Source organism: Rutidosis leptorrhynchoides, chromosome 2 (genome assembly GCF_046630445.1).
Source record: "Rutidosis leptorrhynchoides isolate AG116_Rl617_1_P2 chromosome 2, CSIRO_AGI_Rlap_v1, whole genome shotgun sequence".
In the NCBI taxonomy this organism is placed as follows: domain Eukaryota; kingdom Viridiplantae; phylum Streptophyta; class Magnoliopsida; order Asterales; family Asteraceae; genus Rutidosis; species Rutidosis leptorrhynchoides.
In genome coordinates, this window is record NC_092334.1 from 682455278 (window position 1) to 682599456 (window position 144179).

The following is a 144179-nucleotide window of genomic DNA, read 5'->3' on the forward strand; positions in this document are numbered from 1 at the left end:
GCCAGAAAACTCGTTACTACTATGATATGGCCGAAACGGACGGTTTTATTCGTGCGGTGTCGTTAGGCTGCAGGACGTCTGATCCAGTTGATCAAGGTAGCACACAGTGGTTTTGTTTATTTATATTATGCGGGGGGCCTATATTTACTTTTACTTTCTAAGGTGTAGAAGGTGTAAGATAACCTAGTGTCGTGTTTTTAATGGATCAATGAATTGAAGATTAAATGGATAATTGTCTTTTAGTTAAATTACCTAGATAAAGGATAATAGTTGGTTAAGCTAAAAGTCCTAAGTGCGGAAAAGTAAATAAGTGGAAGGATATCCAGAGTATGCAGATTAGGAAAATGTTGACCAAGATATCAGTGTTGGGTTAGGGAAAGGTAATTATGCTTATGTTAACACTATGTTTGGAATGATACAGATCTGGTTGGATGAGCCAGTTACACAGACCTACTTGTCTCTGAACTCTCGGAGTTCTCTTTAAGCAGTGAGAAGTATGTCACTTGGTTGTATAATTGAAAGGTAGCCATACCTTGGAGGTTATCCTCAGTAAAGTACTAGGTTTATTAGTGAATTGAGCTCTAATCCTAACCCTTGTTATCAGTTTAGTTAACTGAATAACAACGTGCCATGTTGATTGAACACTGATCACAAACGGAAGGAGTCCATCGGTTTAAGTTGGCAAAACCTTAAGTAAAAACTAACAACCATTCTATCATACTAATGAGATCATATCAATTCAAGCATTATACAACATTACAGTTGATATACTGAAAGTAAAGCAGATAGAAACCTAATAAGTACCTAAACAGTTGATATGACTACATACTAAGACAACAATCAAACAAGAACATGCAATAGGCTTGGGTCACACAGTGAAGTCACTAACTAGATCTTAACAGCTCCTAAGAAGTCTCTTCGGAACAGTCAATAGGCATACTAGGTCATTCCTGTCTCAATTCCTAAGTTCCGTGTCCTAAAAGCGCATTAAATGCCTCTTGGGAACTCCGGCCATACCGAGTTCATAGAATCTTCAGATACAGTATAACCAGGGGTCTTAATCCTATGAAGTAGCTAATTTCATATAGGTGGACAAGTCCTGATCACAACCTAGGTTGGTCAATCCTTAAGATGCTAGCATACAAATCTATCAGACTTCCTAGTTCAGTATTAGGACAATAATCGTACTAAATTAACACAATTACGCTAACCCAAACTTCTATCATGGCAACATACAGATTAATTAAGCTATCATGGTAATATCGGAACACATCATTAAACATAAAAAGTAAGAACACATGTTTAATACAAAAGACAAGCGTTTCGGATAAAAACCTGAAAAGGCCGAAGAAATCTGCCCGAGATCGCAGGGACTCGCCGGGATATCCTCCGAAAAATAAAAGCTAAGTGATGTTATGCGAGGTGTATATAAAATAGCTTATATTTTTACAGGAAAAAATATTAAATACGATACAATTTTACACAAGATATTTATTTATTTATAGAATGGATATACTTAAACCTTGCTACAACACTTATAGGCAGTGTACCTAATCGTACAGTAGTGTAGTTTTTAGTAAGTCCGGTTCGTTCCACAGGGAATCTTTTGGACAAAGCTTAACGCTATATTAGTTTTATTTTATAAAAATACAAATATATATATAAGTAATATTATTTATATAAAGGGGGTTTTTTTACCGTTTAATGACCGGTTTGTCGATTTTTAAAACTTTAGTCGCAGTTAAAACCTAATGTAAAATATTAAATAAATAAAAGACTTAATTTAAAGCGTAAATCAAATAACGATAATGAAATTGCGATAAATAAAAGTGCGATGAAATAAAATACAATAAAATAAAGTGCGATAATTAGAAGTGCAATTAAATATAAAATAAAGGAAATTAAATATGAAATAAAAGAATTATGCTTATTTAAACTTCCGTAATCATGATGTTTGACGTGTTGATTTTAGTTTTATGCCCATGGGTTAATTGTTCTTTGTCCTGGATTATTTAATATGTCCATACGGATTTGTCCATAATAGTCCATCAGTCATAAATATAAAGAGCGAAAGCCTTCGTCAAATTATTCTTATTCCCGAAGTCAAATATTCCAACTAATTGGGGATTCGAATTGTAACAAGGTTTTAATACTTTGTTTAATGAATACACCAGGTTATCGACTGCGTGTAAACCAAGGTTTTACTACTTTGTTAACAATTACACCAATTACCCTTGAATGTAATTCACCCCTGTTTCAACAAGTCTATTAACTATTAATCCAGTTCCGTGTCCGGTAAAATGAATAATTATTGGTATTTATAGATATCCCGCCCACCGTACCCAGTCAAGCGTATGTGGTTATATATAAATACGTCGAATTATAAGTTTGTATATTAAATTAACAAGGTATTGTTTAGTTAATATAAAACCCATTAATAGCCCATAGTCTAATTTCCACAAGTGTCGTTCTTTTATCCAAACCCCAATTATAGTACAAAGCCCAATTACCCAATTTTAATATTTTTAGCCCAACATCATAATTACTTCGGTATTAAATAAGCATAATAATAAATTAGCTACGAGACATTAATGAAAATAATATAAACATAACTTACAATGATTAAAAATAGCGTAGCGTTACACGGACAGAATTTCGACTTACACCCTTACAACATTCGCTAACATACCCTTATTATTAGGATTTAAAATTAAAATTAAAATTAAAATATAAAAAATATATATATATATATACATATATATATATATATATATATATATATATATATATATATATATATATATATATATATATATATATATATATATATATATATATATATATATATATATATATATCTTACGTATAAGTAAGAAGAAGAAAAAGATGATGTTAAAATGATCAAAATGCGTTTGCTTTTATAGGGATTTTAGTCCAGGGAAGCTCCGCGACTCGCGTAATTTTTTCACTACAAACTCCGCAACTCGCGGAGTTCGTATTTACAGCTCACTCCAATTTGGAGCCTTTCTTGCCGACGGTTTATAATATATTATATAATATATAAATAATTATAAGAATGATTTAAATATTATATTATATTTATGTGCATAGTTGACTTGTAATTTTTAGTCCGTTGCGTCGAGCGTTGAGAGTTGACTCTGGTCCCGGTTCCGGATTTTCGAACGTCCTTGCGTACAATTTAATATCTTGTACTTTGCGTTTTGAATCTTGTACTCTTGTAATTTTGAGACGTTTCTCATCAATAATTGGAACCTTTTTGATTGTATTTTGTACTTTTAAGCTTTTTGGTCGTTTGCGTCTTCAATTCGTCGAATATGTCTTTTGTCTTCACCTTTTATTATTTAAACTAAAATCACTTGTAAATAGAACAACTGCAACTAAAAGCTTGTCTTTCTTGAGGAATAATGCTATGAAATATATGTTCGTTTTTAGCATTATCACTAAGCTAAATACTAATAAAAACTAATTAAAAGCTTGAAAATATAAAATGAATTACAAATTGAGTGTGTGTTGAAATGCATGGAGAAAGCCCTTTAAATAGACTTGGATTTTGCCTGCAAACGACTGGCAGGCCGTTTGGCAAGCCGTTTGGCAGGCCGTTTGCAGGGGCCGTTTGCCTTGTCAAGCCGTTTACAGGGGCCGTTTATCCTGGCCATTTGGCAGGACGTTTGTGAGCTACGTAGGCCGTTTGGCAAGCCGTTTGGCAAGCCTGGTCAGCTGATTTTCACTTGATAGTAACTTGATTTATTGTCTTACACCGTTTTCGCTCCAGAATCTTCGTTTTAGCTCCGTTTTACTTGATTTTTTTGCATCGCCTTCGTAATTACTTAATCTACAAAATCAACCGAAAAGGCGATAATTTTGCTGACAAAGTTCGAATCTTTATTGTTCTAGGGCTTAATATTAGGGATAAAAATGTGACTTTTTGGCCGATATCACAAACACACTAAATAGTAAATGATTAAACATTAAATGGTTAATTATTCATTATTCTAAGTAAAAGACAAATAACGCACCATGAAAAGGCTATTAAAAACACAATTTTCTAATTTCCCTCTTAGAACCTCCATTACAAAAAACTACGGCCTTCATTACCAATTAACTCAAAATTTTGTTCTTGTTTCTTCAAGTACACAACCAAACATCAATGCTATTCAACAATCATTGTTTCCATCACCCATATCCTCCGATCCCGGCAATTTTATAGCTTCTGGTGAGTCCTTATTTTTTGCCTACCGCATCTCGCTAGTGGCTTCACTTGTTTCTCTAGTTTACCCCCTTTCTTCTTAGGCATGGGGTGAGGCCTTTCGGCCAGAATTTCCTTTCGTGTAGTCATTTTCACGACTCGATTAGTTGTTTGGTTGGGAGCCTTGCTTTCTGCCGTATGTTTTCTTTTTATCTCCAACTTCCATGTTATCCCTGTGTTACATGTGATTTTCAATGTACCCAATACTTCTCGTCATCAAGTTTCCTGGAGTTCGATCGACGTTTTCTCGACCATCCGCTGCTCTCTATAGTTTGTATGTCATGGGATTTGGGCTTTCATGTTTCATCTGTCTTCGTGTAATTTGACATCTTGCCGGAATCTTGATATTCTCGTAATAATCCTTTCCGTTCTTCATGCTTATGTTGTTCTAGGCGACGAGTACTCTTTGATACTCTGGTTCGCGTTGCTGAGTGATGGTTTACTTTTGTTCAAGGATTTTGTTTATCGAGTTTAGGGTTTTTGGAGGTCGTGGTGATTTGTTTTTTGTCGGGTTTTGTTTGCCTCTGGTCGGCCGTGACCATATTCTGGTTAAACCACTTTTCGCGAATCAGTTAAGCGACGTCTTCTTACATTGGATTAGGGCGTGTGGTGTGTTTAGACGACGGTTGTCGGTTTTTTGGTGGGTAACCATCAGCTTCGGTTTGGTTGTATAATTGTGGTAATGGTTGGCTTCAGTTTTTTAGTTGTTTAATTGCGGTGGTGTCGGTTTATTTGTGTTTTAGGTAAAACATGTTTTCACCATGTTAGTGAGATCATTGTTTAGGTTTGTTGATCTTGGTTAGGGTTCGTTTAGAATTTATTTGCATCAGTTGTATTTTAGATTTTCGGTTCTGTTACGATGTTGTTATGTTTTTTTCCTTCAAAAACTAAATTTATTTTTTATTGTTAAAATAGCGAATGCTATAAATTAAGGTTAATTCATCGAAAAATTAAAACAACCGAATAAGGATATAACAAAATAGTTGAATGGCTTGAAACTAGAAAACGTGACGCTTCTTGCTATGTACAAGTGAGCCAATCCGAACCACGAACAAAAGTATACAACAAGACCAAAACACGCTCAAAGTAAACCTACGAACGACAAAACTCTAAAGCGACAAACTAACGAAACAAAACATCCACCACCCTATAGAGCTGACTTCTTCATTTTACGGTTAATCGTCTCACGATCAATTCTTTTCCTGACCAGATAAACGATCTTGTAAGTCAAAACATTAGATAACCTATCACTAACCAAAATCGCTAAAGATTGAGCAATTATACAACGATTCTCTAGTTCTTGAAAGAACCCTTAAAACCGGGTTTTAAGAATTGATCCAACCCGTTGATGTAATCAGTTACTTATTTTAAAAATAAAATCTATATTTTTTATTATATTGCTAAGATGATGATGTCATTATTATCCTAATTTCTTTGTTAAGAAAAAATTAAAAAGAAAAAGAAAAAAATCTAAACATGGTGGGTGATGTCATTAATCTAAATAATTTTGAATTAAAATTAAATCTTATTAATTAATTATTATTATTCAATCTTATTAATAACTAGTCCGGATCCGGCCCACGCGATGCGGCGGAGGCTTTCGGCCTGTGTATTCATATTTAACATAGTGTTCTGTATTTACAGAGGGGAAAACAATGCATGTCTTAAGCGCCGTTTTAGATGTCGTTATCTTAAGCATTTTTTAAAAGTGTCCGTTTCGAACGTAGTTAGTTTCGTTTTGTTCATAATTTTTTTTCGAGTGTAACGTTGCTGTCGGAAGAATTTAATTTGCGGCGAACAGAAAGATACGGGTTGTCATCGTGTTAAGCGTTTTTTAAAAAAGTGTCCGTTTCGCGTATAGGTAGTCACGTTGGGTTCGTGAGACTTTTTCGAGTTGACGGTGGTCTCGAAAAAATTTAACTCTCACCGAGCGAGAAGATAAGGCGCGTTATAAATTTGGGGGTAATTAGTTTCTTTTATTTTAAAAAATTATATGTTTACACTTTCTACCCCTGAGAAAGTGTAAACTTGAGGGGATGTTGTGTAAATTGAGGCGAATTTGATGGACCGATTGTAGTGTGAACGTAAACTCAAAACTACAATCTAAATGAATTAAAACTACATAATTAGGCATGAGTTTTAGCATGTAAGGGTTAATTATTTTAATTATTAAAATGAAGTAATTTTAGGTTATTTTAATTAATTATTTTGAATTGGTTACGAGAAGGTATAAAAGTTAGACAAAAGGAACAAATTCTACATTTATATTTTAATTTTCATTTTTAAAATAAAATGACAACCAATATTATATCTTATGATTGGATGTAAATATGCATTTTAGGTATTTGATGAAATGTTCAGCTGACAAGTTTCTTAGTCGGATTATGTGGTTCTACAGGTCATTAAACTAAATAACTTTAGCATTTACATTCATTTAGTATCTATCATTAAATTATTTCGTTTAAACAAACCCGTAGTTTCACGGGTTATTTCACTAGTAAAAATGAAACGGCTATTATTAATGTAACCAACCCAACCCGTTACAGTCTCAACCACCCGAAAACTTAAAACCCGGGTTTTGCCCCAATTGTGAACCTGTGTCCCCATTATTTAACCCCCTTCACTCCAAAACCCTTAATTCCTCCTTTAAAATACAAAATTAGGGTTTGGATGTTGTTCATCTTGCAATGATTAACATCAATTCGCAAGAGTTGAACTATTTAGTCTACCGTTATCTTCACGAATCAGGTTTCTTTTGTTTCTTTTCTTATTTTTTCTATTTTTATTTATATATTTATGTATACTGCGTAATTGTGTGAATGTTTTTATCATGCTTCCAATTAAGTATATGCTTGATATGCTTGACTTTTAGAATTTATACAGCTGAAAGACTCCGTTTTTTATTTTATTTTCTAGGGCTTAAATTAACCTGAATTCATGAAATTAGAACGGAAATTTTGAAACGTTAAAACTAATTCGGGAGTTAACGAGTTGAATTGCGTAATTTTGACTCGTGTAATTCTGAAAGTCGTTAACTTGAAATTGGAAATGTGATTTTTCAGTAGATGTGTTTTTTTGTCTAGAATGTCATAATTACTTGTCTTATTTCTGTAAGGTTATAAGTTTTGACTGAAACTTAATATAAACCATTGATATCTATCAAGGTATAAACATTTATCTCAAAAAAATAAAAAGTATATGAGAAAAGTGATTGTGAGCCAGTCCTTTAGTTGTGCTATCACCTGTTTGAAAGAAAAGTGAGGTGTTGTTTGTTTTTTTTAAGATGTTTTTGTCTGAAGATCTGCGGACCACGTCTGTAAAGATGATGTGGCCTGAAGGTCTGTATGTATGTTGAATATTGAAGACTGTTTTTTTTATGTCTGCAAAATAACTTAATCATGTATGCAGCAGTTAGAAGCACATTTCTAAGTCTGCGAGGTGTTGCAGACAGAATAAAGACATTATTTTATCTCATGTCTTCAGAAAAACAACAGTCTGCAGTAAAAACGTCTGCAGGCGCGCAAACATAAGACATAATAAGATCCGCAGACTGAAAAACAAACGACACCCGAGTGTGTGGATTAGTTTTTGTTGTTGTTGTTACATGTTAGAGCTTATAAGCCCCCAATAAGCTCCAATAATGGAGTTGAAGTTTGTTGGCTTATTGCTTCATGAAAGAGCTTATAAGCTCGTAAAAATAAGCTTAAACAAAATGACAAACACTTTTGTGAGCTATTTTCGTAAAATCACTCCTAAGTGAGCTATAAGCATATGAAATAAGCTAATCCAAACACATTCGTAGAATCTGTTTAATTTCTTGAAACAAGGTGCCTGGTATCTCTACCTTTGCAAACTTAAAGACTGACCCGCTTCAACACTTCAATTGTGCTATTAATGTTAGCTTACCTACTCCGTAGCCGGCCAGATTATTTTTTTACCTGAATATTATTAATAATGGGTATTTTGTGTAAGAATATCTTCATTTTGACCCTTGAATTTTAAGCTAGTTATCTTATTAATGTAAGAATGGAGGCTTTTTAAGATATGTTTACATGAAAATAGTATGTGCTCCGAATCTTTACACTGAAATTTCCAAAATTGTTTAATTACTTTATGATTTATTAAATGTAAATTAGATTATGCAGTGCAATAATCAACTAAACAGAGGCTAAAATACAGAGCCTGCTGACTTTTTTACACCTTTTCTCTTTGTACTGTGTGATGTACGTGTATTAACTTTGTAAGTTATTTCAGGTTTCACGCATACTGCATTCACATTAGGTTACGAGGCTTCACTGAATAAAAGTACAATAGATGGAAATTTAGTTCCACCTGGTGCTCTTGTTACATTTGTCCAGAAAGGGATTCAATATCTTGAACTTGAAGCTAACCTAACATGCGTAAGATTGTTTTCTATATGTTCCACTTTTACTGTTATGATCTTATGATGTTATAGGTCATTTGACTAATAATGGGCTTATTGGGATTTCAGAATGATTCCGACATCGATGAAGATTTCTCTTTTATACAACCTATCGATCTTATCACAAAGGATGTTTATGAATTACAACAAATGATAAAAGAAAAGAAGCAAAGTCTTCAAAAAGGTAAAAACAGAGAAAAGAACAAGGAGAATAGTACTTCAACACGGGACCATGAACAAGAACATGCTAGAGAAAAAGAAAAAGAACTTGCTAAAGAAAGAGAGATGGAAATCGAGAAGGAACATGTTCGAGAAAGAGAAAAGGAACGCCGAGAAAAGGAGAAAGAAGCGGAGCGTCAACATCAACGTGAACGAGAAAAGAAAATCGAACTCGAACATCAACGAGAAAAAGAGAGGGAAAAACTGTCAAGGGAGAGAGAACGGGAGTTGGAGAAAGAGAAGATGGAAAAGGATAGGGAAAGGGAAAAAGATAAGGGTAAAAATAAAGAAAAGAAGAACATGGATGAGGATAAGATGCGAGTCAAACCTGAAGAAAGTGGGACCGCAGAAGGTAATTCATAAACATCCTTTGTGATAATCATATAATCAATTGATTATTGATTATATGTTAATATGTTATTTTTTGCAATGTGCAGTTGGACCAGAACCAATGGAAATTGACTTAAAAACATCTTCGTCTTCAATGATTCCCAGCTCTGATGTGACAGTGTTAGAAGGTCATACTTCTGAGGTATGTGTAAATTCCTATTTTCTGATTATTACTTTGGCGTTTGTATTCATTTCATTTTAATACGGTGGCTGAATATTACACTATGTATAAAAATTGATCTCAATACCCAACAAAAAGCACTTAAAAATCTAACCCAAACATAACAGTCAAATCAAGTTCATGAAATTAGAGATTTAATTGGACAAAATCAAATCAATAGATGATGAAGTTAGAGACTGTAAATGTGTTTGAAAGGATCAAACTATGTGAATTAAATAAGAAATTAGTATAGTGATGCGGATCGATAATCAAATGGCCAACAACACGAAATGAAAGAGGACTTGAAGAAAAGAAAACCCAGAGGGTTCTTCTGTTATTTTTAATAATTAGCCAAAAACTGATTTCATATGTGGTATAACTAAACAATTATAGGAAAAGCCAATACTCAACCGCATGTATCGATTGATCTACTTTCCTAATAAATGACATAAAGGAGTTTCTCAATCACCACTTATTACTATAATAAAGTCTTGTGAAAACACTTGAGACATCATGCAAGGTTGATATTAGTAGTTGAATCCAAACCGTCACTCCCTGCATCATCCTCCCCACCTTGAAATGGACTCGTCCTCGAGTCTTCTTCATTTTTGCTATCTCCAACGTACGGGGACAGATCTGCAACATTGAAGGTGGCTGAAACATTGTAATGCCCCGGAAGTTTGATCTTGTAAGCGTTAGCGTTGATTCGTTTAAGAACTCGAAACGGACCATCAGCACGTGGTTTCAACTTCCCAAACCGACTCGCGGGGAAACGCTCTTTTCGTAAATGAATCCAAACGAGATCATCTTCTTTGTAAAGTACTTTTTTTCGTTGTTTGTTTGCATGGGCGTGGTATGTTTCATTGTGCTTGATAATCTGTTCATGTACTTGTTGGTGGAGTTCTTTAATTTGTTTGGAACGATCATCCCCCTTGACACTATAATGACCGATTATTGGAAGTGGTGCCAAATCAATTGGAGTAAATGGATTTCGCTCATACACAATCATGAATGGACTCATACAATCATGAATGGACTCATTCCTGTTGTGCGATTAATGGATCGATTATAAGCAAACTCGGCTTGCGCTAGCGTGAGATCCCATTGTTTGGGCTGATCACCAATGAGACTTCTTAAAAGGTTTCCCAAGCTTCGATTCGCCACTTCCGTTTGACCATCCGTTTGTGGGTGGTGAGAGCTACTAAACTGTAATTTTGAACCCATACGTTTCCAAAGTGTGCGCCAAAAATGACTAACAAAGTTAGTATCTCTGTCAGAGGTGATGCTCTTGGGAATACCATGAAGTTTCACAATTTTAGAAAAATATAACTTAGCAATTTGGCTTGCATCATACGTCTTCGAACAAGGCACAAAATGAGCCATCTTGGAGAACCTGTCAACACAAACCATAATCGAATCCTTTTGTCTTTGCGTTCGAGGTAAACCCATGACAAAATCCAAGCTGATGTCCTCCCATGGAGCCTCGGGCACAGGCAACGGGGTGTACAATCCCGCATTATTGCTATGGATTTTTGAGACATGACAAACTCGACACCAAGCAATGACCCGTGAAACATCTCGTGCCACTTTAGGCCAATAAAAGTGTTCATGGATTAAATTCAAGGTCTTGTCCCTTCCAAAGTGACCTGCAAGACCTCCAGCATGATTTTCTAAAATAATAGAATCCCTTAAAGAGCTCAAAGGGATGCATAAACGAGCACCCTTGAAGAGATACCCATCATGTTTAAAAAAATCTTGGAACGGGTTAGAGTCACATTTCCTCCAAATATCTCGAAATTCCGGGTCATCTTGGTATAATTCACGCACATTATCAAAATCACATACCTGGATTTTCAACGTAGATGTTAAAACATACCGCCGACTTAACGCATCAGCTACTGTATTTGTTGTTCCAGATTTATGTCGAATGACGAACGAGTAGGCTTGTAAAAATTCAACCCATTTAGCGTGGCGGGGATTTAGTTTGTGTTGTCCGTTGATATACTTGAGAGCCTCATGATCGGAATAAAGAATAAATTCGTTAGAAAGCAAGTAATGGCGCCAATAATCTAGACTTCGTATAATGGCATAAAATCCCTTGTCGTAAGTAGAATACTTACGACGTGCTTCATTAAACTTTTCACTGAAAAACATAATCGGTTTCTTATTTTGACTTAACACCCCACCAATACCCAATCCAGAAGCGTCACATTCCACTTCGAAAACGTCGTTAAAGTTCGGAAGAGCTAAAACAGGAGCTTCAGTAACCCTTCGTTTTAACTCCTTGAAAGCGTTGTTGGCTTCTTCTGCCCACTTAAATTTCCCACCCTTGAAGGACTCTGTCATCGGTGAAATTATGCTACTAAAGTTTCTAATGAAACGTCGGTAAAAGGAAGCCAATCCATGAAAACTTCGAATTTCATGAATTGTCATAGGAGTGGGCCAACTTGTAATCGCTTCTACCTTTGTGGTATCCATTCGTATCCCTTCAGCTGAAACCAAATAGCCAAGAAATATGACTTCATTAGTAAGAAAGTGACACTTCTTTCCGTTTGCATACAACTTTTGATCCCGTAAAACTTGGAAAACCTGTTGTAAGTACAACAAATGTTGCTCTGTATCCTTGCTAAAACCAATATGTCATCAAAATATACGACAACAAAATGACCAATAAAAGGTTTAAATAAGTGGTTCATAAGGCGCATGAAAGTGCTTGGAGCATTCGACAACCCGAAAGGCATCACCATCCATTCATATAACCCATCACGTGTTTTAAAGGCTGTTTTCCACTCATCCCCGGGACGCATACGAATCTGATGGTACCCGCTTCGCAAATCGATTTTTGAGAAAACTTTCGATCCATGTAACTGATCAATCAAGTCTTCGAATCGAGGAATGGGAAATCGATACTTAATGGTTATCTTGTTCACAGCCCTACTGTCAATGCACATTTGAAAAGTTCCCCCTTTGTACTAACAAAGCAGGTACAGCGCATGGACTCATGCTCTCACGTATAAGCCCTTTCTCAAGCAACTCGGTTACTTGCTTTTGCAATTCTTCAAACTCTTTTGGGTTCATGCGGTAGGCTGGTTTGTTTGGAATAGTTGAACCCGGAAGAAAATCAATACAATGCTGAATTTCCCTCATCAGTGGCAACCCAGGTGGAATATCTTCGGGAAAGACATCTCGAAATTCTGTTAGTAATGGTTGGATTGAACCAGGAACATTCTGTGTGATTTCATTAGCTTCTGTCACTAACAAAGCAAACATCAGAGAATGATTGGTGGCCTTTGTTATACCCAAAAATTCTGATCTAGAATGCACAAGTACATCAGTATGATGTTGTCTTGTGTCAAATGGTGCTAAGGTAATACTCACACCATCTTTTTTGAAGCTATATGTATTCCTAAACCCATCATGTTTAGTCTTTCTATCATACTGCCATGGTCTTCCCAACAAAATGTGACAAGCATCCATAGGTATCACCTTACACCATACTTCATCGTTGTATCTTTTTCCAATCGAAAACTGAATTAAACAACGTTTACTAACCTTGACAAGATTTCCTTTCTTCAACCATGTAAGTTGGTATGGTTCTGGATGGTCCTCCATGGTGAGGCCTAATTTCTCAACCATGCTCGTTGCCACGATGTTCTCACAGCTACCTCCATCGATAATCAAACTACATATTTTCCCCTTTGAAGTACACTTGGTGTGAAATATATTATTGCGAAGCCACAATGTGTCATCAACATTTTTTGATACAGTGGCATTGAGGACTCGTCGAGTTACTAAAGCTTCACCACGGTCAGCGTATACATACTCATTTTCTTCTTCATTTGTATCTTCCTCCTGATCAGTATCATATACGGGTTTTGTGTCTTCGGTTAAAGTTACAAGCTGTTTGTTTGGACAATCCCTCGCAAGATGGCCTATACCTTGGCATTTGAAACATCGAATGACATGTTGATTAGTCGGATTGCTTGTACTACTGCTAGGGATATCAGGTTTTGACGTAGAAGATTTAGGAGATGTTGTCGCGGGTATTCGAGACGAAGGTGTGAATCTGTTCCCCAAAGGTCGACCTCGATTTTTCAACTGTTTTTCAACCTTAAGTGCTAGTCGACACACGTCTAAGTATGACCAGTATGATTGAAGTTGTACTACATTAGAAATATCAGATCGCAGACAACCCAAAAAGCGAGCAATTACTTGTTCCTCTTCTTCCATTACACCACATCTCATGCGTAACCGATCAAACTCAGCAATAAAATCTTCAACTGATGAGTTCCCCTGGGTTACATTGTGGTAGTCCAGAAATGCCTCTTGCCTGTGATTGACAGGGAGGAATTTCTCTTGTAATAACTTCTTCATTTCGGTCCAAGTTTCAACTTTGGATTTTCCCTCTCGCAAGCGTCGTCTCTTTACATGATCCCACCAGAGGGACGCATATTTTCGAAGCTTGATAGCAACAAGTTTTACTTTCAAATGTTCAGGAATGTCCCTCAAGTAAAAAATTCTTTCAACAGTGCTTAACCAATCGATAAATTCATCCTGGTGCATCTTTCCTTCAAACTCGGGAATCTCTATTTTCATACCCATGTTACGAAACGAATCATCCTGATTCAGGCCATAAGGATGTCGACGGGGATTACCGAAAGGATTCCCCCCCACCCCCCACCCCCCAACAAACAATCATCCCAAACGTGAGGTTCCGAGTCAGTTTCCTCATCGTGCAACTCCTGTTGAATCTCAAGTTCTCTAACTCGTTGTTGAAGACGTTGAATTTCGAGATCACGTGGGTCTGGTGCACTGCCATCGTTGCCTCGGTCGGCGCCTCGACGATTAGCATTACGAGTAGATCTCCCACGACCGGCCATTTGGGTACCAAAAGCTCTGATATCAAATGATGCGGATCGATAATCAAATGGCCAACAACACGAAATGAAAGATGACTTGAAGAAAAGAAAACCCAGAGGGTTCTTCTGTTATTTTTAATAATAAGCCAAAAACTGATTTCATATGTGGTATAACTAAACAATTATAGGAAAAGCCAATACTCAACCACATGTATCGATTGATCTACTTTCCTAATAAATGACATAAAGGAAGTTTCTCAATCACCACTTATTACTATAATAAAGTCTTGTGAAAACACTTGAGACATCATGCAAGGTTGATATTAGTAGTTGAATCCAAACCGTCACTCCTTGCATCATATAGTTTTGTAAGTCAGTGCTCAATTGATTTGGTAATGTTTATGATAACTGGAAATTGTGATTTGTAAACCTCTGTTTTTTGGGACTTCGCGTTGACTTGTGATTGCTTAAGATAAACTATGCTCGATATGAGCTATAGAATGGTTTTAATATGAACGAAGTTACGTATGAAAACTTTGTTTTCCATTATGTAATAATAAGATAAGATTGGTTGATTGTTGCAGGTTTTTGTATGTGCATGGAGTCCAGCTGGTTCTCTTTTGGCATCTGGGTTTGTGCTTTCTTTTTAAACACAACATTATTTAGGAAATAATAAGCCTTTCTGTATCATTTTAACGGTAATATTCAGTTTATGTAAATAGAGAGTTTCTCATTTTAGTTTATATTTGCTTATTTATACTTTTTAGGTCTGGTGATTCGACAGCGCGAATTTGGAAAATTAATGATGGGCCTTGCAGCTCTAATGCACAAAAGGGTCCCTTAGATGTTACTGTTTTGAAACACCTCAGAGGTAGAACTAATGATAAGAGCAAGGACGTAACTACACTTGACTGGAATGTGAGTTTTTTTTATAAAAAAATGTTGTGTTTTAGTTTCGGTCGAAGGGTCGAGTTTGAAGATGGGATTTATCTGTAATGCTTCTTTATACAATTTAAAGTGCTTGTTTATCTATAATTAGGATAATTAATGAGCTAATGATTGTTATAAAACATCTTTCTACAATAATACTCTACATCTTAGAATAAACATTTATTTAGGTTGATTATTGAACTAATCATGATGGTTATAAAAACATTTTATTTACAATCATAATCTAAATTACATTGAATTTAAGATTTCAAGCTCGCTCCTTGTGTGCTTATTTGTAAATCTTAAGGCTTTTGCCTATATGATAATATTGAGCTTTTCAAAAAGAATTTTTTTTTTTTTTTTTTTTTTTTTTTTATTGAATTAAGAGGTTGTATGCTTCTAATATAGACTTCCCTTTAAATCATTTGACTTCTGATTTACCTAAAATTTTAATTTGACCATGTGAGATGAGACACTGCAGTACTCAATCTATTCATAAGTTAATGGGTTGAAATTGCCACATCCAATTATGACTTTGTGTTTATATAGGGTGAAGGGACACTTCTTGCAACTGGTTCTTATGATGGGCAAGCCAGAATATGGAGTAAAGATGGTGAGTTATTGTTTGTTTGCTACTTGTTGTCTTTATAAGAAGGATACTTTTAAGGCAAATTTCTTGATTCTTGATTTTCACTTTTTTATTTAGGGGAGCTGGTAAGTACGTTAACAAAACATAAAGGGCCGATATTTTCATTGAAGTGGAACAAGAAAGGCGACTATCTTCTAAGTGGCAGTGTCGACAAAACTGCAATTGTATGGGACATTAAGACTGGAGAATGGAAGCAACAGTTTGAATTTCATACAGGTGTCATTTTACACCTTACTGCTTGTTTATAATTCATTATTAATTAATTAATTAATATTAATATAATAATTAAGAGAGTTTTGATGATTGCAGCTCCTACACTTGATGTTGACTGGCGTAACAATGTCTCATTTGCAACGTGCTCAACTGACAACATGATTTATGTTTGTAAAGTTGGAGATAATCATCCTGTAAAAACTTTTGCGGGACATCAGGTATGTTCTTAATGGTCACAAGTCCTTTCTTATATATATACTTTCTCGTAATTAGCTTTCTTGCAAAAAAAATATATATTGTAACAAAATAACATGATACTTAAAATTGGTAATTTTGTAATATTAAATAAGGTTTGAATGTTACTCCAGGGTGAAGTTAATGCAATCAAATGGGATCCTACTGGTTCACTTCTGGCTTCATGTTCGGATGATTCCACTGCAAAGGTGTGATTATCTATCTATCTATACCGTGTTTGTAATGCATAATGTTTGTTGCTGGTTATTGGTTTTAATGAAAGAATAACATTTGCAGTTAGATTAATTACCAAATATAATAATCATGATGATGTATAGGTATGGAGCTTGAAGCAGGATACCTGTGTGCATGACTTAAAGGAGCATACAAAGGTACAACATTTTACATACTTATCTTAAATGCGACGTCCAAGTTTAGTTGGCATTAACATTATTATATAAATTTTCAGGAGATATATACCATCAGATGGAGCCCCACAGGTCCAGGAACAATCAACCCGAACCAGAAATTAGTTCTCGCTAGGTATATACGCTCCCCTTTATAATTAAATAAATAATTTGTATATGTATTCAAGTTTATATGTTTCTCTTGTCTTTTATATATACCTTTGGAATTTTCTTTACCGAGCAGTGCATCATTCGACTCTACAATAAAGTTATGGGATGTGGAGACAGGGAACCTTCTTCACAGTCTAGTTGCCCATGGGTACGTACAATACTCAGAACAATTTACCTTTTACGTGCAATTTTAATTTTTATAATTAAATTATAATTATTGTCACTGTTGTAACCCGATTACTTCCAATAAGAACTGACCACTCCGATTTTTCAGAATCCGTTTAATTAACCGGTCAACGTCGGTTAATGGGTCAAAATCGGATATTTCGGTCAAAGTCAAAATTGGTCTACATTTCAACATGAATTTAAACTAGAATTTTAGATTTTGAAGAAATGAAAGATTATGTTTATGTTTATGGTTTTCTTCTAAATTTACACGTACAGTTGAAACTTGTTATTTAAATGTATAAAAAGTCCATTCCAATTAATCCCTGAGTAGCGAGTTTTGCAACCTTGATTATTGTATCCGTAGTCGCGTATTTGGCTTCTAAGGACAATTATTGCTCTTTTAAGAGGGCTAGTTGTTTAAAGAGGTAACCTTTTTTGCTCTTATTTCTGTTCCGGGTAACTAACTTCTTAGGCCAGGGAAGAATTATCAAACACCCAAGTTATTCTAATTAAGGTAAGTACGTAAAATTTAGACACCAGTGCACCAGCAAACTTCAGTTGCTATGTCATCATTATTAAGTGGCTACCGTGTCAGATTACTTTATTAAAAATTATTTGAAGTTGGTTACATTCAGTTAGAACCTTTAATGGTTACTTGCTGGTTTAGAAAAAGTTGGTTCTGCAAAACTGATCTTTTAGCAACTGTAATGTAAATTGTTATGTTGAATTTGAACACAGGGATCCTGTATATTCTGTTGCGTTTAGCCCAAACGGTGAGTATTTGGCAAGTGGATCACTGGACAAGTGCTTGCACATTTGGTCTGTAAAAGAAGCGAAGGTAGTGAAAACTTATACGGGAAGTGGTGGCATCTTTGAAGTTTGCTGGAACAAAGAAGGTGACAAAATCGGTGCATGTTTCTCGAATAATGTAGTTTGTATCTTGGATTTCCGTATGTAATTTTTTAATTTCATCGTAAAAAAAAAAATCTCCGGGATTGTTTAGGGAGGTTTCTTAACTTGTGAAAGTTTGGTTAGTTGTAGTTATTTTGGTACGAATTTAGTAACCTTGACTTGTATTTTTATTTAACATGTCAATGTGATATTTAGAGATGTTGATTAATAGATTCATACAAATAAGTTTGTATTGCACTTGTTTGAGTTTTGCTTTCTTTCGTATCTTCTTCGTGACATTTTTCTGAAAAAGTCTGTTCTGGCACCATGAATCTGATAAGTTGCCATGTTTATAAATTTACAAAGATCAATGCTAAAATATGCCTCCATGGCAGATGTTAAACGTCATTTATAAAAGTGAATATTCCTTGAATCTCTTAAAAAAAAAAAAAAAAAAAAAAAAAAAGGATTTCATTAACATCAAACTTAAACATTAAAATATGTATTTAATGTAATACTTCTCCCATTCCAAATCAATTGTCCCTAAAAAAAAAAAAAAACACATATTTACTTTTTTGTTAATTTTCTTGTTTTATCTTTTACTTTTTAATTACTTACATGTATAAAGTAGGAGCAAAATTTTTTTTATCAAATTATTATTTTCTATTTATGAATGAAAGTTTATGATTAATGATTAATTAATGCATCTTATCATTCTCAAAATATATTTTGGGCAGGATGTCTTGATAAGTTGATAAGATCTTTCATGCTCATCCAACTAGAGGATACCTAAGTGTGTGTTGAATCCAAATTTCAACTGTGGTGTATACATTAGTGCATCAAAACGAGATTTTTCAATCATAAATTTCATCATTCAAATTCAACCCCTGTTTCTTTAAGGATCTACTTACCAATACCATGATCACTTAATTTTTTTTGCTATAACATGTTGCTATAACTAAGAACCAAGCTTTCTAAAACATTAACTATCTACGATTCTACTCCTTCAATGATCCAATCTAAACAGCCGACCTTTATTTCCAATCCAAATTTTGCTATATAGAATAACAATTGGTTGTGAAAGCCAGACATAGATTTCATTACCGTTGTCGGAAATTTTTACAACTCATAAAAACCAGTTGGGCACGGTTGCTCACTAGCCTCTGCCTTAGTACCGCCCGTCAAGGGTTATTTTCTTGGGATTATCGTCAAAAAATCCATTTTTTGACCTTTTTTGCGTGAGAAGCCCCATTTTTTTTTTTTTTGGCCAATTTGCCCTCGCAAGGAGCAAGATGTCTCTTGCTCCCTTGCGCCTTGCGTCCTTGATTTCACCTGGGAGCAAGGAGCAATGTGCCTTGCTCCTTGTTCCCAGGTGAAAGCAAGGACGCAATGTGCCTCTTGCTTCCTTGCTTCCACCTAGGAGCAAGGTGCCTTGCTCCCAGTTGGAACCAAGGACGCAAGGCGCAAGGGAGCAAGAGGCATCTTACTCCTTGCGAGGGCTAATTGACATTTTTTTTGGGCACTCACGCAAAAAAAGTCGAAAAATGGGCTTTTTGGTGATAATCTCTATTTTATTTGGTCATACGATGTTACCAGGTTGTGAGTTCAAGTTCACGGATAGACATGCATATATACTATATACCAATGAAAAATATATATTTGTTGTGGGATGCATATGTAAATATGCCTTAATAACTTATATATTTATTTGATGCAATCCGTTTAAAACGAATATAGATTATCTAACTGGATGAATATTGAATATGGTTATAGATGTTTACTGAATCGGATATAGACGATGTATAATCTATGGATGAACTCGAATACACCCGAAATGCTTAAATACATATATATACATATAATATACAAATATAAATATATCACTATAATTACTCTCATTTATATGTAGTATTTCATTAATTTATTCATAATCCTTTCACCTTTTTGTTGCATTAAGTTTTTAATATTTCTTATTTTTAATAGTGGGACATTTCCTTCATATTTAACAGATATTTCGATTAATGTACCATTTGAAATAATCATATTTTAATATGTATTTTGTTTATCTGTTGGTATCGGATCGTATATTTGTATATATATACAAGTTACGACAGACTAGTCTGATATGTTATTTAGAACAACTAGGTTATACGTTACAACATATTTTTAGGTAATTATATGACCTTACAATAAGCTATTTTTTTGGAAAGGCAAATTTATTATATATAAGAATTTACAATGCATGAAGCACACTACACGATTCTCACTTCACACTTACAATTAACAGTATGTGTAAGTGCCAAAACTATCCTAAGAATACAGTAGGAATATTGTGTCACTTGGCACTCACTGATCTCACAGTAGCAACACTAAAACTGACTCATTGACAAGTAGGCAATGAATATACCATTTGCAATACAAACTAGAAGAAAATTTGTGGATTATGTATCCAATTGTGCCAGTCGATTATCTTGTCCTTGCACCTTTTCGCAATCCACTCGAAACTTGTAACTTGGATTTCGTTTAAAGCGACTAGTGTGTTCCAACATTTATTTGTAAACACCTTTTGATTTCGGTTTTTCCAAATTAAGTAGGAACACGTCCACACAACCGCTTGCCAAATAACTTTCCCCATCAATGAGTTTGCTTGACCCGAATCAATGAAAAGGTCCCCGACGTTAATAAATGGGATCCCACCTCGCCCCCACCAATCAAAGACTTTGCACCAAACTTCAAAGGCATGTTTACAATAAGCTATGACTTTTAATAATATTAAATTGATAAAAAGATATATAATAATAAATTATCCAATGAATATTCTTAACCCGATAGATTAATTGGATACGGATATGGATTGATGAATTAAACTTTAATGTATATGGATATGGATGAAACTTTTATTAATAGATATGTATTTAGATATCGCATAGTTCGATTTATATCTGATCCATTGTTGCTATCGGTGAGTTTATTAAACAGGATGGTAAAATCATCACCATTCTTATACGGAGTATTAGCTATGGAACTAGGGATGACAATGGATCGGATATGGATCTGGTGAGGCCGTATCCATATCCATATCCATTTATTTTTTTTACTTTTCATCCATTCATATCCATATCCGTCGGGTGAAGCGGGTTAATGGATAATTATCCATATCCGTTTAAATTTATTTTATTTTTAACAATTATAAGCGGTGGTTCACTATATACGATCAAAAGTAATATTTTTAATATTTTGTGCGACTGAAAGTCACATTTTACTAATCTATATAACAAATATTCAATAGATAACCTATTAAACGTGTAAAGATATCGACATGTAAGTTGCTTACTTTTAGTTACATGGAATCACATTTGAACCACCAAAGTACGATAAATACATTTGATTACTTAAACAAAACAAAATATAAGAAAAAACTTATATTTTTAGTAAAAATATAAAAAAAGATGAATATGAATATAATTAATGAAATATCACTACATAAATGATACTAATTTGAGTGATAAATTTATATATTTAGTTATTTCGGGTGAAAGCTGGTTCATCCATGGATGAAATTTTTTCATCCACATCCATATCCATATCCATTTAGATCGTCCATATCCACGAATAATCGGGTGGATCGGATGGATATCCACTGGATTGGGTATCCATTGCCATCCCTATATGGAACTACAAGCAATCCAAATCGAGGGGGCTAAAATGTACAAAGCTGCAAAAAAAGTGACCAAAAGCAAAATAAAAAACTAGATCCAATTCAACGTTATCACAAAAGGCAAAATCACAATCTAAACCCGGTTTCAATTTCTAAAACCCGCCGGTGTCCAAACCCCAAAACTAAATTTCATTTCAAATTTCAACAAATCATAATCCTGGGACCCACATCCTAGTTTCACTACTCTTCAAAATATTCATCTCAAATATTTTCACCCTCCATTTTTTCCCTTCAAAACCTCAAATATTTTTAAAAATGGCGGTATTTCATTCTCTATATCAGTATCACACACTTTCACTTATATTCCTCACCATCAATCACCAGCATCTTCTCTCCTGTGTTTCTGCCATTAATCAATCAACTACCACTACTGATCAATGGCGGACCAGGAGAACTGCGGTGTTCGAGTTACTCGATTGGCTAAAAAACGAGCAATGGAAGCAATTGAATCGCTATCGCAACCTGCGAACAAAAAACGAGTCGTGTTAGGCGAGTTGTCGAATAATTCGATTTTGAGATCTCACGACAAACTTCCGAAGACGAAATGCATACAGAATAAGAACCTGAAGAAACCTGTACTTACAAATAATGAGTTATCAGTTGAAAAACTTGAAGATGCTTCATTGGATCTGCAGATGTGCGAAACTTACGATTCGGATATTTACGATTATCTTCGTAACATGGAGGTACATTTTCTAGGGTTTCAAAACTAATTTAGAAATTAAATTAACCTGTGTGCTATTGTTTATTTCAGAGTAGTTATATGTTAATGTAACTGTTAGGTACCTAACTGTTTGATTTATTGCTCATTATAAAAAATTTATTTATTTATTTATTGAAATTCGGATATTATAAATTCAGATGGAGGTAAAGAGAAGGCCATTAGGAGATTATATTGAGAAAGTGCAAAGAGATGTGACTGTGAATATGAGGAGTGTTTTGGTTGATTGGTTGGTTGAAGTTGCAGGGGAATACAAACTTCTTCCAGATACTTTGTATCTCACAATTTCGTATATCGATCGATTCTTATCGGTGAATGTACTTAATCGACAGAGACTGCAACTTCTAGGTGTTTCGTCAATGCTCATTGCTGCGTAAGTGTTACTATTAGTAAATGATTTAATTGAATTTTGATTTCATGAAATTAAATTGTGTTTTGTGATGAACAGAAAGTATGAAGAAATTACTCCTCCGCAAACTGAAGATTTCTGTGACATAACTGATAATACGTATGCGAAGCAAGAAGTAGTGAAGATGGAAGCCGAGGTGCTGAAAACGCTTAGGTTTGAAATGGGAAATCCTACAGTTAAAACGTTTCTTAGAAGATTTATTAGCATTGGTCAAGAAGATTATGATGTAAACTTTGACTCGCTTTGTGTTTAGTAATTGATTTGTTATAAAATGGAATGGTTTATTAATGTGTTTATGTTGCATTTTGCAGACCAGTTTGAAGTTGGAGTTCTTGAGTTATTATTTAGCAGAATTGAGTTTGTTAGAATATAGTTGCATCAAGTTTTTGCCATCCATGGTAGCTGCATCTGTCACATTTCTTTCAAGATTTATTCTCAACCCAAATTCACATCCATGGGTAAGTAAATTAAGATTTATAACAATCAAATTTTGTTGGTATGTAAATTATATGTGATATATAAGTGACTGTGTTATTGGTTCTACAGAATTTGGCTTTGGAAAAGCTCTCAGGGTATAAGTCGTCCGATCTGAAAGAATGTGTTAAGATTTTACACGATTTGCAATCGAGTAGAAGAGCTGCTAATTTGGTGGCAATACGAGAAAAGTATAAGCAACATAAGGTTTGTACAACATTTAAGCTTGTATTTTTAAATGATTTTGTCAACATGTTACACTTTCTTGTTTAGATAGTTCTAAAGCTGATATAATCTGTTTTTTCTAATGGCAGTTCAAATGTGTAAGTGAACTGTCTTCTCCTATGGTGATCCCAGCTTCCTTTTTCGACAACATCAGAGAATGATAGTTTTTGGTCACCGATAAAGGGTATATCTGACTACATGAAGAATCACATTCAATGATATGAAACGAGATGAATTTGTCTATGAACTTGACACAGGGTTGATTTGCTCGATGTTACTTTGAATGATGGGCTGACTTTGTTTGGGTATTTTGACCCTGTAAACACAAGCTTTGACTAGTTACTGTAATTATTCTTTTAAATAGTAAACTTTATATGGAACATGGAAGTTGATTAGTTGATCAGTAGATGATTGTTGTGTAAGAAAGTTTGATTTAGTAAGTAAAATGTAATAAGACAAGCTTGCATATTGATTCAAAGTTGAGTGCATTACATTAAATTTATATTAACAAGATTAAGCTACATATGAGCTTAAATTTATTTCAGCCTTTGATTCCGTGACCAACGGCCCAGATTTGCAATTGTGACAATATTATACAATATTTGTGATTTTAAATGTGGCTACACCTTCAAATTAAGGACAGGTTGGCTAGTCGACTAACAACTTTGATAATAGATTCTGCATCTCTAGACGTGGTTTGCACTTTGCTACCAATGGTTCAGTCTTTGGCATAGTTAGTCCAGGACCTTCAGTCATATCAACCATCTCATCACTTAGCCGTTCCCAATCAAAGCATTGAATCAACAACCCCAAAGTCGACCCAATCACACGAACAGCCAACCCTTCCCCTGGACAACTCCTCCTTCCGGACCCAAATGGCATTAGCTTGAACCCATCTCTAGTTCCTTCACACCCTTCAAACCTTTCTGGGTTAAACTTTTCAGGGTCGGTCCATAATTTGGGATCATGATATATGGCCCATTGATTAACAAGCAACATGGTCCCACTAGTGATGTTATAGCCTCCAATGATACAATCTTTTGATGACTCGTGAGGAACTAGTAAAGGGCCTGGAGGGTACAATCGTAACGTTTCATTTATTATACAACGAAGATAAGGTAGATTTACTATGTCTGATTCTTCGATTAGTCTATCTTTGTTAATGTATCCATCAATTTCATTTTGTGCCTTTTTTAGAACTTGTGGGTTGTTTAGCAACAGAGATAAAGCCCATTCCATAGTTCCGGCTGAAGTATCTATGCCAGCGGCTACTAGATTCTAATCACACACATCAAAATCCAATTTAGTTGCATATCAAGTTACAAACAAGTCTATTAAATCGAAGCAAGAACGTATTTTGATGATTATAGTTCATGGGACGTATAAACAAGTTAATCTATGTTATCAAGGTTTGAGTACTCATTTAGAAGTCAAGTCAAAAGTGACAGCCAAAATGGACAAGAAAGACACTTCATTGCGTACCGTAAGTTGATTTCAAAAGTGGCATGTAAAAAGAATCAATAATTATCCCACTTATTTGATTATTATCAACTGCCATCAATATATCACTATTTAATTAAGCACCCCATAAACAGTTACACAAGCCTAGAGAACTCATCGACCTTGAACCTTGAGGTTGTGAGTTCGAGTCCCGTCGTGAACAAAAAGAGTGTGTGCACGTGTTTGTTGTTAAAAAAATAGCATTTTAGGGCGAATATTTGTACAAAGATGTATGCGGCCTAATTGTGTTATCCTGTGAACGTTTCTGCCCGTTTCTGCACAAGAGACCTCTTGCAAAAAGATTAAGATCTTAACCACTGGTCTTGTATGCTTAATTTTAGATAAGCATGTTGAATACTTCATTTTGAATGTTTTCATTTGGATTATATAACAAAAGGTTGCCTGCTGGCTAATAAGTTATTTGATCACTCTCTTTCATCTACTAGCATTTAGGATATGGACAACTAATGCAAGGTTCAAAGTATTCTCTCAAACATAGCTCCCAAATTTTAAAAAAAAAAAAAAAAACAAAAAAAAAAAAATTGACCAAAAATATTGAAAATTAGAACGCAAATAATGATGTTACCATAAAGAAGTTTCGGATCATTTCATCCGTGTAGTAGTTTGGATCCGATTCTTGTAACGATAATAAATCTTCAATCAACGTCTTCTTCTTGTTTACAACTTTCGGTTTCCTATATTGTTCAATCAATCCTTGAAAAAATTCATCTTTCTTTTTGTTCAACGCTATTAACTTTTGTTCCAATCCATTTACTCCAAACCACCTCAAAATCGGCATGTAATCACCAAGATTTGCAGCTCCGGCCAGCAAAAACAACTCATTTAGTATCTGCGTAAATCGCTTGCCTTGTTCATCAACCTCAAGATTAACATCACCACCGAAATATATATTTCCCGAGATCATTCGCATCATCACATTTAACGTCAACTCGTATAAAGCCGACTTCACATCCACATGTGAAGAATGATCAAGAAGTAGCAATTTACGTATCAAAAGTCTGCCTTCTTCTGCACGTGTGTCATGAAACTCGTTAAGACGATGAATAGATAGGATCTCGATTGAAGCAATGCGTCTAAGGTTGCGCCAGTTGTCTCCATATGAAGACGAACCTAGGCTTGTGTAGTTGTTGCCAATGATTCTTCCAAATAGCATGCGAGGGCGGTTAGCAAAAATGATGTCGTTTTTTGTGAAACATTCTTCAGAGGCTGAAGGGGAGGAGATTAAGAGGACGCGGCGGGACCCAAAGAAGAGGAGGACGATGGGCCCGCGTTTGGCCGAGATTTTGGCTAGGGTTCGATAAAGAGGATGTTTAAGAAGGTAGAGATGGCCGATGATTGGGATGGTTGGGAAGATTGTGGGTGGTAAGTTGGAGAATTTGCGATGGAACCGGGTTGACTATGAAGGATATGTATAGATTGAGAAACTCCATTTTTGAAGGTTTTTTTGTGTATGTGTTAGATGTTTGATTTTGGCTTTAGTTTTATAGAGTGGATTGACAATAAAGTAATCATGAAATGTTTAAGCCATATCTTACGTTGGGCAAAATAAGACAAAGAAATCGAATGTTCAAATGTTTGATCATGAAGGATTATATGTTAAGATTGATACTTAATGCAACAACATATTCGATATTTTAAATCATGTAAAGTTTACTCAAATAATAATCGGTAACAGAGGTAAGTAGTACTGTAGTAGTATATGAACTTATACCTAGACACAAGGTTACGCAATCTCTCCCATACACCACTCATCTGGTATTGAGTTTTGTTGTTGCTGTTGTTGGTTAAGATTCCAATAATAATATTCAAAAATTAATCACTTTGTTTTGATGATGACACAAAAGAAATAAGTGGTTAATCATATGTAAGACGACATGACTTCATAAGCCTAAACTATCTGTAGCAAAAGACCAATGCATAAGTAATCATCTTGGTAAAAATGATACACGGCTGCACCACGATCGACTGTGAAACTGACCGTGTGTGTCCTGTACCAACAAATTCAAGTTTTTCTAAAACTGTCAATCTACGGCTAACCTCACGGCCGACCGCAGTTCGACCGCAGTTTTCTCTGTTACCAAATTCATCCACTTTAAGTTAGACCACTTTGAGGCATCTATAATTTATAAAACCTTTTTAAACATACTTATAATAGTTGTCCTCTTTGATCTCAAAGGAGTTTTGAACCATAAGATGTTAATTTTTGCTAATCACATCTAATGACATCTTAATGACATTTTAAGCCAAATTTAGATTAAACACACAAGTGTTATATCTTTTTATCCTAGTACATAATGTCATTTAAACATATTAATAATGGTCATTGAAGTTTCAATTAAAGAGTTGCTCTCCCATTATTTCTACGTACCATTGCATGTATGAAAATGTGATTAGTTCAAGCTAGTCAAAATTGTAACAACGATCATTAGGTTCAAACTAGACTCAAACTAGTTCATTTGAGTTGTAACAATGTTTCAAAAGGCAATATACTTCCATTAGCAAAATGACAAGTAATTAAGAAAGGTTGATGAAGTTTTTTAGAATATAATGGTTTGTCAAGAGACAAAATTCTGCAATTACCTCTTTAAGTAATCAATCAATCCTTGAAAAAATTCATCTTTCTTTTCGTTCAACGCTATTAACTTTTTTTCCAATCCATTTACTCCAAACCACCTCAATATCGGCATGTAATCACCAAGATTTGCAGCTCCGGCCAGCAAAAACAACTCATTTAGAATCTGCGTAAATCGCTTGCCTTGTTCATCAACCTCAAGATTAACATCACCACCGAAATATCTATTTCCCGAGATCATTCGCATCATCACATTTAACGTCAACTCGTACAAAGCTGACTTCACATCCACGTGTGATGAATGATCAAGAAGTAGCAATTTACGTATCAAAAGTCTGCCTTCTTCTTCACGTATGTCATGAAATTCGTTAAGACGATGAATAGATAAGATCTCGATCAAAGCAATGCGTCTAAGGTTGCGCCAATTGTCTCCATTTGAAGACGAACCGAGGCTTGTGTAGTTGTTGGCAATGATTTTTCCAACTAGCATGCGAGGGCGGTTGGCAAAAATGATGTTATTTTTTGTGAAACATTTCTCAGAGGCTGAAGGGGAGGCGATTAAGAGGACGCGGCGGGTCCCAAAGTGGAGGAGGACGATGGGCCCGCGTTTGGCCGAGATTTTAGCAAGGGTTCGATAGAGAGGATGTTTGAGAAGGTAGAGATGGCCGATGATCGGGATGGTTGGGAAGATTGTGGGTGGTAAGTTGGAGAATTTGTGATGGAACCGGGTTGCCAAAAGATATGAAACTAAGATTACTATGAAGGATATGCATAGACTGAGAAACTCCATTTTTGAAGGTTTTTTTGTGTGTATGTGTTAGATGTTTGATTTTGGCCTTAGTTTTATAGAGTGGATTGACAATAAATGTAATCATGAAATGTTTAAGCCATATCTCACGTTGGGCAAAATAAGACAAAGAAATTGAATGTTCAAATGTTTGATCATGAAGGATTGTATGTTAAGATTGATACTTAATGCAACAACATAATCAATATTTAAAATAATGTAAAATTTACTCAAATAATAATTGGTAACAGAAGTAGTAGTAGTATATGAACTTATACGACCACTTCCAACTATGACATATTTTCTCAAATTTTTTCAGTGCCACGTCACCTTTCTCTCTCCACATTTTTCACCACTTCCTCCATAACACTCACATAACACACCATCGTCAACAATGACATACTCTCTCTCTATCACATACTCCACAAAATTAATGAAATAAATAAATTTACAACTTTAATGGCAATATGTACAAGTAGGGAATGCAAATTAAATAAGAAAAAGAAAAAACTGTCATCCTCAATTGTGATGACCCGGAAATTTCTGACCAATTTTAAACTTAATCTTTAACGTTTCCGACACGATAAACAAAGTCTGTAAAACTGAATCTCAAAATTCTTGAACTATACAAATACCCTTCGATTGTTCTCAACAATTCACAAACAATTATATGTAAATAGATACATACTATAACTTGAAAACATAGCAAAGTATTAAGTGAATGATACTGTGCCTTAAACTTATTGTTTTGAGTATCTAGTTGATATATTTAACTATATAGTTAAAAGATAATGCCAAACGATTGAATTAAAAGATATTTATCAGGCCTCTTAATGATTATGATATTGTTACGGGTCTCTGTTGTGAGGTCCACACTGATTTGAGAAATCATTCATTTTTAACGATATAAATGATAAAGTGTTTGATGACGAAAGTTAGATAAAAGTTAGTGGAAAACTAAACTGCATAATATTCAATTAATTGTGTCTCAAATGTGTGAAAACGTTTTCAGATCGTATAGAATTGATTGTTAACATTTTTTGTTTAAATAACGTAATTTGAATATGTATAATAAGAAATATTAACCGTTAGAATTAGTTATATGAATAAATTGCGATGTGTATTTTAGAACGTGTTTATTAATATAGAAAATATATATTAATTTAGTCATAAAACGATTTGATATTATATATACATTCGTAAATAGCGAGACGACGATTTATAGAAGTAAATGACCAAAACACTCAAGTGTATAAGTTACAATTCTAGTGGTATAGTTTATGGATAATTTAAGACTATATTTTGTCAAAGGTACGAATCACGAAATGTAAAATACAAGTTTTCTCAGTGTACGAAAGGACGTTCGAAAAACCGGAACCAGGACATAAGTCGAGTGACGACGTACGACGTACGACTTATCGAAACGAAAATTACAAGTCAACTATGCGCGTGAATTTAATATAATATATAATTAATTATATAAATTAAATATATTATAAATATAATTAATTAATATGTCGACGAATAAACAAATAAAGGAACCAGGCTGGATACAGCTGGCCATGCGATCGCATGGCCTAGTGCCCTTCAAACCATGCGATCGCATGGGGGGAAAATCGGACCACACCTATTTAAGCTCGATATGTTTCTGTTTCTGATTCATTTCTTTCTCAACCTCGATCTTTCTCTCTATATATACTTATATTTATTATTATTATTATTATTATTATTATTATTATTATTATTATTATTATTATTATTATTATTATTATTATTTTTATTTTTATTATTATTATTATTAAGATTAATATTATTAATCTTGTTATTATTAGTAGTATTAGTATTATACATAAAATACTACGACGAGGTCTTGAGCGTGTCACTTTCAAAATGGTTTTTCGAGCGGGATAGAGCTAAAGAAATTATGGGTTATAGCTATGGAGGTTATGGGTAATGTTCGTGGGTATTGTTTGCAAATCAAACCTAGTGTTTATCATCTCTATTACGTTTACGTACTTTCCTGCAATATTGAATCACAATATTGATACGTGATCATTCATATCTTATCTTTTATATATTAATTGTGTATCCATGTCTAGTGCTCGAGTATATATATTTATAAATTTGGTTGTTAAACAGTTTATGATGAATCACGAATTAAATACATATATTATTGATAAAAGGTATATGATATGCATGTTTTTGGAAAGCTGGCGAAAAATCAATAACTTTTCATTTAGATATCGAATAGTTTCGATGAGCGGATTAAAAGATATGATCAACTGAATTATGATTGACGTTAATTGAAATTGCTTTTGAATCTGCAATTAAGATTTAAACAACTTGTTTACGAGATTGATAAAATAGATTTTTAAATATAACCAGCCGAGTAAATGAATTCTTATATAAAGCACGTCTCGTTTTGTTGAACTATTGTCAAAATTGACTTTTTGAAACGACTTTGGATAACTTTTGTATGTCGATCTCGAGCATTAGGATTGTGATACACTATTACCAGACCTAGCTTGATAGACATTTATTGACCAACATATGTTCTCTAGGTTGAAATCTACGGTTAATTTTGCATTTCGAGTTTCGATCGCATTTTGGTGAACGACTTTATATGCTGCTAAGGTGAGTTTCATTTGCTCCCTTTTTAATTGCTTTTGCAATCTATATTTTTGGGCTGAGAATACATGCACTTTATTTTAAACGCAATGGATACAAGTACATATTAAATTCTACACCGAGTTTAAACCGAAAATCCCTTAGCTTTGGTAACTAGTAACTGCTAGTTATAAGAACTGGTGGGCGCGAGTAGTAGTATATGGATCCATAGGGCTTGACATCCCCGTCTATTCCAGGTATAGAAACCCTAGCCTGAACTATAAAATAGACGTATGCTATTTGAGTTTAGTACACGTTGGATTGCGTGTATTGTACATGTTAGTTGCATGTATGTTAAAACACGGGTACTTATTATATATATGTTAAAGTTTAGTTACCAGGGTGCTCAATCTTGTAGAATATTTTGATAAACGTTTCTGGATGAAACAGCTGAAATCTTGTGATCCACCTTTATATACAGATTATATGCAACGTTAAAACTATGAACTCACCAACCTTTGTGTTGACACTTGTTAGCATGTTTATTCTCAGGTTTCCTAGAAGTCTTCCGCTGTTTGCTTATATGTTAGACAAGCTATATGCATGGAGTCATACATGCTTTATTCGAGAAAACGCTGCATTCACAAAATCATCACCATCTATCTTATTTTGACTGCATTGTCAACTGAAGTATTATTGTAAACCATTGTATTAAGGTGATTGTCTATATGTAGAAATCATCAGATGTCGAAAACTTTTAATTTAAATATTCATTTATGGTGTGCCTTTTCAAAAGAATGCAATGTTTATAAAACGTATCAATAGAGGTCAAATACCTCGCATATGGATTTGGAGCAATTGTCACAGTTGGTATCAGAGCGTTGGTCCTAGCAAACCAGGTCTTGCATGAGTGTGTCTAACTGATAGTTGTTAAGATGCATTAGTAAGTCTGGACTTCGACCGTGTCTGCATGTTAAAAGTTTTGCTTATCATTTTTGGAAATTACATGCTTATCATTCTTAAGTCTAGACACGTTTTCCTGCATTTATTGCATAAATAGTGTATAGACAAAAATTCATATCTTAGCGTATCTGTTACTGTAAACTTTTCGTGACATCTTACGAAAATTTCTCCGTAATTTATGAAATTTGGTATTATATATACATATGTAAATTATGTATTGAACAATACCAAACTAAATTCTATAATCTAATTCATATCAAAAATCATCTCCCTAATTATACAAGATGGATCCCGTATCTAGTTCAAATTCCTTAAACTTAGACAGCTATTCCAATATGGATATTCACCTGAATTCCGAAGACAGTGTAATCGGAATGGATCAACCAATCAGCCATCACCTATTTTGGATGAATTTGAGATGGGTTCGTAGCCTACTTAGTCATTGGAGACAAGAAGAAGGTGATCCCTTCCATCCACCACATTGCCCTCTTGGTGAAGAACCTGAAGCACTTACCGGCGAACCTATTCGAGACACCATTTTCTCTCTCATTTCCAGAGTGTCTCGTCATGATTATATATTATTTCAAATTCTAGATCTTATTCGTCCACTCGTCCGAACCGACAATCACCCCGGTGTAATAGAAGAAGTCAACGAGCTTCACGCTCGGGTAGTGGCTTTGGAGAATGTGGTGCAAAGGTTACAAGCACCGGCAGCATCACCGGCAGCAACAGTACCACCAACAACAACATTCGCATCCCACACCTCAACATCACAATCTGTACCTCAAACATTAATGTCATACGCACCATAGATACCAAGGAATACCAACAACAACAAACGATGAAGTATTGATTCATAACTTCATCGAAGAAATATTTTGCAGAGAATATGTAATTTCTAAAAGTTTTAGAGATTATATATTCTAGTCCTAGTCGAAAACTAGATGAGATTAATATTATGTTAACTCATTAAAAACATGATTACATCTAAGGAAAATATATATGTAGGTATATTTTCATAAAGATTGTAATTAAGAAAATTCTTTTGTACAAACTGTTAATGGTGAGAATATTTTAACGGGTAGGTAATACCCGAGAGATATAAATTCATAATTGATATGTTACATTCTTTGATTCTGATTCAACAAATCATCAACTATACTCACTACTTTCACAACAATATATATTCTTTTATAAAAATCAAAGCAACCATCCTCATCCAAATTTGATTACATATTTTGATTTTGACAAATCAAAATCCAAGTCAAGATTTAACAACAGACATCATTCTTAGATTCCTACATCTTTCGAAGCTATACTTTGACTTCAAAACCGTGCTAGAACATCATAGAACCCAGAAAAGTATTTGTATCATTCAAATTTCTAGAACATCATATGAATATTAACGATTACAATCTATGTTCAAATCCCTCAAAATTCCTGAAGACACTTCAAATAATGAACCATCGAGATGATGATCCAACCACATGTTACCGTAGTCTTGTACCTGAAAAACCCTCGAAATCAAAGTCATAGTTTAACACGTATCCGTGTCAGACCCTTTGGCATTTATTAGCTAAAATAACTTTTCAATCCCTTTTCAAAATAGACAGTTTTGTCACCACTCCAGCAAATCACCTTCAATTGTTCATTTGAATAAGCCTTATTATAATGATTACCCCTTCATCATTGTTACCGGGGAACCTTTCATATTCCACCACATTAGCAGTAAACTTATCAACAACTTCATTGATCATTAAGCCTCTCCGAAAAATCACGATAATTATTCATTGAAACTCTATCAAGTACCCATATACAGCTTGTAACAACAATTGTCATATCAACTACTGGGAATTAGCAAATCAGTATTTTGAATTTCGTAGCAATTTTTCGCCAACAGTTATATATATACATATAACGTTTACCTTCAAGACTTACAGACTTCGAATGTGAAGTTTCTGAAAAACACCCTAAACTACGAACTAGTTCTCGAAATCTTGAAAAATGCTGATGAAGCAGCAAAAACTGTAAACGACTTTAACAGTCGAAAGTTTGATGATAAAGAGTAGTGTGTTGGAAAAGCACAGAAAAAGAGAAAATTTGGTACTGGAAAACGAATTGAGCAAACCATGAAGGAGGTTGTGGACAAATCACAATGACTAAACCTACCTTCAAAGAATCCAAATGATTCAGTGTCTGCTGAAGTCATTAACGAATACCTTGCTCCTGAATCTAAACCTTTACGAACAAATCTTCTTCATCATTCTTCCATATTAGAAATTCTACGATATTATCGTATCTTTCATTATAAATATCTTCGATATTCCTGAAGATATTTTTGCAACTATTCTTATCTGAAATCATTTATCTCTTTGCGCTATCTGTATTACATCATAAAAGAAACTATTTTAGTTTCTAAATCCTGAAAATTTCGAAAAATGGATGTTTTTGAAGTAGTGTTGGGAATTGAAGCATGCGTTAGTATAATATAATGACACTTGATCAACGTGATTATATTACAGTAAGTCATGCTGAGTTTCTAATGGAACGTGATAAAGATTCACGGATCATACCCCCATCATGAACCATGTTACATAACTCTTTCATTCTATTTAAACTCTAAATATATCAAGAAAATATTTTTCTTGATGATTCGGTCTTTTTCGGATATTCTGGTAATTTGACAAATCAAGATTGTGCCATTACAATTTCTTTCTTAGAACATTAGCTATGTTCATTCCGAAATGTATAGTTACGAATTCTGGACCATTATTCGCTTGACTTAAGGTTGGGAAGAGAAAATGAAAGCATGAATCTCCGAAATATAATGGAAAATATAAAGCCCGATAACAACCCCGAAATTACAAACCGTGTATATCAATGCGTATCGCAATATAAAGACATGGAAGAATGAAAAACACTATAACCCCAAGGTAATAATGGAAGAAAATAACCTCCTCTGGTGGCAGATGAAAAAGAAGAATGAAGGATACGATAGCCAAGAAAATATCAAGAATCAGAACTGGATTAAGCATTTTCACAATCTATTAGGAAGTATGAAATAAGGAAGAAGCTTATAGGAGTGGTGAAAATAAATGAAACGGAAGAGGTCAATTTATAGTGAAATATCAGACATAGCAATCAAGGCAGATTACGCATTTAATTAAAGAAGATCTTAATCTCCTTAATTCCCGAAGAATCAAATCTTATTTAGATTATGAAGATTTTCTATTCCTTAAATTTCGAAAATCAAGCGTTACTACGTCAAAAGTTAAGACGAATCTTTATTCTTCATTTCACTCTTTTACGATAACTTCTCTCATACGCTTCGAGTAATCAGATTGTTTTATTCATATTATTCGACGGTGATAAAACTCTATTTATCAACTCATATTCATCATGAAAACATTTTTATTGTTAGCCATGACGACCTCACTCAAATTTCGGGACGAAATTTCTTTAACGGGTAGGTACTGTGATGACCCGAAAATTTCTGACCAAATTTAAACTTAATCTTTAACGTTTCTGACACGATAAACAAAGTCTGTAAAACTGAATCTCAAAATTCTTGAACTATTCAAATACCCTTCGATTGTTCTCAACAATTTACAATCAATTATATGTACATAGATACATACTATAACTTAAAAACATAGAAAAGTATTAAGTGAATGATACTGTGCCTTAAACTTATTGGTTTGAATATCTAGTTGACATATTTAACTACGAAGTTAAAAGATAATGCCAAACGATTGAATTAAAAGATATTTATCAGGCCTCTTAATGATTATGATATTGTTACGGGTCTCTGTTGTGAGGTCCACACTGATTTGAGAAATCATTCATTTTTAACGATATAAATGATAAAGTGTTTGATGACGAAAGTTAGATAAAAGTTAGTGGAAAACTAAACTGTATAATATTCAATTAATTGTGTTTCAAATGTGTGAAAACATTTTCAGATAGTATAGAATTGATTGTTAACATATTTTTGTTTAAATAACGTAATTTGAATATGTATAATAAGAAATATTAACTGTTAGAATTAGTTATATGAATAACGTGCGGTGTGTATTTTAGAACGTGTTTTGTGATGACCCGGAAATTTCGACTAAATTTAAACTTAATCTTAAATGATTAATGATTTCGACACGATAAGTAAAGTCTGTAAAACTGAATCTCAAAAATTTTAAACTATTCAAATACCCTTCAGTTGTTCTCAACGATTCCCGAACCATTATATGTAAATAGATACATATATATACTATAACTTGAAAACGTAACAAAGTTTTAATTGCATGTTACCGTACATTAAACTTATTGGTTTATATATCTATTTGAATATATATGATTTCAAGTTATTTAGTAAACGATAGTAACATTCGATTATTGATTCGATTGATATTTAGATAAGTTAACTAAAACGTTTAAGATGAACAAGTAAAACACTAATTTGCTACAGTATTTTCAAATTGCTACAGTACCCAAAATGCTACAGTGTTTTCGAAAATCACTATTTGCTACAGTAAAATTTACTTTGCTACAGTGAATTGCTACAGTAAAAAATGACTTTGCTACAGTAACTTTGCTACATTAAAACACTATTTTAAAAATGTATTTTAACAAATAGTGAGACGATGATTTATAGAAGTAAATGACCAAAACACTCTAAAGTTTAAGATATACTTTGAGTGGTATAGTTTATGGATAACTTAAGGCTATATTTTGACAAAGGTACGTGACACGAAACGTAAAATGCAAGTTTTCTAAAGGTACGAAAGGACATTCGAAAAACCGGAACCGGGACATAAGTCAAGTGATGACGTACGACTTATCGGAACAAAAATTACAAATCAACTATGCACGGGAATAAAATATAATATATAATTAATTAATTTAAATTATATATTATATATATATTATTTAATTATGTCGACAAGCATTAGGACAAAATTATGTGAGCTGGAAAAATGGGCCATGCGATCGCATGGCCAATGGCCTTCAGAACCATGCGATCGCATGGGGTCTGGGGACAGGCCACACCTATAAAAACTCGATCATTCTGCTTCTATTTTAACATATATTACTCCGTATTTATTTTATTTATTAATATTATTATTATTATTATTATTATTATTAATAAGATTATTATTAATCTTATTATTTTTATTATTAATGTTATTATTTTTGCGATACAAAAATAATAATGTACATAAAATATTAAGACGGAGTGCTGTCCAAGTAATTTTCAAAACGAGTTTCCGAGCGAGCTAGAGCTAAGGAAAATATGGGTTATTACCAAGGAGGTTATGGGTAATGTTCGGGGGTATTTTTGTGAATCAAACCTCGTGTTTATCATCTCCGATGCATCTACGTGCTTTCCTGCAATATTGTATATCAATATAAAACAGTGAGTTTCATATGATCCCTTTTACTCAATATATTTTTGGGCTGAGAATACATGCAATGCTTTTATAATTGTATTACTAAATGGATACAAATGCTAAAACTAATTTTGCGTGAGTTTCATATGATCCCTTTTACTCAATATATATTTTTGGGCTGAGAATACATGCACTTTATTTTAAACGCAACGGATACAAGTACATACTAAATTCTACACTGAGTTTGAACCGAAAATCCCTTAGCTTTGGTAACTGTTAACTGCCAGTTATAAGAACTGGTGGGCGCGAGTAGTAGTATATGGATCCATAGGGCTTGATATCCCCGTCCGAGCTAGAGCGCTAGCCTTTTAACGGACGTATGCTATTTGAGAAGCGTACACGTTGGTTTGCGTGTATTATTAAGATGATTATACAAAGGGTACAAATTATATAAACGTTAAAGTTTAGTTACCAGGGTGGTTAATTTTGTAGAACCGATTGATAAACGTTTCGGATGAAACAACTGAAATCTTGTGATCCACCTTTTATGTAAAACCTATTGATAAACGTTTTGAATAAAACAACTGAACTTTTGTAATCTACATTGATATACGGATTATGTGTAATATTAAAACTATGAACTCACCAACCTTTGTGTTGACACTTGAAGCATGTTTATTCTCAGGTTTCTAGAAGTCTTCCGCTATTTGCTTATACGTGATACAAGATATGTGCTTGGAGTCATACATGCTATATACAAGAAACTTGCATTCACCAAACCATTACCATGTATCTTATTTTGACTGTATTGTCAACAGATGTATTATTGTAAACCATTTAAATGGTGATTGTCTATACGTAGGAATCATCAGATGTTAAAAACCTGGAATTTATATATTCATTTATGAAATACCTTTTCAAACGAATACAATGTTACAAAATGTATCACATAGAGGTCAAATACCTCGCAATGAAATCAATGAATGACGTGTTCGTCCATATGGATTTGGAGCGATCGTCACATGTTTATTAATATAGAAAATATATATTAACTTGGTCATAAAATGATTTGATATTATATATACATTCGTAAATAGTGAGACGACGATTTATAGAAGTAAATGACCAAAACACTCAAGTGTATAAGTTACAATTCTAGTGTTATAGTTTATGGATAATTTAAGACTATATTTTGTCAAAGGTACGAATTGAAATGTCACGTTCTTATTGATTAAAAACGTTCCATATTAATTGATTTCGTTGCGAGGTATTGACCTCTATATGAGACGTTTTTCAAAGACTGCATTCATTTTAAAACAAACCATAACCTTTATTTCATAAATAAAGGTTTAAAAAGCTTTACGTAGATTATCAAATAATGATAATCTAAAATATCCTGTTTACACACGACCATTACATAATGGTTTACAATACAAATATGTTACATCGAAATCAGTTTCTTGAATGCAGTTTTTACACAATATCATACAAATATGGACTCCAAATCTTATCCTTATTTTAGTATGCAACAGCGGAAGCTCTTAGTATTCACCTGAGAATAAACATGCTTTAAACGTTAACAAAAATATTGGTGAGTTATTACCTATATATATCAAATCATAACAATAGACCACAAGATTTCATATTTCAATACACATCCCATACATAGAGATAAAAATCATTTATATGGTGAACACCTGGTAACCGACATTAACAAGATGCATATATAAGAATATCCCCATCATTCCGGGACACCCTTCGGATATGATATAAATTTCGAAGTACTAAAGCATCTGGTACTTTGGATGGGGCTTGTTGGGCCCAATAGATCTATCTTTAGGATTCGCGTCAATTAGGGTGTCTGTTCCCTAATTCTTAGATTACCAGACTTAATAAAAAGGGGCATATTCGATTTCAATAATTCAACCATAGAATGTAGTTTCACGTACTTGTGTCTATTTGGTAAATCATTTATAAAACCTGCATGTATTCTCATCTCAAAAATATTAGATTTTAAAAGTGGGACTATAACTCACTTTCACAGATTTTTACTTCATCGGGAAGTAAGACTTGACCACTGGTTGATTCACAAACCTATAACAATATATACATATATATCAAAGTATGTTCAAAATATATTTACAAAACTTTTAATACATTTTGATGTTTTAAGTTTATTAAATCAGCTGTCCTCGTTAGTAACCTACAACTAGTTGTCCACAGTTAGATGTACAGAAATAAATCGATAAATATTATCTTGAATCAATCCACGACCCAATGTATACGTATCTCAGTATTGATCACAACTAAAACTATATATATATTTTGGAATCAACCTCAACCCTGTATAGCTAACTCCAACATTCACATATAGAGTGTTTATGGTTGTTCCGCAATATATATATAGATGGGTCGACATGATAGGTCGAAACATTGTATACGTGTCTATGGTATCTCAAGATTACATAATATACAATATAAGTTAATTAGGTTATGGTTGGAATAGATTTATTACTAACTTTCACGTAGGTAAAATGAGTAGTTTTTATCAATCTTGTTTTACTCGCCATTTCTTCGTTTCTAGTCCGTTTTGAGTGATTCCAGTGGCCATGGTTTCGTATTGAACTTAACTTTATGAATCTAAATATAAAAAGTATAATTTTATAGTTGGAAATACAAGTTACAAGTCGTTTTTGAAAGAGGTAGTCATTTTCGTCGAAAGAACGACATCTTGATGACCATTTTGAAAAACATACTTTCACTTTGAGTTTAACCATGATTTTTGGATATAGTTTCATGTTCATAAGAAAAATCATTTTTCCATAAGTATAGCTTTTAAATCAAAGTTCTTCTTATCTTTTAATTATCCCAACCAAAACAGCCCCCGGTTTTACTACGACGGCGTATATCCAGTTTATGGTGTTTATCGTGTTTCCGGGTTTTAAATCATTAAGTTAGCATATCATATAGATATAGAACATGTGTTTAGTTGATTTTAAAAGTCTATTTAGAAAGATTAACTTTATTTGCGAACAAGTTTAGAATTAACTAAACTATGTTCTAGTGATTACAAGTTTATAACGTTGAATAAGACAGCTTTTTATGTATGAACCGAATGATGTTATGAACATCATTACTACCTCAAGTTCCTTGGATAAACCTACTAGAAATGAGAAAAATGGATCTAGCTTCAAAGGATTCTTGGATGGCTTGAAAGTTCTTGAAGCAGAATCATGACACGAAAACAATTTCAAGTAAGATTTCCATTCAAAATAAGATTGTTATAGTTATAGAAATTGAATTAAAGTTTGAATATGATTATTAACTTGTATTACAAAGATAACCTACTGTAAGTAACAAAGGTTTCTTGATCTTTGATGATTACTTGGAATGGATTTAGAAAACTTGGAAGTAAACTTGCAATCTTGGAAGTATTCTTGATTTTATGAAACTAGAACTTTTGGAATTTATGAAGAACACTTAGAACTTGAATATAGAACTTGAGAGAGATAAATTAGATGAAGAAAATTGAAGAATGAAAGTGTTTGTAGGTGTTTTTGGTCGTTGGTGTATGGATTAGATATAAAGGATATGTAATTTTGTTTTCATGTAAATAAGTCATGAATGATTACTCATATTTTTGTAATTTTATGAGATATTTCATGCTAGTTGCCAAATGATAGTTCCCACATGTGTTAGGTGACTCACATGGACTGCTAAGAGCTGATCATTGGAGTGTATATACCAATAGTACATACATCTAAAAGCTATGTATTGTACGAGTACGAATACGGGTGCATACGAGTAGAATTATTGATGAAACTGAATGAGGATGTAATTGTAAGCATTTTTGTTAAGTAGAAGTATTTTGATAAGTGTCTTGAAGTCTTTAAAAAGTGTATGAATACATATTAAAACACTACATGTATATACATTTTAACTGAGTCGTTAAGTCATCGTTAGTCGTTACATGTAAGTGTTGTTTTGAAACCTTTAGGTTAACGATCTTGTTAAGTGTTGTTAACCCAATGTTTATAATATCAAATGAGATTTTAAATTATTATATTATCATGATATTATGATGTATAAATATCTCTTAATACGATATATATACATTAAATGTCGTTACAACGATAATCGTTACATATATGTCTCGTTTCAAAATCATTAAGTTAGTAGTCTTATTTTTACATATGTAGTTCATTGTTAATATACTTAATGATATGTTTACTTATCATAATATCATGTTAACTATATATATATCCTTATATATGTCATCATATAGTTTTTACAAGTTTTAACGTTCGTGAATCACCGGTCAACTTGGGTGGTCAATTGTCTATATGAAACCTATTTCAATTAATCAAGTCTTAACAAGTTTGATTGCTTAACATGTTGGAAACACTTAATCATGTAAATAACAATTTCATTTAATATATATATAAACATGGAAAAGTTCGGGTCACTACAGTACCTACCCGTTAAATAAATTTCGTCCCGAAATTTTAAGCAGTTGGAGGTGTTGACGTATCTTCTGGAAATAAGTGCGGGTATTTCTTCTTCATCTGATCTTCTCATTCCCAGGTGAACTCAAGTCCTCTACGAGCATTCCATCGAACCTTAACAATTGGTATCTTGTTTTGCTTAAGTCTTTTAACCTCACGATCCATTATTTCGATGGGTTCTTCGATGAATTGAAGTTTTTCGTTGATTTGGATTTCGTCTAATGGAATAGTGAGATCTTCTTTAGCAAAACATTTCTTCAAATTCGAGACGTGGAAAGTGTTATGTACAGCCGCGAGTTGTTGAGGTAACTCAAGTCGGTAAGCTACTGGTCCGACACGATCAATAATCTTGAATGGTCCAATATACCTTGGATTTAATTTCCCTCGTTTACCAAATCGAACAACGCATTTCCAAGGTGCAACTTTAAGCATGACCATCTCTCCAATTTCAAATTCTATATCTTTTCTTTTAATGTCAGCGTAGCTCTTTTGTCGACTTTGGGCGGTTTTCAACCGTTGTTGAATTTGGATGATCTTCTCGGTAGTTTCTTGTATTATCTCCAGACCCGTAATCTGTCTATCCCCCACTTCACTCCAACAAGTCGGAGACCTGGACTTTCTACCATAAAGTGCTTCAAACGGCGCCATCTCAATGCTTGAATGGTAGCTGTTGTTATAGGAAAATTCTGCTAACGGTAGATGTCGATCCCAACTGTTTCCAAAATCAATAACACATGCTCGTAGCATGTCTTCAAGCATTTGTATTGTCCTTTCGCTCTGCCCATCAGTTTGTGGATGATAGGCAGTACTCATGTCTAGACGAGTTCCTAATGCTTGCTGTAATGTCTGCCAGAATCTTGAAATAAATCTGCCATCCCTATCAGAGATAATAGAGATTGGTATTCCGTGTCTGGAGACGACTTCCTTCAAATACAGTCGTGCTAACTTCTCCATCTTGTCATCTTCTCTTATTGGCAGGAAGTGTGCTGATTTGGTGAGACGATCAACTATTACCCAAATAGTATCAAAACCACTTGCAGTCCTTGGCAATTTAGTGATGAAATCCATGGTAATGTTTTCCCATTTCCATTCCGGGATTTCGGGTTGTTGAAGTAGACCTGATAGTTTCTGATGCTCAGCTATGACCTTAGAACACGTCAAACATTCTCCTACATATTTAGCAACATCGGCTTTCATACCCGGCCACCAAAAATGTTTCTTGAGATCCTTGTACATCTTCCCCGTTCCAGGATGTATTGAGTATCTGGTTTTATGAGCTTCTATAAGTACCATTTCTCTCATATCTATAAATTTTGGTACCCAAATCCTTTCAGCCCTATACCGGGTTCCGTCTTCCCAAATATTAAGATGCTTCTCCGATCCTTTGGGTATTTCATCCTTTAAATTTCCCTCTTTTAAAACTCCTTGTTGCGCCTCCTTTATTTGAGTAGTAAGGTTATTGTGAATCATTATATTCATAGATTTTACTCGAATGGGTTCTCTGTCCTTCCTGCTCAAGGCGTCGGCTACTACATTTGCCTTCCCCGGGTGGTAACGAATCTCAAAGTCGTAATCATTCAACAATTCAATCCACCTACGCTGCCTCATATTCAGTTGTTTCTGATTAAATATGTGTTGAAGACTTTTGTGGTCGGTATATATAATACTTTTGACCCCATATAAGTAGTGCCTCTAAGTCTTTAATGCAAAAACAACCGCGCCTAATTCCAAATCATGCGTCGTATAATTTTGTTCGTGAATCTTCAATTGTCTAGACGCATAAGCAATCACCTTCGTTCGTTGCATTAATACACAACCGAGACCTTACTTTGATGCGTCACAATAAATCACAAAATCATCATTCCCTTCAGGCAATGACAATATAGGTGCCGTAGTTAGCTTTTTCTTCAATAACTGAAATGCTTTCTCTTGTTCATCCTTCCATTTAAATTTCTTCCCTTTATGCGTTAATGCAGTCAAGAGTTTTGCTATTCTGGAAAAGTCTTGGATGAACCTTCTGTAGTAACCAGCTAGTCCTAAAAACTGGCGTATGTGTTTCAGAGTTTTCGGGGTTTCCCACTTTTCAACAGTTTCTATCTTTGCCGGATCCACCTTAATACCTTCTTTGTTCACTATGTGACCGAGAAATTGAACTTCTTCCAACCAAAATGCACACTTTGAAAATTTAGGGTACAATTCTTCCTTCCCCAATACTTCTAACACCTTTCTCAAATGTTCACCGTGTTCTTGGTCATTCTTTGAGTAAATAAGTATGTCATCAATGAAAACAATGACAAACTTGTCAAGATATGGCCCACACACTCTGTTCATAAGGTCCATGAACACAGCTGGTGCATTAGTCAATCCAAACGGCATAACCATAAACTCGTAATGACCATAACGCGTCCTAAAAGCAGTCTTTGGAATATCATCTTCTTTCACCCGCATTTGATGATACCCGGAACGTAAGTCAATCTTTGAATAAACAGACGAGCCTTGTAGTTGATCAAATAAGTTGTCGATTCTCGGTAGTGGGTAGCGGTTCTTGATGGTAAGTTTGTTCAACTCTCGGTAGTCGATACACAACCTGAATGTACCATCTTTCTTCTTGACAAACAAAACAGGAGCTCCCCACGGTGATGTGCTTGGTCGAATGAAACCACGTTCTAAAAGTTCTTGTAATTGACTTTGCAGTTCTTTCATCTCGCTGGGTGCGAGTCTGTAAGGAGCACGAGCTATTGGTGCAGCTCCTGGTACAAGATCTATTTGAAATTCAACGGATCGATGTGGGGGTAATCCCGGTAATTCTTTCGGAAATAAATCGGGAAATTCTTTTGTGACGGAAACATCATTGATGCTCTTTTCTTCAGTTTGTACTTTCTCGACGTGTGCTAGAACAGCATAGCAACCTTTTCTTATTAGTTTTTATGCCTTCAAATTACTAATAAGATGTAGCTTCGTGTTGCCCTTTTCTCCGTACACCATTAACGGTTTTCCTTTTTCTCGTATAATGCGAATTGCATTTTTGTAACAAACGATCTTTGCTTTCACTTCTTTCAACCAGTCCATACCGATTATCACATCAAAACTCCCTAACTCTACTGGTATCAAGTCAATCTTAAATGTTTCGCTAACCAGTTTAATTTCTCGATTCCGACATATATTATCTGCTAAAATTAATTTACCATTTGCTAATTCGAGTAAAAATTTACTATCCAAAGGCGTCAATGGACAATTTAATTTAGCACAAAAATCTCTACTCATATAGCTTCTATCCGCACCCGAATCAAATAAAACGTAAGCAGATTTATTGTCAATAAGAAACGTACCCGTAACAAGCTCCGGGTCTTCCTGTGCCTCTGCCGCATTAATATTGAAAACTCTTCCACGGCCTTATCCATTCGTGTTCTCCTGGTTCGGGAAATTTCTAATAATGTGGCCCGGTTTTCCACATTTATAACAAACTACATTGGCATAACTTGCTCCGACACTACTTGCTCCACCATTACTCATTCCGACACCATTTGTTCCTTTCGTTCTGTTAACCCCTGGTCCGTAGACCTCACACTTCGCCGCGCTATGACCATTTCTTTTACACTTGTTTCAAAATTTGGTGCAGAACCCCGAGTGATACTTTTCACACCTTTGGCATAGCTGCTTTTGATTGTTGTTGTTGTTGTTGTTGTTGTTGTTGTTGTTGCGGTTGTTATTGTTGTTGGGATGATTGTTGTAGTTGCTGCTGTTGTTGTTGTTGTTGTTGTTGTTGTTGTTGTTGGGCCTTTTGTTGTAGTTGCGATTGATGTTGCGATTGTTGGGATAATTGTTGCGATTATTGTTGTAATTGCTGTTATTGTTGTATTGGTGATTCTTATCACCGTTTTCCTCCCACTTTCTTTTGACTTGCTTCACATTGGCCTCTTCAGCGATCTGTTCTTTAATTCTTTCTTCAATCTGGTTCACTAGTTTGTGAGCCATTCTACATGCCTGTTATATGGAGGCGGGCTCGTTTGAACTTATATCTTCTTGAATTCTTTCTGGTAATCCTTTCACAAACGCGTCGATCTTTTCTTCCTCATCTTCGAACGCTCCCGGACACAATAGGCATAATTCTGTGAATCGTCTTTCGTACGTGGTAATATCAAATTCTTGGGTTCATAACCTTCTAAGTTCTGTCTTGAGCTTATTGACCTCGGTTCTGGGACGGTACTTCTCGTTCATCAAGTGCTTGAATGCTGACCACGGTAGTGCGTAAGCATCATCTTGTCCCACTTGCTCTAGATAGGTATTCCACTATGTTAACGCAGAACCTGTGAAGGTATGCGTAGCATACTTCACTTTGTCCTCTTCAGTACACTTACTTATGGCAAACACCGATTCGACCTTCTCGGTCCACCGTTTCAATTCGATCGGTCCTTCGGTTCCATCAAATTCCAAAGGTTTGCAGGCAGTGAATTCTTTGTAGGTGCATCCTACACGATTTCCTGTACTGCTAGATCCAAGGTTATTGTTGGTATGTAGCGCAACCTGTACTGCGGCTATGTTTGAAGCTAGAAAAGTACGGAATTCCTCTTCATTCATATTCACGGTGTGTCGAGTAGTCGGTGCCATTTCCTTCAAAATAGTTAAATGGAACAAGTTAATCATACAGAATATTAAGAGTAGTTAATAGTATTTCGTAGCATAATATGAACTCATTTATAAAAGCTTTTTCTTCATATTAGCGTTTTATAAGTTTAAATTCGGGTAGTACCTACCCGTTAAGTTCATACTTAGTAGCTAATATACAATTCAACTACTACAATTCTATATGAAAAACTGATTATAATAATATTTCGCGTTCAAACTTTTATACAATATTTTACAAACTTACAATACCGCTTATTTTACATAAAGCATGAAATATAGCACACAATAACTTTGATACTAGATAGTTGTGAAGATAATTCTAGCTAGTACACAAGTCGTTCAGCAAAGGCAATAAAGACACGTAATTCATACGTCCAGAAACAAGTCATGCATTCTGGTTTTACTAGGACTACTTCCCATCCTTGGTCTTGTGGAACATAACCGTTATGGCCGTTGATAAGATAGCGTGTTGTAACGTCATCAAAGGGACGAGGGTTACGTAATGTCCAACAGTCCCATAACAATCTAAAAACCTTGTTTCTCACCCCAACTACTGAGTCTGTTACTTGTGGAAATGTTTTGTTTAATAGTTGTAGCCCGATGTTCTTGTTCTCACTTTGGTGAGAAGCGAACATTACTAACCCGTAAGCATAACATGCTTCTTTATGTTGCATGTTAGCCGCTTTTTCTAAATCATGAAGTCCTATGTTCGGATACATTGAGTCAAAATAATTTCTTAACCCGTTGCGTAAAATAGCACTTGGGTTCCCCGCAATATATGCGTCAAAGTAAACACATCGTAACTTATGGGTTTCCCAATGTGATATCCCCCATCTTTCAAACGAAAGTCTCTTATAAACCAAGGCATTCTTGGAACGTTCTTCAAATGTCTTACAAACTGATTTCGCCGTAAATAGTTGTGCCGAAGAATTCTGACCGACTCTAGACAAGATTTCATCAATCATGTCTCCGGGTAGGTCTCTTAAAATATTGGGTTGTCTACCCATTTTGTGTTTTTATACTGTAAAATAGACAAGAGTTAGATTCATAAAAAAAATACTTATTAATACAAGCAATTTTTACATATATCATAAAGCATAAGCACACTATATTACATATATTACACCACACGAATACAACTATCTTATTCCGACTCGCTCGTTTCTTCTTCTTCGGTTTTGGTTCGTTTTGACAAGTTTCTAGGGATATATGATGTTCCCCTAATACGAGCCGTCGTTTTCCACATTGGTTTAGAAAAACCTGGTGGTTTAGAGGTTCCCGGGTTGTTGTCACAACTTAAGAAATACGGGTGTTGACGATACATATAAAGTTCATCTGGTTTGGAATCAAATTTCTCTATTTTTATGCCCTTTCCCTTATTGTTCTCTTTTGCCTTATTAAATTGTGTTGGGGTAATTTCTATAACATCATCGGATTCCTTGTCGGGATCCAATTCATCAGAGAATTGGTAATCCTCCAAATACTTTGCTTCCTTGGCGGAAACACCATTGACCATAATTAACTTTGGTCAGTTGGTTGGGGATTTTCTTCTACTTAACCGTTTTATTATTTCCCCCACTGGTTCTATTTCTTCTTCCGGTTCCGACTCTTCTTCCGGTTCCTCTTCGAGAACTTGTGAATCAGTCCACGAATTATTCCAATTTACATTTGACTCTTCATTATTATTAGGTGAGTCAATGGGACTTGTTCTAGAGGTAGACATCTATCACATAATATCAAACACGTTAAGAGATTAATATATCACATAATATTTACATGTTAATAATATATAGTTTCCAACAAAAATATTAAGCAATCATTTTTAAAGAAAACACGGTCGAAGTCCAGACTCACTAATGCATCCTAACAAACTCGATAAGACACACTAATGCAAATTTTTCTGGTTCTCTAAGACCAACACTCTGATACCAACTGAAATGTCTCATTCTTATTGATTAAAAACGTTCCATATTAATTGATTTCGTTGCGAGGTTTTGACCTCTATATGAGACGTTTTTCAAAGACTGCATTCATTTTAAAACAAACCATAACCTTTATTTCATAAATAAAGGTTTAAAAAGCTTTACGTAGATTATCAAATAATGATAATCTAAAATATCCTGTTTACACACGACCATTACATAATGGTTTACAATACAAATATGTTACATCGAAATCAGTTTCTTGAATGCAGTTTTTACACAATATCATACAAACATGGACTCTAAATCTTGTCCTTATTTTAGTATGCAACAGCGGAAGCTCTTAGTATTCACCTGAGAATAAACATGCTTTAAACGTCAACAAAAATGTTGGCGAGTTATAGGTTTAACCTATATATATCAAATCGTAACAATAAACCACAAGATTTCAAATTTCAATACACATCCCATACATAGAGATAAAAATTATTCATATGGTGAACACCTGGTAACCGACATTAACAAGATGCATATATAAGAATATCCCCATCATTCCGGGACACCCTTCGGATATGATATAAATTTCGAAGTACTAAAGCATTCGGTACTTTGGATGGGGCTTGTTGGGCCCAATAGATCTATCTTTAGGATTCGCATCAATTAGGGTGTCTGTTCCCTAATTCTTAGATTACCAGACTTAATAAAAAGGGGCATATTCGATTTTGATAATTCAACCATAGAATGTAGTTTCACGTACTTGTGTCTATTTTGTAAATCATTTATAAAAATATGCATGTATTCTCATCCCAAAAATATTAGATTTTAAAAGTGGGACTATAACTCACTTTCACAGATTTTTACTTCGTCGGGAAGTAAGACTTGGCCACTGATTGATTCACAAACCTATAACAATATATACATATATATCCAAGTATGTTCAAAATATATATACAAAACTTTTAATACATTTTGATGTTTTAAGTTTATTAAGTCAGCTGTCTTCGTTAGTAACCTACAACTAGTTGTCCACAGTTAGATGTACAGAAATAAATCGATAAATATCTTGAATCAATCCACGACCCAGTGTATACGTATCTCAGTATTGATCACAACTCAAACTATATATATATTTTGGAATCAACCTCAACCCTGTATAGCTAACTCCAACATTCACATATAGAGTGTTTATGGTTGTTCCGCAATATATATATAGATGGGTCGACATGATAGGTCGAAACATTGTATACGTGTCTATGGTATCTCAAAATTACATAATATACAATATAAGTTGATTAGGTTATGGTTGGAATAGATTTATTACTAACTTTCACGTTGGTAAAATGAGTAGTTTTTATCAATCTTGTTTTACTCGCCATTTCTTCGTTTCTAATCCGTTTTGAGTGATTCCAGTGGCCACGGTTTCGTATTGAACTTAACTTTATGAATCTAAATAGAAAAAGTATAAGTTTATAGTTGGAAATACAAGTTACAAGTCATTTTTGAAATAGGTAGTCATTTCCGTCGAAAGAACGACATCTTGATGACCATTTTGAAAAACATACTTTCACTTTGAGTTTAACCATGATTTTTGGATATAGTTTCATGTTCATAAGAAAAATCATTTTTCCAGAAGTATAGCTTTTAAATCAAAGTTCTTCTTAGCTTTTAATTATCCCAACCAAAACAGCCCCCGATTTTACTACGACGGCGTATATCCAGTTTTATGGTGTTTATCGTGTTTCCGGGTTTTAAATCATTAAGTTAGCATATAATATAGATATAGAACATGTGTTTAGTTGATTTTAAAAGTCTAGTTAGAAGGATTAACTTTATTTGCGAACAAGTTTAGAATTAACTAAACTATGTTCTAGTGATTACAAGTTTATAACGTTGAATAAGACAGCTTTTTATGTATGAATCGAATGATGTTATGAACATCATTACTACCTCAAGTTCCTTGGATAAACCTACTAGAAATGAGAAAAATGGATCTAGCTTTAAAGGATCCTTGGATGGCTTGAAAGTTCTTGAAGCAGAATCATGACACGAAAACAATTTCAAGTAAGATTTCCACTCAAAATAAGATTGTTATAGTTATAGAAATTGAATTAAAGTTTGAATATGATTATTACCTTGTATTAGAAAGATAACCTACTGTAAGTAACAAAGGTTTCTTGATCTTTGATGATTACTTGGAATGGATTTAGAAAACTTGGAAGTAAACATGCAATCTTGGAAGTATTCTTGATTTTATGAAACTAGAACTTTTGGAATTTATGTAGAACACTTAGAACTTGAAGATAGAACTTGAGAGAGATCAATTAGATGAAGAAAATTGAAGAATGAAAGTGTTTGTAGGTGTTTTTGGTCGTTGGTGTATGGATTAGATATAAATGATATGTAATTTTGTTTTCATGTAAATAAGTCATGAATGATTACTCATATTTTTATAATTTTATAAGATATTTCATGCTAGTTGGCAAATGATAGTTCCCACATGTGTTAGGTGACTCACATGGGCTGCTAAGAGCTGATCATTGGAGTGTATATACCAATAGTACATACATCTAAAAGCTGTGTATTGTACGAGTACGAATACGGGTGCATACGAGTAGAATTGTTGATGAAACTGAATGAGGATGTAATTGTAAGCATTTTTGTTAAGTAGAAGTATTTTGATAAGTGTCTTGAAGTCTTTTAAAAGTGTATGAATACATATTAAAACACTACATGTATATACATTTTAACTGAGTCGTTAAGTCATCGTTAGTCGTTACATGTAAGTGTTGTTTTGAAACCTTTAGGTTAACGATCTTGTTAAGTGTTGTTAACCCAATGTTTATAATATCAAATGAGATTTTAAATTATTATATTATCATGATATTATAATGTATAAATATCTCTTAATATGATATATATACATTAAATGTCGTTACAACGATAATCGTTACATATATGTCTCGTTTCAAAATCATTAAGTTAGTAGTCTTATTTTTACATATGTAGTTCATTGTTAATATACTTAATGATATGTTTACTTATCATAATATCATGTTAACTATATATATATCCTTATATATGTCATCATATAGTTTTTACAAGTTTTAACGTTCGTGAATCACCGGTCAACTTGGGTGATCAATTGTCTATATGAAACCTATTTCAATTAATCAAGTCTTAACAAGTTTGATTGCTTAACATGTTGGAAACACTTAATCATGTAAATAACAATTTCATTTAATATATATATAAACATGGAAAAGTTCGGGTCACTACACGAATCACGAAATTTAAAATAATAGTTTTCTCATTGTACGAAAGGACGTTCGAAAAACCGGAACCGGGACATAAGTCAAGTGACGACGTACGACTTATCGGAACAAAAATTACAAGTCAACTATGCACGTGAATTTAATATAATATATAATTAATTATATAAATTAAATATATTATAATTATAATTAATTAATATGTCGACGAACAAACAAACAAAGGAACCAAGCTGGACACAGCTGGCCATGCGATCGCATGGTCTAGTGCCCTTCAAACCATGCGATCGCATGGGGGGGAAAATCAGGCCACACCTATTTAAGCTCGATCTGTTTCTGTTTCTGATTCATTTCTTTCTCAACCTCGATCTTTCTCTCTATATAAACTTATTATTATTATTATTATTATTATTATTATTATTATTATTATTATTATTATTATTATTATTATTATTATTATTATTATTATTATTATTATTATTAGTAGTAGTAGTAGTAGTATTAGCATTATACATAAAATACTACGACGAGGTCTTGAGCGTGTCACTTTTAAAATGATTTTTCGAGCAGGATAGAGCTAAGGAAATTATGGGTTATAGCTATGGAGGTTATGGGTAATGTTCGTGGGTATTATTTGCAAATCAAACCTAGTGTTTATCATCTCTGTTACGTTTACGTACTTTTCTGCAATATTGAATCATAATATTGATACGTGAGCATTCATATCTTATCTTTTATATATTAATTGTGTATCCATGTCTAGTGCTCGAGTATATATATTTATGCATGCTTGTATGCTAAATTTCGTCATTAAACAGTTTATGACGCATCACGAATTAAATACATATATTACTGATAAAAGGTATATGATATGCATGTTTTTGAAAAGCTGGCGAAAAATCAATAACTTTTCATTTAGATATCGAATAGTTTTGATGAACGGATTAAAAGATATGATCAACTGAATTATGATTGACGTAATTGAAATTGCTTTTGAATCTGCAATTAAGATTTAAACAACTTGTTTACGAGATTGATAAATTGGATTTTTAAATATTACCAGCCGAGTAAATGAATTCTTATATAAAGCACGTCTCGTTTTGTTGAACTATTGTCAAAATTGACTTTTTGAAACGACTTTGGATAACTTTTGTATGTCGATCTCGAGCAATAGGATTGTGATACACTATGACCAGACCTAGCTTGATAGACATTTATTGACCAACATATGTTCTCTAGGTTGAGATCTACGGTTAATTTTGCATTCCGAGTTTCGGTCACATTTTGGTGAACGAATTTATATGCTGCTAAGGTGAGTTTCATTTGCTCCCTTTTTAATTGCTTTTGCAATCTATATTTTTGGGCTGAGAATACATGCACTTTATTTTAAACGCAATGGATACAAGTACATATTAAATTCTACACCGAGTTTAAACCGAAAATCCCTTAGCTTTGGTAACTAGTTACTGCCAGTTATAAGAACTGGTGGGCGCGAGTAGTAGTATATGGATCCATAGGGCTTGATATCCCCGTCTGTTCCAGGTATAGAAACCCTAGCCTGAACTATAAAACAGGCGTATGCTATTTGAGTTTAGTACACGTTGGATTGCGTGTATTGTACATGTTGGTTGCATGTATGTTAAAATAGGGGTACTTATTATATATACGTTAAAGTTTAGTTACCAGGGTGCTCAATCTTGTCAAATATTTTGATAAACGTTTCTGGATGAAACAACTGAAATCTTGTGATCCACCTTTATATACAGATTATGCGCAACGTTAAAACTATGAACTCACCAACCTTTGTGTTGACACTTGTTAGCATGTTTATTCTCAGGTTTCCTAGAAGTCTTCCGCTGTTTGCTTATATGTTAGACAAGCTATGTGCATGGAGTCATACATGCTTTATTCGAGAAAATGCTACATTCACAAAATCATCACCATCTATCTTATTTTGACTGCATGGTCAACTGAAGTATTATTGTAAACCATTGTATTAAGGTGATTGTCTATATGTAGAAATCATCAGATGTCGAAAACCTTTGATTTAAATATTCATTTATGGTGTGCCTTTTCAAAAGAATGCAAAGTTTACAAAACGTATCATATAGAGGTCAAATACCTCGCAATAAAATCGATGAATGACGTGTTCGTCCATATGGATTTGGAGCGATCGTCACAGTTGGTATCAGAGAGTTGGTCCTAGCGAACCAGGTCTTGCATGAGTGTGTCTAACTGATAGTTGTTAAGATGCATTAATAAGTCTGGACTTCGACCGTGTCTGCATGTTAAAAGTTTTGCTTATCATTATCGGAAATTACATGCTTATCATTTTTAAGTCTAGACACGTTTTCCTGCATTTATTGCATAAATAGTGTATAGACAAAAATTCATATCTTAGCGTATCTGTTACTGTAAACTTTTTCTGACATCTTCTGAAAATTTCTCCGTGATTTATGGAATTTGGTATTATATATACATATGTAAATTATGTATTGAAGAATACCAAACTAAATTCTATAATCTAATTCATATCAAAAATCATCTCCCTAATTATACAAGATGGATCCCGTATCTAGTTCAAATTCCTTAAACTCCGACAGCTATTCTGATATGGATATTCACCTGAATTCAGAAGACAGTGTAACCGAAATGGATCAACCAATCAGCCATCACCTATTCTGGATGAATTGGGGATGTGTTCGTAGCCTGCTTAGTCATTGGAGACAAGAAGAAGGTGATCCCTTCCATCCACCACATTGCCCTCTTGGCGAAGAACCTGAAGCACTTACCGGCAAACCTATTCAAGACACCATTTTCTCTCTCATTTCCAGAGTGTCTCGTCACGATTATATATTATCTCAAATTCTAGATCTTATTCGTCCACTCGTCCGAACCGACAATCACACCGGTGTAATAGAAGAAGTCAACGAGCTTCGCGCTCGGGTAGTGGCTTTGGAGAATGTGGTGCAAAGGTTACAAGCACCAGCAGCAGCACCGGCAACAACAGTACCACCAACAACAAAATCCGCATCCCACACCTCAACATCACAATCTGTACCTCGAACATCAACGTCATACGTACCATAGATACCAAGGAATACCAACAACAACAAACGATGAAGTATTGATTCATAACTTCATCGAAGAAATATTTTGCAGAGAATATGTAGTTTCTAAAAGTTTTAGAGATTATATATTCTAGTTCTAGTCGAAAACCAGATGAGATTAATATTATGTTAACTCATTAAATCCATGATTACATCTAAGGAAAATATATATGTAGGTATATTTTCATAAAGATTGTAATTAAGAAAATTCTTTTGTACAAACTGTTAATGGTGAGAATATTTTAACGGGTAGGTAATATCTGAGAGATATATAAATTCACAATTAATTTGTTACATTTTTCGATTCTGATTCAACAAATCATCAACTATACTCACTACTTTCACAACAATATATATTCTTTTATAAAAATCAAAGCAACCATCCTCATCCAAATTTGATTACATATTTTGATTTTGACAAATCAAAATTCAAGTCAAGATTTAACAAAAGACATCATTCTTACATTCCTACATCTTTCGAAGCTATACTTTGACTTCAAAACTGTGCTAGAACATCATACAACCCAGAAAAGTATTTGTATCATTCAAATTCCTAGAACATCATATGAATATTAACGATTACAATCTATGTTCAAATCCCTCGAAATTCCTGAAGACACTTCAAATAATGAATCATCGAGATGATGATCCAACCACATGTTACCACAGTCTTGTACCTGAAAAACCCTCGAAATCAAAGTCATAGTTTAACACGTATCCGTGTCAGACCCTTTGGCATTTATTAGCTAAAATAAATTTTCAAACCCTTTTCAAAATAGACAGTTTTGTCACCACTCCAGCAAATCACCTTCAATTGTTCATTTGAATAAGCCTTATTATAACGATTACCCCTTCATCATTGTTACCGGGGAACCTTTCATATTCCACCACATTAGCAGTAAACTTATCAACAACTTCATTGATCATTAAACCTCTCCGAAAAATCACGATAATTATTCATTGAAACTCTATCAAGTACCCATATACAACTTGTAACAACAATTGTCATACCAACTACTGGGAATTAGCAAATTAGTATTTTGAATTTCGTAGCAATTTTTCGCCAACAGTTATATATATACATATAACGTTTACCTTCAAGACTTACAGACTTCGAATGTGAAGTTTCTGAAAAACACCCTAAACTATGAACTAGTTCTCGAAATCTTGAAAAATGCTGATGAAGCAGCAAAAACTGTAAACGACTTTAACAGTCGAAAGTTTGATGATAAAGAGTAGTGTGTTAGAAAAGCACAGAAAAAGAGAAAATTTGGTACTGGAAAACGAATTGAGCAAACCATGAAGGAGGCTGTGGACAAATCACAAAGACTAAACCTACCTTCAAAGAATCCAAATGATTCAGTGTCTGCTGAAGTCATTAACAAATACCTTGCTCCTGACTCTAAACCTTTACGAACAAATCTTCTTCATCATTCTTCCATATTAGAAATTTTAAGATATTATCGTATCTTTCATTATAAATATCTTCGATATTCCCGAAGATATTTTCACAACTATTCTTATCTGAAATCATTTATCTCTTTGCGCTATCTGTATCACATCATAAAAGAAACTATTTTAGTTTCTAAATCCTGAAAATTTCGAAAAATGGATGTTTTTGAAGTAGTGTTGGGAATTGAAGCATGAGTTAGTATAATATAATGACACTTGATCAACGTGATTATATTACAGTAAGTCATGCTGAGTTTCTAATGGAACGTGATAAAGATTCACGGATCATACCCTCATCATGAACCATGTTACATAACTCTTTCATTCTATTTAAACTCTAAATATATCAAGAAAATATTTTTCTTGATGATTCGGTCTTTTTCGGATATTCTGGTAATTTGACAAATCAAGATTGTGCCATTACAATTTCTTTCTTAGAACATTAGCTATGTTCATTCCGAAATGTATAGTTACGAATTCTGGACCATTATTCGCTTGACTTAAGGTTGGGAAGAGAAAATTAAAGCATGAATCTCCGAAATATAATGGAAAATATAAAGCCCGATAACAACCCCGAAATTACAAACCGTGTATATCAATGCGTATCGCAATATAAAGACACGGGAGAATGAAAAACACTATAACCCCAAGGTAATAATGGAAGAAAATAACCTCCTCTGGTGGCAGATGAAAAAGAAGAATGAAGGATACGATAGCCAAGAAAATATCAAGAATCAGAACTGGATTAAGCATTTTCACAATCTATTAGGAAGTATGAAATAAGGAAGAAGCTTATAGGAGTGGTGAAAATAAATGAAATGGAAGAGGTCAATTTATAGTGAAATATCAGACATAGCAATCAAGGCAGATTACGCATTTAATTAAAGAAGATCTTAATCTCCTTAATTCCCGAAGAATCAAATCTTATTTAGATTATGAAGATTTTCTATTCCTTAAATTCCGAAAATCAAGCGTTACTATGTCAAAAGTTAAGACGAATCTTTATTCTTCATTTCACTCTTTTACGATAACTTCTCTCATACGCTTCGAGTAATCGGATTGTTTTATCCATATTATTCAACGGTGATAAAACTCTATTTATCAACTCATATTCATCATGAAAACATTTTTATTGTTAGCCATGATGACCTCACTCAAATTTCGGGACGAAATTTCTTTAACGGGTAGGTACTGTGATGACCCAGAAATTTGTGACCAAATTTAAACTTAATCTTTAACGTTTCCGACACGATAAACAACGTCTGTAAAACTGAATCTCAAAATTCTTGAACTATTCAAATACCCTTCGATTGTTTTCAACAATTCATAAACAATTATATGTAAATAGATACATACTATAACTTGAAAACATAGCAAAGTATTAAGTGAATGATACTGTGCCTTAAACTTATTGGTTTGAATATCTAGTTGATATATTTAACTACGGAGTTAAAAGATAATGCTAAACGATTGAATTAAAAAATATTTATCAGGCCTCTTAATGATTATGATATTGTTACGGGTCTCTGTTGTGAGGTCTACACTGATTTGAGAAATCATTCATTTTTAACGATATAAATGATAAAGTGTTTGATGACAAAAGTTAGATAAAAGTTAGTGGAAAACTAAACTGCATAATATTCAATTAATTGTGTTTCAAATGTGTGAAAATGTTTTCAGATAGTATAGAATTGATTGTTAACATGTTTTTGTTTAAATAACGTAATTTGAATATGTATAATAAGAAATATTAACTGTTAGAATTAGTTATATGAATAACGTGCGATGTGTATTTTAGAACGTGTTTATTAATATAGAAAATATATATTAACTTGGTCATAAAACTATTTGATATTATATATACATTCGTAAATAGCGAGACGACGATTTATAGAAGTAAATGACCAAAACACTCAAGTGTATAAGTTACAATTCTAGTGGTATAGTTTATGGATAATTTAAGACTATATTTTGTCAAAGGTACGAATCACGAAATGTAAAATACAAGTTTTCTCAGTGTACGAAAGGACGTTCGAAAAACCGGAACCGGGACATAAGTCGAGTGACGACGTACGACTTATCGGAACGAAAATTACAAGTCAACTATGCACGTGAATTTAATATAATGTATAATTAATTATATAAATTAAATATATTATAAATATAATTAATTAATATGTCGACGAACAAACAAACAAAGGAACCAGGCTGGACACAGCTGGCCATGCGATCGCATGGCCTACTGCCCTTCAAACCATGCGATCGCATGGGGGGAAAATCAGGCCACACCTATTTAAGCTCGATCTGTTTCTGTTTCTGATTCATTTCTTTCTCAACCTCGATCTTTCTCTCTATATATACTTATATTTATTATTATTATTATTATTATTATTATTATTATTATTATTATTATTATTATTATTATTATTATTATTATTATTATTATTATTATTATTATTATTATTATTATTATTATTATTATTATTATTATTATTAATCTTATTATTATTAGTAGTATTAGTATTATACATAAAATACTACGACGAGGTCTTGAGCGTGTCACTTTCAAAATGGTTTTTCGAGCGGGATAGAGCTAAGGAAATTATGGGTTATAGCTATGGAGGTTATGGGTAATGTTTGTGGGTATTGTTTGTAAATCAAACCTAGTGTTTATCATCTCTGTTACGTTTATGTACTTTCCTGCAATATTGAATCACAATATTGATACGTGAGCATTCATATCTTATCTTTTATATATTAATTGTGTATCCATGTCTAGTGCTCGCGTATATATATTTATGCATGCTTGTATGCTAAATTTCTTCGTTAAACAGTTTATGATGAATCACGAATTAAATACATATATTACTGATAAAAGGTATATGATATGCATGTTTTTGGAAAGCTGGCGAAAAATCAATAACTAAGCTGGCGAAAAATCAATAACTTTTCATTTAGATATCGAATAGTTTCGATGAATGGATTAAAAGATATGATCAACTGAATTATGATTGACGTTAATTGAAATTGCTTTTGAATCTGCAATTATGATTTAAACAAATTGTTTACGAGATTGATAAAATAGATTTTTAAATATTACCAGCCGAGTAAATGAATTCTTATATAAAGCACGTCTCGTTTTGTTGAACTATTGTCAAAATTGACTTTTTGAAACGACTTTGGATAACTTTTGTATGTCGATCTCGAGCATTAGGATTGTGATACACTATGACCAGACCTAGCTTGATAGACATTTATTGACCAACATATGTTCTCTAGGTTGAGATCTACGGTTAATTTTGCATTCCGAGTTTCGGTCACATTTTGGTGAACGACTTTATATGCTGCTAAGGTGAGTTTCATTTGCTCCCTTTTTAATTTCTTTTGCAATCTATATTTTTGGACTGAGAATACATGCACTTTATTTTAAACGCAATGGATACAAGTACATATTAAATTCTACACCGAGTTTAAACCGAAAATCCCTTAGCTTTGGTAACTAGTAACTGCCAGTTATAAGAACTGGTGGGCGCGAGTAGTAGTATATGGATCCATAGGGCTTGACATCCCCGTCTGTTCCAGGTATAGAAACCCTAGCCTGAACTATAAAACAGACGTATGCTATTTGAGTTTAGTACACGTTAGATTGCGTGTATTGTACATGTTGGTTGCATGTATGTTAAAACACGGGTACTTATTATATATACGTTAAAGTTTAGTTACCAGGGTGCTCAATCTTGTAGAATATTTTGATAAACGTTTCTGGATGAAACAACTGAAATCTTGTGATCCACCTTTATATACAGATTATGCGCAACGTTAAAACTATGAACTCACCAACCTTTGTGTTGACACTTGTTAGCATGTTTATTCTCAGGTTTCCTAGAAGTCTTCCGCTGTTTGCTTATATGTTAGACAAGCTATGTGCATGGAGTCATACATGCTTTATTCGAGAAAACGCTGCATTCACAAAATCATCACCATCTATCTTATTTTGACTGCATGGTCAACTGAAGTATTATTGTAAACCATTGTATTAAGGTGATTGTCTATATGTAGAAATCATCAGATGTCGAAAACCTTTGATTTAAATATTCATTTATGGTGTGCCTTTTCAAAAGAATGCAAAGTTTACAAAACGTATCATATAGAGGTCAAATACCTCGCAATAAAATCAATGAATGACGTGTTCGTCCATATGGATTTAGAGCGATCGTCACATCAATTGTGCTATTTCAAGACAAATTTCAGCACGGGAATGGTTTGTGCTCTTGAGGGCGGAGCATAGCACATACAATGGCAATGGAGCCCTCCATAGCATGAATGAGGGCGGCTCACAAGCATCACCATTGGGTGTGTTCTACATAGACATACATTTTCTTATTTAATTTGGCCTACATATGGAAAACTTTCGGTACAAAACTTAACATTTTTCGAATTTTACCTCGTCAAACAAATTGTACTAAGGCCATATAGTATCTACTGCTACCACTATCTGTGAACCATCGCCACCCACCGTTACCCGCTCACCGAGATAGGCAACAAATCGCCACTATCATCGCCAGTGGTTCCTGCAACGAATGGGTTAATGGCTCAAAGGTTGGACCCACTATCTTTTTTGATTTTAAAATAACAACGGCTTCTTTTTCAAAAAAGAAAATATTTATACCAATATAAATACCACCCAATACACACTACTATTTTATACCATTTCATGCTACTTTAACTCTCATTTCCAATTTCTCAAACCATTTCTTAAATACAATCGTTGCGACATTTCCATTTACGCATTGGTTTGACTGTAAGTTTATATTTTAGTAAATCAAGGATTACACTAAAATGGGGGGGATTATTGGTGATTTTAGTGAAATCGGACAATACACATTTTGGTGAATTGGATTTACTATGTTGAAAGTGGAAGTGCTTGTCTGATACTCTACACGAATCCGGGAAGTGTGGAGTACACGTTCGTAAAGGGTTGGAACAATCACTTAATGTTTAGTTAAACTTGGGAGAACAACTTAGTGAAAAATTGGACTGCTCCAAAATCACGCCTTAAGGCGCGCCGTGGCCCTCCTAGGCGCGTTGCGTCCCACAATGGATTTTGGAGTCAGAAGCTCTTCATTGATAAAAGTATCATGTACAACACTAAGGCACGTCGCGGTCTAAAGGGAAAAGGTGATGCCGAACAAGTTACAAGTTTTTGGAATGTTAGTTCAGTACTGCGGCGTGACGTAGCCCTCCAGGAAGCGGCGCGACTTATAACACAGATACTGAAATGGTGCCATTTTGTGCTAAAAGGTGTGTTGTTCCAAAACGTTGCTTTTTGTTTCATGGTCACTTGTGAACGGTTTTAACATCATATTTAGCATGAATAGACACCATTTAAAGGGTGCTGGTTCCCAAGTGATGTACCATTTCATAATGGACATGTATGAAAGGTTGCAACTCTTCATTGTACCCTTTCGCCAACTATAAATAAAAGTATTCATCCATTGATGAATGGTTACAGAATTTGATGATTCTAAACACACTTTCAACATTCAAACTTATAGATTTTACAATCTAAAATTGCAAGGAACACATATTCTTTTGGTCAAGAAAGAGTGCTCATACTAGTCTTATCCTAATAGTGATTTCGTGCAACCCGTGGCCAAGTGGGTCAAAATACTCGATTAAGAAAGTGTTCACACGATTCAAGTATCAATCCGGTGGCTGATTCTTTACCCACTAATCCATATTTTCCTACAATATCTTATGGAATTGTTTATTTATGTGTTTATGTTGCATTTTGCAGACCAGTTTGAAGTTGGAGTTCTTGAGTTATTATTTAGCAGAATTGAGTTTGTTAGAATATAGTTGCATCAAGTTTTTGCCTTCTATGGTAGCTGCATCTGTCACATTTCTTTCAAGATTTATTCTCAACCCAAATTCACATCCATGGGTAAGTAAATTAAGAATTATGAGTTGTATTTCCTTGAAAACAAAAAAAAGGTTGAGATCCAAGGAACAAATCTCAACCCTTGGATTCATCCACCTTCATCTCCTCCTCCAACACCACCATCTCCATGCTCCGCCACCGTCATCCACTATCCGCCACCGTCATCCACCATCATCCACCTTCATCCACCATCTCCATGCTCCGCCACCATTACAGCCACCGCCACACACCGCCACAGCCACATCAACCGCCACAACCACATCAACCACCACAACCACCACCACCACCAGAAGTAATCGTAGCAATCAACTGCCAGCGATTTCATCAAATTGATGGAATCAATCGTTGACGGAATCAACCGTCGTCGTCGAAATCGTCGCCGTCATCGGAGATGGTGACGGTTCTAGGGTTTTTATCACACGTGATTGAATATCACAATCACATGTGATTGAGTTTCACAATCACATGTGATTGTTCAATCACATGTGATTGTGAAATTCAATCACATTTGATTATTCTTTCCATCACATGTGATTGTAATATTCCATCACATGTGATTTTCGGGTTTTTATGAACTGAAAATCGATTTTCAATTTCTGAAAAGAATTAGTGAAATCTGAAAAAGTAGAAACGTTAGGAATCATCTAGTGAATCTTTCTTCAAAGTTTCGTGAATTGATTCACTGTTTTGATCGAGACATATGCGATTTAAAGTTCAAGTTTGGGTTTTCAAAAAGTTTTCGATTCGTTCAATTTATGATGTTGTTTGAGATTTCTAGAAACGGTGTTATGTTTGGTATGATTAGGCGCATCTTTCTGGTTAATTTCGTGGTTTAATTTCATGTTTGGGTGAAGTTGGGTGAAGGTCACCGTTGGCCACCGCAGCACCACCGTGAGGTGGTCGGAATCTGGGGGTGGTGGAGTATCTGAATCGTCAGTTTAGTAGGTGGCAGAAGCAGGTGGTGGCGAGTGGAGGTTGCAGGTGGTGGCGAGCGGAGGTTGCAATTGGTGGCCGCCGGAATCACATGTGAGTGGGGTGGGTTTCGGGGTGGATGAATGTGGACTGTAAATTGGGAAGAGGTGGTTGGATCCTAAGTCATTGATTATATTAATCCAAGGGTTGAAATTGATCCTTTGGATCTCAACTTAAAACTTGGACTCATTTGAATATTCCTTTCTTATAACATATAAATTATCTTTTGTTTGTAAATTATATGTGATACAAAAGTGATTATGTTATTGGTTCTACAGAATTTGGATTTAAAAAAGCTCTCAAGGTATAAGTCATCCGATCTGAAAGAATGTGTTATGATTCTACATGATTTGCAATCAAGTAGAAGAGTTGCTAATTTGGTAGCAATAAGAGAAAAGTATAAGTAACATAAGGTTACATCATTTATGCTTGTATTCTTAAATGATTTTGCCAACATGTTACGCTTCCTTGTTTACATACTTCTAAAGCTGATATAATTGTGACGACCTGAAAATTTTCGATCAAATTTAAACTTAATCTTTATATGGTTCGACACGATAAGCAAAGTCTGTAATGTTGAGTTTCAAAAATTTTGAACTGTGTTTAATATATTCATTTGATCTTCGACTGCTCTCGACGATTCACGAACAATTTATTTTAAATAGATATGTATGTATATATAAATAATAATTTGAAATATAATTTGAAGTATTATATGTTGTTGTTATTAAAAATTAATAAAATAAAAATAGGATATTATAGTAATTATTATTTAAAATATATCTATATATAAAAATAATGTATATAAAAAATAAATAAATAAATATTTGCGTTAGCTGTTCTGCCTAATGAATATCGATTATTAAATCAAATAATTGGCCAAATATAATTTATACTAAGCACAAAATTGGTATACGACCAAGTGGGAGAATGTTAGAATTATTATTTATCATTATCATTATTATTTCTCACTATTATGTTCTAACCATTTATGCTTAGACTTAATGATTAGACTTTTGAGGTTATCTTAATAATCATTCTCATAATGATATCTTGATGTTATAAGACTCTTGATATGAGTCTTATTGATAATCTTAATAAGGAGTCCACACCATAATGAATTACACTTAATTAGTTTCGATGGGAGACTATTGAGTTGCATAGTTCATAATGCTAGGAGTTGATCCCTAGCTTGTCCTCTCATATAGGGGTTTATGTCTTCCCCATGACAACCATTCCAACACACTTACATTCACTAATTCCATCATCTAAGTGAGAGGTACAAGTAGAAGATCAACATCCATACTTTGTCTCATGGCTTCATCATCTCTCAACTCATGTAAGTCTAAGGCTTTAATCTTTATGTTATGATATTATGAATTACATGATTACCATGATTATGATGTGTCTAACAGTATAGAAATACCAGTAGATTAATCGAGTTCCGAAATTACAAAAGTGACAACTTCTAATGCACCTACAATCTTTTACAGACTCCGTTAACGCCCACTCTAGCTAATTATCGCTAATTGATAATCATATCATAATCCAAGAAATAGAAAATAGGGAAGGTTCTTCAACTCTAAATGTTCTTGATGTATTTTTGAAGTGGTTTTAATCTTCAATTTCTTTGATTTGTTTTCTGTCATTTTCGCTTTGTATTGAAAAAGAACTTTTATCACATTAACATGTCAAACGTATACACTTACTGCTACAACTTTTACATATTCATACTAACTATTTTAATTTTAATTAAGTTCATAATGATGTTGCTTATATTTATTGACATATTTACTTACATAGTCACATGATGCACCTTTAGATCATTTAATATATTAGTTCAACGAAGACAGATTGTCCCATATTGTAGTGGTTCTATTGCCCCCCTTGATAATTCGGAGTTAAACGAAGACAATACAACTTTCGCGGAAAGGTTGGCACGTTTGAAGAAGGAAAAGAAGAAGATAAAAGAAGGGTTGAGGGCTAGTAGAGAGTTTTAGACGAAAGAAAACAAGCCGAGAAGGTATGGCGCTTCCACTTCGGGTATTATAAACTCATTGATCATGAGGAAGACGTGGATTATGGGGATGTCATTCAAAATTTGTTTATGGGTGGTTTTGCGGACTCGGGTAAATGTGTCACTTCGGGTTTGGTGAGTGCAAAAATGACCAAGGAGGCTTTCGCGACATTTGATACAATGATGACGCGTATGGCCGAAAGCGAACCGATTACGGTTAATAATTCTAGTGAGATCCCCCGTTCGCCGGTTAAAAATACGCATCAAAAGCGTAGAAGGAAATTGGTTCAAGGCGCTGAAATGGAAGAATTCAGAGTATTCATGAAGGACATTTGATTTCGTTTTCTTCGGTTTCAGGTTTTTCGTTGTACTCTTTGGTTTCATGGATCACTTGTTTGTTTGTAGCTTATTATAGTGGTTTTATGTTTGATTTAGGTTAAGTGAGGCTCGATATTCATAGTTTATTTGTTAATAGTTTGCTAGGTATGAGCTTCACCGGGGTTTTTTCTTTTGCATCTCTTGTTGATTTTGTTTTCTTTTCGAAAACGTTATCCGTATTTATATAAGTTATTGTTATTTCGCCAAAAAAAAAAAATTAATATATTAAGATTGATATATTTTGTTTTTCTATACCTACTCATTTACTTTTTGGGTTATTTTTAACTGGATATTAAGCCTTTGGGCCATGGCCCAACATACCCACCTTTGTTGACCAGAAAAGTTAAACGACAATTTTAAAGTTAAAAAGGCAACACCATCTTTTGTCAATATTAGTATTAATAATAATAATAATAATAATAATAATAATAATAATAATAATAATAATTAATTAATAATAATACATATGTAGCTCTCTGGTTTGTAATTTGCTTTTTAACTCATTTTTACATGTGTGCAATCAACAACAACAATACCAAATCCCATAAATGTAGGGTATAGGAGAAGTGGAGTGTAGATAATCATTCTTCGTACCCTAGATTAGAAGGAAGTCACTACTCCACTTGCGGGTATAGAACCCGCAACTAGATGAGGTTTTTACATGTCTGCAATCCTTGAAGTTATGTCTGCTCAGGTTTTAATATTTTCACCGTCCATTCATCTTTTCAGTTTGCTAATTCACAAAATTGGCCTTTATAGGAACAAATTGGATCATTTTTATATAGCCAAGTGAAGAGTTTTGGCGCCAATATCAATATCTTAGGTTCTTTCTCATTTTGAATTGTTGTATATATATATATATATATATATATATATATATATATATATATATATATATATATATATATATATATATATAGCTTTGAAGAATCTAATTTAATGAGGATTTAAGAATGAACAAATATTTTCTTATATTTTTCACTGTGAACTCTGCTTAGTGACTTTTTTAGTGATATGGTTTGTATGAGAATGTTGACATCTCTACAACTCTACAAGGAAAGCAAACGTTGTACAGGATCTGTTTGTTCAAGTACATCGCGTGGTTGATATGCATCGGTTTGTTTAGTATTAACTAGAAAAAATTTCGACTGCGCGTTGCTGCGGTTGTATTCGACGCGCGGTCGAATTTGGATATACGTTGTTTGGTACCTAATATATCTAGTAAGGTTGGGTTGTTTGTTGGACGTGTATGTAATATAGCCCGAAATATTTAGTTTTTTTTAACGGTGTTCGTTTCGCGTATAGTTAGTCACGTTGTGTTCGTAAAATTATTTCGAGTTAAACGGTGGTCTCGGAAAAATTTAACTCGCACCGAGCGAAAATATAGGGCCCGTTATTTAGTATTTTTTTAACATGTCCGTTTCGCATATAGTTAGTTCCGTTGGGTTCGTGAGATTTTTTTGAGTTGAACGGTGGTCTCGGAAAAATTTAACCCGCACCGAGCGAGAAGATAGGGCCCGTTATAAATTCGGGTGGAGTAAGTTTCTTTTATTTTAATAAAATTATATATTTACATTTTCTACCCCTAAAAAAGTGTAAAGTTGAGGGTCGTTGTGTAATTTGAGCGAAAGTTGAGGGACCGTTTGTAGTGTTAACGGAAACTCAAAACGACGATCCGTTAAAACTAAAACGGCCAAAATTCGGTCGACTAATAGTATATATATATATATATATATATATATATATATATATATATATATATATATATATAATGTATAATGTAATATAATGTATCATATAATATAATATTGGTGTACAGTACTCAATGTTACAATGTATTTATGTATGTTATGGAGCTATGTCAATAGATCTTACAATAATAATTATAGGATCTTTATCAATAACATATTTGTTGGGTCTCTACTCTATCAATTATAAAACAATTAGAACTTCTATTTTTTTTATTTTTTTTCAATGTAATTACAATTTTATGAAAAAAATGAAAAACAATAACGTCTCTTTAATGATCATTCTAAAAAGGTAGTTCTTCGGAAGGTAGATGAGGACGTGTCACACCGTATTAAGGTATGGTGGGTGAAGTGGAGAGCAACTACCGTAGTCTTATGCGACAAGAAGATCCCCTTAAGTTGAAAGGGAAATTTTTTAAGGTGGCAATTAGACATGCCATGTTATACGGATTAGAGTGTTGGCCATTGACGAAGGCACAAGGGAGAAGGATGGAGGTAGCAGAGATGAGGATGCTTAGGTGGACATGTGGTAAAACCATGTTGGATATGATCCCAAATAGTGTTTTTAGGAAGAATCTGAAAGTTAGAAGCATCATAGACAAGCTAAGGGAAGAACGACTTCGATGGTTTGGGCATGTGAGGAGGCGACCTCTTACTGCGCCTGTGAGGAGAGTCGAGGCACTTACGGTTGACGGCGTAAGGAGAAGGGGTAGACTGTCACACCCCCAAATAGGGCCTGGGGTATTTGTGACCAATTATATCAAATCACAGTTGTATAAACGAGAACGACTCTATATGAGACGTTTTGAATAAAACATTTATTAATAAAACAGCGGAAGCATTAAAAGTTTTACATCAAATCCAAACCGAAATAGTATTAGTTTTAACATGCAAAGTAAATGTAATGAAATGAAGACTCCATGCAACAGCATTCAATTCATCATGTAGCATTCATAGCAATCACCTTATTCGTCACCTGAGACAAAACATGTTTAAAGTGCCAACCAAAAAGGTTGAGTGAAATTCATAGGTTTATATAATATGCATTAGACCACAAGATTTAGTTTAAAGCTGATTGATACCAATTATATCAATATAAAAAGAGTTGCTGCAGTTTGTAATATCGCTACTAGACAAAAGTTTACCCCGCGACACCTTGAACAGTCAGTGTCAGTTGAATCATTATTATGTAACCAAAGACCATCAGTCAAATAGTTAGAGACGTCACTCTCGGTAGCGCTACTCACAATAACTAAATTTGCATCTTATACCTCAGCAATTAACGATATTACGGTGGGGATTTGCATGACAAAGCACGACAACACAATAACATTTTAGTACTTGTGTCTAAACGTAAAACAGTTATAAAGCAAGCATGTGTCTCACCCCAAAAGTTATAAACAGTTAAGTAAACAGTAAAAGCGGGGCTATGAAAATCACCTTAAATAGCAGTTGAAGTATTTCACGCAAGAAGGAAAGTAAAGCAAGTAAGTTATCTGGATATCAACATAGAGGTATAAAGTTTGATTAGTTAATGTCTAACTTGACATAAAGTATGTTTATTAATATAACAACTATATTGACAGTGACGTTTTTCGGAAAAAGTTCCAATTTCTCAAAAGTTTCTATTTTTGAAAACCTACTATTTATGGAAAGCTTCCACTTATAGTAAGCTTCTAGTTTAAGAATGTTTGGGTTATAATTCTTAACAAAGATGTTGTATAATCTCGCCCAAACTTCGTCGCTAACATGCAAGTCAATCGAATGATCTATTGTTACCGAGCGGCCCAGGATCTCTTGACCAGAATCTAAGTCTTGGCATTCGAGATCCACAAGCGTCCCATAATGGTAACAAGGATCATCCTAGGCCACAAGTAGCGGTGATGTTTGTAGTCTTTGTACGCTATCTTTAATTATAACCTTCACGTTAGGTGCGTATATACATATATATTCATTAATTCGATTTTAATTATAATTCCTATATATTAATTCATAAAAATACTTTTATAATTTTTAGTAACATATATTACTAATTATAACATGTTATTTATTTTAATTTTAATTGCATGTAAATTATAACATTATTTACATGTTTCGGTAAAAAAAATAAACCGAAGTAAATAGTAAAAAGTAAAAAGTAAGAAAAGAATACTTACTAGTAGTAATTCTTCAAAGAGAGAATGAGAGAAATTTTGGTGTGAGTTTGAATGAGAAATGAGGAGTATTTATACTTGAAAAAAAATTAGGTAAAAAGAATAAAATAATTAAAAGAAAAAATATTTTAATTCTTAATGGGATTTTAATAATTAAAAGTATTAAATGTTAGGTCATGAGTCATCTACAAAATAAAATAATAAAAGTAGTAGTCCATTACAATTTTAAAATAAAAAATAAATTTTTTTAAAATTTTTTTTAAAACTTTTTTAATTAATAAATACGAATTTTTGTAAAATATTAAATAATTTCAGTATTTTACATTTTTAATACATGATTATGATTTATTTCTGTATTATATATGTTAATCAAAAATTATGATTTTAATTTAATTATGATTATTACTTATGGTTTTTATTAGGTTTACTAATGTTATTACATTTTTTTAGTTATATTTATTTTATTAAAAGTAATATAAAGTTTAGATAAATTAAATTATGTCAAATTATATAAATTAATATTATATAATTTATTTAAGCGTACGTTGTTGACAAAAAATTACTATTCGGTCAATGTTTAATTGTATATAACAACCCTTAAATAATTAATACATATAGTCAGGCAGAAAACCCTAGGGTCAATTCAGTAAATTTTGAAGTCGAAAAGTGAGGGTTGTTATAGTACCTCCCCGTTGATAAAAACTTCGTCCCGAAGTTTTAGGTAGACTTCTCGGATGCATCAGCGGTTGAGAAGAGATGGGGATATTTCTGTTTCATTTGGTCTTCACGTTCCCAGGTATAATCGGGGCCACGTCGTGAATTCCAACGGATCTTAACAATAGGTATGGTGCTTTGTTTCAAGCATTTAGCAGATCGGTCCATGACTTCTACGGGTTCCTCTATGAAGTGCATTTTATCATCAATGCGAATGTCATCCAAAGGAATAACGAGAGTGTCATCAGCGAGACACTTTTTAAGATTCGAGACATGAAATACGTCGTGTACGCTGCTAAGTTCAGCAGGTAATTCTAATCGATAAGCCACGGGTCCGATTCTTTTAGTAATCTTGAAGGGTCCAACAAAATGCGCACTTAGTTTGCTTCGTTTACCAAAACGAACGACGCCTTTCCAAGGGGATACTTTCAACATGACTTTGTCACCAACTTGGAATTCCAAATCTTTCCGACCTTTATTAGCATAGCTCTTCTGTCGGCTGCGGGTAATTTCTATTCGTTTCTTAATCTGAACTATCTTTTCGATTGTCTCGTGTATGATTTCAGGATCGGTTAACTGTCTGTCCTCTAATTCATCCCAACACAATGGGGATCTACATTTTCGTCCGTATAAGGCCTTAAAAGGTGCAGCCTTAATACTTGAGTGGTAACTATTATTGTAAGAGAATTCAACCAAAGGCAAATGTCTATCCCAGCCTTTGCTGAAGTCGATAACACAAGCGCGAAGCATATCTTCCAACGTTTGAATGGTTCATTCACTTTGACCATCGGTTTGCGGATGATAAGCAGTACTCATGTCGAGTTGAGTTCCAAGAGCAGTTTGTAAGGATTTCCAGAATCTGGAAGTGAATCTACTGTCACGATCGGATATGATTGATATAGGAACACTATGACGAGAGACAATTTCTTTGATATACAGTTGTGACAATCTCTCCATCTTGTCGGTCTCCTTGATCGGTAAGAAATGAGCAGATTTAGTAAGACGTTCTACTATGACCCATATAGTATCATTGCCACTAGAAGTCTTGGGAAATTTAGTAATAAAGTCCATAGCGATACATTCCCACTTCCACTGTGGAATATCCGGTTGTTACAGTAAACCAGATGGCTTTTGATTCTCGGCCTTAACTTTTAAACAAGTAATACACTTGCTCACATATTCAGCAATATCAGATTTCAGATTAGACCACCAATAAAATTCTTTCACATCGTGATACATCTTACTGGAGCCTGGGTGAATAGAATATCTAGTCTTATGTGCTTCATCCAAGACTAGCTTTCGCAGATTTCCGAATTGAGGAACCCAGATACGGTTGTTGTAGTACCGTGTTCCGTTCTCCTTGATTTGTAATTGGTTTTCAAATCCTGAAGGTCCTTCATGTTTGATATTTTCTTGCTTTATAGCTTCTAGTTGTGCTTCCCGAATTTTAGCTGTCAGATTTGTTTGAATGATCATATTCAAAGCTCGCACTCGGATAGGCTTGACTCGATCCTTTCGACTGATTGCATCAGCAACAACATTTGCCTTACCAGGATGGTACTTGAGTTCACAGTTGTAGTCATTTAGTAATTCGACCCAACATCTTTGTCTCATGTTCAGTTGCTTTTGATCAAAGATGTGCTGGATACTCTTATGATCGGTGAATATGGTGAATTTGATTCCATAAAGATAGTGTCGCCATATTTTTAATGCGAATATTACAGCTCCTAGTTCCAAGTCGTGGGTGGTATAGTTCTTCTCATGCTTCTTTAATTGTCTGGATGCATATGCAATGACTCTCTGGCGTTGCATTACCACACACCCAAAACATTGGTTTGAAGCATCACAATAGATTACGAAGTCTTCAGTTCCGTCGGGTAGTGATAAGATTGGAGCGGTAGTTAACTTTTCTTTCAGGGTCTGAAACGCAGATTCCTGTTCAATAGACCACTCAAACTTCTTATCCTTATGAGTCAACTTGGTGAGTGGTTTGGCAAGAATGGAGAAATCTTTGATAAATCTCCGATAGTAACTGGCAAGTCCTAGGAACCGACGAATGTGTTTCACGTTCTTAGGTGTTTCCCAGTTCTGAATAGCCGAGATCTTCGCGGGGTCAACATGTATTCCATCACTGTCAACTACATGTCCTAAAAATTGAACAGTCTTTAACCAAAATTCACACTTGGAGAACTTAGCATACAACTGTTCCTTCTTTAGTAATTCCAGAATTTGTCGGAGGTGTTGTTCGTGTTCTTTCTCACTCTTAAAGTAGATGAGTGATGTCGTGCGAGGTATATAGAAAATAGCTATTAATTTTTACAAGGAAATACTATTAAATACGATACATTTTTACACAAGATATTTATTTATTTAGAGAATGGATATACTTAAACCTTGCTACAACACTTATAGGCAGTGTACCTAATCGTACAGTAGTGTAGTTTTTAGTAAGTCCGGTTCGTTCCACAGGGAATCTTTTTAAACAAAACTTAACGCTATATTAGTTTACTTTTATAAAAATACAAATATATATATAAGTAATATTATTATTATAAAGGGGGATTTTTACCGTTTAATGACCGGTTTGTCGATTTTAAAACTTTAGTCGCAGTTAAAACCAAATGTAAAATATTAAAAATAAATACAAGACTTAAATTAAAGCGTAAAGTAAATAACGATAATGAAATTGCGAATAATAAAAGTGCGATAAAATAAACTTGCGATAATTAAAAAGTACGAAAATTAAAAGTGCAATTAAATACAATAACAATAAATAAAAATGCGATAATTAGAAGTGCAATTAAATATAAAATAAAGGAAATTAAATATGAAATAAAAGAATTATGCTTATTTAAACTTCCGTAATCATGATGTTTGACGTGTTGATTTTAGTTTTATGCCCATGGGTTAATTATCCTTTGTCCTGGATTATTTAATATGTCTGTCTGGTTTTTGTCCATAACAATCCATAAGTCATAAATATAAAGTGCAAGTGTCCTCGTCAAATTATCCTTATACCTGAAGTTAAATATTCCAACTAATTGGGGACTTAAACTGTAACAAGATTTTAATACTTTGTTTAATAATTACACCAGGATGTCGACTGAGTGTAATCCAAGGTTTTAATATTTTGTTATCAATTATACCAAGTGTCCTTGTACATAATTTCACCCCTGTTTTAATTATTCTAGTGACTATTAATCCATTCCCGTGTCCGGTTAAATGAACGATTATTCATACATATAAATACCCCGCCCATCGTGTCCGATCGAGTGTATATGGTAATTTATAGGGACGCCCAATTGTAAATCTTTATATTAACATTAACAAACTATCATTTAGTTAAACAAATATAAAGCCCATTAATAGCCCATAGTCTAATTTCCACAAGTGTCGTTCTTTTGTCCAAACCCCAATTATGGTACAAAGCCCAATTACCCAATTTTAGTAATTAGCCCAACATCATGATTACTTCGTTTTAAATAAGCATAATAATAACTTAGCTACGAGACATTAATGTAAAAAGGTTGAACATAACTTACAATGATAAAAAATAGCGTAGCGTTACACGGACAGAATTTCGACTTACACCCTTACAATATTCGCTAACATACCCTTATTATTAGAATTATAATTAAAATTAAAATTAAAATATAAATTATAAATATAAATATTACGTATGAATGGAGAGAAGAGAAAGATAGATGGATTTGTGGTGCACCAAAGCTCGATTTTTATAGGCATGTGGGCTGGAACTGGGGCTCATGCGATCGCATGGATTTATGCCTTCCAGGCCATGCGATCGCATGGCCAGCTGGGGAGGCTCATATTTGGCTGTTTTCTTCTGCCGACGGTTTTATAAATAATATAATATATTAAATAATTATAAGAATTATTTAAATATTATATTATATTTATGTGCATAGTTGACTTGTAATTTTTAGTCCGTTGCGTCGAGCGTTGAGAGTTGATTCTGGTCCCGGTTCCGGATTTTCGAACGTACTTGCGTACAATTTAATATCTTGTACTTTATGTTTTGAATCTTGTACTCTTGTAATTTTGAGACGTTTCTTATCAATAATTTGAACCTCATTGATTGTATTTTGTACTTTTGAGCTTTTTGGTCGTTTGCGTCTTCAATTCGTCGAATCTGTCTTTTGTCTTCACCTTTTATTATTTAAACGAATATCACTTGTAAATAGAACAATTGCAACTAAAAGCTTGTCTTTCTTGAGGAATAATGCTATGAAATATATGTTCGTTTTTAGCATTATCAAATATTCCCACACTTAAGCGTTGCTTGTCCTCAAGCAATATCGTCTTGAAATACTATAATCACTTCTTTATTCTTCACACTTTGTACATCAGTGATTTCTATACGGCGGTATAAACAATTGTAGTAACGATAGAACCATGGTTAAAGGTGGGTGTGTCATCCACAGTTGCCTCGGGTTTAGGTCAACGACACTTGCAATCAAATAGCCGATTTACTTTCGGTTTCCAAAGCAAAGTGCACATTTGAAAGGCGGTTTACAGTCCCACATGACTATGAAAATGTAGATCCTTAAGAAAATTGGATCTTTATGAAAATATTTGATCTTTTGAAAATTCAATCTAGCTTTTACCCTAGATAAGTTTTTCGGAATAACCCTTCACCGGTGTTTGCAAAATATTTTGGTGGGTTTGGTGGGTTTCAGATTTGAAAATTTTAGCTCAAAACTTGCAGTTTTGTGTCACCCACTTGCTAACCTTGTATTTGGAAAGCGACACGTCCAGTTTACTTGTCCCGTATATTACCTTTCGATAAACTACCGTCCGGTTGTAAAGGAAAGCGTTGAACAAGCAACTGTTAAGGCAATGTCCCCTGACATGCTTTTAATTATGGTCTATAACGTGTCGGACGCAATTACTATCCTTGGTAGGAGCAATAGTAAAGCTCACCCTTATAATTTTTCGGTCTGGCACAAGGTCCTGTCTTTGACCATGCTATGCAACCACCGTTCTTACGGTTGACACCCGATTTTGTTCAGGTGACCTAATGAATTCCAGGTGAATTCCTAGGATTTTACGTTCAATGGTAATGAACGCATTGAAAATAGGGTTTTCAGAAAACAAATCGGTTTGTAATTTTGATCAAAATATTTTCTCGTTCAAGCTCGAGTTTAGATATCATTGAATTCCATGAGTTTGAATTCTCAATCTTTAAGGTCAATCTCTAGGATTGAGTAATATCAGGCTTAAAAGCTGATTTTTAATCTTTAAGGAGATTATCCTTTCTGGGGATCTGATTTGTTAGTCTTATCCAGCTAATTTGCACGGTGCCCCCCCATTTTACGAGATAAATCCTTCTCATGGTTAGGATAAATCTGACTACTTGGCGACCCTGTTTAATGCTGAGGTCCGTGGATTTCCTGCTGATTTTAGTGATGAGTTTTCTAGGTTTTTCGTCAACCTACAGCTGGTCTGGACGACAACTTCCTGACTTAAATCAAGAAGCGCGTGTCTTTTTCGGAAGACTTTACTTCATTTTAATGATGGAATTGATTCATCGTGTAGATCCATCTTTCTTAAAGTAAATCAGGTAAAACTTTTTAGTTTAATCCAAAGCAAAACTATTTTCAGTTATTTGTTACAGATATATGTGACATATGTTTAAGATAACTTGGTAAATTTTCTCACACTTGGCTTTTATTTTCCTTTTTATCGTCCTCTATTCCATTTTAAATGAATTTTAACATTTTGGTTTGTTTCTCAATTTATGTCCTTTCTGAGGTAACAATAATTTCGGTGTTAAAACCTAGTTTTATCGTTCATAAATATGTATAAACATGATTTTGAGTTCATTTAATTGAAAATTTTGAAAATTTTTACTAGAATTGGGTAGTCAGCATATAAGACTAGAGCTGTTCTTTATTATCAGAGAGCACTAGATTCTAATACAACTACTACGTTACTAGTATTTTTAATGGTAACCAAGTGTATAAAGATAAAAAATTTTAAAAATCCGAAAGAATTTAACCCCTTCCCACACTTAAGATCTTGCAATGCCCTCATTTGCAAGAAATCAGTACAATTTAAATTATTGAGGGTGATTAGTGTAGAAATGATTAAATTTTACCAAAGTTTCCAAACATATTGGCGTTTGTTTGCTGAATGATAAATGGTGCATATCATTTGTTCATTTCTTCTGTTGTTATATCACATTTATTTGTCATCTTGTCGTCAAAATTAGTAGCTTTTACTGAACTTAATGCCAGTCTTTGAAAATGCGCTGTTTTACCCTGTTTTGTACAATCGACAATATACATACATACATACAAATATAATCATGCATGGCAATTTGAAATGGGACTTAATATCCCACTTTCAAATTCTAAATATGAAATATTAGTACACAATAATAATAAAAATTACACAAATATATCCAATAACATAAGTTTAAACATGAAAAAGTCAAAAGATAAAAACATAAAAATCATAAAAATAACCAAATGGAACTAAATCAGTCTGGATAGGGGTTCCAGTTCATTTCATCGGGTGGGTTCCATTGTTGGTTATAGGTGTTCTGATAGGCTTGGTCATAGTCATACCGGTTAAAGGGTGGTCGGATATCGGGGCTATGTGGTGGAAAATGAGCAGGTCGAGTAGGTACATAGTTATTTGGTACCTGATATGATAGCTGGCTCATGATTTGGTGCTGATGAACTAACCAGCTATCGTGTTGGCGTCGCCTATAATCCTCGTATACTCGCTCGGAGTTCCACTGCTCATACATACTATGTCTTTCCGCGTTCGTCATTGCTTCCTCATCTATACGAACGTGGACGTCAAGAATAGCATCTCGAAAGACATCCCTAATGTCTTCCGCCTCCTCCATTTCCTCGTCTGAGCCTATCTCTACCTGAGGATGAGATCCCTCATAGGGTACTGCCTGGTTACGTCTACTTTTCAATACCTTAGCACCCACATAAACTTTCAATCCTAAGGGCTCAACCTGTTCTCTACAAATCTGTAATGGACCCCCTTGGTTCCTATCAACACCTAAATACTCTCCAATGAGAGTAACAAAAATACCTCCTCCTATTATACTCCCGTCCTGCATTCCCTCTACCATTTTAGATAAATAAAAAGCAACACAGTAAGGGATATTGACAAAGCTTCTAGGATCTCGAATACACTTTAGGTAGAATAAATCATATAAGGTAATTTTTTCTTTATTATGACCTCTTTGTGTAATCGAGTTAGCCAAAAATCTATGAATAATACGAAGCTCGGCTCTGTCAATATGTGTATAGGAGTGTCCTCCTGCTCGTGTAAAAACATCAAAATGTGACATACGCCTCCAAATGGCGTCAGCGTCAAAGTTACTATCTACCCGTTCACCATAATGAATCAAGTTTGTACAATCGGGTAATAGCAACTCACCAGGAGTATATATCTGTAAAGCCCTGGCCATGTCCAACATGGACATTCTGTACATCCTACAGCCAAGGATAAACCTAAGAAATCTTCTATCATCTATTCTAACTATATTTGTATCAAGTGATACAGTACTTATCAACTCAACACACCATTCCTTATATACAGGTCTACGAATGGTGAAAATACGTTCCCAATCTGTAAAAGAAGAACTGCCATACCTTTGAACTAAAAGCTGTCTAACACGGTCAGCTAGATGGACCGTTTCCAAAGGGGCCCAATCGATTACCCTTGGCACCTCTACATTTTTTGTTACCAATTTGAATTTGCTCCTTTGATATGTCTCGTAATCTCTCCATCTTCTATCAAATCTCAGATTAGGATGTAGAGTGTGCTCAGGAATCGTTGGGAATTCTACTGACGGCCTCATTGGGAATACTATGAATTCATCAACAAACTGTACCGGATCATAATAAGGTATGTGCTGATCAGGCTGTTGTTGTTGTTCTTGTTGTGGTTCTTGTTCGTGTTGCATTTCTAGTTCTGGTGCTGGTCATCTAGATGATGATGCTCCTGAACCTCCAGTATCGGCTCTCTGTAAAACACATTAAACACAAAATTTGTGCATCCAAATATGCATTAGTGTTAGTAAAATAACAACTTAAAACAATCACTATAACATGTTAAATCAAAATTAAACTTATACACATTTTCACAATTTTTCACAATTCTACACTTTTCAAATAAGCACATATGAAAATGTATACAAAATTCATAAGCATTTAACTCAAATTACATGTCAAAATAGTCATTACTAATAATTAAACAAGTCTCAAATGGCAAATATATCAAATTAATCAAGTTCATGAATTTTGGACTTAAAAAGTCCACTTTAATCTCCAAAAATCATGTTTAGGATCATTGTTTGGATTATTTAACTATCTAAACATGTTACACTACTCAATTTAGCAATAATTCATGACAAAAATCGGCCATAACCTGTTTATATCAAAAAGCCCCAAATTGCTCAAGAACACAAACCCTAGATTTCTAAAAATTTTGAAGTTTTTGGCTTCAAATCATGTTAAATAGCATCAATCTAGGTTATACATGCATAAAATACTAACAATTTAACACTAATTACACTAGAAATCAACAAAATTGCATTAGGTAAAAAATTGGTAATTATCACAAAAACTAGGAATTTATAGAGTTTAGGGGTGTAATTTTTACCAATTTGCTGAAGAATGAGAATCTAGGCATGATTAGAGCAAGAAAAATGACGAATTACGGTGGAAAAATGACGAAAATTGGTGAATTTTTGGAGTTGGTTCGTGAATGTGTGTGTGTTGTGGTGAAGGGCAGAACTCGCTGCTGTATTTGTTTCTGGCCTGGATTTCAGCTCCATGCGATCGCATGGAGTTGAAGTGTAAAACCCATGCGATCGCATGGGGGTCCGGGTACAGTGTTTTCAGTTTTTTTTTTTTTTAAATTAACTTATAAAACAATTAAGTGATTAATTTTTAAAATTTTGTTTCCCTTTTTCTTAGGACGAGGTCGTTTCGGATCGATGTCCTAGTCTGTCCTTCGACAAAATTTTAAAATTTGTCTTTTTCAAGCGATTGTTTTAAAAGCTTAGATTTTTGGGTTTTTTAATTTTATTTTTTTTGTATACCTTACTTCAATAAGATTAAAAATAGTGATAATAAAAGTTCTCGTCCCTCCCTTGGGTAAAGCAATTTCGGTTCAAAGACCTAGTCTTCAACTTACGACGAATTTTAAAAATCGTATTTTTAACTTAATGAGATAAAGTAAATTTTTGTATTTAAATTCACATAACTTAAAAATAAAATTCAAAATTAATATTAAAAATTCACACCAAACTTAAAATTTGAAATGCATAAAATTAAAAATTTATATTTTAAAAATTAAAAATTCACACCAAACTTAATTTAAAAATTCATATTATAAATTCACACCAAACTTATATTAATTTTTCAAATATTTACAATTTTAAATATATTGTTTTTACAAAGTTTACAATATTAATTTAAGATTTAAATATTAATTTTAAAAATATGGTAAAAATAAAATTAAAAATCTTTTTGGCTTTTTATCCCACTTTAATCAATCAACTATTATCAAAAATATGCGCCCCTCTTTTCGGTAAATTAATTTCAGTTCCAAAACCTAATTTAACTCATGACGAATTTTTGAAATATTTTGGGTTGATTGATTAAAGATTTTTATACCTTAAGAATAAACGTTAAATTTCGCAGTGATGTAATAAATTTTTGTATGATATCAATAATTTCGGTCACCAAACCTAATTTTATTCAATACCAATTTAATACTTTATAGCGAACAAATTAGCGTTTATTATCAAAAGGTTAAAAATAAAAAAAAATAAAATAAAAACTGTACATACATACCTGTGAAATAGATTTCTTAGTTATATGATCTATCCCATTCATAAGATAGTCGGTTTAATTGGTTTTCCATGGCTACATAGGCGTAACCTCGAGCATTTAGTGTCTTTTCTTCTAAACATATGAACGGTCCGTCTCTGCATAAAGTAACAAATTCGGTATTTGAATAGGTTTGATTATTTGAACATTTACCTCCATGTGACCATTTTCCGCATTTGTGACATCTTTCTAGGTGTCGTGCTCTTCTTTTCGCTGCGGATTTTGATTTTCCTTTACCAAATTCTAACTTATTATCTTCGCATCTGGATTCTTTTCTAACTCCGTCCATTCTTTCTCTGATTACTGATACTATTTCACTTGGTAGTGTGTCATTATTACGTTTAGTAATCAAAGCGTGTAGCATTAGACCATGGTTTAGTTCACAGGCAGTCTTCATTTTATAAAAACCTAAAAAAAAATAAAAATTCAGAATGGGGGGAGAAGACTAGTTCTTTAGGGTCTGCTAGGGAAAGACCATTCGGATTCCATTTTCGAGAACTACACGAAAACAGACAATCTAACTCTAACAGAAATACATAAACCCCTTTAAAGACTTGATTCTCCCCACACTTAGTTAGCTGTGGTGTCGAAATTGTGATTAACTTCGTTGTCGACTTCCATCGGACCATGTATATAATGTTTAACTCTGTGACCATTAACTTTAAATTCAATCCCATTTGAATTTATTAATTCTATCGTTCCGTATGGGAAAACTCTTTTGACTATGAATGGTCCAGACCATCTTGATTTCAATTTTCCAGGAAATAGCTTGAATCGTGAATTGAAAAGAAGAACTCTGTCTCCTTCCTTAAATTCTTTTGAACTTCTGATTCTTTTATCATGCCATTTTTTCGTTCTTTCTTTATAGATTAACGAATTTTCGTATGCTTCATGTCTTAATTCTTCTAATTCGTTTAGTTGACTTAATCGTAAACGTCCGGCTTCATGTAAATCAAGATTACATGTCTTCAAAGCCCAAAATACTTTGTGTTCAATTTCTACTGGAAGATGACATGCTTTTCCATAAACAAGTCTAAAAGGTGTGGTTCCAATTGGAGTTTTGTAGGCTGTTCTAAAAGCCCAGAGTGCATCCTCCAATTTAATGGACCATTCCTTCGGATTTGATCCTACGTTTTTCTCTAGAATACGTTTTAAAGCTCGGTTTGTATTTTCAACTTGTCCACTTATTTGTGGATGATATGCGGTGGAGATTTTATGAGTTACTCCATATCTTTTAAGAACTTTCTCAAGTTGATTATTACAGAAATGAGTACCCCGATCACTTATTAAAGCTTTTGGTGTTCCAAACCTTGCAAAAGGACGTTTTAAAAAATTGACTACAACTCGTGCATCGTTAGTTGGGAGAGCTTGTGCTTCCGCCCATTTAGATACATAATCAATGGCTACGAGTATATATAGATTATTATGAGATTTTGGAAATGGACCCATAAAGTCAATACCCCAAATGTCAAATACTTCACATACTTGGATGACATTTTGTGGCATTTCATCACGTTGACTTATTTTTCTGGCCCTTTGACATGCATCACAGGATTTGCAAAGAAGGTGTGCGTCTTTGTAAATTGTAGGCCAATAGAATCCAGCATCATAAACTTTTCTTGCTGTTAGTTGAGGCCCATAATGCCCTCCTGTTGGTCCTGTGTGACAATGGTTTAATATTTTACTAGCTTCATCTCCAAATATACATCGGCGTAACTTTTAAACATATGTGGATCTTCCCAAAAATAGTGTTTTATATCACTGAAGAATTTCTTTCGTCTTTGGTACGATAATCCTTTTTCAAGGAATCCACATACTAAATAGTTTGCATAGTCTGCAAACCATGGAATTTCTTTATAATCTATCTTAAATAGATATTCATCAGGAAAGTTGTCTTGTATGGCCGATTCATTTAGAACTTCTAATTCGGGATTTTCAAGACGAGAAAGATGATCAGCGGCGAGATTTTCTGCTCCTCTTTTATCTCGGATTTCAATATCAAACTCTTGTAAGAGTAAGATCCAATAGATTAATCTTGGTTTAGCATCTTGTTTTGAAAATAGGTATCTAAGAGCAGAATGGTCGGTATAGACCACCGTTTTTGCTAGAACGAGATATGATTGAAATTTGTCAAAAGCAAAGACAATAGCAAGGAGTTCTTTTTCAGTAGTTGTATAGTTCGTTTGTGCTCCTTGTAATGTCTTACTAGCATAATATATAGGTTGAAATCGTTTTTCAATCCTTTGTCCTAAAACGGCTCCCATTGCAAAATCACTTGCATCGCATATTAGTTCAAATGGTAGATTCCAATTTGGTGTTATCATGATCGGCGCATTAGTAAGTTTTTCTTTAAGAATATTAAAAGATTTGATACACTCATCTGAAAAGATGAATGGAGCATCCTTTTCTAGGAGTTTATTCATAGGAGTGGCAATTTTAGAAAAATCTTTTATGAAACGTCGGTAAAAACCGGCATGCCCTAGAAAACTCCTAACTCCTCTAACATTGGTGGGATGTGGAAGTTTAGCAATTACATCTATTTTAGCTCTATCCACTTCAATTCCTTCTTTTGAAATTTTATGACCAAGAACGATGCCTTCTTTAACCATGAAATGGCATTTCTCCCAATTAAGTACTAGATTTGATTGTTCGCATCTAATAAGCATTCGTTCAAGATTAACTAGACATGATTCAAATGTATCACCGAAGACTGAAAAGTCATCCATGAATACTTCCATGCATTCTTCTATATGTCGTGAAAAATCGCCATCATACACCTTTGAAAGGTTGCAGGGGCATTGCAAAGTCCAAATGGCATGCGTTTGTAAGCAAAAGTACCATAAGGGCACGTGAACGTGGTTTTCTCTTGATTTTAGGGTGCTATTGGAATTTGAAAATATTCGGAAAATCCATCTAGAAAACAATAGTAACTATTTCCGGCTAATCTTTCCAACATTTGATCTATGAAAGGTAAGGGAAAGTGATCTTTTCTGGTGGCGTCATTTAATTTTCTATAATCAATACATACACGCCATCCTGTTACAGTCCTAGTAGGAATAAGCTCATTTTTCTCATTTGTAATGACAGTCATGCCACCCTTCTTAGGCACGCATTGAACTGGGCTTACCCATGGACTATCAAAAATTGGATAAATTAAACCTGCATCTAGCAGTTTAATAATCTCTTTTTTAACTACATCTTGCATATTAGGATTTAGTCTTCGTTGGCGTTGCACATACGTTTTATGACCTTCTTCCATAAGGATTTTATGTGTGCAATACGAAGGACTTATTCCTTTAATATCATGAATCTTCCATGCAATGGCTGGTTTATGAGCTTTCAACACAGAAATGAGTTGTGATTTCTCATTTTCAGTAAGAGAAGACGATATTATTACAGGTAATTCAGATTCACCATGTAAATAAGCGTATTCCAAATGGTTTGGAAGTGGCTTTAACTCTAATTTCGGAGGTTCTTCTATCGATGATTTGTATCGATATCTGTCTTCTTCTTTTAGCATTTGGATTTCTTCTGTTGTTGGTTCATATCCATTAGCTATAAGTGTAGCTAACATTTCAGCTTCATCAATTGGTTCATTACCTTCTCCTAAAGAACATTCTCCTGTTCCTTGTAATTCTGGAAATTCTTCTAATAATTCTGCATGTGCATCTATAGTTTGAATATAATAACATGTATCATCTGCAGATTACGGTTGTTGCATTGCTCTATCAACTGAAAAGGTAACACTCTCATCCTCTATACTTAGGGTCAGTTTCTTACCGAACACGTCTATCATTGCTTTAGCCGTGTTTAAGAATGGTCTTCCTAATATGAGAGGTACTTGAGAATCTTCTTCCATGTCCAGAACAACAAAATCTACTGGAAATACTAAAGTACCAACTTTAACTAGCATGTTCTCCATTATCCCTCTAGGATATTTTATTGATCTATCGGCTAGTTGTATGCTTATTCTGGTTGGTTTCAATTCTCCAAGATCTAGTTTAGCGTATAGTGAATACGGCATTAGATTTATACTAGCACCTAAGTCTGCCAATGCTTCTATTGAACTAAGACTACCCAGAAAACATGGAATTGTGAAACTTCCTGGATCAGATAGTTTTTCTGGTATCTTATTCAACAGTACTGCTGAACAATTAGCATTCATGGTAACAGCCGAGAGTTCTTCCATTTTCTTTCTATTTGAGATTAGATCTTTCAAGAATTTAGCATATCTAGGCATTCCTGAAATCACATCAATGAAAGGAAGATTTACATTTATCTATTTAAACATATCCAAGAATTTGGATTGCTCGGCTTCAAGTTTCTCTTTCTTCATTTTACTCGGGTAAGGAAGTAGTGGTTGGTATGGTTTAACATAAGGTTTAGCCTTAACTGTGTTATCTTCATTAACCTTTTCAACTACCGGTTCTTTTTCCTTATCTTGATCAGGTTGTGGTTCTTGTGGAGTAGGAATAGCTTCATCAGAAGTTACAGGTATTTCAGGTGGTTTAAGTGTTGTACCACTTCTTGTGGTAATGGCTTTAGCTATTTCATTTTGGGGGTTAGCATTTGTATCACTAGGTAGACTTCCCGGTTTTCTTTCACCTATTAACCTTGCTAGGTTACTTACTTCTTGTTCCAGATTTTGAATAGAAGCTTGTTGATTTCTAAATGCTTGAGCATTTTGTTCATTAGTTTGTTTCTGAGATGTGAAAAATTACGTTTGAGTTTCAACTAGCTTTGTCATCATATCTTCTAAATTCGGCTTTTTATCATCGGTTTGTTGTGGTGGTTTGTTTTGAAAATTCGGTCTTTGCTGATTGTAATTATTATTGGATACTTGTTGATTGCTAGGACCTTGTTGGTTGTTGTATGGAATATTTCGGTTATAATTCTGGTTTTGATTGTAAATAGGTCTTGGCGGTTGATAATTATTCTGATATTTATTTCCAGGCCTTTGGTTTATGTATGAAATATTCTCTCTTTGTTCCATTGTTAATTCAATACTGAGACAATCTTTTGTCAAATGTGGTCCTCCACACTGCTCACAACTAATTCGTATTGAGTGAATATCTTTAGTCATTTTTTCCATTCGTCTCTCCACAGCATCTATCTTTGCGGAAATGGAATCTAAGTCATGGCTAGAATCGGCTCTAGCTGCTTTAGATGATCTAACGATATCTTTTTCTTGGTGCCACTCATGTGAGTGGGAAGCAGTGTTATCAATAATTTTGTAAGCATCAGTTTCGGTTTTCTTCATAATAGAACCACCAGCTGCTATATCTATGTCTTTCCTTGTAGTGATGTCGCATCCTTGGTAGAATATTTGTACTATTTGACAGGTATCTAAACCATGTTGCGGACATCCTCTTAATAACTTTCCATATCTTGTCCATGCCTCATATAGAGTTTCATTTGGCTTCTGTGTGAACGTAACAATTTCTGCTTGAAGTCTTACGGCTTTAGATGCAGGAAAGAATTGTTTAAAAAATTTTTCAACTAAAACATCCCATGTATCAATCGCCCCTTCAGGTAACGATTCCAACCAATCTTTGGCTTCTCCCTTTAAAGTCCAGGGAAATAACATGAGATATATCTGTTCATCCTCCACTTCTCGGATTTTAAATAGTGTGCATATCCTATTAAAGGTACGTAAATGTTCATTTGGATCTTCCTTCGGCGCACCACTAAATTGGCATTGATTAGTCACCATGTGTAGAATTTGTCCTTTGATTCCATAATCTGGCGCATTAATGTCTGGATGAGTAATTGCGTGACCTTGGCCAGTGCGTTTAGCTCTCATTCGGTCTTCCATACTTAAAGGTTCCAGATTCTCCATAATTGAATTTGTTGAATCGGAATCACTTGAGGATTCTGATTTAATGGTTCGTTCCTCAACAATCTCTGTTTGAATGATTGGTGGTTCCGGAGGAAAGTTTAGTGGTTCAGGATCTACGAACCGTTCCTGAATATTCTCCGGATTCTCAATTGTGAGGTCGGGTTCAAAAAATGGATTATCAGAAATTTGAACTTAAGTACTTGGTCGACTGGATGACGATTCTAAAGAGAAATCAACGGCGGTAATATTTTCTAAATGTCTTGATCTAGTTACAGGTGGTGAACGTACAAAAGGTGGTGAACGTCTTGCTCGGTGCATTCACTGAATATCCTATTAGTTTTTAAAAGGAAAGAAAAATTATAATAAGTTATCCAATCAATAGACTTTTCTGATTTTGCCCACGTTTCGAATAGCCAAAAGATGCAGCAGAGGGGCAGGATTCGTTTGGTCTCAATATAATTGAGGACTGTTTGGCTCCAATAACCCGGTCCACGTACAAATCCAACTATTACTACGAACCAGAAAATTTTGATGTCTATCAATTTAACCACTTAAAATAAATTTTCGTAATTTTAAGAAAATTAGATAAGGAGTAGAACAAAAATCTATGTCCTAAAACTAGAATAACGAGAAATAAGAAAGAAAAAGAGTTCGTCGAAAAAGGTCGAAAAAGAAAAATGGTTGAAAAATAAAAGGTGACGGAAAAATAAAAGAAACTTATAAAACTTAAAAACACTTGACTAACCTAACCTTATTACTACAACTAACTTAAAATTATAATCGCAAATTGAGATTACTAATTGGAATGATAATTGATACATAGGTAAAAGTCGTCTAAAAATATTAAAGCTTACAGGAAAAACTATATCCCAAATGGAAATAACTTAAAAAGAAACTAAAACTTAAAAAGGCGTCGCAAAATTCTAAAGCACTTAAATCTTAGTCTAAAGAAAAAGCACTTAAGGAATTCTACGGCAAAGCCTAAAAATCTAGAAGTAAAAATAACTATGGCAAAAACTATATTTAAAACTAAGTATGAGCTAAAAATACAAATATTACGCTAAAACGATTAAAAAGGGACAAAATATAAAAATATACAAAAAGTTGTAAAAAGTACAATTTTTATAAAAATATTATTTTTATATTATTTATTTTATTAAACTATTAATTTTGTAATTTATAAAAACTAATTAAAATTTTAAATACAAATTAATTAAAACTAATCTAAATAATAAAATAACCTAAACCCTAATTAGGGTTATAATTAATTATAATTAATAATTATACTCCGTAATGATTGATGGCTGCAGTCTGGCGTCTCAGATGGGCTCATGCGATCGCATGAGTCCTCAGTTGCCCAGCCATGCGATCGCATGGGCTAGGGTTTCAGGCCGCAGAGTGGGCTGCTACAGTACAGGCCGAATTAATAATTTTTTTTTTTGCTGTAAAATATAAAATATATTTATAAATTAAATAAAACTTATATTTTTACAAACTAAAAAAAAAAATAGAAATAAAGAAACTTTATAAAACTTAAATATTCACCAAACTCTTAAAAAAAATATTTATATTTTTGTTTTTCTTTTAATATTTTTGAATATTTAAAACGTATTTTTACAAAAGCGTACTAAAAGTAAAAATCTTTTTTTTTTATATATAGCGTTGCGCTTCCGGCTTTTAAGACTTTCCCCGGTAGCGGCGCCAAAAATACGTGATGTCGTGCGAGGTATATAGAAAATAGCTATTAATTTGTACAAGGAAATACTATTAAATACGATACATTTTTACACAAGACATTTATTTATTTAGAGAATGGATATACTTAAACCTTGCTACAACACTTATAGGCAGTGTACCTAATCGTACAGTAGTGTAGTTTTTAGTAAGTCCGGTTCGTTCCACAGGGAATCTTTTTAAACAAAACTTAACGCTATATTAGTTTACTTTTATAAAAATACAAATATATATATAAGTAATATTATTATTATAAAGGGGGATTTTTACCGTTTAATGACCGGTTTGTCGATTTTAAAACTTTAGTCGCAGTTAAAACCAAATGTAAAATATTAAAAATAAATACAAGACTTAAATTAAAGCGTAAAGTAAATAACGATAATGAAATTGCGAATAATAAAAGTGCGATAAAATAAACTTGCGATAATTAAAAAGTACGAAAATTAAAAGTGCAATTAAATACAATAACAATAAATAAAAATGCGATAATTAGAAGTGCAATTAAATATAAAATAAAGAAAATTAAATATGAAATAAAAGAATTATGCTTATTTAAACTTCCGTAATCATGATGTTTGACGTTTTGATTTTAGTTTTATGCCCATGGGTTAATTATCCTTTGTCCTGGATTATTTAATATGCCCGTCTGGTTTTTGTCCATAACAGTCCATCAGTCATAAATATAAAGTGCGAGTGTCCTCGTCAAATTATCCTTATACCCGAAGTTAAATATTCCGAGTAATTGGGGACTTAAACTGTAACCAGATTTTAATACTTTGTTTAATAATTACACCAGGATGTCGACTGAGTGTAATCCAAGGTTTTAATATTTTGTTATCAATTATACCAAGTGTCCCTGTACATAATTTCACCCCTGTTTTAATTATTCTAGTGACTATTAATCCATTCCCATGTCCGGTTAAATGAACGATTATTCATACATATAAATACCCCGCCCATCGTGTCCGATCGAGTGTATATGGTAATTTATAGGGACGCCCAATTGTAAATCTTTATATTAACATTAACAAACTATCATTTAGTTAAACAAATATAAAGTCCATTAATAGCCCATAGTCTAATTTCCACAAGTGTCGTTCTTTTGTCCAAACCCCAATTATGGTACAAAGCCCAATTACCCAATTTTAGTAATTAGCCCAACATCATGATTACTTCGTTTTAAATAAGCATAATAATAACTTAGCTACGAGACATTAATGTAAAAAGGTTGAACATAACTTACAATGATTAAAAATAGCGTAGCGTTACACGGACAGAATTTCGACTTACACCCTTACAATATTCGCTAACATACCCTTATTATTAGAATTATAATTAAAATTAAAATTAAAATATAAATTATAAATATAAATATTACGTATGAATGGAGAGAAGAGAAAGATAGATGGATTTGTGGTGCACCAAAGCTCGATTTTTATAGGCATGTGGGCTGGAACTGGGGCTCATGCGATCGCATGGATTTATGCCTTCCAGGCCATGCGATCGCATGGCCAGCTGGGGAGGCTCATATTTGGTTGTTTTCTTCTGCCGACGGTTTTATAAATAATATAATATATTAAATAATTATAAGAATTATTTAAATATTATATTATATTTATGTGCATAGTTGACTTGTAATTTTTAGTCCGTTGCGTCGAGCGTTGAGAGTTGACTCTGGTCCCGGTTCCGGATTTTTGAACGTACTTGCGTACAATTTAATATCTTGTACTTTATGTTTTGAATCTTGTACTCTTGTAATTTTGAGACGTTTCTTATTGATGTGATGGCAGAGTAGTATATAATACTATTAAATTTTAGCAGAAAATACTATTAAATACGATACAATTTTACACAAGATATTTATTTATTTAGAGAATGGATATACTTAAACCTTGCTACAACACTTATAGGTAGTGTACCTAATCGTACAGTAGTGTAGTTTTTAGTAAGTCCGGTTCGTTCCACAGGGAAATCTTTAAACAAAGCTTAACGCTATATTAGTTTACTTTTATAAAAATACAAATATATATATATAAGTAATATTATTATTATAAAGGGGGGTTTTTACCGTTTAATGACCGGTTTGTCGATTTTAAAACTTTAGTCGCAGTTAAAACCAAATGTAAAATATTAAAAATAAATACAAGACTTAAATTAAAGCGTAAATTAAATAACGATAATGAAATTGCGAATAATAAAAGTGCGATAAAATAAACTTGCGATAATTAAAGAGTACGATAATTAAAAGTGCAATTTAAATAACAATAAAAATGCGATAATTAGAAGTGCAATTAAATATAAAATAAAGAAAATTAAATATGAAATAAAAGAATTATGCTTATTTAAACTTCCGTAATCATGATGTTCGACGTGTTGATTTTAGTTTTATGCCCATGGGTTAATTGTCCTTTGTCCTGGATTATTTAATATGTCCGTCTGGTTTTTGTCCATAACAGTCCATCAGTCATAAATATAAAGTGCGAGTGTCCTCGTCAAACTATCCTTATACCCGAAGTTAAATATTCCAACTAATTGAGGACTTAAACTGTAACAAGATTTTAATACTTTGTTTAATAATTACACCAGGATGTCGACTGAGTGTAACCCAAGGTTTTAATATTTTGCTATCAATTATACCAAGTGTCCTTTTACATAATTTCACCCCTGTTTTAATTATTCTAGTGGCTATTAATCCATTCTCGTGTTCGGTTAAATGAACGATTATTCGTACATATAAATACCCCGCCCATCGTGTCCGATCGAGTGTATATGGTAATTTATAGGGACGCCCAATTGTAAATCTTTATATTAACATTAACAAACTATCATTTAGTTAAACAAATATAAAGCCCATTAATAGCCCATAGTCTAATTTCCACAAGTGTCGTTCTTTTGTCCAAACCCCAATTATGGTACAAAGCCTAATTACCCAATTTTAGTAATTAGCCCAACATTATGATTACTTCGTTTTAAATAAGCATAATAATAACTTAGCTACGAGACATTAAATTAAAAAGGTTGAACATAACTTACAATGATTAAAAATAGCGTAGCGTTACACGGACAGAATTTCGACTTACACCCTTACCATATTCGCTAACATACCCTTATTATTAGAATTATAATTAAAATTAAAATTAAAATATAAATTATAAATATAAATATTACGTATGAATGGAGAGAAGAGAAAGATAGATGGATATTTTGGTTCACCAAAGCTCGATTTTTATAGGCATGTGGGCTGGAACTGGGGCTCATGCGATCGCATGGATTTATGCCTTCCAGGCCATGCGATCGCATGGCCAGCTGGGGAGGCTCAGTTTTGGTTGTTTTCTTCTGCCGACAGTTTTATAAATAATATAATATATTAAATAATTATAAGAATTATTTAAATATTATATTATATTTATGTGCATAGTTGACTTGTAATTTTTAGTCCGTTGCGTCGAGCGTTGAGAGTTGACTCCGGTCCCGGTTCTGGATTTTCGAACGTCCTTGCGTACAATTTAATATCTTGTACTTTGCGTTTTGAATCTTGTACTCTTGTAATTTCGAGACGTTTCTTATCAATAATTGGAACCTCTTTGATTGTATTTTGTACTTTTGAGCTTTTTGGTCGTTTGCGTCTTCAATTCGTCGAATCTGTCTTTTGTCTTCACCTTTTATTATTTAAACGAATATCACTTGTAAATAGAACAATTGCAACTAAAAGCTTGTCTTTCTTGAGGAATAATACTATGAAATATATGTTCGTTTTTAGCATTATCAAATATTCCCACACTTGAGCGTTGCTTGTCCTCAAGCAATATCGTCTTGAAATACAAGAATCACTTCTTTATTCTTCACACTTTGTACATCAGTGATTTCTATACGGCGGTATAAACAATGATAGTAATGATAGAACCATGGTTAAAGGCGGGTGTGTCATCCACAGTTGCCTCGGGTTTAGGTCAACGACACTTGCAATCAAATAGCCGATTTACTTTCGGTTTCCAAAGCAAAGTGCACATTTGAAAGGCGGTTTACAGTCCCACATGACTATGAAAATGTAGATCCTTAAGGAAATTGGATCTTTATGAAAATATTTGATCTTTTGAAAAGTCAATCTAGCTTTTACCCTTGATAAGTTTTCCGGAATAACCTTCACCGGTGTTTGCAAAATATTTTTGTGGTTTTGGTGGGTTTCAGATTTGAAAATTTTAGCTCAAAACTTGCGGTTTTGTGTCACCCACTTGCTAACCTTGTATTTGGAAAGCAACACGTCCAGTTTACTTGTCCCGTATATTACCTTTCGATAAACTACCGTCCGGTTGTAAAGGAAAGCGTTGAACAAGCAACTGTTAAGGCAATGTCCCCTGACATGCTTTTAATTATGGTCTATAACGTGTCGGATGCAATTACTATCCTTGGTAGGAGCAATAGTAAAGCTCACCCTTATGATTTTTTAGTCTGGCACAAGGTCCTGTCTTTGACCACTATGCAACCACCGTTCTTACGGTTGACACCCGATTTGGTTCAGGTGACCTAATGAATTCCAGGTGAATTCCTAGGATTTTACGTTCAATGTTAATGAACGCATTGAAAATGGGTTTTCAGAAAACAAATCGGTTTTAATTTGATCAAAATATTTTCTCGTTCAAGCTCGAGTTTAGATATCATTGAATTCCATGAGTTTGTAATTCTCAATCTTTAAGGTCAATCTCTAGGATTGAGTAATATCAGTCTTAAAAGCTGATTTTTTGATCTTTTAATTAGATTATCCTTTCTGGGGATCTGATTCATTAGTCTTATCAAGCTAATTTGCATGGTGCCCCCCCATTGTACGAGATAAATCCTTCTCATGGTTAGGATAAATCTGACCACTTGGCGACCCTGTTTAATATTGAGGTCCGTGGATTTCCTGCTGATTTTAGTGATGACTTTTCTAGATTTTTCGTCAACCTATAGCTGGTCTGGACGACAACTTCTTGACCTAAATCAAGAAACGCGTTTCTTTTTCAGAAGACTTTACCTCCTTTTAATGATGGAATTGATTCATCATGTAAATCCATCTCTTCTTTTCTTTCATTGGGTAAAATGGTTTAGTTTAGTCCAAAGCAAAAGTATTTTCAGTTATTTGTTACAGATATATGTGACATATGTTTAAGATAACTTGGTAAATTTTCCCACACTTGGCTTTTATTTTCCTTTTTATCGTCCTCTATTCCATTTTAAATGAATTTCAACATTTTGGTTTGTTTATCAATTTATGTCCTTTCCGAGGTTACAATAATTTCGGTGTTAACACCTAGTTTTATCGTTCATAAATATGTATAAACATGATTTTGAGTTCATTTAATTGAAAATTTTAAAAAAATTTACTAGAATTGGGTAGTCAGTATATAAGACTAGGGCTGTTCTTTATTATCAGAGAGCACTAGATTCTAATAAAACTACTACGTTACTAGTATTTTTAATGGTAACCAAGTGTATAAAGATAAAAATTTTAAAAATCCGAAAGAATTTAACCCCTTCCCACACTTAAGATCTTGCAATGCCCTCACTTGCAAGAAATCAGTACAATTTAAATTATTGAGGGTGATTAGCGTAGAAATGATTAAATTTTACCAAAGTTTCCAAATATATTGGCGTTTGTTTGCTGAATGATAAATGGTGCATAGCATTTGTTCATTTCGTCTGTTGTTACATCACATTTATTTGTCATCTTGTCGTCAAAATTAGTAGCTTTTGCTGAACTTAATGCCAGTCTTTGAAAATGCGCTGTTTTACCCTGTTTTGAACAATCGACAATATACATATATACAAGTATAATCATGCATGGCAATTTGAAATGGGACTTAATATCCCACTTTCAAATTCTAAATATGAAATATTAGTACACAATAATAATAAAATAATAGAAATTACACAAATTTATCCAATAACATAAGTTTAAACATGAAAAAGTCAAAAGATAAAAACATAATAATCATAAAAATAACCAAATGGAACTAAATCAGTCTGGATAGGGGTTCCAGTTCATCTCATCGGGTGGGTTCCATTGTTGGTTATAGGTGTTCTGATAGGCTTGGTTATAGTCATACCGGTTAAAGGGTGGTCGGAAATCGGGGCTATGTGGCGGAAAATGAGCAGGTCGAGTAGGTACATAGTTATTTGGTACCTGATATGATAGCTGGCTCATGATTTGGTGCTGATGAACTAACCAGCTATCGTGTTGGCGTCGCCTATAATCCTCGTATACTCGCTCGGAGTTCCACTGCTCATACATACTATGTCTTGCCGCGTTCGTCATTGCTTCCTCATCTATACGAACGTGGACGTCAAGAATAGCATCTCGAAAGACATCCCTAATGTCTTCCGCCTCCTCCATTTCCTCGTCTGAGCCTCTCTCTACCTGAGGATGAGATCCCTCATAGGGTACTGCCTGGTTACGTCTACTTTTCAATACCTTAGCACCCACATAAACTTTCAATCCTAAGGGCTCAACCTGTTCTCTACAAATCTGTAATGGACCCCCTTGGTTCCTATCAACACCTAAATACTCTCCAATGAGAGTAACAAAAATACCTCCTCCTATTATACTCCCGTCCTGCATTCCCTCTACCATTTTAGATAAATAAAAAGTAACACAGTAAGGGATATTGACAAAGCTTCTAGGATCCCGAATACACTTTAGGTAGAATAAATCATATAAGGTAATTTTTTCTTTATTATGACCTCTTTGTGTAATCGAGTTAGCCAAAAATCTATGAATAATACGAAGCTCGGCTCTGTCAATATGTGTATAGGAGTGTCCTCCTGCTCGTGTAAAAACATCAAAATGTGACATACGCCTCCAAATGGCGTCAGCGTCAAAGTTACTATCTACCCGTTCACCATAATGAATCAAGTTTGTATAATCGGGTAATAGCAACTCACCAGGAGTATATATCTGTAAGGCCCTGGCCATGTCCAGCATGGACATTCTGTACATCCTACCGCCAAGGATAAACCTAAGAAATCTTCTATCATCTATCCTAACTATATTTGTATCAAGTGATACAGTACTCATCAACTCAACACACCATTCCTTATATACAGGTCTACGAATGGTGAAAAGACGTTCCCAATCTGTAAAAGAAGAACTGCCATACCTTTGAACTAAAAGCTGTCTAACACGGTCAGCTAGATGGACCGTTTCCAAAGGGGCCCAATCGATTACCCTTGGCACCTCTACATTTTTTTGTTACCAATTTGAATTTGTTCCTTTGATATGTCTCGTAATCTCTCCATCTTCTATCAAATCTCAGATTAGGATGTAGAGTGTGCTCAGGAATCGTTGGGAATTCTACTGGCGGCCTCATTGGGAATACTATGAATTCATCAACAAACTGTACTGGATCATAATAAGGTATGTGCTGATCAGGCTGTTGTTGTTCCTGTTGCGGTTCTTGTTCGTGATGCATTTCTGGTTCTTGTTCTGGTGCTGGTCGTCTAGATGATGATGCTCCTGAACCTCCAATATCGGCTCTCTGTAAAACACATTAAACACAAAAATTGTGCATCCAAATATGCATTAGTGTTAGCAAAATAACAACTTAAAACAATCACTATAACATGTTAAATCAAAATTAAACTTATACACATTTTCACAATTTTTCACAATTCTACACTTTCCAAATAAGCACATATGAAAATGTATACAAATTCATAAGCATTTAACTCAAATAACATGTCAAAATATTCATTACTAATAATTAAACAAGTCTCAAATGGCAAATATATCAAATAAATCAAGTTCATGAATTTTGGACTTAAAAAGTCCACTTTAATCTCCAAAAATCATGTTTAGGATCATTGTTTGGATCATTTAACTATCTAAACATGTTACACTACTCAATTTAGCAATAATTCATGACAAAAATCGGCCATAACCTGTTTATATCAAAAAGCCCCAAATTGCTCAAGAACACAAACCCTAGATTTCTAAAAATTTTGAAGTTTTTGGCTTCAAATCATGTTAAATAGCATCAATCTAGGTTATACATGCATAAAATACTAACAATTTAACACTAATTACACTAGAAATTAACAAAATTGCATTAGGTAAAAAATTGGTAATTATCACAAAAACTAGGAATTTATAGAGTTTAGGGGTGTAATTTTTACCAATTTGTTGAGGAATGAGAATCTAGGCATGATTAGAGCAAGAAATTTGATGAATTACGGTGGAATTTTGGTGAAATTTGGTGAATATTTGGGAGTATTTTCGGGTATGTGTGTGTGTTGTGGTGTAGAAGCAGACTCGCTGAGAGTTTTTGATCTGGCCAGTTTTCCAGCCTCATGCGATCGCATGAGGTTGGTGTGTAAACCCCATGCGATCGCATGGGGGGCCGGCTACAGTGTTTTCAGCCTTTTTTTTTTTTTTAAACCTTATGCTTTATAAAACTTATAATTAATTAAATTTTAAAAATTTTGTTTTCCTTTAGGAGCGAGGGCGTTTCGGATCGTTGTCCTAGTCTGTCCCTCGACAAAATTTTAAAATTTGTCAAATCAAAGCGCGGTTTTTAAAAGTAAAGATTTTTGGGTTTTTTAATTTTTTTGGCATACTTTAATTCAATAAGATTAAAAATAATGATAATAAAAGTTCTCGTCCCTCCCTCGGGTAAAGCAATTTCGGTTCAAAGACCTAGTCTTCAACTTACGACGAATTTTAAAAATCATATTTTTAACTTAATGAGATAAAGTAAATTTTTGTTTTTAAATTCACACAACTTAAATATAAAATTCAAAATTAATATTAAAAATTCACACCAAACTTAAAATTTGAAATGCATAAAATTAAAAATTCATATTTTAAAAATTAAAAATTCACACCAAACTTAATTTAAAAATTCTAATATTTACAATTTTAAAAATATTGTTTTTTACAAAGTTTACAATATTAATTTAAGATTTAAATATTAATTTTAAAAATATGGTAAAAATAAAATTAAAAATCTTTTTTGCTTTTTATCCCACTTTAATCAATCAAATATTATCAAAAATATGCGCCCCTCTTTTCGGTAAAGTAATTTCGGTTCCAAGACCTAATTTAACTCATGACGAATTTTTGAAATATTTTGGGTTGATTGATTAAAGATATTTATACCTTAAGAATAAACGTTAAATTTCGCAGTGATGTAATAAATTTTTGAATGATATCAATAATTTTGGTCGCCAAACCTAATTTTATTCAATACCAATTTAATACTTTTTAGCGAACAAATTAGCGTTTATTATCAAAAGGTTAAAAATAAAAATAAAAATAAAAACTGTACAGACATACCTGTGAAATAGATTTCTTAGTTATATGATCTATCCCATTCATAAGATAGTCGGTTTAATTGGTTTTCCATGGCTACATAGGCGTAACCTCGAGCATTTAGTGTCTTTTCTTCTAAACATATGAACGGTCCGTCTCTGCATAAAGTAACAAATTCGGTATTTGAATAGGTTTGATTATTTGAACATTTACCTCCATGTGACCATTTTCCGCATTTGTGACATCTTTCTAGGTGTCGTGCTCTTCTTTTTGCTGCGAATTTTGATTTTCCTTTACCAAATTGTAACTTATTATCTTCGCATCTGGATTCTTTTCTAACTCCGTCCATTCTTTCTCTGATTACTGATACTATTTCACTCGGTAGTATGTCATTATTACGTTTAGTGATCAAAGCGTGTAACATTAGACCATGGTTTTGTTCACAGGCAGTCTTCATTTTGTAAAAACCTAAAAAAAAATAAAAATTCAGAATGTGGGGAGAAGACTAGTTCTTTAGGGTCTGCTAGGGAAAGACCATTCGGGTTCCATTTTCGAGAACTAAACGAAAACAGACAATCTAACTCTAACAGAAATACATATTATCCTTTAAAGACTTGATTCTCCCCACACTTAGTTAGCTGTGGTGTCGAAATTGTGATTAACTTCGTTGTCGACTTCCATCGGACCATGTATGTAATGTTTAACTCTGTGACCATTAACTTTAAATTCAATCCCTTTTGAATTTATTAATTCTATCGTTCTGTATGGGAAAACTCTTTTGACTATGAATGGTCCAGACCATCTTGATTTCAACTTTCCAGGAAATAGCTTGAATCGTGAATTGAAAAGAAGAACTCTGTCTCCTTCTTTAAATTCTTTTGAACTTCTGATTCTTTTATCATGCCATTTCTTCGTTCTTTCTTTATAGATTAAAGAATTTTCGTATGCTTCATGTCTTAATTCTTCTAATTCGTTTAGTTGACTTAATCGTAGACGTCCGGCTTCATGTAAATCAAGATTACATGTCTTCAAAGCCCAAAATGCTTTGTGTTCAATTTCTAATGGAAGATGACATGCTTTTCCATAAACAAGTCTAAAAGGTGTGGTTCCAATTGGAGTTTTGTAGGCTGTTCTAAAAGCCCAGAGTGCATCCTCCAATTTAATGGACCATTCCTTTGGATTTGATCCTACGGTTTTCTCTAGAATATGTTTTAAAGCTCGGTTGGTATTTTCAACTTGTCCACTTGTTTGTGGATGATATGCGGTGGAGATTTTATGAGTTACTCCATATCTTTTAAGAACTTTCTCAAGTTGATTATTACAGAAATGAGTACCCCGATCACTTATTAAAGCTTTCGGTGTTCCAAACCTTGCAAAAAGACGTTTTAAAAAGTTGACTACAACTCGTGCATCGTTAGTTGGGAGAGCTTGTGCTTCCGCCCATTTAGATACATAATCAATGGCTACGAGTATATATAGATTATTATGAGATTTTGGAAATGGACCCATAAAGTCAATACCCCAAATGTCAAATACTTCACATACTTGGATGACATTTTGTGGCATTTTATCACGTTGACTTATTTTTCCGGCCCTTTGACAAGCATCACAGGATTTGCAAAGAAGGTGTGCGTCTTTGTAAATTGTAGGCCAATAGAATCCAGCTTCATAAACTTTTCTTGCTGTTAGTTGAGGCCCATAATGTCCTCCTGTTGGTCCTGTGTGACAATGGTTTAATATTTTACTAGCTTCATCTCCAAATACACATCGGCGTATTATTCCATCGGGACAACTTTTAAACAGATGTGGATCTTCCCAAAAATATTATTTTATATCACTGAAGAATTTCTTTCGTCTTTGGTACGATAATCCTTTTTCAAGGAATCCACAAACTAAGTAGTTTTCATAGTCTGCAAACCATGGGATTTCTTTATAATCTATCTTCAATAGATATTCATCAGGAAAGTTGTCTTGTATGGCTGATTCATTTAGAACTTCTAATTCGGGATTTTCAAGACGAGAAAGATGATCAGCGGCGAGATTTTCTGCTCCTCTTTTATCTCGGATTTCAATATCAAACTCTTGTAAGAGTAAGATCCAACGGATTAATCTTGGTTTAGCATCTTGTTTTGAAAATAGGTATCTAAGAGCAGAATGGTCGGTATAGACCACTGTTTTTGCTAGAACGAGATATGATCGAAATTTGTCAAAAGCAAAGACAATAGCAAGGAGTTCTTTTTCAGTAGTTGTATAGTTCGTTTGTGCTCCTTGTAACGTCTTACTAGCATAATATATAGGTTGAAATCGTTTTTCAATCCTTTGTCCTAAAACGGCTCCCATTGCAAAATCACTTGCATCGCACATTAGTTCAAATGGTAGATTCCAATTTGGTGTGATCATGATCGGCGCATTAGTAAGTTTTTCTTTAAGAATATTAAAAGATTTGATACACTCATCTGAAAAGATGAATGGAGCATCCTTTTCTAGGAGTTTATTCATAGGAGTGGCAATTTTAGAAAAATCTTTTATGAAACGTCGGTAAAAACCGGCATGCCCTAGAAAACTCCTAACTCCTCTAACATTGGTGGGATGTGGAAGTTTAGCAATTACATCTACTTTAGCTCTATCCACTTCAATTCCTTCTTTTGAAATTTTATGTCCAAGAACGATGCCTTCTTTAACCATGAAATGGCATTTCTCCCAATTAAGTACTAGATTTGATTGTTCGCATTTAATTAGCATTCGTTCAAGATTGACTAGACATGATTCAAATGTATCACCGAAGACTGAAAAGTCATCCATGAAAACTTCCATGCATTCTTCTATCATGTCGTGAAAAATCGCCATCATGCACCTTTGAAAGGTTGCAGGGGCGTTGCAAAGTCCAAATGGCATTCTTTTGTAAGCAAAAGTACCATAAGGGCACGTGAATGTGGTTTTCTCTTGATCTTCGGGTGCTATTGGAATTTGAAAGTATCCGGAAAAACCATCTAGAAAACAATAGTATCTGTTTCCGGCTAACCTTTCCAACATTTGATCAATGAAAGGTAAGGGAAAGTGATCTTTTCTGGTGGCGTCATTCAATTTTCTATAATCAATACACACACGCCATCCTGTTACAGTCCTAGTAGGAATAAGCTCATCTTTTTCATTTGTGATGACAGTCATGCCACCCTTCTTAGGTACACATTGAACTGGGCTTACCCATGGACTATCGGAAATTGGATAAATTAAACCTGCATCTAGCAGTTTAATAATTTCTTTCCTAACAACATCTTGCATATTTAGATTTAGTCTTCGTTGGCGTTGCACATACGTTTTATGACCTTCTTCCATAAGGATTTTATGTGTGCAATACGAAGGACTTATTCCTTTAATATCATGAATCTTCCATGCAATGGCTAGTTTATGAGCTTTTAACACAGAAATGAGTTGTGATTTCTCATTTTCAGTAAGAGAAGACGATATTATTACAGGTAATTCAGATTCACCATGTAAATAAGCGTATTCCAAATGGTTTGGAAGTGGCTTTAATTCTAATTTCGGAGGTTCTTCTATCGATGATTTGTATCGATATCTGTCTTCTTCTTTTAGCATTTGAATTTCTTCTATTGTTGGTTCATATCCATTAGCTATAAGTGTGGCTAACATTTCAGCTTCATCAATTGGTTCATTACCTTCTCCTAAAGAACATTCTCCTGTTCCTTGTAATTCTGGAAATTCTTCTAATAATTCTGCATGTGCATCTATAGTTTGAATATAATAACATGTATCATCTGCAGATTGTGGTTGTTGCATTGCTCTATCAACTGAAAAGGTAACACTCTCATCCTCTATACTTAGGGTCAATTTCTTACCGAACACGTCTATCATTGCTTTAGCCGTGTTTAAGAATGGTCTTCCTAATATGAGAGGAACTTGAGAATCTTCTTCCATGTCCAAAACAACAAAATCTACTGGAAATACTAAAGTACCAACTTTAACTAGCATGTTCTCCATTATCCCTCTAGGATATTTTATTGATCTATCGGCTAATTGTATGCTTATTCTGGTTGGTTTCAATTCTCCAAGGTCTAGTTTAGCGTATAGTGAATACGGCATTAAATTTATACTAGCACCTAAGTCTGCCAATGCTTCTATTGAACTAAGACTACCCAGAAAACATGGAATTGTGAAACTTCCTGGATCAGATAATTTTTCTGGTATCTTATTCAACAGCACTGCTGAACAATTAGCATTCATAGTAACAGCCGAGAGTTCTTCCATTTTCTTTCTATTTGAGATTAGATCTTTCAAGAATTTAGCATATCTAGGCATTCCTGAAATCACATCAATGAAAGGAAGATTTACATTTATCTGTTTAAACATATCCAAAAATTTGGATTGCTCGGCTTCAAGTTTCTCTTTCTTCATTTTACTCGGGTAAGGAAGTGGTGGTTGGTATGGTTTAACATAAGGTTTATCCTTAACTGTGTTATCTTCATTAACCTTCTCAACTACCGGTTCTTTTTCCTTATCTTGATCAGGTTGTGGTTCTTGTGGAGTAGGAATAGCTTCATCAGAAGTTACAGGTATTTCAGGTGGTTTAAGTGTTGTACCACTTCTTGTGGTAATGGCTTTAGCTGTTTCATTCCGGGGGTTAGCATTTGTATCACTAGGTAGACTTCCCGGTTTTCTTTCACCTATTAATCTTGCTAGGTTACTTACTTCTTGTTCCAGATTTTGAATAGAAGCTTGTTGATTTCTAAATGCTTGAGCATTTTGTTCATTGGTTTGTTTTTGAGATGTGAAAAACTGCGTTTGAGTTTCAACTAGCTTCGTCATCATATCTTCTAAATTTGGCTTTTTATCATCGGTTTGTTGTGGTGGTTTGTTTTGAGAATTAGGTCTTTGCTGATTATAAGTATTATTGGATACTTGTTGATTGCTGGGACCTTGTTGGTTGTTGTATGGAATATTTCTGTTATAATTCTGGTTTTGATTGTAAATCGGTCTTGGCGGTTGATAATTATTCTGATAATTATTTCCAGGCCTTTGGTTTATGTATGAAATATTCTCTCTTTGTTCCATTGTTAATTCAATACTGAGACAATCTTTTGTCAAATGTGGTCCTCCACACTGCTCACAACTAATTCGTATTGAGTGAATATCTTTAGTCATCTTTTCCATTCGTCTCTCCACAGCATCTATCTTTGCGGAAATGGAATCTAAGTCATGGCTAGAATCGGCTCTAGCTGCTTTAGATGATCTAATGATGTCTTTTTCTTGGTGCCACTCATGTGAGTGGGAAGCAGTATTATCAATAATTTTGTAAGCATCAGTTTCGGTTTTCTTCATAATAGAACCACCAGCTGCTATATCTATGTCTTTTCTTGTAGTGATGTCGCATCCTTGGTAGAATATTTGTACTATTTGACAGGTGTCTAAACCATGTTGCGGACATCCTCTTAACAACTTTCCATATCTAGTCCATGCCTCATATAGAGTTTCATTTGGTTTCTGTGTAAACGTAACAATTTCTGCTTGAAGTCTTACGGCTTTAGATGCAGGAAAGAATTGTTTAAGAAATTTGTCAACTAAAACGTCCCATGTATCAATCGCCCCTTCAGGTAACGATTCCAACCAATCTTTGGCTTCTCCCTTTAAAGTCCAGGGAAATAACATGAGATATATCTGTTCATCCTCCACTTCTCGGATTTTAAATAGTGTGCAGATTCTATTAAAGGTACGTAGATGTTCATTTGGATCTTCCTTCGGCGCACCACTAAATTGGCATTGATTAGTCACCATGTGTAGAATTTGTCCTTTGATTTCATAATCTGGCGCATTAATTTCTGGATGAGTTATTGCGTGACCTTGGCCAGTGCGTTTAGCTCTCATTCGGTCTTCCATACTTAAAGGTTCCAGATTCTCCATAATTGAATTTGTTGAATCGGAATCACTAGAGGATTCTGATTTAATGGTTTGTTCCTCAACAATCTCTGTTTGAATGATTGGTGGTTCCGGGGGAAAGTTTAGTGGTTCGGGATCTATGAATCGTTCCTGAATATTCTCCGGATTCTCAATTGTGAGGTCGGGTTCAAAAAATGGATTATTGGAAATTTGAACTGAAGTACTTGGTCGACTGGATGACGATTCTAAAGAGAAATCAACGGTGGTTATATTTGCTAAATGTCTTGATCTAGTTACAGGTGGTGAACGTACAAAAGGTGGTGAACGTCTTGCTCGGTGCATTCACTGAATATCCTATTAGTTTTAAAAAGGAAAGAAAAATTATAATAAGTTATCCAATTAATAGACTTTTCTGATTTTGTCCACGTTTCGAATAGCCAAAAGATGCAGCAGAGGGGCAGGATTCGTTTGGTCTCAATATAATTGAGGACTGTTTGGCTCCAATAACCCGGTCCACATACAAATCCAACTATTACTACGAACCAGAAAATTTTGATGTCTATCAATTTAACCACTTAAAATAAATTTTCGTAATTTTAAGAAATTTAGATAAGAAGTAGAATAAAAATCTATGTCCTAAAACTAGAATAGCGAGAAATAAGAAAGAAAAAGAGTTCGTCGAAAAAGGTCGAAAAAGAAAAATGGTTGAAAAATAAAAGATGACGGAAAAATAAAAGAAACTTATAAAACTTAAAAATACTTGACTAACCTAACCTTATTACTACAACTAACTTAAAATTATAATCGCAAATTGAAATTACTAATTGGAATGATAATTGGTACATAGTAAAAGGTGTCTAAAAATATTAAAGCTTATAGAAAAAACTATATCCCAAATGGAAATAACTTAAAAAGAAACTAAAGACGTCGCAAAATTCTAAAGTACCTAAATCTTAGTCTAAGAAAAAGCACTTAAGGAATTCTACGGCAAATCCTAAAAATCTAGAAGTAAAAATAACTATGGCAAAATCTAAGTTTAAAACTAAATATGAGCTAAAAATACAAATATTACGCTAAAACGATTAAAAAGAGACAAAATATAAAAATATACAAAAAGTTGTAAAAAGTACAATTTTTTTTTATAAAAATATTATTTTTATATTATTTTATAAAAGTATCAATTTTATAATTTATTAAAACAAAATAAAATTAATTAAAACTAAAAAATACAAAATAAACTAAATAATAAAATAACAATACCCTAATTAGGGTTAATTAATAATAATTATAATTAATTTAAACCCTAAACTGGTCGGACTAGGTTACCAGACCTGTCAACTCACCTCATGCGATCGCATGAGGTGTTAGTTGTTTTACCATGCGATCGCATGGCTTGCGAATTCGGGCCACACTTTGGGCTGCAACAGTGATCGGGCCGAGTGGTTTTTTTACTACTTTTTTATTTATTTCTGTTTTAATATTTATAAAAAGTATTTATATAAATTTAATAAAACTTATCTAAAAAACTAAGATAAAAATAAAATACTTTATGATTTTATAAATAACAATAAAAAAAATAGATTTATATAAAATTTTTTTTTTTTCGGTTTTAAAATATATTTATAAAATAAATTAAATAAAACTTATATTTTTACAAACTAAAGAAACTTTATAAAACTTAAATATTTATCAAACTCCTAAAAATATTTATATTTTTGTTTTTCTTTTTATATTTTCGAATATTTAAAACATATTTTTTTTATAAAAATGAATAAAAGTAAACTAAAAATCTTTTTTTTTTTTTTATATTAGCGTTGCGCTTCCGGCTTTTAAGAGTCTCCCCGGCAGCGGCGCCAAAAATACTTGATGTGATGGCAGAGTAGTATATAATACTATTAAATTTTAGCAGAAAATACTATTAAATACGATACAATTTTACACAAGATATTTATTTATTTAGAGAATGGATATACTTAACCCTTGCTACAACACTTATAGGCAGTGTACCTAATCGTACAGTAGTGTAGTTTTTAGTAAGTCCGGTTCGTTCCACAGGGAAATCTTTAAACAAAGCTTAACGCTATATTAGTTTACTTTTATAAAAATACAAATATATATATAAGTATTATTATTATTATAAAGGGGGGTTTTTACCGTTTAATGACCGGTTTGTCGATTTTAAAACTTTAGTCGCAGTTAAAACCAAATGTAAAATATTAAAAATAAATACAAGACTTAAATTAAAGCGTAAAGTAAATAACGATAATGAAATTGCGAATAATAAAAGTGCGATAAAATAAACTTGCGATAATTAAAGAGTACGATAATTAAAAGTGCAATTTAAATAACAATAAAAATGCGATAATTAGAAGTGCAATTAAATATAAAATAAAGGAAATTAAATATGAAATAAAAGAATTATGCTTATTTAAACTTCCGTAATCATGATGTTTGACGTGTTGATTTTAGTTTTATGCCCATGGGTTAATTGTCCTTTGTCCTGGATTATTTAATATGTCCGTCTGGTTTTTGTCCATAACAGTCCATCAGTCATAAATATAAAGTGCGAGTGTCCTCGTCAAACTATCCTTATACCCGAAGTTAAATATTCCAACTAATTGAGGACTTAAACTGTAACAAGATTTTAATACTTTGTTTAATAATTACACCAGGATGTCGACTGAGTGTAACCCAAGGTTTTAATATTTTGTTATCAATTATACCAAGTGTCCTTTTACATAATTTCACCCCTGTTTTAATTATTCTAGTGGCTATTAATCCATTCCCGTGTCCGGTTAAATGAACGATTATTCGTACATATAAATACCCCGCCCATCGTGTCCGATCGAGTGTATATGGTAATTTATAGGGACGCCCAATTGTAAATCTTTATATTAACATTAACAAACTATCATTTAGTTAAACAAATATAAAGCCCATTAATAGCCCATAGTCTAATTTCCACAAGTGTCGTTCTTTTGTCCAAACCCCAATTATGGTACAAAGCCCAATTACCCAATTTTAGTAATTAGCCCAACATCATGATTACTTCGTTTTAAATAAGCATAATAATAACTTAGCTACGAGACATTAAATTAAAAAGGTTGAACATAACTTACAATGATTAAAAATAGCGTAGCGTTACACGGACAGAATTTCGACTTACACCCTTACAATATTCGCTAACATACCCTTATTATTAGAATTATAATTAAAATTAAAATTAAAATATAAATTATAAATATAAATATTACGTATGAATGGAGAGAAGAGAAAGATAGATGGATATTTTGGTTCACCAAAGCTCGATTTTTATAGGCATGTGGGCTGGAACTGGGGCTCATGCGATCGCATGGATTTATGCCTTCCAGGCCATGCGACAGCATGGCCAGCTGGGGAGGCTCAGTTTTGGTTGTTTTCTTCTGCCGACGGTTTTATAAATAATATAATATATTAAATAATTATAAGAATTATTTAAATATTATATTATATTTATGTGCATAGTTGACTTGTAATTTTTAGTCCGTTGCGTCGAGCGTTGAGAGTTGACTCCGGTCCCGGTTCCGGATTTTTGAACGTCCTTGCGTACAATTTAATATCTTGTACTTTGCATTTTGAATCTTGTACTCTTGTAATTTCGAGACGTTTCTTATCAATAATTGGAACCTCTTTGATTGTATTTTGTACTTTTGAGCTTTTTGGTCGTTTGCGTCTTCAATTCGTCGAATCTGTCTTTTGTCTTCACCTTTTATTATTTAAACGAATATCACTTGTAAATAGAACAATTGCAACTAAAAGCTTGTCTTTCTTGAGGAATAATGCTATGAAATATATGTTCGTTTTTAGCATTATCACTTATCAATAATTTGAACCTCATTGATTGTATTTTGTACTTTTGAGCTTTTTGGTCGTTTGCGTCTTCAATTCGTCGAATCTGTCTTTTGTCTTCACCTTTTATTATTTAAACGAATATCACTTGTAAATAGAACAATTGCAACTAAAAGCTTGTCTTTCTTAAGGAATAATGCTATGAAATATATGTTCGTTTTTAGCATTATCAATGAGAATATCATCGATGAAAACAATCACAAACTTATCGAGATAAGGCTTGCATACACGGTTCATGAGATCCATGAACACAGCAGGAGCATTAGTTAACCCAAATGGCATTACCAAAAATTCGTAATGTCCGTAACGAGTCTGGAAGGCAGTCTTGGAAACATCGGATTCCTTAACTTTAAGTTGATGATATCCAGATCTCAGGTCGATCTTGGAATAGATGCTTGATCCTTGTAACTGATCAAACAAGTCATCGATTCTAGGGAGAGGATAACGATTCTTGACGGTCAACTTGTTTAGTTCGCGATAGTCGATACACATCCTCATTGAACCATCTTTCTTTTTGACGAACAATATAAGTGCTCCCCACGGTGATGAGCTAGGACGAATGAATCCTTTCTCCAGAAGCTCTTGTAGTTGCATAGATAGCTCTTTCATTTATGATGGAGCTAGCCGGTATGGTGCCTTTGCAATAGGTGCAGCACCAGGGATCAAATCAATTTGAAACTCAACTTGTCTTTATGGTGGAAGACCAGGGAGTTCATCAGAAAATACTTCATGAAAGTCTTTAATAATAGGAACGTCTTCAATACGTCGTTCATCTGGCTTGACTTCCTTTATGTGAGCCAAAATAGCTTGACATCCTTTCATAAGGTACTTTCGGGTTTTGATGCATGAGATAAGATTAAGTTTGGAACCAATCTTATCTCCTTGGATAACAAGAATTTCACCAGTTTCGAGAGGAATGTTAATTGTCTTATCAAAATACTGGATACCCACTTTCATCGGGGATAACCAATCCATCCCTAAGACTACATCAAAGCTTCCTAGTTCAACATGCAATAAGTCAATCTTGAAGGTTTTATTAGCTAGAGTCAGATTACATTCCTTGTAGATCCGGTCAACTTTTATAAATTTCCCATTGGCCATTTCTACAAGACACTTAGTGTCTAAGTTTTGAGGTTTCTCGTCAAATAAGGCACAGAATTCAGTAGACACATAACTTCTATCAGCACCAATATCGAATAAAACAGAAGCATAGCAGTTGTTGATAAGAAATGTACCAGTAATGACGTCATCATCGTACCTAGCTTCTTCAGCAGTCATGACGAATGCTCTTCCCTTAGCATGACCAGTTGTTGCAGTATTGTTTTTAGGGCAGTTGGTTTTGTAATGCCCCTTTTCCCCACAACCGAAACAAGTAGGCACAGTTTGATTTGTATTTGTAGTAGGCAGACCAACCTTGAAATTCTTGGCCGAGTGACCAATCTTCTTACATTTTCCGTACACAGCAGTGCAAAACCCATAATGATGCCTATCACAGCGATTACATAGCGGCTTTGTTCCAATATAACCACTTTTTGTAGTATCAACAACCTTTTGTTTGAATTCTGACATGTACCTTGAGTAGGCTCGAACTTTATTTTGTTATCAGTAGCCTTCACTTCGGTCTATTTTTCCTTGGAATTTCTTCTCGCAGCCATAACCAGATTTTGAGTCATCAACATCGTAGCCTCAATAGTTTCTTTACCAGCAGCTATAACATTCCCCTGAATCTGAGGAGGAAGACCGATGATATACTTTTAAATCTTCTTACTTTCAGGAGTAACCATACTAGGGCATAGAGCAGCTAGCTCCAGAAATCGGTTGCTGTATTCTTCAACTTCAAGATTTTTCATTCTTAACTCCCAGAATTCGACTTCAAATTTCTGGACTTGATTCCTGGGAAAATACTTACCAGCCAGTATGGTTTTTAATGTTTCTCATGGTATGGCTAGGGCAGCAGTCCATCCAACTGTACCAGCATATGCAGTCCACCAAGTTAAAGCTCCACCAGATAGATTTCCAGTAGCATACTTGACTTTGTCAGCTTCACCGCAGTTACATAAACGAAACACAGATTCCATATTTTCGAACTAGCGGTTTAGTTCAATTGGTCCTTCGGTTCCTTTATAGCTTGGTGGATTACAATTCATAAATTATTTATGTGAGCATGAATTCGGAGAGTTTCGGTTTTCGTTGTTGTTGTTTTGATTATTGTTGCTGCCTTGAGCGGCAACAAGGAGTTGTTGAAATTTCTCATTTGTGAGAGTAACGTTAGGAGAGTTGATGTTGTTACTTGGTTGTTGTTCTCCAGCCATTGTTCTTCAATACATAATTATAGTATTAGTTGAAGAGTTATGGTGCAATAATTATAATTTGTAATTATTATCAATAATAATCACATAATACACACATATGGCAAGATAAGTCAAGACATATAAAAACAACCACTTAATTTGTTATTAACAACGAATGGATAAATCATCCTTATTACACATAGAAGGAAATGAGAAGTACGATAGACAATGCCTTTACATAAATGAAATAGACATAATGGACGAAACGAAAATCCTGAGGATTATCAGTTCTTCTTTGAAATGGAGGGTTTATGTTGATCCTTTTTCCCATTCGGGTATTAATGCTTGTGGTGGCCTACTCCTCCACATATATTGCAAGTAGGAATAGTTGCATTAGCTTTGGTTGCAGAAGTTTGAGTTGTGGGAATCGTAACTCTACAATTTTTGGCTATGTGACCCACTTTCTTACATTTGGAACACATAGCATTACATTTCCGAAGGTGATGTTTCTCACACCTTTGGCAACAAGGAAGGGTTCCTTTATAGCGTTTGTCGGGTTCACCCTTAGAGTCTTTTTGCTCTATCTCTTCCCACTTTCTTTTAGCATCTCCTTTCCTCTCAGGTTTGTTAATTAGCTGGTTTGCCATACAAATGGCTTCTTGTATGGTCCTTAGGTTTAACACGGCGACGCCCCTTCGAAGGCCATCAGGTAACCCATTGATGTAGTGTTGGATCCCTAGATACTCGGGAGTAGTCATGTGAGGATTCATGAAAGAAAATTCTTGGAATCGGTTGGTGTAGTTTATGAGATTAGCATCTACTATTTCCATGTTCCCAAACTCAGGTCTTTCAATACCCTTGTATGTAGGGAGCTGGTAGTTCATGAAATTCTGATATGAATAAATAGTCGAAAGATTTCGCGGTGTGCTGTTGTTGACATTGCTTTGTGCCGCAGCCAGTAGTTGTTGGAATTGGGGAGATTTTGGAATTGCGTTGCTTGATTCGTCGCGAAACATGTTTCTTCGAAACACCGTAAGGCAAGAAGTAAAAGTATGGATAACAGATAGCAAGATAATAAGGAATAGGCAATTAAAACTAAAGCAGGAAAGGCTATAGTCCTAAAGATTGCTAAGGCACCCTAGCTAACACATAAGACACATATAAAATGCAATCCTGGTTCTCTATAACAACCTACTCTGATACCAATCTGTCACACCCCCAAATAGGGCCTGGGGTATTTGTAACTAATTATATCAAATCACAGTTGTATAAACGAGAACGACTCTATATGAGACGTTTGAATAAAACATTTATTAATAAAACAGCGAAAGCATTAAAAGTTTTACATCAAATCCAAACCGAAATAGTATTAGTTTTAACATGCAAAGTAAATGTAATGAAATGAAGACTCCATGCAGCAGCATTCAATTCATCATGTAGCATTCATAGCAATCACCTTATTCGTCACCTGAGACAAAACATGCTTAAAGTGTCAACCAAAAAGGTTGAGTGAAATTCATAGGTTTATATAATATGCATTAGACCACAAGATTTAGTTTAAAGCTGATTGATACCAATTATATCAATATAAAAAGAGTTGCTGTAGTTTGTAATATCGCTACTAGACAAAAGTTTACCCCGCGACACCTTGAACAGTCAGTGTCAGTTGAATCATTATTATATAACCAAAGACCATCAGTCAAATAGTTAGAGACGTCACTCTCAGTAGCGCTACTCACAATAACTAAGTTTGCATCTTATACCTCAGCAATTAACGATATTACGGTGGGGATTTACATGACAAAGCACGATAGCACAATAACATTTTAGTACTTGTGTCTAAACGTAAAACAGTTATAAAGCAAGTATGTGTCTCACCCCAAAAGTTATAAACAGTTAAGTAAACAGTAAAAGTGGGGCTATGAAAATCACCTTAAATAGCAGTTGAAGTATTCCACGCAAGAAGGAAAGTAAAGCAAGTAAGTGATCTGGATATCAACCTAGAGGTATAACGTTTGATTAGTTAATGTCTAACTTGACATAAAGTATGTTTATTAATATAAAAACTATATTGACAGTGACGTTTTTCGGGAAAAGTTCATATTTCTCAAAAGTTTCTATTTTTGAAAACCTACTATATATGGAAAGCTTCCACTTATAGTAAGCTTCTAGTTTAAGAATGTTCGGGTTATAATTCTTAACAAAGATGTTGTACAATCTCGCCCAAACTTCGTCGCTAACATGCAAGTCACTCGAATGATCTATTGTTACCGAGCGGCCCAGGATCTCTTGACCAGAATCTAAGTCTTGGCATTCGAGATCCACAAGCATCCCATAATGATAACAAGGATCACCCTACGCCACAAGTAGCGGTGATGTTTGTAGTCTTTGTACGCTATCTTTAATTATAACCTTCACGTTAGGTGCGTATATACATATATATTCATTAATTCGATTTTAATTATAATTCCTATATATTAATTCATAAAAATACTTTTATAATTTTTAGTAACATATATTACTAATTATAACATGTTATCTATTTTAATTTTAATTGAATATAATTTATAACATTATTTACTTGTTTCGGTAAAAAAAAATAAACGAAGTAAATAGTAAAAAGTAAAAAGTAAAAAGTAAGAAAAGAATACTTACTAGTAGTAATTCTTCAAAGAGAGAATGAGAGAAATTTTGGTGTGAGTTTGAATGAGAAATGAGGGGTATATATACTTGAAAAAAATTAGGTAAAAAGAATAAAATAATTAAAAGAAAAAATATTTTAATTCTTAATGAGATTTTAATAATTAAAAGTATTAAATGTTAGGTCATGAGTTATCTACAAAATAAAATAATAAAAGTAGTAGTCCATTATAATTTTAAAATAAAAAATAATTTTTTTTTAAATTTTTTTTAAATTTTTTTAATTAATAAATACGAATTTTTGTTAAATATTAAATAATTTCATTATTTTACATTTTTAATACATGATTATGATTTATTTCGGTATTATATATATGTTAATCAAAAATTATGATTTGAATTTAATTATGATTATTACTTATGATTTTTATTAGGTTTACTAATGTTATTACATTTTTTAATTATATTTATTATATTAAAAGTAATATAAAGTTTAGATAAATTAAATTATGTCAAATTATATAAATTAATATTATATAATTTATTTAAGCGTACATTGTTGACAAAAATTTTCTATTCGGTCAATGTTTAATTGTATATAACAACCCTTAAATAATTAATACATATAGTCAGGCAGAAAACCCTAGGGTCAATTCAGTAAATTTAGAAGTCAAAAAGTGAGGGTTGTTATATAGACTCACTCGTAAGTAGGAGGATAGAATAAAGCTCGACTTGAAAAAGCTTTCATTGACCGAGGACATGACTTCTGATAGGAATGTGTGGAGGAATAGAATTAGAATAGACGAGTAGGTTTTGGTTTGATGTGTGTTTGTGGGTTGGTGTTTTTGTGTTTATTGTGGCTCCCCCTAGTGTTTTTGTGTGTGTATGTTCGTATCTCCTCGTAGAGTGTTTTTTGTTTGTTCGCGCTTTGCTTTTCCAGGAACCCTTCTTAGTTGGAACTTTTGTGTATTTTTGGATGGTTGTGTATGCTGTCTTGTTTGTGTGCTTCTTAGTTTGTTCGCGTTTGTTTATGTGTGCTGGAACTTTTGTGTATTTATGGATGGTTGTGTATGTATGTACGAATGTTTTTGTTTGGTTGTCTGTTTTAGGTAAGTTTGTATGTGTCTGTTTATATGTGTGCTTCTATGTTCGCATTATGTATGTATGTATGTATGTATGTATGTATGTATGTATGTATGTATATTTTTGTATGTATACTTTTGTATGTATGTTTATGTACGTATGCTTGTTTGCGTGTAGATGTTTAAGTATGTATGGGTGCTTGTTTGTACGTAGGTATGTTCTATGTATATATGTTTTCCTTATGTATAGGTACGGTTTCATGTAAGTATGTATGTAGTTTTGGATGCTTTGGTGTGTGTTCGCTTGTGGTCATTTCTATTTATTGTTCTTTTAGCGTGGCTTTCTGGTTCCTTAAGCTCCGCTCTCCACCTTTTTTTTTACGGCTCTATTAAGTAAGACAACAGCAAGCGTCGATTTATTGGCGACTTGTCGGTCGCTTAAAGCCTAAATTGAATTCCAGGCATTATCTAAAATCCATGAAAATTTATTTCTACCATTTTCATAGCGTTATTATTATTTTATATATATATATATATATATATATATATATATATATATATATATATATATATATATATATATATATATATATATATATATATATATATATATATATATATATATATGTATATATTTTAACTTATTTATTTATTTTGGCCGGAGGTCCGTTTTGGAAGCAATCTCTTTACCCGTCGAACAGATAGAGGGACGACCTTCTCTACTCTTGGAGTGTTACACTCGGGGTGGAGAAATGACTTCTCTTTATTTAAGGATAGAGGAAAGATTGTCTACGTCTCACCTCCCCCATACCTCACTCATGTGGGATTGGGTTTTGTTGTTGTTGTTGTTGTTGTCCTGAATCAGAAATCATTTCTGAAATTCCGTACAATGATTTCATCTATCGTGTATCAAACAAATAGAAAAGAAACTAAATACTATTTTTTAAAGAAGAACCTTATTCAAAATGTATACATACATTGATACATGTGTACATGTACCACAAATGCTTATTTATAATTTTATAGTCCATGGTTTATAAAGTTAAGGTTTTTTCAAAAATAAAAATAAATAGTGAAAGTATTCAAATGAGACTACATTACAAAGTGAATCAATAGAACTAGCATGTACTCACACCCAGAGCCGGTCTTAAATATCATGATGCCCAGTGCGCAACAGTTAAATATGCCCCAATGAGATTTTTAGCGCATAATAAAACTACTACTTATCGCAAGAATATTGATTTGGGTTATTTTCATTAACGCTACCATTTTTAGTTTCGTCATCCTCATATTTTTGATAATATTATGAAAGGGCATTGTTGAAAAATAAAAAAATGTATATATTCTATATAAGATAAGATATAAAATTAGATATAAAGTTTCATTAAAAATAATCAACTAAATATTTAGATATAAAATAATTAGTTAATTATGAAAAAAAAAATTGAATATGACTACTTAAAAATACCATTACTATTTTACTATATACATATTTATATTTTTAAAAATAATAATAAAGCAAATAAATTTAAATTTAAGGATGTTAATCAACGTTTAAAATATATCATCTTTTATGTTACGGAGTAGTTTATTTTTAGTATTTACTAAATCCGTGGACTTGTAATTATAAAGCTAGAGTCAAACAAGCAAATTTAAAAAGTTGAAAATGTATTATAAGTTTTCTAATGACAGCCCTAAAAACTGTCATTAAAATATTCAGGCACGCTAAATTTTCTTGTACATTGAAAATAGTCAACCATCTCATGAAAATAATTTCCTTTAACCGCTTGAATGTACACTCATTTTTGCATATTTGAATTCTTAATGACAACCCTAAGGACTGTCATTAGAAAACTAGTATATTAAAATAACTCTAGGGTGCTTTCAGTAAAAGACGTAATATCCGCATTCCCCTCCAATTTCTTTTGTTCATCTTCTCCACAGAGACACTTCGCCATTAATACAATCTTTAACCAAAACTCAAGTTTTATCATTTTGCCCTCAATCTTTACATAAAACATAACATAATTATCATAATACTTGTTTTAATGTAACGACCCGGCTTTTTCGACTTATATTTGTGCCTATTACTTTCACGAAACTGCGTATTTGTGTGTACTGAGGTATATTATATTCTGGGATCTTTATTCATGTTGATTACTTTCGTTTATATTTTAAAATGTGTTATTAAGTACGTAATTACTTAACTTGATCCCCGAATGCTTTTACGACAGTTAGTGTCACTTGACGTTTAGAACGAGCTATGTACTTTGATATACGCTTAACTTTTATCATAATTGGAATATTATGACTACGTAATACTAATTGTTATTTTCTAATGACAATTACTTGGTTTATTGGTTGTTTTATTACGCTTAGTAATTTGCTAATGCACACTAGTTAGTCTTGTTAGACTTTCTACCTTGTTGGACTTAAGCCCACCCTACTCTAGTTAATGGACCATTTAATTAGCCCAATTTTAAATGGATTATGACCCATTAAGATGTAGGACAAAAACCCATTTATAAGAGCTAACATACTAGCATTTTTGTTAACCATTACTACAAATGTTGCATGAGATCCCAACATAAGCACCACCTTTAGACCACCACCATGCAAAAAACAAAGTTTGTCCCCCTTGAGGCCGTCGGCCATAGTGCACCCTCACCATTATATATATCATGCTCATTTCATCCATTTTACACTTGATCTCATTCTCATTTTTCACACACTTGCTCTCTAATTTTCTCTTTAGTCTTTCTCACTCAAAAATGTGTAAGTTTTAAATTTTCTTCTTCTTCTTCTTCTTCTTCTTCTTCTTCTCTAAATCACGACATCGTCATCATCTTTATAAGGTCAAGCTTTTTAGCTTTTTGATCTTGTTACATCTTGTAGATTCAAACTATGATTTGAATCCTTCAAGAACATTAAAGATTTAAGCTTTCTAGCTTTGAATCTTCATTACTTTGATGAATCTAAGCTTTATAGCTTAAGATCACTTTATTTTTGTTAAAAGATCAAAACTTGTGTTTATGATCTTCATGAAACTTGAAGATCTAGCTTCATGCTTTAAGGATCTTCAAGAACATTCAAAATTCAAGCTTTCTAGCTTTGAATCTTCATTACTTTTATTGGATCTAAGTTTTCTAACTTATGATCTCTTTTATTTTGTTGAAAGATCAAAACTTGTGTTTATGATCTTCCTGGAACTTGAAGATCTAGCCTTTTGCTTTGAAGATCTTCAAGAACATAAAAGATTCAAGCTTTCTAGCTTTGATATCTCATAACTTTTGTTAAAAGGATCCAAGCTCTCTAGCTTAGGGTTCCATTACTTTGTTTGATCAAATTTACGTTCTTACTTGTTTGTTTGAATGAAAGTTTGTAGCTTTAGTTGTAGATAGAACTTGTATTTGTGTTAAGACTAAGAACATGATGTAACCTTGGTTCATCATCCTTCTAAAATTCTTAAGTGACTTGTATTCTTACTTAGTCTTGATATTGTGTGTTGATGGTTGAAACTTGGTCAAAGTGATGCTAAAACATCAAAGAGTTGTTCACTTGAAGCTTACACGCATCAAGGATGAGAACCGTGATGAGCATCAAGCACCAAGAATCCCACCGGAGCACTTGTTTACTGTTTTTCGGGGTCTGATCAAACTCCTGGGGCTTCTTAAAAATTGACTTTCAGATAGTTCGTTTCTAGTAGATGACTTTTCGTTTAAGACTCGCCTAAATCCGATATACGGTTTAGGATTTATAGCCTTCCGAAAACCACTACGCCTTTGTAACGACGTGCTGAAAATTCTGACCTACTCGCGCTTGAACTGTCGCCACGGTCAAACGAAATCGAGTTAGGATCTGAAAACTGGATAGCGGTTAGAGGACTCACATACGGAGCCTTGGCCACCAACCACGCGTCTTTTCGATTTGTATAGAGGTCGTAGCAGCTGTCCGAAGTCAGCCTTTTGTTTCGATCTCTATACTTGTTAAAAACTTACTTTATCTTTTACGAATGATGATGATGATGATACATTAGACTTAACTTATTTACTTTAAAACTTTGGGGACAATATACTGACTTAGTAACCTTTGACTTAGGTTAACGACCTTTCAGAACGACTTACTACTTGCATACTTTTCATATCGACTTTTACTGCTTATTCACTGTGAGTTATAGCTCCCTTTCTACTTTACTATTTTTGGGACTGAGAATACATGCGCTTTTTATGTTTTACATACTAGACACGAGTACTTAAACTTTATATATGTGTGGGTGACATAACGTCACAAAGATTCCCCTTAGCACGGTAACGTTTAGTCATTGGTTTATGAACCAGTGAACGGGAATCTTAGATATAGATCCATAGGGTTTGACATCCCCACTCGGGCTAGTCGCGGTAGCATTCAACGGGTGTTTAATAATTCGAGAACATACACACTCGCCAAGTGTACTTTTAGGGGGTGATATTTATTTTACGTTAAGTTAGTTACCGGGTGCCCACGGATAAGCATATACTTTTCATACTGTTTTGAATACGAAATCTCGTAGTCTACATTATATTGTTGTTTAATAAAACTATAGCTCACCAACATTCGTGTTGACATTTTTAAGCATGTTTTTCTCATGTGCTTAGACGTTGTTGCTCTTGCTGTTAGACTCGCTGTTAGACTTGCTGTTAGACCTGCTGTGTTAGACTTTCGCTGCATTACTTAGAGATGTCTCAATCATGGAACTTTTACTTTGCATTCATAACCGATGTAATTTTCGAAAAATGGCTTTGTAATGACTTTAGTATCACGTACTATGTTAACGCTTTCTACGTTATCTTTTGTAAAAAAATTGAAGTTATCTTTTCATGAATGCAAAACTTGTTTTTAAACAACATATAGTGTTGTGACCTTGTAATGATCCTGTTGTTGATGATCCGTACACGTTGATTTTGTACGGGGCATCACATTTGGTATCAGATCATTGGTTGTAGGGAATTAGGTTGCATTAGTGCGTCTTGACAGGGCCGAGTAGGATTCACTAATATGACTAATCTACAACTTGCTTGTTTACTTGTTTCTGCGAAAACTGCTGCATGATTACTGCTTACTTTTACTGCTATGTGAAATTGTTGTATGCTACTGCTTATTCTCGCTACTGCATGTTGCTATCTGCTTTCGATTGCATGTTATTTCTGTTTAATACTGTTATTATCGCCATGCTATGTACTGTTGTAGATGACCTAGGCTGCTGTAGTTATTATGCCTGATTACGTGCTAGCTATATGTCTTACTGACATGGAATTTTTTTTTTCCTTGTTCAGATGTCGGACACGCTGCCCATGACCTTTGACTTCGAGAGTGACTCAGATACGTCTGCTACCTCGCCTACTATTGTGGCTGACTCACCGTTACCCTCCGGCGACTCTGGCGATTCGTCTTCTGGAGATAGTAGTCACGCGCTTGACCTAGTGGACATTTCGGACGGAGACGAGGATCCCGAGGAGATTTCAGCTCCACCCAGCCCTAGACTTCCTGGGCTACAGCACCATTCCGGTGGTACTGTGATCCCTGGGGAAACCGGGATGGCCCTTTCCGTAACGAGCGTGGACATTGGGTTAGACGCACCACCGACGGACGAGTCGTACCAATTCCACCTGGCAGATATCGACTCATGACCACCAGCCAAACGCTTTCTCCCCCCCGTGATTTACCTGCACTACCTTCCGAAGATTCAGACGGTTCATCATCCGATGACACCAGCGAGGAGGATCCCAAGGAGGATTCTGAGGGGGACCCCGAGGAGGAGCCCGTGTAGCCACCCTCTACCCTGCCGAAGAAGCAGTACCGTTACGATGGCACTGTTATTCCAGGGGTTTATGGAGGTAAGCCGTTCGTGAACGCACGTGGAAAGTTGGTTAGGGTCACAGCCCGCAAGCGAGTTATACCGTATCATGCCGATCCATTTGTGCGTAAGGTCACCCGCACTGTGCCATCTACTTCTATTGCTACACCGGCGCCGCCTGCACCACCTGCCCCACCGACATCTCTCACCGTCGAGGAGCTGACGAGGGAAGTGCATGCCCTACGTGCTCGGGTAACTGAGCTCGAGGACCAGATGTCCCACCTGATGGACATCATTTACCCACCATCACCCTAGGACTGGTGTATTTGATTTCCTTATGTATTTTGTTAGTAGTTTTCTGTTCTTCATTCATTTATTGTACGAACCTCATGCCGTTGTATGCAACTTTCTCATTATGAATGGAATTACTGTTGTTTGAATTAGTGTACGGCTTTTTATTTAAGTTATTACATGCTGGTTTTTGTGCTATATGTTACTAGTTTGCCATGCTTAGTTATCGTGTACTGTGTCGCTTCGGTATTGTTTACCTTATGCTATGACATTATTGGTTGATGGATTTAGACTTAAGTCAAAATTTTTGTTTGGAAGATTGATGGAAAACGGAAGAGGTCCAAGAGAAATCCCCACTGCAGCACAGATTGAGGAGATGATAGCTGCTCGAGTAGCCGCAGCTATGGCAGATGCCAACCCTGCATCAGCTCCAATGGCGAACTGAATTGCTCATAACGGGTGTACTTACAAAGAGTTCATGAGTTACAAGCCAAACACCTTCCGTGGAACGGAAGGTCCCGTTGGGCTGACGAGATGGTTTGAAAAGTTGGAATCTGTGTTCCGTGTGAGTAACTGCTCCGAAGTGAATAAGACCAAGTTCGCATCCTGCACGATGTCGGATGGTGCTTTGACTTAGTGGAATGTGTTCGCCCAGGTTCGGGGAATTGAAGAAGCTTATACAACATCCTGGGAGGAGTTTAAGAGGGCTATGATCGAGGAGTAATGCCCCAGAACCGAAATCCAGAAAATGGAAGCGGAGTTTTGGGAACTGAAGGTTGTGGGAACTGACCTTGATGGGTATAACTGAAGGTACTTTGAGTTGGCGTTGATGTGCCCCACAATGGTTACTCCCGAGTTCAAGCGTATGGAACGGTATCTATGGGGACTCCCCAAGGACATTCAGGGAAATGTTACTTCTTCGAAACCAGTGAATGTCCCGGAAGCTATGCGCATGGCGCACACCCTGATGAATCAAATTACCCACCAGGAACCAGAGAAGGTGAAATCAGAATCGGGAACTAGTAATGGGAAATGTAAGTGGGATGGAAACAGAGGTAAAGGTTTTAACTAGAACCCAGCCAAGAGACAGGAGAACTTTAAGGGAAACAACGACTGGAGGAACCCTAACCCTAACCCGAACCCTAGCTCTAACCCTAACTACAAAGGTAGCCTTCCTTAGTGTAAGAGATACTATAAGCATCATACTAGATACTGCAACGTGTGTGTGAGAAGTGCAAAAGGGCTGGACACGTCGGCAGAGATTGTAAGAGTAACACCCCAGCTATGAGGACAAACTCGAATGGACCAAGGAAGTGCTATGAGTGTGGTCAACAGGGCCACTTCAGGAATGAATGTCCCAACAAGAAAAAGGATGGCGGGCCAGCACGTGGAAGAGTCTATAACATAAACACCAGAGATGCCTGTGAGGATCTCGACTTGGTCACATGTACATTCACAATCAATAACCTGTTAGCTTCTGTCTTGTTTGATACTGGTGCCGATAGGAGTTATGTATGTAGACACTTTTACTCTAAGATTGATTAGTCATTAGTTCCTCTGGAGGAGAGTATTCTTGTCGAGGTAGCCAATGGAAAACTTGAGAAAGTTGACCAAATTGGCTGAGAAGGTATTATAAACTTAGATGGAATGGATTTCGAGATTGATTTGATACCTATTAAGTTGGGGAGCTTCGATGTGATAGTCGGAATGGACTGGCTGTCCAGGGTAAGAGCCGAAGTTCTCTATGAAGAGAAGATTCTTCGTATACCGCGTGAAGGTGGTGAGCCACTAATTGTTTACGGAGAGAGATGAAGCCCGAAGCTGAACCTTATTAGTTGCATGAAAGCACAAAAGGTCATGAAAAAGGGGCGTTTTTCTATTCTGGTGCATGTGAAGAAGCTAGAAACTGAGGAGAAGAGCGTGGATGATGTGCGAATTGTGAACGAATTTCCCGACGTCTTTCCAGAAGAATTGCCAGGATTACCCCGCCGCGAGCAGTGGAGTTTCAGATTGATCTAGTGCCAGGATCTGCACCTGTAGCTCGCGCACCTTATTAACTCGCACCTTCCGAACTACAAGAGTTACAGAGCCAACTGCAGGAATTGCTAGACCGTGGATTCATTCGACCGAGTTCTTCGCCTTGGAGCGCACATGTTTTGTTCGTGAAGAAGAAGGACGGATCTTTCTGCATGTGTATCGACTATCGAGAGCTGAACAAGTTGACGATCAAGAATCGATATCCCCTTCTCAGGATTGACGATCTCTTTGATCAGCTGCAAGGATCTATCGTCTACTCCAAGATTGATCTACGGTCAGGTTATCACCAGTTGAGGGTGAAGGAAAGCGATGTACTTAAGACGGCGTTCCGAACTTGTTATGGCAACTATGAGTTTCTGGTGATGCCATTCAGTTTAACTAACGCACCTGCCGTGTTTATGGATCTCATGAATCGCGTATGCAAGCCGTACATGGACAAGTTCGTTATCGTCTTCATAGATGATATCCTAATCTATTCCAAAAGTGAAGCAGAACATGAGCAACATCTTTGACTCGTGCTGGAACTCTTGAGACAAGAGCAATTGTATACCAAATTCTTCAAGTGCGAATTTTGGTTGAAGGAAGTTTAATTTCTCGGTCATATCGTGAGCGATCAGGGTATCAAAGTCGATCCTGCAAAGATCGAAGCTATCAGCAAGTGGGAAACCCCCACTACTCCTACTCATATTCGCCAATTTTTAGGCCTCGCCGGTTATTACTGAAGATTCATCGAAGGTTTTTCTCTGATTGCACGTCCTTTGACTGCGTTAACTCATAAGGGGAAGAAGTTCGTTTGGGAAACCAAGCAAGAGTTGGCATTCCAAACCCTGAAGCATAAGTTAACCACCACTCCTATCATGTCCCTTCCCGAAGGCAGTAATGACTTCGTTGTGTATTGCGATGCCTCCCGACAAGGTTTTGGGTGTGTATTGATGCAACGGAAGAATGTTATTGCTTACGCCTCCCGACAACTGAAGATTCACGAGCGGAACTACACAACTCATGATCTTGAGCTTGAAGCTGTCGTCTTTGTGCTCAAACTGTGGTGACACTACCTTTATGGGACCAAGAGCACTATCTTCACCGACCACAAAAGCCTCCAGCACATATTCGATCAGAAGCAACTAAACATGAGACAGTGACGATGGATTGAGACGCTGAACGACTATGATTGTGAACTTCGTTACATCCTGGCAAGGAAAATGTTGTAGCTGATGCCTTGAGCCGAAAGGAGAGAATGGTACCTCTTCATGTCCGTGCCTTGAACATCACCATCCACACGAATCTCAATAACCAAATCCGTGTAGCCCAAGATGAGGCTCTCAAAGAGGAGAATATTTCTCAGGAGCATTTGAACGTTCTCGCCTCTCGATTCGAGGTTAAGGAGACTGAACTCCGATACTTTACTGGAAGAATTTGGGTGCCTAGTTATGGGGATCTACGAAGCCTTATTCTCGACGAAGCCCACAAGTCAAGGTATTCGATTCATCCGGGAGCTGGTAAGATGTACCACGACCTCAAGGTTCAATATTGGTAGCCAAACCTTAAAAGGGATGTTGCTACTTATGTTGGAAAGTGTTTAACTTGTTCCAAAATCAAAGCCGAACATCAGAGGCCGTCCGGGTTACTTTAGCAACCAGAAATCCCCAAATGGAAGTGGGAAGGAATAATGATGGACTTCATCACGAATCTACCGAAAATGGTAGGCGGTTATGATACCATCTGGGTTATTGTTGACTATCTTACCAAATCTGCTCACTTCCTAGCCATGAAGGAAATCGATACAATAGAGTGACTGGCGCAGCTGTACATAAAGGAAATCATATCTCGTCACGGTGTACCCTTATCGATTATTTATGACCGAGATGCCCGTTTCGCTTCTAGATTTTGGCGTTCTTTACAAGAAGCTTTGGGAACACATTTGGATATGAGTACTGCGTATCACCCGCAAACCGACGGACAGAGCGAAAGCACGATCCAAACCCTGGAGGACATGTTACGTGCTTGTGTTATCAATTTCGGAAAAGCTTGAGAGAAGCATTTGCCTTTAGCCGAATTCTCTTACAACAATAGCTATCACGTGAGCATTAAGGCCGCACCTTTCGAAGCTTTATACAGCCGCATATGTCATTCTCCTATCTGTTGGGCCGAAGTAGGTGAAATGCAACTCATCGGACCCGAACTCGTCCACGAAACAACCGAGAAGATTGACCAAATTCAAGCGAGGCTCAAGTCTGCCCGTGATCGTCAAAAGAGCTATACCGACCTTAAGCGTAAAGATCGCAAATTTCAAAACGGTGACCGCGTAATGTTGAAAGTCGCACCATGGAAGGGTGTAATCCGTTTTGGAAAGCGTGGGAAGCTCAATCCACGATATATTGGTCCCTTTGAAATCTTGGAGCGTGTTGGACCCGTTGCTTACCTTTTGGATCTTCCGACTCAATTGAGCGAAGTTCATCCCACTTTCCACGTGTCGAATCTGAAGAAATGTCTTGCTAAACCAGAACTTGTCATACCACTCGAGGAGCTTACGATGGAAGACAAACTTCACTTCGTGGAAGAACATGTCGAAATTATGGACCGTGAGGTCAAGACCTTGAAACGCAACAAGATTCCAATTGTCCGAGTTCGTTGGAATGCTAAACGAGGACCCGAGTTCACTTGGGAATGAGAGGATCAGATGAAGCAGAAGTATCCTCACCTCTTCACAAATCTACCGTCTACCTCAACTTAAAATTTCGGGACGAAATTTTCATTAACAGGTGGGTAATGTAACGACCCGGCTTTTTAGACTTATATTTGTGCCTATTACTTTCATGAAACTGCGTATTTATGCGTACTGAGCTATATTATATTCTGGGATCTTTATTCATGTTGATTACTTTCGTTTATATTTTAAAATGTGTTATTAAGTACGTAGTTACTTAACTTGATCCCCTAATGCTTTTACGACCGTTAGTTTCACTTGACGTTTAGAACGAGCTATGTACTTTGGTACATGTTTAACTTTTATCATAATTGGAATATTATGACTATGTAATACTAATTGTTATTTTCTAATGACAATTACTTGGCTTATTGGTTGTTTAATTATGCTTAGTAATTTGCTAATGCACACTAGTTATTCTTGTTGGACTTTCTACCTTGTTGGACTTAAGCCCACCCTACTCTAGCTAATGGACCATTTAATTAGCCCAATTTTAAATGGATTATGACCCATTAAGATGTAGTATAAAAACCCATTTATAAGAGCCAACATACTAGCATTTTTGTTAACCATTACTACAAATGTTGCATGGGATCCCAACATAAGCACCACCTTTAGACCACCACCATGCAAAAAGCAAAGTTTGTCCCCCCCCCCCTTGTCCCCCTTGAGACCATCGGCCATAGTGCACCCTCACCACTATATATATCATGCTCATTTAATCCATTTTACACTTGATCTCATTCTCATTTTTCACACACTTGCTCTCTAATTTTCTCTCTAGTCTTTCTCACTCTAAAAAGTGTAAATTTTAAATTTTCTTCTTCTTCTTCTCTAAATCACAACATCATCATCATCTTTATAAGGTCAAGCTTTTTAGCTTTTTTATCTTGTTACATCTTGTAGATTCAAACTATGATTTGAATCCTTCGAGAACATTAAAGATTCAAGCTTTCTAGCTTTGAATCTTAATTACTTTGATGGATCTAAGCTTTATAGCTTAAGATCACTTTATTTTTGTTAAAAGATCAAAACTTGTGTTTATGATCTTCATGAAACTTAAAGATCTAGCTTCATGCTTTAAGGATCTTCAAGAACATTCAAGATTCAAGCTTTCTAGCTTTGAATCTTCATTACTTTTGTTGGATCTAAGTTTTCTAACTTATGATCTCTTTTATTTTGTTGAAAGATCAAAACTTGTGTTTATGATCTTCATGGAACTTGAAGATCTAGCCTTTTGCTTTGAAGATCTTCAAGAACATAAAAGATTCAAGCTTTCTAGCTTTGAAATCTCATAACTTTTGTTAAAAGGATCCAAGCTCTCTAGCTTAGGGTTCCATTAATTTGTTTGATCAAATTTATGTTCTTACTTGTTTGATTGAATGAAAGTTTGTAGCTTTAGTTGTAGATAGAACTTGTATTTGTGTTAAGACTAAGAACATGATGTAACCTTGGTTCATCATCCTTCTAAAATTCTTAAGTGGGTTGTATTCTTACTTAGTATTGACATTGTGTGTTTATGGTTGAAACTTGGTCAAAGTGATGCTAAAACATCAAAGAGTTGTACACTTGAAGCTTACACGCATCAAGGATGAGAACCGTGATGAGCATCAAGCACCAAGAATCCCACCGGAGCACTTGTTTACTATTTTTTGGGGTCTGATAAGACTCCTGGGGCTTCTGAAAAGTTTATTTTCAGATAGTTCATTTCGAGTAGATGACTTTTCGTTTAAGACTCGCCTAAATCCGATATATGGTTTAGGATTTATAGCCTTCCGAAAACCACTACACCTTTGTAACGACATGCTAAAAATTCTGACCTACTCACGCTTGAACCGTCTCCACGGTCAAATGACATCGAGTTAAGATCTGAAAATTGGACAACGGTTATAGGACTCACATACGGAGCCTTGGCCACTGACCACGCGTCTTTTCGATTTGTATAATGGTCGTAGCAGCTGTCCGAAGTCAGCCTTTTGTTTCGATCTCTATACTTGTTAAAAACTTACTTTATCTTTTACGAATGATGATGATGATGATGATGATGATGATGATGATGATGATACATTAGACTTAACTTATTTACTTTAAACCTTTGGAGACAATATACTGACTTAGTAATCTTTGACTTAGGTTGACGACCTTTCGGACCGACTTACTACTTGCATACTTTTCATATCGACTTTTACTGCTTATTCACTGTGAGTTATAGCTCCCTTTCTACTTTACTATTTTTCGGACTGAGAATACATGCGCTTTTTATGTTTTACATACTAGACACGAGTACTTAAACTTTATATATGTGTGGGTGACATAACGGCACAAAGATTCCCCTTAGCACGGTAACGTTTAGTCATTGGTTTATGAACTGGTGAACGCGAATCTTAGATATGGATCCATAGGGTTTGACATCCGCACTCGGGCTAGTCGCGCTAGCATTCAACGGATGTTTAATACTTCGAGAACATACACACTCGCCAAGTGTACTTTTAGGGGGTGATATTTATTTTACGTTAAGTTAGTTACAAGGTGCCCACGGATAAGCATATACTTTTCATACTGTTTTGAATACAAAATCTCGTAGTCTACATTATATTATTGTTTACTAAAACTATAGCTCACCAACATTCGTGTTGACATTTTTAAGCATGTTTTTCTCAGGTGCTTAGACGTTGTTGCTCTCGCTGTTAGACTCGCTGTTAGACTTACTGTTAGACCTGCTGTGTTAGACTTTCGCTGCATTACTTAGAGGAGTCTCAATCATGGAACTTTTACTTTGCATTCGTAACCTATGTTATTTTCGAAAAATGGCTTTGTAATGACTTTAGTATCACGTACTCATGTTAACGCTTTCTACGTTATCTTTTGTAAAACAATTGAAGTTATCTTTTCATGAATGCAAAACTTGTTTTTAAACAGCATATAGTGTTGTGACCTTGTAATGATCCTGTTGTTGATGATCCGTACACGTTGATTTTGTACCGAGCGTCACATTTATAGCTTTAAATTATTTGAAAGATGTGTATAATAGTGTAGCATGAAACGAAATTTTGATGCCCCATGACTCTTGATGCCTTGTGCAATTGTACGCTTCGCACGGTATCAGGGCCACCCCTGCTCACACCATAGACACAAACTTGCATCATAGAGTCCATAAACTAAGATATGCACTATAAACCCACAATGTAAATGAGAGTTCTCTAAAATTTTTACCTAATTAGTTTTCGCTACTATCTTCACATATATATATATATATATATATATATATATATATATATATATATATATATATATATATATATATATATATATATATATATACTGTAATATTTTTCATTTAAGCACACATATCTACATGGAGAGGCAGATCCACTCCGCTGTAATCGGAGTCCTCCGCTCCCATTAATCGTAATTTAATTTTTTTATAGCATACCTTCATGTTAGAGATGACAATAGATCGAATATGGATCAGATGAGCCTATATCCATATCCATATCCATATCCATATCCATATCCATATCCATATCCATATCTGATATCGCATATTTTATACACGTTTTTCTTAGCGGTATCGATCACAATTTAGTTCGTTCGGATACGATTTGGTGTTTATTTTGATAATATTGAGAATGTTCGAGTTTAAAGAGCTAATTGTAGAAGAGATGCGGTTTATGGAGTTTTTGAGACATTTTGTTAATCGATTATTACTATTGATGCACCGAGGTTTAAAACGTTAAGTACATATCGGGTATTTTGGTTTTGAGATAATGTAAGTAAAGAAAAAGTGCAAAAGAGACGAGAGAATCAGGTTTCACATATTTTCACGGCGCGGTGCCTTTGGCCGCGGCACGAGGTTCAACAGATTTCATCATCAGGAGAAGGTTTAAAGAGGGGTTCAGGATCAGTTGTTTGCCGCGGCGCTACAATTTAAGCCGCGGCGCGGCGTTTTCTTATTTTCGAGATCATGAAGAGATTTAAAGGAGTCTCAGTTTGCGTGTTATGTCGCGGCGCGACACTTCAGGGCCGCGGCGCGGCAGTATGTTGGCCCATGCGAATTTTTTAAGGTATTTAAACCCGAAAATTACCCTAATTATTCATTATTCCATCCAGACGAATTGTAGCAGTTTTTGGGCGAATTTTGGTGATTTTTGGGGAACCCCAAGATCATTCAATCACTCTAATCATTCCAGATTCAACCTTCAATCCGTTCATCATCCACGATTGCTTATTTAATTAGGTTGATTTCTTTGTCATAAACAATGAATTCTTTCCTTTATTTATTTGTGATTTTGGTTTAGCTATGATTGTTGGCTAAGCACTTTAATGTTTGTCTAGATTGAATATTCGTATGTGTTTGGATGATACTTTAATGTTTTATTGATTGATACATGATAAATATGAGTTTTGATTAAGAACCATTCTTATGGGATTTGATTATTGTTATTAGGTTGATTAGTGATCTTGTTTGAACAAAGGGAACCCTGTTTCAATTTAGTGAACTAATTTCCAATTGATTTGTCTTAACCAATTGGGTGGTTACTGGACCAAGGGGGTAAACCGGGTAATATAGATTAAACAAAATAGGGGTGAATTGTGTGGAGCGAACGCGTAACCAATTGAATCTTAATCTTATAATTAGTTAATTACTAAGTCACAAACGAAAGAGGTCTTTGGTGAAAGGGAACCCTAAGCCAATAAATCCTAGTTTGACGTGTTTGCTAAAAGAGAACTCTGGGTAAACCGACTCTGTAATTGCATGTATTGATAAATAGAACTAGTGCTTAATAACAAATCATCCGACACTGCGAATAGGATATCTAGGCGAACATTCATTTATCTATTGAATTCAAATATCTTTATTTTTCGTTGAGTCTGCACTTATTTCTTATAAACTTAAAAACACAAAAATATTGTTTTTATTTTTGATCTATCTTTGATTTGGCTAATCGTTAAATAGCCACAAAACAAATTATCTCGTACTTTCAATTTTCATAGATTAACTTAGTTTATTTTTATTAGTTGCAATCTTAATTCTCACGTTTAAATTGTCCTTGGAACGATTTCAGAATTACCATCTTTATACTATTGCACGATCGGGTACACTGCCCGTTAGTGTGTAGTAATCTTTAAACCGGCATTTTCCAGAGATAAATTATATACTAGATTTTACACATCAAGTTTTTGGCGCCGCTGCCGGGGACAGTTGTGTTGAAAATTAAGTTTGTTTTCTAATCGTTCTTAAATAAGTTTAACTGTTTTAGTTTATAATAATGCTAAAAACGAACATATATTTCATAGCATTATCCCTCAAGAAAGACAAGCTTTTAGTTGCAATTGTTCTATTTACAAGTGATATTCGTTTAAATAATAAAAGGTGAAGACAAAAGACAGATTCGACGAATTGAAGACGCAAAAGACCAAAAAGCTCAAAAGTACAAAATACAATCAAAGTGGTTCCAATTATTGATAAGAAACGTCTCAAAATTACAAGAGTACAAGAAGCAAAACGCAAAGTACAAGATATTAAATTATACGCAAGGACGTTAAAAAATCCGGAACCGGGACCAGAGTCAACTCTCAACGCTCGACGCAACGGACTAAAAATTACAAGTCAACTATGCACATAAATATAATATAATATATAAATAATTCTTGAAATTATTTATATATTATATATATTTAATTAAAACCGTCAGCAGAAGAAAACAACAACATGTGAGCCTCCCCAGCTGGCCATGCGATCGCATGGCCTTGAAGAGCAAAGCTCATGCGATCGCATGAGCCCCTTTTTGTACTCACAGGCCTATAAATTTCGAGCTTTGGTGCATCATTTAAATCATCTTTTTCTCTTCATTCATCAACGTATATGTATATATATTTATATTATAATTTTAATTTTAATTTTAATTTCTAATAATAAGGGTATGTTAGCGAATGTTGTAAGGGTGTAAGTCGAAATTCTGTCCGTGTAACGCTACGCTATTTTTAATCATTGTAAGTTATATTCAACCTTTTTACATTAATGTCTCGTAGCTAAGTTATTATCATGCTTATTTAATACCGAAGTAATCATGATGTTGGGCTAAAAATATTAAAATTGGGTAATTGGGCTTTGCACCATAATTGGGGTTTGGACAAAAGAACGACACTTGTGGAAATTAGACTATGGGCTATTAATGGGCTTTATACTTGTTTAACTAAATGATAGTTTGTTAATTTTAATATAAAGATTTACAATTGGACGTTCCTATAAATAACCATATACACTCGATCGGACACGATGGGCGGGATATTTATATGTACGAATAATCGTTCATTTAACCGAACACGGGAATGGATTAATAGTCTATGGAATTATTAAAACAGGGGTGAAATTATGTACAAGGACACTTGGCATAATTGATAACAAAGTATTAAAACCTTGGGTTACACGCAGTCGATATCCTGGTGTAATTATTAAACAAAGTATTAAGACCTTGTTAGAGTTTAAGTCCCCAATTAGTTGGAATATTTGACTTCGGATATAAGGATAATTTGACGAGGACACTCGCACTTTATATTTATGACTGATGGACTGTTATGGACAAAAACCAGACGGACATATTAAATAATCCAGGACAAAGGACAATTAACCCATGGGAATAAACTAAAATCAACACGTCAAACATCATGATTATGGAAGTTTAAATAAGCATAAGTCCTTTATTTTCATATTTAATTGCACTTCTAATTATCGCACTTTTATTTATTGTCATTGTATTTAATTGCACTTTTAATTATCGTACTTTTTAATTATCGCAATTTTATTTTATCGCACTTTTATTTATCGCAATTTCATTATCATTATTTATTTTACGCTTTAAATTAAGTCTTTTATTTATTTAATATTTGACATTAGGTTTTAACTGCGACTAAAGTTTTAAAATCGACAAACCGGTCATTAAACGGTAAAAACCCCCCTTTATAATAATAATATTACATATATATATATATATATATATATATATATATATATATATATATATATATATATATATATATATATATATATATATTTGTATTTTTATAAAATTAAAACTAATATAGCGTTAAACTTTGTTTAAAAGATTTTCCTGTGGAACGAACCGGACTTACTAAAAACTACACTACTGTACGATTAGGTACACTGCCTATAAGTGTTGTAGCAAGGTTTAGGTATATCCATTCTATAAATAAATAAATATCTTGTGTAAAATTGTATTATATTTAATAGTATTTCCTAGTAAAATATAAGCTATTTCATATACGCCTCGCATAACATCAAGTATTTTTGGCGCCGCTGTCGGGGATCAATTCTACTTAAACGCCGGAAGCGCAACGCTATATATATATAAAAAAGATTTTTATTAATTTTTAGTTTTCTTTTGTAAGAATACGTTTTAAATTGCAAAAATATAAAAAGAAAAACAAAAATATAAATATTTTTAAGAATTTGTTAAATATATAAGTTCTATATAAGTTTCTTTATCTTTATTTTATAAAAATATAAGTTTTATTTAATTTATATAAATATATTCTAAATATATAAATCATTAAAACAGAAAAAAAAAATATAAAAACTCTCGGCCTGGTACTGTAGCAGCCCAGACCGTGGCCCAAAAACCTAGCTCATGCGATTGCATGAGGCCGAAGGAAATTTCTCATGCGATCGCATGAGGTCTTCTGACAGGCCACAAACAACCCTAATTCAGCATTAATTACGGTGTATATTTAATTATTATTATAAAACCCTAATTAGGTTATAATTATTTATTATTTAGTTTAGTTTTTAGATTTAATTTGTATTTTTAGTTTTAATTAGTTTTAAATATATAAAATTAATTGTTTTATAAAATAAATAATATAAAAACAATATTTTTATAAAAAATTGTACTTTTTACAACTTTAAGATTATTTTTATATTTTGTACCCCCTTTTATCGTTTTAGCGTAATTTTTGTATTTTTCGCTCGTATTTAGTTTTAAGATATAGTTTTTACCATAGTTATTTTTACTTCTAGATTTTTAAGATTTGCCGTAAAATCCCTTAAGTGCTTTTTCTTTAGACTAAGATTTAGGTGCTTTAAAATTTTGCGAAGCCTTTTTAAGTTTTAGTACCTTTTTAAGTTATTGCCATTTGGGATATAGTATTTCTTTTAAGCTTTAATATTTTTAGACGCAAATTTTAATTCTTAGTTTTTAAGTTCCTTTTTAAATTTCGACGCGCTACTTTCTTATTTTTATTTTTCGACGCCTATTATTTTTCAATCTTTTATTTTTCGACGTTTTTCGACGCGCTCTTTTTCTTTCTTATTTCTCGCCATTCTAGTTTTTAGGACATAGAATTTTCTACTTCTTCTCTAAATTTCTTTAAATTACGAAAATTTATTTTAAGTGGTTAAATTGATAGACATCAAAATTTTCTGGTTCGTAGTAATAGTTGGATTTGTACGTGGACCGGGTTATTGGAGCCAAACAGTACTCAATTATATTGAGACCAAACGAATCCTGCCCCTCTGCTGCATCTTTTGGCTATTCGAAACGTGGGCAAAATCAGAAAAGTCTATTAATTGGATAACTTATATAATTTTTCTTTCTTTTTAAAAACTAATAGGATATTCAGTGAATGCACCGAGCAAAACGTTCACCACCTGTAACTCGATCAAGACATCTAGCAAATATGTCGCCGTTGATTTTTCTTTAGAATCGTCATCCAGTCGACCAAGTACTCCAATTCAAATTTCCGATAATCCATTTTTTGAACCCGACCTCACAATTGAGAATCCGGAGAATATTCAGGGATAATTCATAGATCCTGAACCATTAATCTTTCCTCCGGAACCACCAATCATTCAAACAGAGATTGTTGAGGAACCTACCATTAAATCAGAATCCTATAGTGATTCAGATTCAACAAATTCAATCATGGAGAATCTGGAACCTCTAAGTATGGAAGACCGAATGAGAGGTAAATGCACTGGTCAAGGTCACGCAATTACTCAACCTGACATTAATGCGCCAGATTATGAAATCAAAGGACAAATTCTACACATGGTGACTAATCAATGCCAATTTAGTGGTGCACCGAAGGAAGATCCAAATGAACATCTTCGTACCTTTAATAGGATCTGCACACTATTTAAAATCCGAGAAGTTGAGGATGAACAGATATATCTCATGTTATTTCCCTGGACTTTAAAGGGAGAAGCCAAAGATTGGTTAGAATCATTACCTGAAGGGGCGATTGATACATGGGACGTTTTAGTTGAAAATTTTCTTAAACAATTCTTTCCGGCATCTAAAGCCGTAAGACTTCAAGGAGAAATTGTTACGTTCACACAGAAGCCAAATGAAACTCTATATGAGGCGTGGACAAGTTTGGAAAGTTATTGAGAGGATGTCCGCAACATGGTTTAGACACCTGTCAAATAGTAAAAATATTCTACCAAGGATGCGACATCACTACAAGGAAAGACATAGATATAGCAGCTGGTGGTTCTATTATGAAGAAAACCGAAACTGATGCTTACAAAATTATTGATAACACTGCTTCCCACTCACATGAGTGGCACCAAGAAAAATATATCGTTAGATCATCTAAAGCAGCTAGAGCCGATTCTAGTCATGACTTAGATTCTATTTCTGCAAAGATAGATGCTGTCGAGAGACGAATGGAAAAGATGACTAAAGATATTCACTCAATACGAATTAGTTGTGAGCAGTGTGGAGGACCACATTTGACAAAAGATTGTCTCAGTATTGAACTAATAATGGAACAAAGAGAGAATGTTTCATACATAAACCAAAGGCCTGGAAATAATTATCAGAATAATTATCAACCGCCAAGACTGATCTACAATCAAAACCAGAATTATAACTGAAATGTTCCATACAACAACCAACAAGGTCCTAGCAATCAACAAGTATCCAACAATACTTACAACCAGCAAAGACCTAATTTTCAAAACAAACCACCACAAACCGATGATAAAAAGCCAAATTTAGAAGATATGATGACAAAGCTAGTTGAATCTCAAACACAGTTTTTCACATCTCAGAAACAAACCAATGAACAAAATGCTCAAGCATTTAAAAATCAACAAGCTTCTATTCAAAATTTGGAACAAGAAGTAAGTAACCTAGCAAGGTTAATAGGTGAAAGAAAACCGGGAAGTCTACCTAGTGATACAAATGCTAACCCCCGGAATGAAACAGCTAAAGCCATTACCACAAGAAGTGGTATTACACTTAAACCACCTGAAATACCTGTAATTTCTGATGAAACTATTCCTACTCTACAAGAACCACAACCTGAACAAAATAAGGAAAAAGAACCGGTAGTTGAAAAGGTTAATGAAGATAACACAGTTAAGACTAAACCTTATGTTAAACCATACCAACCACCACTTCCTTACCCGAGTAAAATGAGAAAAGAGAGACTTGAAGCCGAGCAATCCAAATTTTTGGATATGTTTAAACAAATAAATGTTAATCTTCCTTTCATTGATGTGATTTTAGGAATGCCTAGATATGTTAAATTTCTGAAAGATCTAATCTCGAATAGAAAGAAAATGGAAGAACTCTCGGCTGTTACTATGAATGCTAATTGTTCTGCAGTGCTATTGAATAAGATACCAGAAAAATTATCAGATCCAGGAAGTTTCACAATTCCATGTTTTCTGGGTAGTCTTAGTTCAATAGAAGCATTGGCAGACTTAGGTGCTAGCATAAATCTAATGCCGTATTCACTATACGCTAAACTAGACCTTGGAGAATTGAAACCAACACGAATAAGCATACAACTAGCCGATAGATTAGTAAAATATCCTAGAGAGATAATGGAGAACATGCTAGTTAAAGTTGGTACTTTAGTATTTCCAGTAGATTTTGTTATTCTGGATATGGAAGAAGATTCTCGAGTACCTCTCATATTAGGAAGACCATTCTTAAGCACGGCTAAAGCAATAATAGACGTGTTTGGTAAGAAACTGACCCTAAGTATAGAGGACGAGAGTGTTACTTTTTCAGTTGATAGAGCCATGCAACAACCGCAATTTGCAGATGATACATGTTATTATATTCAAACTATAGAATCACATGCAGAATTGTTAGAAGAATTTCCAGAATTACAAGGAACAGGAGAATGTTCTTTAGGAGAAGGAGCTGAACCAATTAATGAAACTGAAATGTTAGCTACACTAATGGTTAATGGATATGAACCAACAACAGAAGAAATTCAAATGCTAAAAGAAGAAGACAGATATCGATATAAATCATCAATAGAAGAACCACCGACATTAGAGTTAAAGCCACTTCCAAACCATTTGGAATACGCTTATTTACATGGTGAATCTGAATTACCTGTAATAATATCGTCTTATCTTACTAAAAATGAAAAATCTCAACTCATATCTGTGTTAAAAGCTCATAAACCAGCTATTGCATGGACGATTCATGATATTAAAGGCATAAGTCCTTCGTATTGCACACATAAAATCCTTATGGAAGAAGGTCATAAAACATATGTGCAACGCCAACGAAGACTAAATCCTAATATGCAAGATGTTGTTAAGAAAGAAATTATTAAACTGCTTGATGCAGGTTTAATTTATCCAATTTCTGATAGTCCATGGGTAAGCCCAGTTCAATGCGTACCTAAGAAGGGTGAAATGACTGTCATCACAAATGAGAAAAATGAGCTTATTCCTACTAGGACTGTAACAGGATGGCGTGTTTGTATTGATTATAGAAAATTAAATGACGCCACCAGAAAAGATCACTTTCCCTTACCTTTCATTGATCAAATGTTGGAAAGATTAGCCGGAAATAGTTACTATTGTTTTCTTGATGGTTTTTCCGGATATTTTCAAATTCCAATAGCACCCGAAGACCAAGAGAAAACCACGTTCACTTGCCCTTATGGTACTTTTGCTTACAAACGCATGCCATTTGGACTTTGCAACGCCCCTGCAACCTTTCAAAGGTGCATGATGACGATTTTTCACGACATGATAGAAGAATGCATGGAAGTTTTCATGGATGACTTTTCAGTCTTCGGTGATACATTTGAATCATGTCTAGTTAATCTTGAACGAATGCTTATTAGATGCGAACAATCAAATCTAGTACTTAATTGGGAGAAATGCCATTTCATGGTTAAAGAAAGCATCGTTCTTGGTCATAAAATTTCAAAGGAAGGAATTGAAGTGGATAGAGCTAAAGTAGATGTAATTGCTAAACTTCCACATCCCACCAATGTTAGAGGAGTTAGGAGTTTTCTAGGGCATGCCGGTTTTTACCGACGTTTTATAAAAGATTTTTCTAAAATTGCCACTCCTATGAATAAACTCCTAGAAAAGGATGCTCCATTCATCTTTTCAGATGACTGCATCAAATCTTTTAATATTCTTAAAGAAAAACTCACTAATGCGCCGATCATGATAACTCCAAATTAGAATCTACCATTTGAACTAATGTGCGATGCAAGTGATTTTGCAATGGGAGCCGTTTTAGGACAAAGGATTGAAAAACGATTTCAACCTATTTATTATGCTAGTAAGACGTTACAAAGAGCACAAACAAATTACACAACTACTGAAAAAGAACTCCTTACTATTGTCTTTGCTTTTGACAAATTTCGTTCATATCTCATTCTAGCTAAAACGGTGGTCTATACCGACCATTCTGCTCTTAGATACCTATTTTCGAAACAAGATGCCAAACCAAGATAAATCCGTTGGATCTTACTCTTACAAGAGTTCGATATTGAAATCCGAGACAAAAAGGGAGCAGAAAATCTCGTCGCTGATCATCTTTCTCGTCTTGAAAATCCTGAATTAGAAGTTCTAAATGAATCAGCCATACAAGACAACTTTCCTGATGAATATCTATTGAAGATAGATTATAATGAAATTTCATGGTTTGCAGACTATGCAAACTACTTAGTATGTGGATTCCTTGAAAAAGGATTGTCGTACCAAAAATGAAAGAAATTCTTTAGTGATATAAAACACTATTTCTGGGAAGATCCACATTTGTTTAAAAGTTGTCCCGATGGAATAATACGCCGATGTGTATTCGGAGATGAAGCTAGTAAAATCTTAAACCATTGTCACACAGGAACAACAGGAGGGCATTATGGGCCTCAACTTACAGCAAGAAAAGTTTACGATGCTGGATTCTATTGGCCTACAATTTTCAAAGACGCACACCTTCTTTGCAAATCCTGTGATGCTTGTCAAAGGGTCGGAAAAATAAGTCAACGTGATGAAATGCCACAAAATGTCATTTAAGTATGTGAAGTATTTGACATTTGGGGTATTGACTTTATGGGTCCATTTCCAAAATCTCATAATAATCTCTGCATTCTCGTAGCCATTGATTATGTATCTAAATGGGCGGAAGCACAAGCTCTCCCAACTAACGATGCACGAGTTGTAGTCAACTTTTTAAAACGTCTTTTTGCAAGGTTCGGAACACCGAAAGCTTTAATAAGTGATCGGGGTACTCATTTTTGTAATAATCAACTTGAGAAAGTTCTCAAAAGATATGGAGTAACTCATAAAATCTCCACTGCTTATCATCCACAAACAAGTGGACAAGTTGAAAATACCAACCGAGCTTTAAAACGTATTCTAGAGAAAACCGTAGGATCAAATCCGAAGGAATGGTCCATGAAATTGGAGGATGCACTCTGGGCTTTTAGAACAGCCTACAAAACTCCAATTGGAACCACACCTTTTAGACTCGTTTACAGAAAAGCATGTCATCTTCCAGTAGAAATTGAACACAAAGCATTTTGGGCTTTGAAGACATGTAATCTTGATTTACATGAAGCTGGACGTCTACGGTTAAGTCAATTAAACGAATTAGAAGAATTAAGACATGAAGCATACGAAAATTCATTAATCTATAAAGAAAGAACGAAGAAATGGCATGATAAAAGAATCAGAAGTTCAAAAGAATTTAAAGAAGGAGACAGAGTTTTTCTTTTCAATTCACGATTCAAGCTATTTCCTGGAAAATTGAAATCAAGATGGTCTGGACCATTTATAGTCAAAAGAGTTTTCCCATACGGAACAGTAGAATTGATAAATTCAAATGGGATTGAATTTAAAGTTAATGGTCACAGAGTTAAACATTACATAGATAGTCCAATGGAAGTCGACAACGAAGTTAATCACAATTTTGACACCACAGCTAACTAAGTGTGGGGAGAATCAAGTCTTTAAAGGATAATATGTATTTCTGTTAGAGTTAGATTTTCTGTTTTCGTGTAGTTCTCAAAAATAGAACCCGAATGGTCTTTCCCTAGCAGACCCTAAAGAACTAGTCTTCTCCCCCCATTCTGAATTTTAATTTTTTTTAGGTTTTACGAGATGAAGACTTCCTGTGAACTAAACCATGGTCTAATGCTACACGCTTTGATCACTAAACGTAATAATGACACCCTTCCAAGTGAAATAGTATCATTAATCAGAAGTAAATTGGACGGAGTAAGAAAAGAATCCAGGTGCGAAAATAATAAGTTACAATTTGGTAAAGGAAAATCAAAATCCACAGCGAAAAGAAAAGCACGACACCTTGAAAGATGTCACAAATGCGGAAAATGGTCACATGAAGGAAAATGCTCGACGAATCAGACATATTCCAATACCGAGTTCGTTACTTTATGCAGAGATGGACCGTTTATATGTTTAGAAGAAAAAACGTTGAATGCTCGAGGTTACGCCTATTTAGCTATAGAAAACCAATTAGTCCGACTATCTTATGAGTGGGCTAGAGCATATCACTAAGAAATCTATCTCACAGGTAAGTTTGTACAGTTTTTATTTTTATTTTCATTTTTAACCTTTTGATAATAAACGCTAATTTGTTCGCTATAAAGTATTAAATTGGTATTCGATAAAATTAGGTCTTGCGACCGAAATTATTGATATCATACAAAAATTTATTACATCACTGCGAAATTTACCGTTTATTCTTAAGGTATAAATATCTTTAATCAATCAACCTAAAATATTTCAAAAATTCGTCATGAGTTAAATTAGGTTATGAAACCGAAATTACTTTACCGAAAAGAGGGGCGTATATTTTTGATAATATTTGATTGATTAAAGTGGGATAAAAGACCAAAAAGATTTTCAATTTTATTTTTACCATGTTTTTAAAATTAATATATAAATATTAAATTAATATTGTAAACTTCTTTAAAATTGTAAATATCTGAAAAATTAATATTTTTAATATAAGTTTGTATGTATAAAAACAAAAATATAATTTAAGTTTGGTGTGAATTTTTAATATGAATTTTTAATTTTATGCATTTTAAATTTAAGTTTGGTGTGAATTTAAAAACAAAAATTTACTTTATTTCGCTAAGTTAAAAATATGATTTTTAAAATTCGTTGTGAGTTGAAGACTAGGTCATTGAACCGAAATTGCTCTACCCAAGGGAGGGACGAGAACTTTTATTATCATCATTTTTAATCTTATTGAATTAAAGTATGCCAAAAATATTAAAAAACCCAAAAATCTTTACTTTTAAAACCGCGATTAAAAAGTGACAAATTTTAAAATTTTGTCGAGGGACGGACTAGGATATCGATCCGAAATGCCCTCATCCTAAAAAGAAACAAATTTTTAAAATTTTATTAATTTTATGTTTTATAAAGTGTAAGGTTTAAAAAAAAAGCAATTTTCACTGTACCCGGACCCCCATGCGATCGCATGGGGTTTACACTTCAACTCCATGCGATCGCATAGAGCTGAAAATCAAGCCAGAATCAAAAGGCAGTCTGTTCTGTTCTTCACACCACAACACACACACATACCCAAAAATACTCTCAAATCTTCACAAAATTTCACCAAAATTCACCGTAATTCGTCAAATTTCTTGCTCTAATCATGCCAAGATTCGCATTCTTCGGCAAAAAGGTAAAAATTACACCCCTAAACTCTATAAATTCTTAGTTTTTGTGATAATTACTAATATTTTACCTAATGCAATTTTGTTGATTTCTAGTGTAATTAGTGATAAATTGTTAGTATTTTATGCATGTATAACCTAGATTGATGCTATTTATCATGATTTGAAGCCAAAAACTTCAAATTTTTTAGAAATCTAGGGTTTGTGTTCTTGAGCAATTTGGTGCTTTTTGATATAAATGGGTTATGGCCGATTTTTGTCATGAATTATTGCTTAATTGAGTAGTGTAACATGTTTAGGTAGTTAAATGATCCAAACATTGATCCTAAACATGATTTTTAAAGATTAAAGTGGACTTTTTAGGCGAAAATTCATGAACTTGATAAATTTGATATAATTGCCATTTGAGACTTGTTTAATTATTAGTAATGACTATTTTGACATGTTATTTCAGTTAAATGCTTATGAACTTTGTATACATTTTCATATGTGCTTATTTGAAAAAGTATAGAATTGTAAAAAAAAAAAAAAATGTAAAAATGTGTATAAGTTTAATTTTGATTTAACATGTTATTGTGATTGTTTTAAATTGTTATTTTGCTAACACTAATGCATATTTGGATGCACAAATTTTGTGTTTAATGTGTTTTGCAGAAAGCCGATACTGGAGGTTCAGGATCATCATCATCTAGACGACCTGCTCCAGCTCCAGAACCAGAACCAGAAATGCAATATGAACCTGAACAAGTACCACAACAGGAACCACAACAACAGCCTGATCAGCACGTACTTTATTATGACCCGCTACAATTACCTAATGAATTCATAGTATTTCCGCCACATCCACCTGTAGAATACCCAACGATTCCTGAACAAACATTGCATCCTAATTTGAGATTCGATAGACGATGGAGAGATTACCCATCATATCAAAGTAATAAATTTAAATTAGTAACAAAAGAGGTAGAGGTGCTGAGGGTAATTGATTGGAATCCTTTAGAAACGGTCCATCTAGCTGACCGTGTTAGACAGCATTTGATTCAAAGGTATGGCAGTTCTTCTTTTACAGATTGGGAACGTCTTTTCACCATTCGTAGACCTGTATATAAGGAATGGTGTGTTGAGTTGATGAGTACTATAGCGTTAAATGTAGATGTAGATAGGTTAGATGATAGATGTTTTCTTAGATTTATCCTTGGCGGTAGGATGTACAGGATGTCCATGATGGACATGGCCAGGGCATTACAGATTTACACTCCTAGTGAATTGCTACTACCCGATTGTATGAGTTTGATTTATCGTGGTGAAAGGGTAGATAGGAACTTTGACGCGAACGCCGTTTGGAGGCGTATGTCAAACTATAATGTTTTTACACTGGGAGGAAAACACTCCTACTTACATATTAACAAAGCTGAGCTTCGTGTAATTCATAGATTTTTGGCTAACTCGATTACACAGAGAGGTCACAATAAGGAGAAAATGACCTGATGTGTGCAGCGGGGTGTACGAAATAGTATTAATTTTTACTACAAAATGCGACGAAATATTACACAAGTTTTATTTATTTATTTATCGAGTGGATATACCTAAACCTTGCTATAACACTTATAGGCAGTGTACCTAATCATAGAGTAGTGTAGTTTTTAGTAAGTCCGGTTCGTTCCACAGGGAGCTGGTGAAGTTAACGCTATATTATTAAGTTTATTTGTAAAAATATATATATAAATAAGTAGTAGTATTATTATAAAATGGGGGTTTTACCGTTTAATGACCGGTTTGTCGATTTTAAGCGTAAAAATAAATGACAAAAATTAAAGTGCGTAAAATAAATTGCGATAAATAAAATGACAGGAAATAAAATGACAGAAAATAAAAGTGCGATGAAAAATACAATAAAACAATTATGCTTATTTAAACTTCCGTAATCATGATGTTTAACGTTTTGATTTTAATTAATTGTTACTCGGGTTAATTGTCCTTTGTCATGGTTTATTTGATACCTATCTGGTTTTTATCCATAATAGTCCATCGGTCATAAATATAAAGTGCGAGTGTCCTCGTCAAATTACCCTTATACCCGAAGTCAAATATTCCAACTAATTAAGGATTTAAACTGTGACGCAGTTATCACTTCTGTCAACAATTACACCAGTTATCACTGTATGTAATCTACCCCTGTTTTGATTAGATATGAATATTAATTTACCCACTTGATCAGTTTGAATAATCAATTACCCAACCCGAATAATTAATTAAATGATTATAATAGATTCCATATGAACGTCACTAAATAGGACAACCATAATCATTATTAATTATTAGGATAATTAATTTGAAGATAGGTTCGACAGACTCCAATGAGTTGTCACTCAATTAGACAATACCCCCCATCTATTAATAGTCAATAGTCCAATTTCCACAAGTGTCGGTCTTTTGCCCAAACCTTAATTATGGTACAAAATCCAATAACCCCGTCTTAATATTTAGTCAAACATCACGATTACTTCGGCTTAAATAAGCATAATAATAACTTAGTTACGAGACATTAATTTAAAAAGGAAGAACATAACTTACAGTGATTATTAATCGCGTAGCGTTACACGGACATAGTTCCTACTTTAAAACCCGTAAAACATTTCTTACAATAACCCAATTATTATTAATCTTAAATTAAACTTAATATTATAAATATAAATATAAATTACATAAGAAAGAAAGAAGATTGGAAAAAGGTGTATCTAAATCATCGATTTAGATGGCCTTTTATAGGCAAATGATAAATTAAAATTTTCACTTATGACCCCTGAACTATGCTCAATTAACAACTTTTTATTATTTAATATTATTCTTATTATGAATTATTTAAATATTATATTATATTCTTGTGCATAGTTGACTTGTACTTTCAGCTCCGTTGCGTCGAGCGTTGAAAGTTGGTTCATGCCTCTGTTCCGGATTTTCGAACGCTCTTTCGTACTATTTTATATCGTGTACTTTGTGTTTTGCGTCTTGTACTCTTGTCATTTTTAGACGTTTCTCATCAATAAATTGAACCACTTTAATTGTATCTTGTACTTTTTAGCTTTTCGGACCTTTGTGTCTTCAATTCGTCGAATCTGCCTTTTGTCTTCGCACTTATTTAATATAAACGAATATTACTTGAAAATAGAACAATTGCAACTAAAATCTTGTCTTTCTTGAGGGATAATGCTATGAAATATATGTTCCTTTTTAGCCTTATCAATATCCCCACACTTGAGCGTTGCTTGTCCTCAAGCAATACAGTCTTGAAATAAGATAATACAAATCACACGAATCACTTCTTTATTCTTCACACTTTGTACATCAGTGATTTTGATAGAGCGGTATAAACAATGATAGTAATGATAGAACCATGGTTAAAGGTGGGTGTGTCATCCACAGTTGCCTTGGGTTTAGGTCAACGACACTTGCAATCAAATAGCCGATTTACTTTCGGTTTCCAAAGCAAAGTGCACATTTGAAAGGCGGTTTACAGTCCCACATGACTATAAAAATGTAGATCCTTTAGGAAATTGGATCTTTATGAAAACATTTGATCTTTTGAAAATTCAATCTAGATTTTACCCTAGATAAGTTTTCTGATTTGACCCACCATTCGTTGTTGCAAAATATATTTGTGGATCAATATTTTGGCTAAAAACTTTTAGGTTCGTGTAATCCACTGCTATCCCTGTATCGGAAAGCACACATCCAATTTACTTGTTCCGTATATTACCTTTCGGTAAACTACCGTCCGGTTGTAAAGGAAAGCGATGAACAAGAAACTGTTAAGGCAATGTCCCATGACATGCAGATGATTATGGTCTTTTGACGTGTCGGATGCTAGTACTATCCTTGGTAGGAGCAATAGTAAAGATCATCCTATGATTTTTCGGTCTGGCACAAGGTCCTGTCTCCGACCATGCTATGCAACCACCGTTCTTACGGTTGACACCCGATTTGGTTCAGGTGACCTAATGAATTCCAGGTGAATTCCTAGGATTTTACGTTCAATGGTGATGAACGCATTGAAAATGGGTTTTCAGAAAACAAATCGGTTTGTATTTTTGATCAAAATATTTTCTCGTTCAAGCTCGAGTTTAGATATCATTGAATTCCATGAGTTTGAATTCTCAATCTTTAAGGTCAATATCAAGGATTGAGTAATATCAGGCTTAAATGCTGATTTTTAATCTTTAAGGAGATTATCCTTTCTGGGGATCTGATTCATTAGTCTTATCAAGCTAATTTTCACGGTGCCTCCCCATTGTACGAGATAAATCCTTCTAATGGTTAGGATAAATCTGACCACCTGGGGACCCTGTTTGATGCTGAGGTCCGTGGATTTCCTGCTGATTTTAGAGATGACTTTTCTAGATTTTTCGTCAACCTACAGCTGGTCTGGACGACAACTTCTTGACCTAAATCAAGAAGCGCGTGTCTTTTTCGGAAGACTTTACTTCCTTTTAATGATGGAATTGATTCATCGTGTAGATCCATCTCTTCTTTCAAAAGTATTACAATAAATCGAGTAAAACAGTTAATTTAGTCCAAAACAAAAGCACCTGCAATAAACTTTACACAAACATGTGATAGATAGTTTTTAATTGAATAACTTGGTATATTCTCCCCACACTTAG

At 34.1% G+C, this 144179-nt stretch overlaps 5 protein-coding genes and 1 non-coding gene across 7 annotated transcripts; 3 read left to right on the forward strand and 3 right to left on the reverse strand.

Moving 5' to 3' along the window:
* Nucleotides 1-6831: 6831 nt before the first annotated feature.
* On the forward strand, nt 6832-18219 carry LOC139893994 (WD40 repeat-containing protein HOS15-like). The gene is made up of 14 exons (XM_071877198.1): nt 6832-7015; nt 8522-8667; nt 8760-9261; nt 9347-9441; nt 14903-14949; nt 15086-15236; nt 15798-15861; nt 15955-16113; nt 16207-16328; nt 16479-16553; nt 16683-16736; nt 16814-16887; nt 16996-17070; nt 17829-18219. Exons 1-14 carry the CDS (start codon nt 6955-6957, stop codon nt 18046-18048), a joined length of 1845 nt encoding a protein of 614 aa, XP_071733299.1. The 5' UTR covers nt 6832-6954; the 3' UTR covers nt 18049-18219.
* A 3857-nt stretch (nt 18220-22076) lies between these two features.
* On the forward strand, nt 22077-23858 carry LOC139893995 (G2/mitotic-specific cyclin C13-1-like). Of its 2 annotated transcripts, none has more exons than XM_071877199.1 (6): nt 22077-22385; nt 22567-22793; nt 22869-23055; nt 23141-23287; nt 23376-23510; nt 23618-23858. In XM_071877199.1, the coding sequence occupies exons 1-6, from the start codon at nt 22077-22079 to the stop codon at nt 23687-23689; spliced, it is 1077 nt and encodes a 358-aa protein (XP_071733300.1). In that variant the 3' UTR covers nt 23690-23858. The 2 variants fall into 2 exon arrangements, with proteins under 2 accessions (XP_071733300.1, XP_071733301.1); XM_071877200.1 differs by having other exon boundaries at nt 23153-23287.
* Nucleotides 23859-24176: 318 nt separating this feature from the next.
* On the reverse strand, nt 24177-28411 carry LOC139890312 (cytochrome P450 81Q32-like). Its single transcript, XM_071873201.1, has 3 exons — nt 27630-28411; nt 25615-25723; nt 24177-24806 (listed from the first exon to the last, which is right to left on the reverse strand). Exons 1-3 carry the CDS (start codon nt 28409-28411, stop codon nt 24177-24179), a joined length of 1521 nt encoding a protein of 506 aa, XP_071729302.1.
* A 39230-nt stretch (nt 28412-67641) lies between these two features.
* On the forward strand, nt 67642-69886 carry LOC139890313 (uncharacterized). Its single transcript, XM_071873202.1, has 2 exons — nt 67642-67998; nt 69878-69886. The coding sequence occupies exons 1-2, from the start codon at nt 67642-67644 to the stop codon at nt 69884-69886; spliced, it is 366 nt and encodes a 121-aa protein (XP_071729303.1).
* A 37496-nt stretch (nt 69887-107382) lies between these two features.
* On the reverse strand, nt 107383-108261 carry LOC139890314 (uncharacterized). The gene has a single exon (XM_071873203.1). The coding sequence runs from the start codon at nt 108259-108261 to the stop codon at nt 107383-107385; it is 879 nt and encodes a 292-aa protein (XP_071729304.1).
* Nucleotides 108262-132899: 24638 nt separating this feature from the next.
* Nucleotides 132900-133005, reverse strand: LOC139895302 (small nucleolar RNA R71). The gene has a single exon (XR_011775759.1). It is a non-coding gene; the product is annotated as a small nucleolar RNA R71 (small nucleolar RNA).
* Nucleotides 133006-144179: the final 11174 nt, after the last annotated feature.

What these genes read in the sequence shown, in the direction of transcription:
- LOC139893994 (XM_071877198.1), top strand. Translation starts at nt 6,955, where the DNA reads ATGATTAACATCAATTCGCAAGAGTTGAACTATTTAGTCTACCGTTAT. An exon ending in TTGAAGCTAACCTAACATGC is followed by an intron (nt 8,668 to 8,759) that starts GTAAGATTGTTT and finishes TTGGGATTTCAG; the next exon opens with AATGATTCCGACATCGATGA. An exon ending in CAGAATATGGAGTAAAGATG is followed by an intron (nt 15,862 to 15,954) that starts GTGAGTTATTGT and finishes TTTTTTATTTAG; the next exon opens with GGGAGCTGGTAAGTACGTTA.
- LOC139893995 (XM_071877199.1), top strand. Translation starts at nt 22,077, where the DNA reads ATGGCGGACCAGGAGAACTGCGGTGTTCGAGTTACTCGATTGGCTAAA. An exon ending in ACCCAAATTCACATCCATGG is followed by an intron (nt 23,288 to 23,375) that starts GTAAGTAAATTA and finishes TTGGTTCTACAG; the next exon opens with AATTTGGCTTTGGAAAAGCT. An exon ending in AAAAGTATAAGCAACATAAG is followed by an intron (nt 23,511 to 23,617) that starts GTTTGTACAACA and finishes TTCTAATGGCAG; the next exon opens with TTCAAATGTGTAAGTGAACT.
- LOC139890312 (XM_071873201.1), bottom strand. Translation starts at nt 28,411, where the DNA reads ATGGAGTTTCTCAGTCTATGCATATCCTTCATAGTAATCTTAGTTTCA. An exon ending in TTGATTGATTACTTAAAGAG is followed by an intron (nt 25,724 to 27,629) that starts GTAATTGCAGAA and finishes TGAACAATATAG; the next exon opens with GAAACCGAAAGTTGTAAACA. An exon ending in TGATCCGAAACTTCTTTATG is followed by an intron (nt 24,807 to 25,614) that starts GTAACATCATTA and finishes GTGTGTGATTAG; the next exon opens with AATCTAGTAGCCGCTGGCAT.
- LOC139890313 (XM_071873202.1), top strand. Translation starts at nt 67,642, where the DNA reads ATGGTGGGTGAAGTGGAGAGCAACTACCGTAGTCTTATGCGACAAGAA.
- LOC139890314 (XM_071873203.1), bottom strand. Translation starts at nt 108,261, where the DNA reads ATGTCAGAATTCAAACAAAAGGTTGTTGATACTACAAAAAGTGGTTAT.